The sequence below is a fragment of the Carcharodon carcharias genome, chromosome 20 (assembly GCF_017639515.1).
Source record: "Carcharodon carcharias isolate sCarCar2 chromosome 20, sCarCar2.pri, whole genome shotgun sequence".
In the NCBI taxonomy this organism is placed as follows: domain Eukaryota; kingdom Metazoa; phylum Chordata; class Chondrichthyes; order Lamniformes; family Lamnidae; genus Carcharodon; species Carcharodon carcharias.
The window spans coordinates 62,825,803-62,942,527 of record NC_054486.1 but is presented as its reverse complement, the minus strand read 5'-3'; the positions used below and the strand labels follow the sequence as shown (position 1 = coordinate 62,942,527).

The 116,725-nt window shown below is 42.8% G+C and overlaps 2 protein-coding genes across 5 annotated transcripts; one reads left to right on the top strand and one right to left on the bottom strand.

Moving 5' to 3' along the window:
• Positions 1-35,146: 35,146 nt before the first annotated feature.
• Positions 35,147-109,123, bottom strand: wdhd1 (WD repeat and HMG-box DNA binding protein 1). Of its 4 annotated transcripts, XM_041214286.1 has the most exons (28): positions 108,988-109,123; positions 108,744-108,858; positions 106,155-106,185; positions 104,427-104,519; positions 98,429-98,540; positions 97,366-97,517; positions 96,937-97,048; positions 90,271-90,321; positions 88,537-88,632; positions 85,168-85,260; positions 84,738-84,844; positions 83,524-83,653; positions 80,355-80,565; positions 78,548-78,729; positions 77,595-77,779; positions 73,538-73,779; positions 69,045-69,182; positions 68,101-68,257; positions 66,704-66,818; positions 65,432-65,563; positions 64,031-64,239; positions 52,699-52,859; positions 52,198-52,254; positions 51,659-51,702; positions 43,382-43,552; positions 42,420-42,544; positions 41,968-42,103; positions 35,147-35,556 (listed from the first exon to the last, which is right to left on the bottom strand). In XM_041214286.1, exons 3-28 carry the CDS (start codon positions 106,172-106,174, stop codon positions 35,341-35,343), a joined length of 3,447 nt encoding a protein of 1,148 aa, XP_041070220.1. In that variant the 5' UTR covers positions 106,175-106,185; positions 108,744-108,858; positions 108,988-109,123; the 3' UTR covers positions 35,147-35,340. The 4 variants fall into 4 exon arrangements, with proteins under 4 accessions (XP_041070220.1, XP_041070222.1, XP_041070221.1 ...); XM_041214288.1 differs by lacking the exon at positions 106,155-106,185; XM_041214287.1 differs by lacking the exons at positions 106,155-106,185; positions 108,988-109,123 and having other exon boundaries at positions 108,744-108,940.
• LOC121292420 (suppressor of cytokine signaling 4-like) lies at positions 109,045-116,258 on the top strand. Its single transcript, XM_041214290.1, has 2 exons — positions 109,045-109,192; positions 113,555-116,258. Exon 2 carries the CDS (start codon positions 113,728-113,730, stop codon positions 115,069-115,071), a length of 1,344 nt encoding a protein of 447 aa, XP_041070224.1. The 5' UTR covers positions 109,045-109,192; positions 113,555-113,727; the 3' UTR covers positions 115,072-116,258.
• Positions 116,259-116,725: the final 467 nt, after the last annotated feature.

The window sequence follows — 116,725 nt, the reverse complement described above, 5'->3', positions numbered from 1 at the left end:
GTATTTGACCGAGTGTGGCATCAAGGAGCCCTAACAAAACTGGAGTCAATAGGAATCAGGGGGAAAACTCTTTGCTGGTTGGAACCATACCTAGCACAAAGAAAGATGGTTGTGGCTGTTGGAGGCCAGTCGTCTCAATTCCAGGACATCACTGCAGGAGTTCCTCAGGGTAGTGTCCTCGGCCCAAACATCATCAGCTGCTTCATCAATGACCTTCCTTCCATCATAAGGTCAGAAGTGGGGATGTTTGATTGCACAATGTTTAGCACCATTCGTGACTCCTCAGATACTGAAGCAGTCCATCTTCAATTGCAGCAAGACCTGGACAATATCCAGGCATGGGCTGAAAAGTGGCAAGTAACATTTGCACCACACAAGTATCAGGCAATGACCATCTCCAACAAGACAGAATCCAACTATCGCCACTTGATGTTCAATGGCATTACCATCACTGAATCCCCCACTCTCAGCATCCTGGGGGGGTTACCATTGACCAGAAACTGAACTGGACTAGCCATGTAAATACTGTGGCTACAACAGCAGGCCAGAGACTAGGACTCATACAACGAGTAACTCACCTCCTGACTCCCAATGCCTGTCTACCATCTGCAAGGCACAAGTCAGGAATGTGATGGAATACTCCCCACTTGCCTGGATGAGAGCAGCTCCCACAATGCTCAAGAAGCTTGACACCATCCAGGACAAAGTAGCCCACTGGATTGGCACCACATCCACAAACATTCACACCCTCCACCAATGATGCAAAGTAGCAGCATTGTACCATCTACAAGATGCACTGCAGGAATTCACCAAGGCTCCTTCGACAGTACCTTCCAAACCCACGGTCACTACCATCTAGAAGCACAAGGACAGCAGATAGATGGGACACCACCACCTGGAAGTTCCCCTCCAAGTCACTCACCATCCTGATTTGGAAATATATCACCATTCCTTCACTGTCGCTGGGTCAAAATCCTGGAACTCCCTTCCTAACAGCACTGTGGGTGTACCTTCACCACATGGATTGCAACAGTTCAAGAAGGCAGCTCACCACCACCTACTCAAGGGCAACTAGGGATGGGCAATAAATGCTGGCCCAGTCAGCGAAGCCCACATCCCATGAATAAAAACAAAGCCAGCCCAGTCACATCCAGTTAGCCACAGTCAGTCATTTAGCCCAGTCACAGTTAGCACAGCCATAGCTAGTTAGGCATAGTCAGTCAGCCCAGCCTAGTTACAATCTGCACAGCTACAGCCAGCCCAGTCACAGGCAGCCCAGTCACAGCTGGCACAGCCATAGCCAGTTAGCCCAGTTACAGCCAACCAGTCAGCCCAGCCATCTCAGTCTCAGTCAGCGCAGTTACACTCAGCACAGCTACAGCCAATTAACCTAGTCACAGTCTGTCAATCCAGCTAGTTAACCCAGCTACAGTATGGACAATGATTCTTGATCCCTACACACAGGTGAAGAGCCCAAGAAATTCAGCACAAGCACAACTTCTTGTGGCACTGGAACATGTACAATGCTATCTGGTAACGGAAGACAACTGAGTGCATCTGCATTTGTAACATGCACACCAGGACGGTGCATAAAGGTGTATTCATACATCGATAACATCTAAGCCCAAATTTCCTTATCAATTCAGGAACTCTTCCTATTCTCATTTGAAATAGTTCTGACCAGCTGAGCTTAGTTTTTGAATACCTGCTGAGGTTATTGGGGGAATGGCTTTATCCTCACTAAATAAATCCACTTATTGTTTTTTGGTCTGACACTACAGTGAAATATCATCCATGCAGGTACTGGTGGAATTTGTTAACTCCAAATATCACTGATAAACCTTCTTTATCAAGTTGTGAATAACCCTTCTTGGCTGCAGAGAGTGTTCTGGAGACTTAGCCAGTTGGCCTTTTGAATTTGATTTCTGTCTTTTCTTCTGTTTGCTGCAGAGTTTTGGCTTGTCCTTCATTTTGATTTCACAGTCGGCCAGATTCCTCTCTGCAGAAATGTTAACTTGTTTTAAATCGGTGTTGAAGCTTCGTTACCCACTCGCAACTTGGAAAGTTCCAAGACTTTTCCTTCTAACATCTCTTTTGTTTCACTCAGCTGATCCTTCAGCTCTTCTGTCTCCTTCTTGTATCTCTTGCCTTCCTCCTGGAACATTGTTGAGTCTTCTCTGCCAACTGTTTCTTCAGTTCGTTCAGAATGGCGCTGTATTTGTTTTGTTTCTTTTTATGATTTTCCAGTGGAACCAACTCTGACCCAAGGGATCTTTGCATCCTTTGAAGGTCCTTAGATTCTCCTGACACATTCCAAAATATACTGACATATTCCTTTATCAATTCAGGAATTCTTCCTGTTCTCACTTGAAATAGTTCTGACCAGTTGAGCTTAATTTTTTGTAACCAGTCGCAGCCTAGAAGACTAAGTCCTTCACCTGTCACTATGATCACTGGAAGCTGGGCTATCTGTTGCCTATAGGACACAGATACTGTGGTGATGCCCTTTACCTGTATTGACTCTCCCGTGTATGTCTTCAGTTGAGCCGTGGTTTGCTCCAGATTCAGAGGCTGGGTACCTTCATGTAGGTATTTAAATGGGAGGCTCTGACCGGTGGTGGTTATCTTTGTCACATCCCTAGGTTTTAAACAATTCTATCACATTTTGCCTGATTGGCACAAATCAAAAAAAATATTCATAACCAGCAAATCAGAGCTCTTTCTGAACCTGGGGAACTTTACCAATAAAGGTAGACCCCGAATGACTCAAATGGCTTACATTGAAAGGTCATCGATTCAACCATTAACCCTCTTTTCCTCTCTCCAGGTGCTGTTTCCAGCATTTTGATTTTTCAAGTGACTTGATTTTCCCTAAACCCTTTGCCCTCATAAAACATCAAATCGCCATGGCTAAAAATCAAGTAATTTGCTTTTGTTAAAACATAAATTTCATATTTCCCAATCTAGATATATCTATTATAAAATCTTACATACACATTTGTATGTAAATGTGTCATGCTTAAATTACACTTCCCTTATAGTGAAGATTGACAGCAAGTACACGTGAGGCTGCAATCCTCAGGATGCAATAGGCTGAGTTACAGAGTGTGCAGAATCTCCCAGCATTAATTGGTGCAATTTTCTAAGCAACTGGAACTCTATCTTTCCTCAGCTTTAATAGTTATGATTTCAAAACAACCTGGAGCTTTATTGAATTATTTTGAAGTGGTTTTTCTAACTTCAAAAAGAGATTGCTGTTAGAGATGGTGCTGATTAGAGTAACTGAGTTTTACTTCTATGCTTAAAATTTAAAAACCGTTTATGTAGATTAGTTTATAGAGCTGTAGTGAGTAAAGGAATCACCAATTATTTAACATCAATAAAAAAAATTAAAAAGCACTTTTTTCATAGAATGGGTTACAGCACCAAAGGAGGCCATTCAGCTCGTCATGTCCACACCAGCTCTCTGTAACACAACCCAGCTAGTCCCACAGTTTTGTCTTTTACCCATAGCCTTGCAAGTTTTTTCTATCTTAAATTGATGTCCTCTGGTTCCTGACCTTCTGCAATGGGAACAGTCTCTCTCTATCTACTCTATTCATGATTTTGAATACCTCTAACAAATCTCCTTTCAACTTTCTCTTCTCGAAGAATAGCCAAGTTTCTCCAATCTATCCCTGCAACTGAAGGCTCTCATTCCTGGAACCATTCTCATAAATAATTTCTGCACCCTCTTTAATGTCTTCATATCCTTCCCAAAGTGTGGTGCCCAGGACCGGACACAATACCACGGTTGAGGCTGAACCAGTGTTTTGCAAAGATTCACCATAACATCCTTGTTCTTGTACTCTAGGCCCTATTTATGAAGCACAGGATCTTGCATGGGCATGTCTTATTGGCCACTTTCTCAACCTATCCTGCTACCATCAATGATTTGTACACAGAGGTCCCTCTGCTCCTTTAGCTCCTTTAGGATTGTACCCTTTATTTTATATTGCCGTTCCTAATTTTTCCTACCAAAATGTATCATCGCACACTTCTTTCCATTAAATTTCATCTGCCACTTGTCCACCCATTCCACCAAACCTGCCTGTCCTCTTGAAATCTATCACTAGCCCCCCAGTTCACAATACCTTTTAAGTTTTGTGTCATCTCCTAACAAGCCTTTTCCATAATTCAATGAGATCATGACTGATCTGCCCATATATCCACCTTTACTCCATATCCCTTGACACCTTTGGATGACAAAAATCTATCTATCTCAGTTTTAAAATCTGAGCTCTAATTTTTAGATTATGCCCTTGGTTCTAGACTCCCCAACCAGCTGAGATAGTTTCTCTCTATCTACACTGTCTGTACCCCATAATATTTTGAAAACTTTAATCAAATCACCCCTTGCCCATCTAAATTCCAGGAAATACAACACTACCTGACATACAAGGGTTAAATTACAAGGCGAGAAGAAACAAGCTAGTGTTCTGATAAATCTATGGTGCACTCCCTCCAAGGACAATATCCTTCCTAAGTTTTGGTGCCCAGAACTGTTCACAACGCTCATGTGTAATCGAACCAGGAACATGGATTCTACTCTCTAGTATTCTAGTCCTCAGGATATAAAAACCAGCACTGCATTCATCTTTATGATTATCTTCTGTACCCCTGTTCATGACATTTTAATGATCAATGTAACTTACTTCAGGTCTCTTTGGACCTCCAGTTTACCAGCCTTACACAAAATATGAGGATGAGACTAAAGCAAAACAATGTCAAAATTCAAGGTTTGGATGAACAGATGAAGGAAAGGAGGCTGAAGGGATCTGGGAACAAGTTGTATAAATGGGGTTTGAACTATTTACTTGCATGGAGGGCAAGAGTGACATGGCCTGATAGGGCTGAATGGCCTATTTCCATGTTGGAATCTGTATATTTCTATGCATGTGTAAAAAGTTTTATGTACACACACTTTAATCTCACAGGTGAAACTTGAAAATTCTTGTTTGAATATAGGAACAGGAGTTGGCCATTTTGTCCTCAAGCCTGTTTGCCATTCAATGAGATAATGGCCGATTCAACTCCATATTCCTGCCTTTGCCCCATATCCATTAATATCTTTGGATAACAATAATCTAGCAATCTCAGATGTGAAAGTTACAATTGACCCAGCATCAACTGCTATTTGCAGAAGACAGTTACAAACTTCTAACACCCTTTGCGTGTAGAAGTATTTCCTAATTTCACTCTTGAAAGGTGTTTAGACTATTCCTAGGCTTCCCAATCAGCAAGATAGTTTCTCTCTATTTATCCTTTTTGTGCCCATTAATATCTCGGGTCATGGGCTTCGCTGAAAATTATGTAAATATTTCTTAGAAGAATTTCAATGCACAAATGTCCACACTTGCCTGCGTGCTTACACACCTATGTTTCCTCAGTACCCTTGTAAGTAGGACTCTAAGAGGATTTGTAGTGGTAATTTGATCACTGGCTCCACATAAAACCATAAACGTTGCTATATTATTTTTTCATGACAAATCACTCGAAATACTTTGTGCAAATATTTTTGTCTGCCATTTTTCTTTCTAACATCTAAGAAGATACCCAAGTAATGTAGCAGTTATTCTCAATATCTGCTACAACACTGGCATTTACCCAACAATGTGGAAAATTGCCCAGATATACCCTGACCACAAAAAGCAAGACAAATCAAATCCAGCCAGTTAATGCCCCACTGGTCTACACTCCATCATCAGTAAAGTGATGGAAAGTATTGTCAACAGTGCTATCAAACAGAGCTTACATGGCAACAAGTTGCTCAACAATGCTCAGTTTGTGTTCTGCCTTGGCCACTCTGCTCCTGACCTTATAACAGTTTTGGCCCAAACATGGGAAAAAAGAGCTGAACTCAAAAGGTGAGGTGAGAGTGACTGGCCTTCACACCAATGCAGCATTTGACCAAGTGTGGCATTAAGGAGCCCCAGCAAAACTGAAGTCATTGGGAATCAGGGGGAAAACTCTCCACTGGTTTGAATCATACCAAGCGCAAAAAGTGATGGTTATGTTTGTTGGAGGCCAGTCATTTCCATTGTAGGACATTACTGCAGCAGTTCCTCAGCATAATGTCCTAGGTCCAACTATCTTTAGTTGTTTTATCAATGACCTACCCTCCATCATAAGGTCAGAAACGGGGATGTTTGTTGATGACTGCACAGTATTCAGTACCATTCATGACTCCTCAGGTACTGAAGCCGTCCATGTCTATATGCAGCATGACTTGGACAAAGTTCAATCTTGGGCTGATAAGTGGCAAGTAACACAAGTGCCAGGCAATGACCATCTCGAACAAGAGAGAATCTAACCATCTCGCCTTGACAATTAATGGCATTACCAATGCTGAATCCCCCATCATCAACATCCTGGGGCTACTGTTGACAAAAAAAATTTAATTGGACTGGCCATATAAATACTGTGGCTACAAGAGCTGGGAATTCTGCACTGAGTAGCTCACTTCCTAACTCCCCAAAGCCTGTCTACTATCTACAAGGCACAAGTCAGATGTGTGATGGATTACTCTCAACTTGCTGGATGAGTGCAGATCCAACAACACTCAAGAAGCTTGACACCACCCAGGACAAAGTAGCCCACTTGATTGGCATCCCATGCACCACCTTAAGGATACACTCCCTCCACCACCTGTGCACAGAGGCAGCAGTGTGTACCACATACAAAATGCACTGTAGCAACTCACCAACGCCCCTTCAACAGCACCTTCCAAACACACGGCCACTACTACTCAGAAGTACAAGGGAAGCAGGTGCATGGGAACACTAACATCTGCATGTTCCCCTTCGAGCCACACACCATCCTGACTTGAAATCATATCGCTGTTCTTTCATTGTCACTGAGTCAAAATCTTGTAACTCCCTTCCTAATAGCATTGTGGGTGCGCCTGTAGTAATATTCTTGTGCTAGCTATATGTAACACAAATAAGGTACATGGATTCCAGCTAAGATAAAAGCAAAAAACTGCGGATGCTGGAAATCCAGAACAAAAACAAAAATACCTGGAAAAACTCAGCAGGTCTGGCAGCATCTGTGGAGAGGAGCAGTTAACATTTCGAGTCCACATGACTCTTCAACAGGACAAAGGAAAAAAGAAAAGGGGTGAAATATAAGCTGGTTTGGGGGGCGGGGGAGGTAGAGCTGAATAGGTGGAGATAACCAAAAGATGTCACAGACAAAAGGACAAAGAGGTGTTGAAGGTGGTGATTATTAGCACGTTCCTTTAGATATCACCACCTTCAACACCTCTTTGTCCTTTTATCTGTGACATCTTTTGGTTATCTCCACCTATCACTGGCCCTCTATCCAGCTCTACCCCTCCCCCCCAAACCAGCTTATATTTCACCCCTTTTCTATTTTTCCTTAGTTCTGTTGAAGAGTCATGCGGACTCGAAACGTTAACTGTGTTCCTCTCCACAGATGCTGCAAGACCTGCTGAGTTTTTCCAGGTATTTTTGTTTTTACATGAATTCCATTTGCTTGAGGATCCCTGGTGAGGTTTATTTACAGTTAAATCAGTACTAGCAGGAGACCAATCTCTAGACACATCCTGTTGTCTAAGTTACTACAGTGCAGAGAGAGAGAGAGACCATGGCTCCTGGTCACATGATGTCATCCAGGTACCTGGCTCATCTGCATGTTGAGTTTCTTGGAGGGACATCACTCTTAAAAGCAATATTACAACATCCCTTTTTCTTTCCAAAGATAAATCTTGTACAATTCAAGTGAGACACATAGACATTGAGGCTAGAATGTTTAGGTCATCGGGCACGTGCGATCGGCAGGCCCGGGAGCGGCTGGGAAACGGACCCCCGACCGTGATTTCACACTAGTTGGCCAATTAACGGCCAGCCAGCATGAAACATGCACTGAAAAGCTCAGCACTGCTGGGATTGGGGTGGATGATGACGTCACCGCTGGCGCGGGTGAGCACTGCGAGAGAGCCCATTGAAGGCAGACAGCTCAGGGAGTTGCAGACCTGCAAATGATGAAATAAAGGTGTTAAAATGCTGCAAAAAAAAAAATGTCCATGCATCACAATCAAGCACCTGAAATCATACTTCATAAAAATGCTGTCCACAGATATTCATTTTTATTGTATTTCTTAACGGACATTTCATCCCGCCCTTGGATAAGATTTGATGATAAATGTAAGGGCCGCCTGGCCGATTCACAACTGTAAGGTTGAACGGGCCATGCACCAACAATGGGCTTAACTGCCCATTTAATTGCAGGTGGGCACGCTTCTGACTTTTGCTCGTGCCCGCCGAGCAAAATGTCATATGGGTGCACGATGACATCAGGACGCCCAGCCGGCATCATATTGCACAATTTTACGCCTGATCGAGTTGGGTGCACGAGACCACCCATGGGATGTAAAATTCTGCCCCGAGTAATAGCAAACTTAGTTATGCAGAGATAGTGATTGTAAGCTTTATGAGCACAGAAATAATGATTGTAAAACTTATGAGTTTTTAAATCTAGGAGTCCATTTTTTGTTTTGTGGTTTGACAACTCTTCCAGAACTTGCTAGGTGATGTAGGTTCCGCCCTTGGCTGTTCTTGATTCGCAGGTGTGTTGTTGGTGTCCTGGCATTCTATCCCACTATCATCATCTGGGTGTGTTCTTTCGTATTGCCTGTGCATAATTGGTGTGTTGTGCATTTTTCTTAGCTGGCTTCTGCTCCTCCTCAACATTGCTCTGTTGGATGTTGTGACTTCATATGATCTGGGCTCACTGCACATTTTAGATATCTCTGTGGGTAACCATGTTCCCATTGTGGGATATGCAACCCTGACCTTACGTGTAGCTGAGGTAGCTCCGCACCTGCATGCCAGTCATGCATAATCTTCATCCTCTCTTGTTTTCCAACAAGTGCATCCTGCATCTTGGAGAATTTGGATAGATGATGGCTTGGCAAGATCGTTCTCACTTGCCTTCCAAACATGATCTCTGCTGGCAATAGTAAACCTATATCCAGAGGTAGAGTTTGGAGGTGTTATATGGCGAATGAAAATCTTGTGTTGTTGCACTGAACAGGCTGAATATTGCATCCAATGTGTCTGCCCCGGATGCACTTTACGTGCCCCTTGTCTGCCTGACACTTGAAAATTTGGATAAGTAACCGGTGACCAAAATAAAGTTGTCATTACGGTAAATAGATCGGTGGTGATTTTGGACCAAGGAACTAACGGAACCTCGTGAGGACAGAGAGGTTCTTTACGTTGCCGTGGCTGGTGGCTCTGGCACGCCTTGCACATCCTCACTGTCTTCTCTATGTTACCATTGATCCCTGGCCAACAGGCCGTATCACATGCTGGTGGTCTCATCTGTTCTATGCCCATATGTCCTTGTGTAGTTCTGACAATGTGTCCTGTCTGAGAGCTTCAGGCACAAGTGCTTGTTTCACTTTGAAAATTATGTCTCTCGAGAAACCAAGTTCATCTCTGTACGGCCAGAAACATGAGGTTGGCTGGCACCTCTTTTATGTTGGGCCATCCTTTAATGATAGCTTTCCACAGTGCCTTCAGTTGCAGGTCATTGGCTGTTTCTGATTGAAGTTGGTCATACTTGTGCTGACAAAAATGCAGATCAATTTTGAGCGTATCCTCCACCTCAACATCTATGCTGTTCACTTGTTGATCCAGTGGAATGTCCGCATTCTTGTTGGATTCAGCAATCTGCTCAGCATATCCGAGGTGAACATTTTGGTACCAGGTTTGTAGCAGACATCAAAGTCATACCCCTGTACTTTTACGAGGAGTCATTGCAGTCGAGGTGATGCATTTGTCAGTGGTTTGCGCCTAATCATCTTCAGTGGCTTGTGATCAGTTTCAACAGTGAACTGCTTACCAAACAGGAATCTTGTAATCCCAAATAGCAGAGAGTGTCTCATGCTCTATATTGGAGTAATTGGATTATGCTCAAGATAGGCTTTTGGATCCAAATGCCATAGGTTAACACCTCACATGATGCACACTCCTAGTCCTTTATGCGAGGCATCGACTTCCAGAGTTGTCTTCTTCCTTGGGTCGTAGTATTGCAGGGTGCAAGTATCTGCTGGCAATGTTTGAGGGACTCGAACATATGTTGGTGGTCCTCCTGCTACACAAGGTACATCTTTCTTCAGTAGCTCTCTCAATGATGATGCTTTGTCGGGAAAGTTTGGAAAGTTCGATGCCAAGAAGTTGAAAAGTCCAAGGCATCTCTGTAGGTCTTCTTTGTCCTGTGGGGTAGGCATGTGTCGGACATCTTTGACTTTGCCTGGATTGGGACGGATTTTGTAGCCTGAATAGATGGAGCCAAAGAAATTGATCTGACTCACGTTCACTTGGCACTTCCTTATGTTGAAGGAGAGCCCCTTACGGCAAGCTACTGCCATCAGTGAGTGAAGATTTTGATCGTGCTCTTCTTTGGTTTTGCCCATCACTGCTATATCATCAGCGATGCAAATACATCCAAGCACACTTTCTGTGATTCTGTCTATATGCTGCTGGAACAGATCTTGACTGACACATATGCCAAAAGGTAGGCTCTGGAAGCAATATCTTCCAAATTGTGTTCTGAAGGTGGTGACTTCCTGAGATTTCTCAGCCAAGTGGGCCAACTAATACCCATGTTTGGCATCCAGATTGGAGAAGAATTAAGCTCCTGTGAACCTTGGATTCCATTCCTCCAGTGTTGGAATTTTGTGTGGGCATCTCTTTAGGGAGAGGTTTAGATGTCTTGGGTGCAGACATAATCTGATTGCATTGTCCCTCTTTAAAATGCACATAATTGAACTACACCAGTCTGTGTGGTGATGCATATGGTGATGATGCCATTGCATTCCATGTCATCTAGCTCACATTTAAACTTTTCTTGTATGTGAACGTTGCACTTTCTGGGAGGGTTGATTGACAGAATTGTGTCTTCTCCAAGGTGCAGTACAGCATCATCTTTGAAACCTCCTATGATCTGAAACCTGTCCAGGTACAATTATAGCTCCTGGACCAACTCAAGTGAGTATTCCTGGTCTCTTCTGCTACCACTGGTACCTTGGTGATCTTGTGGATAGTCACAATGTTGAGATCTATACATGCTGCTAGTCTTACCACATATGGTCCGCTCGTGTCTACCAGTTAAACATTCGTGGTTTCCATGCCGAATTGCCGTAGCTGCATTGCATTGTTAGAGTACCAATACAAGGGGTTGGTGACCCATTGTACGCACTCAATTTAGCAAGCATTGGTTGTACCATTGAATTCCAATGGTCCAGGTACATGTTCTTCAGGATTCGGACTGGTAGAATATTTGCACTAGCTCCCGAGTCAATCTTGGTCATGAATTTGTTTGCCAACTTTCTTTGGGCATATGACATTGATAGTACAAAAGCTTCCAGTGGCCTGATTTCATCCACATAATGTTTACATTGACAATGTGGAAAGTCAGTTTGTCCTCTGGTCAAAAGCTGTTCTCTAGGTCAAGACTCTATTTCTTGACTCGGGTCTGTCTTGTTGTGAACTCCTTGTATCAGCTTGCGTTTGCGTTGAACTCTCATGCTCTCCTTGCTGCTGTTGCGATGCTGCTGTGCCTGTCTTCTTTGTGTTTGTGTCCTATTGTGCCCTTTGGCTGCATCTCCAGAGCCAGATTTTTGAATAGGTGGGCCCAGTGTCCTTTTACACTGCACACCTTGCACAGATCTTGGAATACAGGGCAGCTTCACAGTGAGTGCGACAAACCGCGCTTACTACAGAGCTTGCTTGCTTTTTGTGGCCTGTCTATCATGTCAATACTGTCAGCTGCACTTAGTGCTTGCAGATGCTGTTGTCCAGCCACAATGGCTTTGTACTTTCTGCCATCTTCTAGCAGCGCATCATTGCTTTAACCTTTCTTCCCCTCCCCGCCACCCCACCACCCCGCCAAAACCACCCCCCACCCCCCGAGGTCTTTTTGGAACACTTCAATAGGTGTTGAGCAATCATCAAATCCATTATTCGCTCCAATAATTCAATCTTGGAAAAGTCACATTCGTTGCCCTTGCTACTGCATCTGCTAATGAATTGGTCTATTGATTCCTGTGGCTGTTGCCTGTAGGGCACCAATTTGAGGTGATGAATCCTAAAATTTGTTCTTACCTGAAGTTGATCCCCTTTCCATATCTTTGTGGGATCTTTCTGGTCCTCTTCAGATAAACCAGATATATTGACTCTGTGTAACTCCTCGTTACAAATTGCTATCAGTATTTTCACAGTTTGCTTATCCAGTTCTGAAACTGCTTGGTCTATGAAGCACAGCTGCATGCTTTGTTTAAAAAGTTTGAATTCAGGTAAGACATTGGTGGCACTCCAGTTCATGCTGGGACAGGGGCATTAGGATTTGGTATCCATCTTTCTGTTCTTTAGTCGTTTTCAGACACTATTGAAATGCAGGAATGTTCTTCTGCTGTTCTTTTGCGTTTTCAGACACTATTACTACGCAGGAATGGTTTATGTGCCACCCGCAGTGTTGCTGCTGTGCTCTCTGCTTTTTATTTTCTCTCTTGCTTTACAATTTACTCCTTGTATGCCTTCATCACTGTATTTGGTGTGCACTTTTCTTTTTCATTTTGTACTTAACTCTGTGCCCTCAGCCCTGTTCTGGCTGCTCTTTACTTAAACTAGTGCGATCATGAGGCAGCTGGCTGCTTGCCCAGGCTTGCCCAGCCCTAAGGTACTCACAGTTTGTGAAGTAAGTGACCTTGTTTCTTCCATTTTCAATGCTTATTTTCATCTATTTTCGGTACTCTTGGAATTTCTGGAGTGAATTTTAACCTTGTCTGCTGTTTCTCCCCTTGATCTTCAAACTTGTATCCTTTGTTCTGCTTTTTTACTTCAAAGAGAACAGAGACCACTGTACACCATGTGGTGATATCCTTGTGCTATTTATACGTAACACAAATGAGGTATATGAATTCCACTTACTTGAGGATCCCTGGTGGGGTTTATTTACAGCCAAGTCAATACAAGCAGTTGAGCAATCTCTAGACAGCTCCTGTTGTCTAGAACAGAAACAGAATTACCTGGAAAAACTCAGCAGGTCTGGCAGCATCAGCGGAGAAGAAAAGAGTTGACATTTGGAGTCCTCATGACCCTTCCACAGACAGACCTGCTGAGTTTTTCCAGGTAATTCTGTTTTTGTTTTGGATTTCCAGCATCCGCAGTTTTTTGTTTTTATCCTGATGTCTAGGGTTCTGCAGTGCAGAGAATGTGGCTCCTGGTCACATGACGACATCCAGCTTTTTTGGCTCTTCTGTTTGTTGAGCTTCTTAGAGGGAAATCATTCATAAAGCAATATTATAACAGTGCCTAGACTAGATAGGCTGCAGTGGTTCAAGGAGGTGACTCACCACCACCACCACCATCTTCTCTGGGGTAATTAGGGATGAACAATAAATGCTAGCTTTGCCAGTGATGCTCATATTCCATGAAATTTTTTTTTAAAACTTCATGGCCCAGAAATTCAATACCATGGTGTCCATTTTACAGATGTAAAATGGATACCTAAGGATACAGCAATTAATAGCAAACTGGGAGTTGTCATTGACATGGCCTAACTGCTCCTGTGCACTGCAAACTTCCTGGCCTGTTCTGCACTACCTGCCACATTGAATCAGTCTGCTGCATTGCTGCCCAAGGTATATGCCAAAAGCACGGTAAAGCATCATTATAATATTAAAATATGATCTATACTTGTTTTTAAGACTATTATGGGAAATTGACACATCCATGCCATACATGGCAGCTGCTAGTTAGTCCTCATAGACTACTTGTTAATTTCTGGTCTTTCTTTTACTTAATTTCTCCATTCCACAAGTAATTCTGACTTCTGGGAACCACCTTGCGCTAGTGTTGGATTCTTTTTGTCTGCTTTGCAAACAGTTTATTTCTAGTCACTGGTAGTCTGGTAAGTTTGACTGTGGAGCTAGAAGAGGAGCAGCAAAGCAGCATGGATGAAGAGCAATTTTGCACCCCTTTGTTTTGTGCCCGTCATAATTTTTAACACTTTCTCAAAATAGTGCCTCATTTTTTTCTCTGATTTTTACTCATTACTCTCATGAGCTATAACAAGTCATGCTAGTCTGTGCAGTGGTCCTTAACACTTCAAGGGCATTTGTTGGGATGCCTAGATAAAAGCTACCTCTTGACAAATATAGTAACAACTTGCATTTATTTAGTTCTTTTAACTTAGTAAAACATCCCCAAGGCACTTCAAATAAGCCTAAACAAACCACATGAGATGATGTTAGCTCAGACGACTAAAGTCTTGGTCAAAGAAGTGTTTTTTAAGGAGTATATTAAAAAAAAGGTAGAGAGGCAGAGTTATTTAGGGAGAGTATTGTAGGTCCTAGGTCCTTGGCAGCTAAGGAACCCATGGTGGGGGGATTAAAATCAGCAATGCATATAGGCCAGAATTGGAGGTGCAAGAACATCTTGGTGGATTGTAGGACTGGAGGTGATTAGAGAGATGGGGGTGCTGGTGCGGGTGGTTGGGGGGGTGGGGTGGGGGGAGGTGTGGGAGCAAGGCCAAGGATTGCTTTGAAAACAAGGATGAGAATTTTAAAATCAAGACATTGCCAGACCAGGAGCCAATATAGATCAGTGGGAAGAGATGATGAATGAATGGTACTTGATGTGTAGGTTAGTGGATTTTGGATGAGTTTAAATTTATACAGGATGGCAAATCAAAGACTGACCAGAAGAACATTGGAATAGCCATGTTTCAAGACAAAAAAGACACACAGGTTTCAGCAACAGATGATCTGAGGCAGGGTCAGAGATGTGTCATGTTACAGAGGTGGAAGTCAGTGGATTTGGTGTTGGGAATATGTGGCTAGAATCTCATCTCAGGGTCAAATAGGATGCCAATGTTTCGAATAGTCTGGTTCAACCTCAGACAATGGCCAGGTAGAGCAATGGAATTGATCGCTACGGAACAGAGTTTGTGATGGAGATTGAAGACAATGACTTTGATCTGACCAATATTTGGTTGGAGGAAATTTCTGCTCACTCAGTACTAAATGTTATAAAAACAGCATGACAAACCAGACTCAGTGGATGGTGGTGATATGATCTGGATATACACCACCTTCAAAGGACTTAGAAAATGGACAACCTTCCTTTCCCAGCACAGGTCAATGGGTGCTAATTCATTTATTGTATTCATAAGTATTCTGATCAATGCCAGAGAAAATTACAGTGTTGACACTGGTGTCATTAGCTGAATGTTAACCAATCTCTAAAAGGAAACCCATGACCAAGTCACTGCAGACAAAATTAAAGAATGGATGGATAAAGTGCTGTTTTATATTCAGCACCTCGCAATGGCTGAGAAAGTGATCATAATAGCACTCGATTATTTTAATCGACAAGATCATTAATCTTTTCTCAGTAATAAATGCTGAAGCATTTAATTCAATAGAACTGTACTAAGACAACAAAATAACAAAGATGGCCAGATGACTCATGAAAGTGGTGAGGGAGGGGGTGCGGTGGGGAATATTTAAGAAAGCTTTGACCTGCTTTTGATAGTGCTCTATAAAGTATATGCAGGTCCAACAACAAAACTGCATAGTTCTAAAGTATTCTTTATCTTTCCATGGGGCCTCAATGCCATAGTTTTTCAACTTCCTCTTTTCAGGCTGTTTGACGTAATATTACGTTATCAAGAAGAACTCTAAAGTAATATTACTGACCATAATAGTTCCCTTTATTCAAGGGAGGAAGTATTACCCAATTTCCTCCTATGAGTTCAGAAGCTTATGTATAAAGCAACCATCTCTTACATTACAGGAATTATCATGCATTACCATTACCAATACCATTAGCATTACAGGAATAACCTTACTTCTCTTCAGTTTGGAATCTAACACACGACTGAACCCAAGAGTAGATAAACTTTAAAAAAAGCCTTGAAAGACTTGTACCCATTTGTCCCCCTAAAATCACTGACCTACATGTCAACTGCAATTTGATCCACTTACTGCCAGATTTATGCCAGTGTAAATCTCAAGCCAACTACAATGAGTTACTCAGTTGCAACAGTTCTACAATTTTACCTTCCTCCCTAGAGAAGCACTTGGCTCTGATTGGCATTGGCCCATATATTGAAATCAACATTCAGCATATTAGAGGTAGGAATCCTGATGTTACCACTTGGCAAAACTCCAATATGCACACCAGAGGAAAACAATGTAGATAGCATTCACCACTACTTTTCTCAATTAATTTAAATAGTCTAGGTACATACACTTTGAAGGTGCAAGATTTGAATCCTGGGAATTTGATTAATTGATGTAAAAAATGGAATAAGCTTCCCTCTTTGTATTTTTATGTTCCTTTCTACACTGCTAACAATATTGCCTATCTCAATGTCATCGGCAGATTTTGGTATGTGGCTTCATATTTGTTTTTCTATTCATTAACAGCTAGGCCAGCATTTATTGCCCATTCCTAATTGTCCTTGAGAAGGTGGTGGTGAGCTGCCTCTTGAACCGCTGCAGTGCCTTTGGTGTAGTAATATCCACAGTGCTATCATCTAAGTAATTAATGAATACCATGAATAGTTCAGCTCCATGAGCTTTAACTTTAGCGAACAGTCTTTTGTGAGAGATGTAATCAAATGCCTCTGGAAGTTCATATAAATAACATCTATAGACATGGCCCTATAAAATACTTTAGTCACTTCTTCAAAAATTTGGAAACAGATTCCATATATCAAGACCCAGCTTTAGCTCTTAACTTGTTTCATCAGTTCAAGAGCATAGCTACATTCCAGATGTCATGCATTATGTTATATAGAACCCATAGAACCATAGAAAAGTTACAGCACAGAAGGAGGCCATTCGGCTCATCTTGTCCATGCCAGCCCGAGGACACCCAGGTGCCCTTTCTAATCCCACCTTCCTCCACCACAGCCCTGCAGCTTACAGCACTTAAGGTGCAGATCCAGGTACTTTTCAAAAGAGTTTAGAGTTTCTGCCTCTACCACCAACTTGGGCAGCAAATTCCAGACACCCACTATCCTCTGCGTAAAAAAGTTCTTCCTCATGTCCCCCCTACACCTTCTGCCACTTATCTTGAATCTATGTCCCCTGGTTCTAGAATTCTCCACCAAGGGAAACAATTTTATCCTGTTCACTCTATCTATACCCCTCATAATTTTGTACACCTCAATCAAGTCACCTCTCAGCCTTCTTCGTTCTAAAGAAAATAACTCCAACCTATCCAATCTCTCCTCGTAGCTACACTTTTCTAACCCTGACAACATTCTTGTAAACCTCCTCTACACTCTCTCCAGAGCTATTACGTCCTTCCTGTAATGTGGTGACCAGAACTGCACACAATACTCCAGTTGTGGCCTCACCAGTGTTTTATACAATTCCAACATTATATCCTTACTTTTATATTCTATACCTCTGCCAATGAAGGAGAGCATTTCATATGCCCTTTTTACAACTTTGTCTACTTGAACTGCTGCCTTCAGGGACCTGTGTACTTGTACGTCAAGATCTCTTACTTCATCTACCCCTCTTAGTATATTCCCATTTATTGTGTAATCCCTGTAACTGTTTGACCTCCCTAAATGTATGACCTCACACTTCTCTATGTTAAAATCCATCTGCCACTTTACCGCCCACTCCACCAACCCATCTATATCGTTTTGGACATTATGGCTATCCTCTACACTATCCACTACTCGGCCAATCTTTGTGTCATCTGCAAATTTCCCAATCGTGCCCCCCATGTTCACGTCCATATCGATAATATATAACACAAACAGCAAGGGTCCCAACACCAAGCCCTGTGGAACACCACTTGAGACAACTTTCCATTTGCAAGGGCATCCGTCGACCATTACCCTTTGTTTCCTGTTACAAAGCCAACCTTTTATCCAATTTGCTACATTACCGTGAATCCCATGGGCTTTTACTTTCCTGACCAATCTGCCATGTGGGACCTTGTCAAATGCCTTGCTAAAATCCATGTACACAACATCCACTGCACTACCTTCATCAACCCTTCTTGTCACTTCCTCAAAGAATTCAATCAAATTTGTGAGGCAAGACCTTCCTTTAACAAATCCATGCTAACCATCCCCGACTAGTCCATACCTTTCCACATGACAGTTAATCCTATATCTCAGGATTGATTCTACTAATTTGCTCACCACCAATGTAAGACTAACTGGCCTATAATAGTTTGGCATTTACTTTGATCCCTTTTTAAACAATGGAACTACATTTGCATTTCTCCAGTCCACCAGTACCTCCCCTGTATCTAGGGAAGATTGGAAAATCATCCTCAGAGCATCTGCTATCTCCTCCCTGACTTCCTTCAGCAGCCTCGGAAACAATCCATCTGGCCCTGGTGACTTATCAACTTTCAAGGATTTCAACCCTTCGAGTACTTCCTCTCTCTTTATGACTATCCCGTCCAATATCTCGCAGTGTTCCTCCTGGACTACTATATCTACATCCTACCTTTCCTTTGTAAACACAGAGACAATATATTCATACAAAACCCTTCCCACAGCCTCTGTATCTACACACAAGTTTCCATCTTCATCTTTGATAGGTCCTACTTTTTCCTTAACTAACCTTTTAGCATTAACGTATTGGTAAAACATCTTTGGGTTATCTTTAACTTTACTTGCTAATCTTTTTTCATGCCCTCTCTTTGATTTCCTTATTTCCTTTTTTACTTCGTCCCTGGACTTCCATTATTCGTCTAGGCTATCTGCAGTGCTTAGCTCTTTGTGCCTATCGTACGCTTTATTTTTCTGTTTGATCTTCCCCTGTATTCCTCCAGACAACCGGGGGGTCTAGATTTGGCAGTACCACTCTTATTTTTGTAGGGGACATGTCTACTTTGTACAATTAGGGTCTCACTTTTTAGTGCTTCCCACTGGTTTTCCACTGTTTTATCCTCCAGCAGTGCTGTCCAGTCCACCTCAGCCAAGTCCCTTCTTATTTCTGCAAAATGTGCCTTCCCCCAGTTCAAGACTTTTACTCCTGCCTTACCTCTGTCCTTTTCCATGGTAATGTTAAATCTAACTGAATTGTGATCACTGTCCCTGATATGTCATTTCACCCACTTGCCCTTCTTTGTTCCCCAAGACTAGGTCTAGAATTGCATCTCCTCTTGTTGGGTTCGTCACTAATTGGTTGAAAAAAATTTCCTGGACACGCTGAATGAATTTTTCTCCCTCGGTGCCCCTTATATTGTTTGAATCCCAGTTGATATTAATATAGTTGAAGTCTCCTATTATTATTGCTCTCTTGATCCACAGTGAACCAAAAATGGTGGCATAATTTTCCAGTATTTACGTTATAGGCCCATGCTGAAACAATGATTTCACAGTGGTGAAAACTTCCCACTTTTCACTATTTAACAAAATAATAATCAAAGCTACCAAAATTTTTCACCTATGCAATTATAAAGGAGACATCAAGAAAATCAGCAAGAAAAGGAGGAAAGCGACATGTATAGATCCTGATCTGGGAACAATGATACATCCAGGGCAAGCTAAGGGAATGAATAGATCATCTCCCACTTGCACACTAATATCCAGCTTTAGCCCTCCACCTCTTCTAAAAATCACAGAGTCCACAGTCTGTAGCATAGATTTCCCAGGTGTTTTCCATCCATTTTCAGGCAGCTTTAAATGGGCCCAGAATGGGAAAACAGAGCAGCGAAACATCCCCTCTTCCCCAAAAACAATAAAAGATACAAATGAAACCGAGATGAATACATGAAAGTGATTGATTTCCCCAAGTATTCACAAGGAAAGACATAAGCAACATGCCTTCCCCAAACAGCTAACTAAATTCAGGCTAAAATCATTGATAGAAAGGCAATGAAAATCCTGTAACCAGGGGCCAAACATATATCACTCATTTTATACTCCAGCTGAAGTTGGACACTCCAGCGGGAGTCCTAGCAGACTTAACACAAACACATCCCACTAACACACAGCAACCAACCAACAGATGCGAATAACATAGTCAAAATAGTTACATGTGAATGAGAAGTAATTATGACCACGTACCATGTTCAGTTCTGGTCACCTAGAGGGTGAATTCTGTCTCGTATTTTGTTTTTTTGTTATAGTACTCACAGCATAAATGGCATAATGCTGTGGCTTAATCCCAGGCTCCCATCTACTGGAGAATCTGAGTGTGTCCTGGAGCTGCCTGTGATTTCTACTGACTGTAAATGCTTGAACCTATTGGTTGCTGATTTTCCTCAAAGAGGATGTGTAGCAGCATTTATGATGGAACTGCAAGTGATTACCAGACAAGCCAGCAGCATTTATTTTTAAAACATGCCAGGTAAGAAAGGCCATCTGACTTTTAAATAGAAGTGAGCTGTACTGGTGCTACAGAAACTACAAAGGTGCATTGGGAAGGAAGTTTCCGTGAAGAGAGCCAATGTGGATTTATGTATTTAAACATTGCCAGCAATGGGAAATGACAGTAATTCATTGATCAATTTATTTTACATTGTGTCAAGCAGCTGTGGGGTGAATGGGAAATCTATTGGGCATTTATTTTTTTTGGTGAGTGGTTTGGGATCTGCTTTCATACTGGCCCCAAGCACCAAGAACAACCTCATCCTCAATGTTGGCAGAGCCCAGTGAGTACAACAGAGGTGTTTGCAATCATCTGCAGCCAGAAATGCTGAGTGGATGATGCAAATCTGCCTTATCCCAGGATCTCCATCATCACTGAAACCAGTTTTCAACCAATTCCATTCATGTTATCAAGACACAGAAGAGTGTGCTGGGTACAGAAAAGACTATGGGCCCTGACAACAATCCCGCAGTTGTGAAGATTTGTTCTCCAGAACTAGCCTCACCTTTGGCTGCTCCAGTGCAGCTACAACACTGCCAACTAGCCCACAAAGTGGAAAATTTCCCTGTCCACAATGACAGATCTAATCCAGCTAATTATGGCCCCATTGGCCTACTCTTAACCACCAGCAAAGCAATGAAAGAGGTTGTTGGCAGTGTTCTCAAGTGGCTCTTACTAATACCTGGTGTCTGTTGCAGTTTCAATTCTGCCAGGACCACTCTGCTTCACAGCTCATTGCAGCCATGGTCCCAACATAAACAAAAGAGCTGCATGCTAGAAGTGAGGTGAGAATGACTGCCCTTGGCATCAAGGCACCATTTGATAGAGTGTGACATTAACGAGCCCTAGTAAAATTGAAGCCAATGGGAATCGGGGGGGAGAAATTTTCATCGGTTGGAGCCATACCTAGCATAAAAAAAATGGTTTTGGTTGTTGGAGGACAATCATTTTAGCATCGCTACAGGAGTTCCTCAGGATAGTGTCCTAGTCTCAACCATCTTCAGCTGCTTCAGCATTAGCCTTCCCTCCATTATAAACCATGAGTTCACTGATGATTACACACTGTTCAGTTCCACTTCTCAGATAATGAAGCAGTTTGTGCCCATACACAGCAAGACTGGACAATTCATGCTTGAGCTGATAAGTGGCAAGTTACATTCATGCCAATCTCCAATAAGAGTGCCCAACCACCTCCCCTTGATGTCCAATGGCATTTCCACTGCCAAATCCCCCACCATCAACATCCTAGGAGAGCTAAATGAGCACTGTGGCTAGAAAAGCAGATGAGAGGCTGGCTATTCTGCAGCAAGTGACTCACTTCCCTACTCCCAAAATCTGTCAACCTCCCAACACCTACAAAGGCACAAATCAGGAGTATGATGGAATACTCCACAGTTGCCTGGATGAGCACCATTAGAACAACACTCAAGAAACTTGACACCATCCTGGACAAAGCAGCCGCTTGATTGGCACCCCATTCACCACCTTAAACATTTATTCTTTTCACCACAGGCAGATGCAATGTTTACCAGCTACAAGATGCACATCAGCAATTTGCCAAGGCCCTATTCAATGGCATCCTCCAAACCCACAACCTCTACCACCTGGAAGAACAAGGGCAGCAGGCTCACAGAACACCACCGTCTGCAAGGTCCCCCCCCAGGTCACACACTATACTGACTTGGAAATATATCACCGTTCTTCATCGTTGCTGGATGAAAATCCTGAAACTCCCTCCCTAACAGCACGATCGGAGTACCTTCCCCACACAGGCTGCAGCAACTCAATGAGACAGTTCACTAGCAGCTTTTCAGGGCCAATTAGGGATGGCAGTGACTTGAATTGCCTGAAATGAATAAAAAAATACAAGGAGGGAATTCCAATGACACAATTCCAATGACACCAAGTCTAGGGATACCAGCACTCCTGGGTTTCACACCAGCATTCCGAACTGGATCAAAATCCTGGAATTCCGTTCCTATCTGCAATGTGAGGAGAAGTCATCAATCCTCAACTTCTTTAGGGAAACGAGAGATGAGCAAACGAGAGATGAGCAATGAATGTAGGCTTTGCCAGTGATCCACAGGACCGAAGAATGTATAGTAAAAAAAAAAGGTGGGAACCCTGAAGATCTTTCTCTAGTTCAAGTTTAGACCCATCCTCATCTCATGTATGAGCATCAGAATGGAGTATGAAAATTTAAACAAATCTTTCTTGTACTGAAGAATCCTATTCAGAATGTACTGTATGTGTAAATTAATGCTGCATTGCCACTGCTGTTGAGACGAAGGAAAACCAGCTCTACCTTTGTAAATTACATTACCATGACCTCCCAAAGTGCACATTAGAACAAAAACCACTATTATGAATCGTTGAGTATACCACGTTTGAAGAAAATAGATAAGATAAAATATAATTAACCCAGAAAATGCAGGAAGTACTCAGCAAGTCTGGCAGCATCTGTAGAGAGAGAAACAGAGCTAACGATTCAGGTCTGTTCCTTTCATCAGAACTTCATACACCATACAGCACTGACAGCAAGAGAAAATTCTAGTCCCCTCATGCTGTAAATGTTTAGTGTGAAAATTCAAGCCTGTGATTCTAAAACAGACAATAATATAAGTAACTAAAAGCTCCTCATATGTTAGGAGCAGCCTTATTAACATGTGACTGAACTGCAATTCTGTATAAAACACTATGGAAAGCAGGGAAGGGAGTTCAATAATTTTATTGATTTATGCACTGGCACCAGATAAATTAATCTTGTGAAAGCTGCTGGTTTCTTTCAAAAAGAACAAACTGCTTCATTAATGTGGGAAGGCACCTACAAAGCCTAAACAGTCTATCTTGCATGTGATTCCAGTCTCACACTATATTATTGACTCTTAGGGCTGAATTTTCCAGTACTTTGAGGGCAGGCTTTGTGGGGTGGGAGGTGTAATATTGTGTAGGATGACCAGTATGTTGCTTATCAGCTCAGTCAATCTGATAACTTTGGTTATTTAGAATAACATCACAGCAAGAATCCAATGAATGACTATGGCGTATGAAGTAGATAAATACACAAAGGCTGCATCTATTAGTATTCCTGTCTTGTAACCATCCTCAACAAATTGAATGAGATTTATAAATTGACTTATGCAGGATTTCCTTGATCTGAATCCCGCCTGTTCAGGGATAAGGCCATTCATCTACAAAGGGGACCAATCGATTTAGGATCATTCCCTCAAACAGTTTGTAGCTGTGACGTAGCAGGCCTGAAGCTCTGAGGGCTGCCTGGGTTTTTGCCCGGTTTCAGAATTAGCACCATTGCTGCTTGTCTCCAAAGATTAGGAATCCCTGTTGGTTACTAAGCAACTATTGGCCATTTCAAGTAGCCATAGTACAACCACAGGTCAAAACTGCTTAATTTGTTCACCTAAAATATCAACTCCTGCTTTTTTTTAAAAAATCACTTTGAAACCAAGAAACAGCTTATTCATGGTAAAGGGTTTTGAAAAGTCTGAATCTTTTGTGAATCTTGGGTATTTTGTCCTGCTGGGAGGATGACTTGGGTCTCCTTGGCTGTTCAAAAGAAGCTGATGAGCGACTTGATCTGCTGTGACCTTGCGCTCTGCTCCATTTAGAACCTCTCCCAGTTCGTTTTTTTAAAAATGGAAACATCAGCAAAGGGATACTAAGCAAGGAACAACTACTGCCTGGTTCTTGAGTCCTCTTGAATGATGTTGGGGGTTTGGAATAGGATCCAGAACAGTTTTCCCTCATTGGTTAGCAATGCAGGGGCCACAAAAGGAGCATTCTGTTATGGTCCCTGTCAGGCTTTGTTTAGCCTGCAAATCCTTCAACAATGCCACATCCAACCTTTTGCCAAGGACAGATGCAGGGGAGAGAAACAAGTCCTGCACCCTACCCAACCCCCCCACCCCCACCCCCCAACAATCTGAGTGACCATCGAGCAGGCCATAAAGTCTCTTGAAAGTGCGATCCAGGTGTCAGGCGGTGCCTTTCAATATGCCTCAGCAAGGGTCTCGTGTATTGTGACGCTCAACATGACCCGGTGCAATAGGAGGGTGAAGCACTGAACAATGAAGATGCAGTGAAGTGCAATGCCTCCGCAGACAAGGAGGAAGGTGATGATCAGGTGATATATTATCAGGGACCAAAGGAAAGACACAATGAGACAGGTGCTAAGGAGGCTCGGGGCACACTTATACAAACACATTTCAGATGACACTTCCAATCCAATAAAAGGCCCAGCTTCCTGCTGCACTGTTATTATAACATGCCATTGCCTTGGACCCAGTGACACCTTGTTCTTCGGCATGGGCAAAGTGATGACCACACACGTGATGGTCCCACCCAAACAGCCCTTGGGGTGAGCTGGGGTACTTCTGAAGTTCTAGAGGACTGCAACTAATGGAGGGAGAATGCAGTATATCTATACTGAATACATTAACAGACACAAGCAGTAACTCTTTAACAATGCCTTCATATATGAACCCTAAGCACAGCTAATGGCTTTTCTTAATTCTCTTGTACGTATTACTACAAGGTGCTCCCCCTGCACTGCCAGTTGCAGTGGAAGCAGGCTGCTTACCTTGCTGCTCTGTGGCTTGGGATGAATTTGGCAGCCGCCTTTTGTTCGCCTGAGGCTTGTGGGGGCACCAGCATAGTGAGGGGCTTCTGCATGAGGGAACAGATAGATCAAAGGGTTTTGTCCTTCCAAGCACGTCCTTCCAATCGTGTGTAGATCCATACATATACAGTGGAGGAGACAAGAGCGCCAATCTTATGTTCAACAAAGGCATCCTTGTGCCCAGCTATAAGGCCACTCATCATCTTATGACCCCATCTCTGTCTCACCATCTACAATGGAGTGGCCACCATGTTGCCCTGCCCAAAGGCATTCTTCCATAAGTAGAAGGATGGCAAGAAAGTGCTCCCCATTTCTGGTCTGGGCGCTCTCCTTTGTACTGAGCTCTGTTTTCCTGCTGGAATAAAAATGAACAATGTCAGTTACCTGACAATGACAGGCACAACACCTGAGCAGTTGGCAGTCTAGCTGCTCATGATGCAGACACTCAGTGCCTCCTGTATGTGCCCCATCTGTAGTGACCTTGCTACAATCAACACTGACAGACGAGCACTCATTAACTGTGCTGCAGCCATTCGCATTATAGGACATGCTGCTGCCTAACCCAACTGGGTGGTCTTCCCTTGTCCACTAACCTCAACCTCAGATATTGCCACTTGTAAGCCTTTTAGGGAAATGAGATGTGGAGTATTCACCTTGGTGGAATGAATAAGTCCATTCACCCACTTGTGGCACTGTAGCCAAGTTCTACAACGACTCCACTGCTACTGACCTCCTCTGTGATCTCCATCCAGGCTTGCTTCAACAGCCAGGACGATCTCCTTATCCCATCCTTGGGAAAGGTAGGATGTCCCCTTCCCCAAGTAACATGGTGGGGAACATGCAGGGAGTCACCCATAAACCATAGACCACCTAGGATCATTCATCAGCTATGCCTACAACCTCCTTCCCTAGGCCTTCAGTCAGCCTGTTTTGTCAGCAGGTGGGTTACACACAGTGACAGGGCTGTGCAAAGCTTAACAGTTGCTCAGATGGGTCCAAAGAGCAGCAGCTATATTTCAGAGTGCTGGCAGCCCTTTAAAGCAAATCGTGGACAGAGAAGATAGGGAGCACTGTTCCAATTGGTGGAAGGATCAAGAACCGGGGCACCGATTCAAGTTGATTGGTAAAAGCACAGTGAGATGAGAAAAAAAACTTTTTTATGCACTGAGTAGTTAGGATCTAGAATGCATTGGCTGTGAGCGTGGTGGAGGCATTCAATCGAGGCGTTCAAAAGCGACATGTGATCATTACCAGAAGGGGAAAAATTTGCAGGTGGTGGTGCATCTGCTGCCCTTGTCCTTCTAGGCGGTCGAGGTCGTGGGTTTAGAAGGTGCTGTTGAAGAAGCTTTGGCGAGCTGCTGCAGTGCATCTTTTTTATTTAATTTGTTCACGCAGGTATCGCTGGCTAGGCCAGCATTTGTTGCCCATCCCAAATTGCATTTAAGAGTCAAGGTGACAAATTTCTTTCCCTAAAGGACATTAGTGAACCAGATGGGTTTTTACGACAATTGGCAATGGTTTCATGGTCATCAACCGTTTAATTCCAGATTTTTATTGAATTCAAATTTCACCTCATGGTAGGATTCGAACCCAGGTCCCCAGAGCATTACCCAGAGTCTCTGGAATACCAGCCCAGTGACAATGCCACTACGCCACTGCCTCCTCGGCGGTATATACTGCTGCCACTATTTGCCAGGTGCGGAGAAAATGTTTAAGGTGGTGGATGGGGCGTCAATCAAGTGGGCTGCTTTGTCCTGGAAGCTGTCAAGCTTTTTGGGTATTGTGAGAGGGCACTCACCCAGACAAGCAGCATAGGCATGATGGGCTGAATGGCCTCCTTCTGTGCAGTAACCATTCTATGATTCTATTCTATAAACATGGAGCCACCTTCAGCAGCTTTACCTGACGCGGCAGCCTCTTCTTATTGCCAACCTCCATTCTGGAACTGGTCGGCCTCCACTCCGCCTGCCAGCAGTTAAGTGCCCGGCTAGCACGAGGTTGCTTATTCCCTGTTGACCAATTTAGGAGCAGCAGTGACACCCATTTGGTCGCAGCCACAGGATCTTGGGCCTTCTGGAAAATCCAGGCCTTAGTTCTCGCGCCAACTAGCAATGGAGACAGGTAGCATTCATATTAGCATTTGCAGCATAAAGAAATCAGGGTCTTATTTCACCCAAAATGTACTCAAATGTATGCCGCCCACAATCACTGATGAGAACCAAATCCATTTTTGTTGGCAATTCAGCAGTATGAGTCAATATTGAGAGAATAAAGTTATACAGCACCAACCAAAGTCTTTCTGTATTACAGAAATGTAAATGGAATCCACATTTTCACTGTTTTCACTGCTTCCAACACATCAATCCTGCTCACTGGTCTACGCTGTTTAATCGTATCAGTGCTCATCCCCATGCATAGACTTAGCTTCCTCAAGGTACCACTCCACCAATTTCAATTCTCAGTTAACTGTTGAGTTGTTGCTGGTTCTGATTTTTCCAATTTCCGAAGTAAGGCTTTAATCAACACAAAAAATATGTACACATTTCACAATAACCTATTGAATTCCCTTCTGTCTTTGAATGCTGTTCTTCCCCGGTTTCTACTTAAAGGCCTTAGTTTAAAATAGGTCTTGATAATTTTGGTCAAATTGGTAATTCTTTTGGTTAAAGTCAGATCTAGCCTGAGCAATGTGCAAATACCCCATTAAAAAAAAATCAACAGTATTTTGCTAGCTTCTCTTGCAACCCTTCACAAAATCTATTTCGCTGCTTTTCAAAATTATTTGAGGGAATCTAAAGAAAAAATCCTTAAAACCCCTCATTCAAGGAGATGAAAGAGCAACGTGACCAATCTGACTTGGGAAGCGGTGGCAGCGGTGGTTAAGCACCAACACCCTTCAGGAGAGGACAGCCACCCAGTGCCACAAGAGGATGAATGATCTCCCCCATTCATCATTCTTAACACATGCACTTACAAACCCAGCACAAATGCACAGGGCCCTCACTCACTGCCAGTTCAAGGGACATCACCATTCACACTCTCAATCACTGTCATTGTCCTCATTCTGCCCAAGGGGCCGCTCACCACCCGCACAGGCCAGGCACATTTATCATCTGGCCCAGCAGGCGCCCTGCTTATACTTTCTCCATCTCTATACATGCAGGACAAGCTGGCACACAACAAGAGAGAGAGGTTGCAGACCGGTAGCAGAATGCCCGAAATCAAGGTCTTCATGGACTTTGAAAACAGAGCCATCCAGCTGGCCGGTGAGGACTGGGACCGGTCCTTTGCTGACGGTGAGGTCAGCAGTGCTCTACCAAGTGAGGATCCAGCAGTGCAACATCCATCAGATAACCATGCTGTGAGTGATGTGTCCTCTTTCACAGGCCACTGCCATGCACTAATTATCTCCCCTTGCTTTCGCAGGCACATCTGCTAAATAGCTGACAGAGTCCATGACTCAGGGCCTCCAATCAAGCCCCAAAGAAACCTTTGAAAAGGAATCTACAGGCACCCTCCTTGAAGTCCCATCACAGCGCTCACCCACACCTTCCACCAGCGCAGAGACGCACACCTCGGTGGGACCTAGTTTTAAGAGTTGCCCCAGGATCACAATCTGGTGAGCACATCGCACTGTGTGATCCACTGCAGGCGGCGGCAGGGACTTCCCAGGCATCCAGCGTTTGAAGGACTGTTAGAGACAAGAAATTTTCTGAGTCCCAGTCAGATGATGAGCCTCTGGACTTGGTCATGTCACAATTGCTGGAGCTGCTTGAGGTGATAGTGCCAGCATATCAATGCACCGAAGTCAACACTGGTAGGATGGTGGCCGCCATGGAGACCTTGGTCCAGGACTTCGCTCCTGCACTGATGCATGGGCTCAACTCCATCACTAATGGCATAGTTGGCCTCCAACAATGTGTATGCGAGAGGGGTGCCGGGGAGCTCGAACTCACTCCAGCTACTCTTGCTCCTCAAGGAGTCATCCTGGGGTCCCCGAGCACCCTAGGGAGGAGGGTCCGGAGGTGCACACTCTGGGCCCATCCATCCAGGTGACTGCGAGTGTCCCTGGCCATCTGACTCCCCCCTTCCTGTGACCTCAGCAGCTCTAACTCCATAGGCTGAGGAGGGTGCCACTGCCACACAGCCGGACGTTGAAAGCAGGCTGGGGCCCTTGAGGACGCCCGCCAAAGTCATCACAGACAGGGCACCGCAGTCAGCAGGCTGCCTCCACCTCCACTGTGGATGTCCAGTGTGCACTAAGTCATAGCGGCAGGGTTAGGGCAGGTAAGAAGAATTAGTTGTACAGCCTGGGCACAGGTGTTAATCACTAGTACATACTGTTCACTATTGTCAAGCTCCCAAGAATGTCTCCCTGCCTATGGCTCCTCGTTCTGATGAGCAGTGTTCTTGTCACTCAGATGTGAAACCTTTCTGCACAAGAAAAAGGCAGGTGTCTCAGTCCAGGGCCTCTTCCCTGTGCTCTGTGCAGCCTTCAGGCCAAAGTCAAGGTCCAGCCTCACACTCCCTGGAGACATCACTGATACCTGCACCTCAGCAGTGCTTGTCATTGCGGCCAGAATGTAGTAGGCAGGCGCCACAGAATTCTCTTGTTCTCTCTGTGTGCTCTCAGCAACTTTGTGGAGGTGCTGGCCCCCATTGCACCAGCATCTGTGGCCATTGATGCTGTGCTCCAGCTCCTGAAGGGCTCAGGTGCTGAAGGCGGATAAAGCACCAGATGCTTCTAAAGTTTCACGGCTGTGTCTCTATGATATGACCCTGATCACAGAGCGCAAGCGAGCTGCCCTCGGCAAGAGACACTCTCAGAGGCTGAGAGAAGATTTATGGAGTGTCCTCAATGTATGTCATCGTCATCCTCCTGCAGTCGAGCGACTGTTAGGGCCTTCACCGTGTCTCCATGACAGGAGCATTCTCACAGAGGATATTTGTGCTGCCATAAGCCAGACTGGAGTCGAACGTTCACAAATACAATGTGAGGAACTTTGGGGTCACCTCACTGCATGCCATCATCATCCTCCACAAATTTAGCAGCTATGAAGGCCTCACGAGCCTGCCTGCCTCGCCAGCGTGAGGGCCTCAGCCCCATCATCCTCCCCTCCGAGGACCTCCTCAGCTTCGTCCCCATCGGCGTTCTCCTCATCAGAGGAGACGTGCAGCTCCTCCATCTCCTCCTCAGCCAGCTCATCTCCCTGTTGAAGCACCAGGTTGTAAAGGGCACAGCAGACGACGACAATGCGTGACACTCTCTGCAGACTATAATGCAGGGCTCCACCAGACCAGTCCAGGCACCAGCGCCTCATCTTCAGCATACCGATGGTCTACTTCACCAAGGTGCAAGCTGCAGCATGACCCTCATTATACAGTCGCTCTGCTGCAGTCTGAGGCTGCCGCATGGGTGTCATCAGCCACAGCCTCTGCAGGTAGCCCTTGTCCCTGAGGAGCCATTCGTGCAGACTCCATGGATCCTGGAAGACTCCAGGGATCTGTAACCAACTGAGGATGTAGGCGTCGTACACACTCCCTGGAAACCGTGTGCACACCTGCAGGATGTGTTTCTGGTGGTCACACACCAGCTACACGTTCAGCGAATGGAAGCCCTTGAGACTGATGTAGTCCACCATGTGTTGCAACGGAGATCTGAGCCTCACGAGTGTGTCAATCACACCCTGCACCTGTGGGAAACCCGAGATCTGGGCAAATCCAATTGCTCTTGCATCCTGGCTGTCCTGGTCCTGGAGAAAATGCACAAAGTTGCATGCGCCCGCAAAGTTGGCATCTGTGACCTCATGGGTGCATTTGAGGGTGAAGGCTTGAGAGATACCACAGAGGTCACCTGTGGAGCCCTGAAAAGGAGCCACTGGCATAGAAACTGAGTGTCGTGGTCACTTTCGGGGCCACTGGAAGTGGATGCCCTCCATGTCCCTGTGGTGCCAAATCCTGCAGCAGCTGGCAGACGTGAGCGACCATTCCCTGAACATTCACAGACTTTGGCGACACTGGTTCCTGGTCATCTTCAGGAAAGAAAGGTGGTGTCTATAGACCCTGGGTGTCGCTCGGAGCTCGCTGTGGCTCTTGGGTTCAGTGTGCGAGAGCCCCAGCCACCCCTTCTTCCTGGGGTTGCTGCTCCTGCCTCTGCACAGCCAGGAACCTCAGTCACTCTCTCCTCCGTCTTCTTCGTGCTCTGTAGGCAATCAGATATACAACTCATTCGCCAGGCTCTATGATCCTGATGTACTTCTCCTGCATGGTGAAGAAGGAGACACGTGGTTAGCATGGGTGTACCAAGAACCTGTCTTGGTTAAATGCGACAGCCTCTTAACGCTTCCTAGAGAGTGCTGGCCACCACTCGGATGGCCAGAGATTAGTGCACTGCAAGGTTGCCGTTAGTTTGAACCATGGGGGAGACTGGTCCAAACCGGGATGCTGACATTGCAAGGGGCTGAGTGCCTCCAGCAGTGACCTCTCCATGGCTAGCTTTAGCAAGATTATACAACGTGCACAGTCCAACTGCTCTAAAGCGCTCATGAACTTGCAGTGTGTGTGTGTGTGTGTGTGTGTGTGTGTGTGGGGGGGGGGGTGGGGGGGGGGGGGGGTGCAGGAGGGTGGAGCTCTGGAGCACTTGGTGGTACTTTGATGCCTCTGCATTGCTTGTGTGGGCAGATAAGCTAGGAGCCCGACCTGAATCATATCAATTTGGTTGCGCTTGAGCTGCTGAACTGTCTCAGCTGCAGAGGAATGGTCACTTTCTACAGGTTTACCAAATGTGTAGCCACTTCCCTCGCCCACCCTACCACCTCCCCCACCCCGAATGCTTGTGTGCTATATTCAACAGCAGGGCAGCCATTGTTTTCTACCCCCACCCCCTGACCTCCTCAGTCCCAGTCGCCTCAAAGGCTGGGCTGCCCTTAACCACCACCTGCCCAACCCCCCACCGCCCCCCCCCCCACCACTACCAGTCACCTCAAAAACAAAGCTGCACTTGACCCGCCTCAAAAGTCACCTCAGAGCCAGGGCTGCACATAACCATAACCCCCCCAGCGCCCTAAAGCCTCCAAAGCAACAGGTGAGCTCTGCAGAACTTTGCTGTGCACTCACCTCCAGTTCACCCAAAGTACAGGCCGCCAGGTGCACACCGCCTCTGTGCTGTTGTGAAACATGTCAACATGCTTTCCCGCTGACATGGACAGGCAATCCAGCAAGGGTGCAAGAGCCTGGCAAGATGGCCTGATAATGAAATGCTTATGTATTACAATGAGGTTCCCAACAACCTATAGCGGGAAACGCAGCTTGCTGTCGGCAGGCTGAGTGGACAATCGCCATCTGTCTTGCCGTCGTTGTGAAACCGATTGCACCATATTGTCCATTCACGCCCCCTATCATGCCTTCCACCAGCTGGCACAGAAAATGTCGCCCTATGTAGCTACAAAAAAAAACTGTGACCCGAGGTGCATGCGCATACTTTCAACAGAAAACTCCTGGTAAAAGGGATGGTGTGCACATACCTATTCCAGCAACTTGCAGAACAGCAGGTTGATGATGCAAATCAGTACGCAATCCTGATTTGATGCCAGTTTCCACCTTTGGGCTCTCTCCAGAATACAATGTTAAGTGGAGTTAAGGACTGCCCTAATGCTATTTAAAGAAATCAAACTATTTGTAGGTCCGTTGCTGGATTATCTTTTCCAGTTGCTGTTGCAATTATTTGCATTTTAACAGCTTTCCTATGCTTGATAAATGTTTGAGTACTCTGAAGGGAGTAATCTTGAAGTAACCTTTCAGCCATTTAAATCTTCTGATTTCAGAACATAGGTGGGCTGGTCAGGATTCCTCTGGGAACTGAATATGACTGGGAGAATAAAAAGAGTCCATGTAGAACAAACCAAACCATTAGGCGGGGAAGAAAGGCACTTAGCAGGAGACCATATCCACTGAAGGATTAATTCTTCAACTTCGGTGAGATGCAATGCAAACATTTCTTCACTTCGCAAAAGTAGCTGTGATGAAATCTGTCAACTGCAGCAGCCACAACAGTGGCCTCAAAGTAGGGCAAGGGCAGCATTGCCCACGGCTGTATAGCTGCCTGTGAGTGCAAGGCTTGCAACAGTGGTATGGTGTGTGATTGCAAAGTAAGGTACATGAATTGAAAGGTTGAGTAGTAATTGATAAAAGGTTGTTGGTAGGTTTTGTGAGTTGAGTAGTAGATGAAGACAGTGATGCAGTTGATAGAATATGACATTTGAAGATAGGACTCATAAGTTTTTTTTAAACCTTCTTCCTACACTGCATCCATGTGCTTGCAGCTGCAGTCCTGGCATTAACCACTAGCGCCAGTTCTTTTCATTGCATCCTGTGCGTATGTCTGGAGGACATCTTGTTCCCCACCAATCCCCCACCATAGATATATCTCTTCTACGCTCCACATCTTGCACCAAGGCCTCCAGTGCATGTTAGAAAACTTTGGTGCACTCTCATTTTTAACCACTCCTCAAAATTTCGCTTTTCAAAGGGCTCCCACTTCTTACAACTACAATGCACATCCACTTTAAGAACTGCAGACTGCCTTTTGGTAGCACTAAATACTCACATCAGGCCCCCTGCTGATGCATGGAGCCAATGAACAGTGCAAATTGCACTGGCTGAATGGAGTAATCATTTAAAATAGCAGGCAACATGAATTTAATATGTTGTCAGTAATGTAATGAACTGGTTGGTTGGTTGGTCATGTACCACAATTCTCTCATCCATTTTCAGGGCTCTCCCATTTACCCCAATATCGGCAAAGTTGAAACAGTCCTTAAACATGGCCATAGAGCTCGCTTTCCTTTATTTCAGTAAGCTATATCAACGTAAGAAGAGCTTTCACTGCAGGCCAGATCAAGATAATTCTCACAGTCATAGAGTCACACCACTGTAATCACTAGCTATGATAGTCAAGCTGTTCTTCCTCAAATGTAGCATTACATTTTAGTAAATAAGAGAGATCAGAAATGAATTATAACAATATCTATGTTTGTGACAAAGGTTTAGGTTACATCTATCGAGCTTGAACGGAATGCAGATAGTGAACTGACTTCCTGTCCTTGCTCAAAGGCAAAAAATAATACTAATCCACTGATTTGATATGACAAGTGCAGTAAAACTCCCTGCATATAAGTAGTCAAAACTTAGGATTTAAATTTAAATTATTACCCCCTACATGCACTTTCTTGCAACTGCTCATCTGTTTTTCCCTTCTAAAATGTATTTTTTTTAAAAAACAAAAATAGGATGTTGCATATAAAAATGATAAGGTGTTCATGTGTTGGTAGTTTATAATGCCAGAATTTATTTAGTGACTGGTGTGATAAAGCGTCCAATATAGGTGTTCCTTGCTATCCAAAAGCTCTGTACAACAGTTGCATTCACTTCAAAAACAGAAGTACCTGGAAAAACTCAGCAGGTCTGGCAGCATCTGCAGAGAGGGACACAGTTAACATTGAATCTGAACGACCCTTCATTTGGACTCGAAACGTTAACTGTGTCCCTCTCCGCCGATGCTGCCAGACCTGCTGAGTTTTTCCAGGTATTTTTGTTTTTGTTTTGGATTTCCCGCATCCGCAGTTTTTTGCTTTTATCTTAGTTGCATTCACTTAACACCTCACTCAGATTTTTAATCTCAATCTTATGCCTGCATATTGGGCACCAACTATGTTGACTGAAACAATAAGGGAACTGTGTGCACCGAGCTTTACTGTTTCATTATACCATCCAACTTATTATGTTGAGACATAATCATGTTTTTGAATCTTTAAAATAACCCATTCTACCCAGAATATCATATTCATATTAATTACTTTGTCACATTTATTTTCATCTATATTGCTTTTACCTTTTTGGGAAATGAAGTATCCATTTTATATGCTGGAGAAAACAATGAGGCAAGAAGAAAATGATAGAGAAGCAAAAAGGTAATTCATGATCAAACTGAACCTTTGCCATCTCTCCTTTTCAATCGGACATGTGTATCATTTTAACACACTGCACCACTCTACAAAACCTATTTTAAATCCACAAGAAACACATTCAAAATAGATCTAGTTTAATTCCTGTCATACAAAAAAATTCAAATATAGAAAAATGAAAACTTGTGCTGTACAATATCCAACACCTTAGAATAAGTAATACATTAAGATGCAGTTATAGAAACATGGAAATCTAAGAAGATTTTGAGCTGCATTTCTATGTTCAAACTGTGTTGAAGTAATATGCAGCAATGTTAGTCCTTTTTGAAGGCAAAGGCAGCCAACCTTGAAGTTGTTGATACATGCTGTTGTTTATGTTTCTTGGCCAAGCTTTCAGGCTCTTCAGTATTTTCCTTTTTGTTTTCCGGATCATCTTCACATAACTCTTCCACACGCTTGCGTTTTTGAACATCTTCCTCATCGGGCATATTGTTGATGCTACCACTTTTTTTAGCTTTTACCGTCCAGGCCTAGGAAATAAAATTGCCATAAGAATAATGTAAAACTGCACTGCTAGGTGAATGATACAATTTAGGTCATCACAACTCTATACAGGACTCATTCAAAAGACTGCTTCCACAAAAAGGCTAAAGCTTCTTCTGAAATGTAACCTCATGCATGTAATCAATTGGAGTTAATATGCCTTGGGGTTAACAATCGACTTTTTCCTTCCTGGGTTATACTGGAAATAGCACAGAATTATCCATTGATCTCTCCAAAAGGCAGAAACAAATATGCTGGCAGATCATATATTGCAAATGTAACGACAAATTGCTTATCACAAGAAATGTGCACAGAGCCGAGTATGGTAGCTTAGTGTTTATGGTTCTGAGCTAACAACCCAAAATTCATGAGTTTAAATCTCACTGTGCCAAGTTGCAAAACTTAAATCCACAAAAAGAAATCTGCTAATTTGTGGGTTAGCACCAGAAAATGGTGTGCTTTATTTCTGCACACTGGGCCAGACAGAAAGATTAGGAATCAATGCATGGCTGGAACGATGGTCTAGCAGATAGTATTACTGATTCATTGGATATTGGGACCACTTTTGGGGCCAGAAAAAGCACCCATCATTAGCCATTGTCCACAAGGGGCCACTGGCATCTCTCTCTGCTTACTACAATTCTGCATGCTGCTGTCATTCCTTCCTCCATTCAGTTTCTGATGAAACTCCACCAACAGGCGAGCTTGTCACCAAAACGGCAACAAACACTTATGATCCTTGTGAAAGGAGTAAATAGGACAAGGGTAAAAATTTAAATTAGCTGGGCAGAGTGGGGAGGGGGCTGAGGGAGAAAGAGTGGTGGAATTATTGGAGAAAATTCTGAAGGAGAGAATTTATCTCCACTTGGGGAGGCAAGGTTTGATCAGGGATAGTCAGCACGGCTTTGTCAGAGGGAGGTCATGCCTAACAAATTTCATTGAATTTTTTGAGGAGGTGACCAGCTGTGTAGATGAGGGTAGTGCAGTTGATGTAGTTTATATGGATTTCAGCAAAGCCTTTGACAAGGTCCCACATGGGAGACTTATAAAGAAGGCAAATGCACATGGGATACAGGGTAATTTGATAAGGTGGATTCAAAATTGGCTTAGTTGTAGAAGACAGAAGGTGATGACAGAAGGCTGCTTCAGTGATTGGAAGCCATTGTCCAGTGGTGTACCACAGGGATCTGTGCTCGATCCCCTATTATTTGTCATTTATATAAACGACATAGATGACCATGTGGGGGGTAGGATTAGTAAGTTTGCGGATGACACAAAGGATTGGCTGGGAGGTTGAGTGTCTTGGCTACAGGAAGATATAGACGGGATGGTCAAATGGGCAGATAAGTGGCAGATGGAAGTTAACCCTGAAAAGTGTGAGGTGATACACTTCGGAAGGAGTAATTTGATAAGGAAGTATTCAATGAACGGCATGACACTAGGAAGTTCTGAGGAACAAAGGAACCTTGGCGTGTGTGACCATAGATCTCTGAAGGCGGAGGGGCATGTTAGTGGGGGAGTGAAAAAGGCATATGGCACACTTGCCTTTATCAATCAAGGCATAGATTACAAAAGTAAGGAGGTCATGTTGGAGTTGTATAGAACCTTAGTGAGGCCACAGCTGGAGTACTGTGTGCAGTTCTGGTTGCCACATTATAGGAAGGAGGTGATTGCACTGGAGGGGGTGCAGAGGAAATTCACCAGGATGTTGCCTGGGATGAAACATTTAAATTATGAAGAGAGGTTGGATAGACTTGGGTTGTTTTCATTGAAGCAGAGAAGACTGAGTAGCGACCTGATCAAGGTATACAAGATTATGAGGGGCTTGGACAGGGTGGATAGGGAGCAGCTGTTTCCCTCTGTTGAAGGGTCAGTCACGAGGGGCCATAAGTTCAAGGTGAGGGGCAGGAGGTTTAGGGGGGGATGTGAGGAAAAACTTTTTTACCAAGAGGAATGCACTGCCTGGAGGGTGGTGGAGGCGGGTTGCCTCACATCCTTTAAAAAGTACCTGGATGAGCACTTGGCACATCATAACATTAAGGCTATAGGCCTAGTGCTGGTAAATGGGATTAAGTAGGTAGGTCAGGTGTTTCTCATGTGTCAGTGCAGACTTGATGGGCCGAAGGGCCTCTTATGTAACATGATTCTGTGATAACATTCAAGGCTGTGGGCCAAGTGCTGGAAAATGGGGTTAGGTAGGTAGGTCAGGCGATTCTCACGTGTCGGTGCAGACTCGACGGGCTGAAGGGCCTCTTCCGCACTGAGAGATTCTGTGAATCCACACTAAGTCAAAAAGTATTAAGAGCCAGCAGGAAAAATTATGGGGAAAGTGGAAACTATTATTTAGAAAGGCATTGTGTATTCAAGTGTATGTAAGAAATAAAACCAGTTCAAAGCACAAATTCAACTAATGAAGGGCATAATGAAGCCATTAGAGACTTAGCTACTATCTAAGCAAGATTGGGAGCAAAATATCCCAGCCTATAGGATCTTTAAAATTGACAGGACTAGAAAAGATGGAGCTGAGACACATTAATAGTAGAAACAAGGGATCTCTGTGATCACACAATGGAAATGTTGTATGTAGGGTTAAGAAACATAGGGTGTAAGACTCTGGTAAGAAGTACCTACATACCTCATGATAACAGAGTAGCTGGGTAGGAATATATCACTAAGGTGAGCAGGGACAAACCAGAATGAGAGAACAATTGGACTATATGGAATCATATAAAAAGTAACCATAAAATGAATTTAATATTTGATTTGAGAGGCAGACAAGGGAGCCACAAGCCAAGGCTTTAAATCCGAATGAAACAAACTTCGAAAGGAGCAGAAATGAATTAATCAGGGGAGGCGGTGGAATAGTGGTATTGTCACTGGACTGGAATTCCAGAGACCCAGGGTAATGCTCTGCGGATCCGGGTTCAAATCCCATCACGGCAGATAGTGAAATTTGAATTCAATAAAAATCTGGAAATCTGAAAGTCTAATGATGACCATGAAAGTACTGTCGTTTGTTGTAAAAACCCAACTGGTTCACTAGTGTTCTTTAGGGAAGGAAATCTGCTGTCTTTACCTGGTCTGGCCTACATGTGACTCCAGACCCACAGCAATGTGGCTGACTCTTAAAAATGCTCTCTGAACGAGAGCAATAAATGCTAGCCAGCTATGTCCACATGCCATGAACAAATATTTAAAAAAAAGGAAAACTGAGCTGAACTGTTAATGAGTAAGCCTACAGACAAACATCAAGGCAACATATGACTGAGTTTGGCATCAGGAAGCTCTAGTAACAAAGATCAATGGGAATCAGGGGTGAAAATTCTCCACTAGCTCAAAGGACAAAGCACAGAGGTTGTGGTTTCTGGAAGCTAGTCATCCTGGCCCCAGTACATGGAGTTCCTCAAGGTGCTGTCCTAGACCCAACCATCTTCAGTTGCTTCATCAATGATCTTCCATCCTTCACAAGGTCAGAAGTTTGTTGATGATTGCAGTGTTCAGTCCCATTCACAGCACCTTAGATAATAATGCAATCCATGTCCACAATGCAGCAAAACTTGGACAACATTTAGGCTTGGCTGATAAGTGAAAAGTAACATCTGTATCACTCAAATGCCAAGCAATGATCACCCCCAATGAGAGAGAATTTCCTCTTGGCATTCAATGTCATGACCATCACTGAATTCCACACCATCAACAGCCAGGGGTCCCCAGTGACCAGAAGTTTAACTAGTTGAACCACATAAATATTGTGGCTACAAAAGTAAGTCAGTGGCTGGGAATTTTGTGGTGAGTAACTGGACTTCTGACTCCCCAAAGCCTGTCTACCATTTACAAGACACAATTCTATACTTCATTCAGCTGACAAATTGTAGAGCAGGCAATTGCTAACCTTGTTCCGATTTCAGTGCTGCTATCTCCATTTGTGATCACTTTCGATCCCAGGAATTGAAAGTGATTATGTTCACAATGGTTGAGGGTTGAAACGTCACAATGCTCTCACTGTGAATTGTCATCAAGTATGTCAACCCAAACTTCAGGCTTGACTTCCTCAGCTCTTCAGCCATCATAGTTGTCTTTGGCCATTAGGGTAGTGTCATAAGCATTTCTGATGTACTAGATATTGTGACCACAAATATTGGCCTCAAGATATTCTGGGAGAGCTAAGCTGACTTTTCTCACCACCTTTTCTCCTATGGCATTGAAAAGTTGCGCTGAAAGCAGACATTCATTCATGTCTGTTCCTTTGCCAAAACAGAATGGCTCTGTCCTGTCTCCAAGTACTGTGGCTGTACCTATACAAGGACTGCAATGGTTCAAGGTGGCAGCTCACCAGCACCTTCTCAAGGCAATAGGAATGGACAATAAATGCTGACCTTATCAGTGATGCCTATATTCCATGGATGAATAAAAAAGAATTCAAAGTATTTTGTATGATACAAAACCAATTCATACTCTTCAAAGGCAAATGCTTCACACATGCAATTGGGCAGCCATGGTTAACAAACAAGGTGAAAAAAAACAGAATCAAGCTTTAAGCGCATAAGTGAGGAAAAGTTGAAATCTAGCAGGCCGGGTGAGCTGCAAAAAACAATACAGGGATACAAGGGAAGTACTGAACTGCAAATAGGTAAAGAAAACTTGAGATATCAAAGCTAACATATTGAAAGGAAGAGGGTGGAAAAGGAGAATGCTAGCCCATTAGAAACCGATGCAGGAGAGGCGGTAACAGATAATAAAGAAAATGGTAAACTTATTAAATTAATACTTTATATTTGTTTCACAGTGAAGGAAGAATTAAAGGCCACTGGAACACAGGAATGTAAAAAAAATCAAGAGAGAAACATTGGATTTAATATAAATTTAACAAATGGTAATGGAGAAAATAATGCTATTTGTTTATTCACTCACTGGGCATGAGCAATGCCTGAAAAGCCAGCATTTATTGCTTATCCCTAATTGCCCTTGAGATGGTGGTGGTAAGCCACCTTCTTGAACCACTGCACTGCATGTGCTTCAAGTACATCTACTATGCAGTTAGGAAGAAGCGTCCAGGTTTTTGACCCAGCAACAGTGAAGGAGCTTACGCCAGACACATCGCCAGGACCTGATGATTTCCACCCAAGGCATTAGAATACATAGATGAGGAAATCGCTGAAAGGTTGATCATTATTTTCCAAAGATTCTGTGTATTTAAAAATAATCTTTTAGGAGCTGCCCTTGCACCTACAATTTAAAATTTCATTTTACCATGTTCCTCTAAACTTTTGCTTCATGGAAATATTTTGGGTAATGCTTAGTCCTCCTTAGGAAAGAAAATCTCTTTTGGTTTGAGCTTAACTTAGAATTTTTGCCTACATTGACTTCATAAATTGTTTCTTTCCCCCCACATAACTGATTGTCAATCAATCGAAAATAAAGCAGTTGTACTGAAAACGACATTACTCTATTTTCTGAGAAGGGGAAAAAAAATCAAACATGAAACAACCAGTTGGCTGGTCAATCCAAACCTTTTGCTCATCTTCAAATTGTAACTTCTTCTATACAGCTCTAAGACTTCACCTCAAATTCATTTCAAGCTCAAAGCACAAAACTCCACTTCAAAAAGCCTTCCTGTAAAATTCCATTTTTCACTCTCCAATGTTATTCTCCAATTAAGTGAACTTAAACAGATGTGTTTCTGCATCTGCCAATCCTGCTTAAATAAAGTCATCAGCTCATATAGAAACAAAATCAATACCACTAAATTTATATAGGTATGATTCCTCAGCAACATCCACTTCAAATCTATTCGGTTACATTTTGTTTTGTGGTCTGTGAGCAGTGCAATCAAAATCAAGTAGTGCTGCTGCCAACACTGTTTCCAATCTGATTGCTGCTGGATTTCACAGTATTGATGAAAACAAACATCAGCACAGCACATGCAACTTAACACGCCTGTATAGAATTATTTTATATCAATTTAACCTATTCAGATAGCTAGATTTAACCTTATATGGTAAATATGGGGTTCTTGTTATGCATTAGATTTACTACACAGATTTACTGAGATTCAAATATCTATTCATTGTATTAAAACAAGTATTTGAAACATACTTGAGTTCACTTATGCTATGTCCAACCAATGCAAAGCAGCAAAGTCAACTGAATGGTGAACTATATAGCTAAAACAAGAGAATGTGTTGAAGAAATGATTGAGTTATTTACCCAAGAAAATATATTTTCTTTGAAATCAGTGGAAATAAATTGCACTAGCTAATAATTCTTAATTATTTGGAGATATCAAACATTTTCAAAATAAACTATTAATTCTTAAAAATCAGACCAAAATGGTGGATTAAAAATAAAAAAGACATTAAAAATGCCAAAAGCTAAATGCCAGGATGGGGTTTGCATACCTTCCTGTCCTCAGATGACAGAATGCGGAATCTGTTCATGCCTTCCTTAATTATTTCTTCTTCTGTTAAATCTGGACTTCCAGCAACAATATCTTCATGATTTTCTTCCAACCAGAGTTGGAAACCTGTCTTAGACCTTTTTACAAAGAAAAGGCACTATTACTGTATTTTAAACCATTGTTCTCTAGCCTCAAGCCATTAAACTGTTAGGAATTACAATACAGCACTGATTGTAGAAACAATAAATCTAAACTTCAAAGCAGAATCTGGATGGTAACTATCTGGCAACAGAGTGAACCTTAAAATGACTATTCTCCAACAAACAAAGCATTAAAAAATATACACTTTTCCAAAAGAAAGTCTGCTATGGTTTCTGACAAGTTAAGATTTCCTGGCAGCATAAACGTTATCTGAAGTGCACATCCTTTGTATATCATTTTAAAAACACTCACTTTATGTTTTCTGTATTTTTGCTGTCAGGGGTGATTGATTGTACAGGCCTAGCCTCAATTGCTTTTTCTTCCACAGCTTTACTGCTGGATTTAGGGGCGGTTGACTGGAACAATGTAGCTTGGGTCTTTGGAAAAAATAAGGAAAATTAAATAAGACGCAAAACTAGATAAACAGCCCTAATGTTGGAACAAAAATTGATTCTTTTGTCATACAGATCATCGGTTTTGAATTAACTGCAGATATGTAGGACTGGCTCAATCTACACATGAATTAATTACAGAAATCATGAACTCTAATGTAATTATCACCACATGGGGGATTTGAAAGGTCAAGTTTTTATTTCTACATCTTGCTCTACAGTGCTAGAGCTGCAAAACACTTCAAAACATTTTTAGAAATTAGCTTGTAACTATATTGCTTTGAGAATTGATAATTACAAAGTCACCTTTTAACATTCAGAAAAATAATTTGGTTATACCTCTGGATTTACATTAGAAAGGTAGCACACATACACAACTTGCTTTTTTTAAAACCGTCCCAAGTTTTGATATACACATGTTAAATATTCCCACTCAAATTTTTATCTCGTATTTGATCCATAGGCATTTACTACTATCTGGTATCAAGGACATTTTTCACATTTGAGCAGAGACAGTGAATTTAAGGATGCTATTCAACTACCTAGACAAGACTATCAGACCCAGTTATGTCATATTGCAATGTCTACCCATAATTTTCCAAAGAGATGCTCAATAGCAACAGAGTCACAGAGAACAATAGTAGGAGCACATCAACAACCATTTTGGCCGAGAGCAACCAATATAGCACGGAACAGGGATTAACCTGGGGCTTTCTAGCTCAGCCCCAAACCAGACATTGTACTTAAGAGGCAAGAATCCTGCATTTTAAAAAACATGAAATTGTCAATCCTGTTAAAACAAATTCTGAAACAAATTAGTACCTGTTTGGCCTTTGGTTTTGAGGTCAGAGGTTTGAGGACAAGTGATGACTTATTTGCAGACTGGCTGTTGTTACTTAACGATTTCTTTCCCGTTTTCGTCATGCTATCTAGAATATTAGTGTTACGAGTTTGACCTCCAGCCAATGCAGAGGATATTCCACCAGATGTTATCTGGGAAGGGGAAAACATCAAAGATTTGGGTTAAGTAAATAAAACTAGAAGTAAAATGAGTTTAAAAAAATGCTACGTTACTGTTTGCAAAAGCAAAATACTGGGGATGATGGAAATTTGAAATAAAAACAGAAAATGCTGGAAACACTCAGCAAGTTTGGCAACTTCTGCAGAGAGAAACAGTAAATGTTTGAAGTCTGTGACCTTTCAGTAGAACTGAGGAAAGGGCACTGACCTGAGACTTTAACTCTGTTTCTCTGCCCACAGTTACTGACAGACCTGCTGATTATATTAATGTTTAGCTAGTGTAAAAGAAAGCATAATGCAACTTTTGCATGATGTGGTAAAACACAAGGCTAATATCAAACAATATAATTTGACCCTTGGTGAAAAAAAATCTGTTCTTTGTGACTGTGCATTACTATTTTAATCACTTTTGCAGAAACTATATTAAAAACATGGTTTAGAGCAATGATATATCCATTTGACATTGTAATTAAGTTACTGGATATTGCACTTATCTGTAGTAAGTCAATAGCATCTACTAGTTGAAATTCCTGTGGTATTGAACATGGGGTGGGGATCAAGTAGTACCCCTTATTTTTGGGTGCTACAAATGCCCTTAAAGTTCCAAAATAATGCCACATTTGTGGGGCGAATTGCACCAGATGCCATATTAGTGTGAACGTAGTAAACATCTCCTGGAAGTATGCAGAGCAGGCAGACCATGATGTCAATCAGTGTGTGATGCTTATTTGACTGCAGCTGCGGTATCATTTTGGAACTCAATGCTCCAGCTCTCTTCCCGTTACTCAGTTGAACATTCATTCAGCAGTGGGATGGACCCCCACCACTGCGATGAATATGGATCATTAACTATTGTTTTTATTTTTTTATGGGATGTGGGTGTCACATGCAAGGCCAGCATTTGTTGGTCATTCTTAATTGTCCCCGAGAAGGTGGCAGTGAGCTGCTTTCTTGAACCGCTGCAGTCCATGTGGTCTACCTACATTCACACTCATTAGGTATTTTGACCTAGTGACAATGATGGAACCACGATATATTTCCAAGTCAGAATGGAGTGTGACTTGGAGCAGAACTTGCAGGTGGTTATGTACCAATGTGCCTGCTGCCTTTGCCCTCCTAGGTTGTAGGCATTGAGTGTTTGGTACTTAGAGTTTAGTTCTTGATTGATTTCTTCTGGCTGTTGCTATCATACCACAAATATCTGGGACTTTTTATACTTGCTTCAAGTTTCAAAAGTCAGAGTGGTGTGGTGGGTGCTGAAGGACTTTTTGCTGACTTCAGAGCTTCTGCACAAACTAGTTGTTTCTAGATATGGATGCAAAAGTAGATATCCCACTTGGGACACAGCAAGACTGGGAGAATGAACGGGAGTCACACAGAGTGGGACAATTTGCTGGAAGAAGGGAAAGGAAGGGGAGGGGGATGGGTTCTCATATATCCACTCAGGGTGTTCACGGAGCAGTTATTCTACCCGAATCTCAGTGAGGGACAACAGATGAAATGTTTGTGCTTCAGTAATGATGTTCTAAATTGCAACCTCAGAGCAGGGCAACTACTCCATTACCAGTGACTGTGAAGGTGACCGCGGCAACTAACTTTTATACTTGGCTCTTTCCAGGCTGTAATTGGAAATATTTGCAACATCTTGCAGTTTGCTGACCATTGTAACATGAGGGAGGTCAGTGACTCTATTTAATGTGAGTTAATATTTAATTCTCTCCTGCCAGAGAAGCAGGTGGAGCGAGCACATGGCTTTGCTAGGATTGCTGGCTTCCCCAGTGACTGCACATACATTGCTTTGATGCATGTCAACTCTGCCCTAATCCAGAACCGAAGGGTTTGCACTCCCTCAACATCCAGGTGGTGTATAACCATAGGCAGATGGTTTTTGTGCTAGCAACATTTGAAATGCCAGGGCAAGGTGCAAGTCCAGGTGGGGTAGGGGAACAAAGAAATCTCGAAATGCAAACACAACAATTACTAAAAGTTGCTCCACAGGTTAGCAAAGTCATAAAAAAAAAACCAAGCACTTGATTTTATTTCCAGAGGGCTAGAATTGGATAGTAGGGAAGTTATACTAAACCTGCACTGAACCTTGGTTAGACCACACAGACTGTTGCTTGCAATTCCAGTCAGCATATTACAAGGATCTAGAGGCACTGGAGAGAGTGCAGAGAAAATTTACGAGGGTAATATCAGAAATGCGTGGATATACATATCAGGAAAGGACTGCCAGGCTTAGTCTCCTTTCTCTTAATTAAAGGTGGCTAAGGGGTGAGCTAATAAAGCTCTTTCAAATTCTGAAAGGTTTTGATAGAGCGGATACAGGGAGAATGTTTCCTCTTGCAAGGAAGTGCATAACTAGAAGTCATCAATATAAGACAGACAGTCAGCAAGAAATCCAATAAGGAATTAGAAAATACTCCTTATCCAAAATGTGGTGACAATATAGAATTTGTTACTACAGGGAGTGCGTGAAGTGAATAGTACAGATGTATTTAAGGGGAAGCTAAATAAGCATAACAGGGAGAAGGGAATAGATGATTACAATGATAGGTTTAGAAGAGGAAAGATGGGAAGAGGCTTGACTGAAGCACAAACACCAGTAGGGACTGGTTGTGTCGAATGGCCTATTTCTGTGCCATATATCCTAAGTAAACCAAAGGGTGGCTAGTGGTGAGAAGGCTATCCCTGACTACATGGTTGATGACTTTGACGAGTAGGCCATACACACATGTGTAGCATGCGTATAAAGAAAGCCATGCTCACACATGGAATGTGATAGAACAGACCACTGGTGTGCTGAAGCAACACTTCCACTGCCTGGATGACGCTGGAGAAGCCCTGCAGTATTTGCAAGAGCAAGTGTCAAGATTCATCATGATCTGCTGCATGTTGCACAATCTTGCCATTATGAAGGGACAGCAGTTGCCACTGACCATACAGCTGAGGCACAGGAACAGAAGAAAGGGGAAAAAAGCAGAAGGCAGAATAGCCTGGGTTATCCCTGAAGATTTCATCCGAGTGTGATACTATTCACAAACAATTGCATATCTCATCTTCCATCACTGCATCCACTTGGCCACAATACAAAAACATCAAAGCAAAATAAATATTCTAAATCAGATGTATAAATGAAACCATGCTATATTGCATACAAACATCAATTACCCTAGTGTTTGTCCTCGTGCTCTTATCTCTTGTTACTCGAATGGCTGCAACATGACTGGCGAAAGGCTGCTAATTTTCATTTGGGAAGACCGCAGATGGCTTTGGAGGGCAAAATGGCTGGCTACTGATTGCACCATCTCACCATGGGAAGCAGCAGTCCAAGTTGGCTGGCAGAGTGGCAATACAAAAACTGTCTTTTTGAAACAGGATAGCAGTGTTGTGTTCTAAGCATTTGTGTTCTAAGGACCACTTCCACTCTCCTGGGGTGGCACCTCATCAATCCTGTTGGAGGACAGATTGTTGGACTGCTGTGACATCCTGCAAGCCCCACTGCACACTGTAATCCACAAATATGATGGCAACAGCCTTGCAAGGCAGTTAGTTGACCTTGCAGGACAGTATGAGTTTCCACTACAGCACTCAGACATTGAGTGAATGCTACTTGTGCCACATTGGGAGCATCAATGGAAGCTGTATGAGCCATTGTACACTGCATCATAGTTGGGTCTGCAAGTGTTCAAACAAAGTTGGCCACCATTTCCATGCTGGAAAGGATGGGCTCAAAGCTCTGCACAAAGCCTTATGCAAAGCTGATGCTGGACTCCTCCATGCTTCTTGACATAGACTGCAAGTTTCTCAAAGCATCAACCTGTTCTGTAGGCTGTCCCATTGAAGTGCTCATCTGAGCCCTTTGTAGTGGAACAAGTGTGTAACCTCCCCCTCCAGGGACCTGGCACCCACGCTATCCTTTCCTTTTGCCCCTGCTACACACGATTCACATCCAATATCTCAGAGGCAGATTCTACCTCTAAAAGACAGTGTCAGCAACCTAAGGTGGTGGCTGCGAGTGTGAAATCAAGCGATGAAGTAGTGCCCTCATCATCACTCTCTTCTTGGTGTTCCTCCTACTGTATGGCTTGATTGCACCTCTTTGGTATCTGAAAAGGCCCAAGAGTAAGGCTGTAGGGGAGGTAAGGAGTGTATGCTTACACCATCAGCAGTTTGCAAATCAGAAGAGAGGAGTTCAGGGAGGTCTGATGTCAGAAGGATGATTGGGTATGAGGATGCGATCATCTTCGATGGTTTCAGCCCTGCCATTGCCCACAGTCTTAGCAATGGGTTTCCCAATAATGGGCAGCACCATCTCCTACATGGGGATAAGGACATATAGGTGCACCTCTTGCTCCACAATTAGTTTCTGCTGCTTCCGGTTGTGTGCCACCTTGTTGTGACAGAAAAGGAAACGCGCCAGAGTCTTTTTGGCAGATATGGCTGCCATGGTTGAATAGGTAGCAGTGCGTGCAAGCTTTAAAGTTGCAGCAGCAATTAGGGTTTTAGGGCGAAGCACATAAATGTTAGGTGCAAGTTCTGATTGACTGAAAATGTTGGAGGAGATGAGTGACTGGGGTATGGTGCAGTGAGCAGCATATGAGGCTTCTGGTGCACTTGGTAGGATGTAACATTTGAAGATGCATTGCCCAGTCATGTAACATTATTGAACTTCTTGCTGCATGGCATGCAGATCATTGTGGTTTCACTCCTGGCACTGATGAAGCTTGCTCCAACTACCTTCTAAGCATGTGTCTGGATGGCCTCCTGATTATACTCTCCTACTTTCCGCCTCCTCCGCTAGAACCTCCAGTGTCAAAATTCTTTGAAGCCTGCTCTCTCATACGTTGTGCCATTCTGCAATGTTTTCTAGGTCAAATTCACTTTCTGCACGACTGTGAACATCTGTTCCGGCCATGATGCACCTCCACTTTAAAAAGTGCAGGGAGCAGGGTTCAAGCAAGTTAAAGTTTTGGGTCCTCTGCTGATACATGTAGCTAGCAAACAATGGCGTTACAGCTGGCCGTGTACAGCAATCATATAAATGAAGCAGGCAGCACAAAGTTGGCATTCTGCCTGTAATACACCGAATGTTAATTGCACATTGCGATCCCCACGCCCGTATTCAGGGGCTAACTTAGCTCCCAAGGAGTCAAGAACAAGTGCAACATTCAGGTCACGCAAGAACTTAGGGCAGGGAAGAGAAACAGCAGATAGTGATGGAAAGAGGAAAGGGAGATGGTGAGAAGGAGTGGGATATGAGAAGAGGAGATGATATTCAAAGGAGAGGCAAGATGTGGAGCAAAGTGAAAAGGGGGAGATGGAGATTGCAAAAGTTGGGGCAAAAGGGGAGATGGAACTCGATAGGAGCATTGAAGAGAAAGGAAAATGAGATGGGAGGATGGTGGAGAGAGGAGAGGAAGGCAGGAGGTAATGAATGTTATGATAATAGAGAAATTAAGTTGAGGAAACTGGAGCAGAGGGAGAAGAGGAGCATTAGGGAAAGGAAGACAAGACGACAGGAATCCATACAGAGGAGGCAAGAGAATAAGAAGATTAGGGTAGGGATAGAATATTGTAGATGCCCATTTTGTGGACTTGGGGGTTTCAGCTCATTGAGCAACAATTAGAGAGAGAAGTTTAATAATTAATCACCCATTTGTCTTATGTGCAATCGCATGGACTGGAGTAGCTAGGATTGAGCTGGAGCTTTGAGTTTCTGGCCACGACATTGGCCCAGATGTTCCGGTCTATGGATCATCGGGACTCATCTGAACTCCCAATGCACTGGCTGTGGGAATTGACTGGGAAGTTTGAACTTGCGATGGGCAATTCCCCTCCTCTCTGGGGCCCTCTGAGTTAGAATTGGAGATTTACCTGGATAGTTGCCCAGGAAATGTTGGACAGAAAAATCCTAGTCTCACCCCTGGGTAACTATACATCTGACCCCCCTCCAATCACTCACAATGACCTCCAACTCCTGACTTCCCCTCTGACCCACCAACCCAACCATCCCCAACACCACCATCTCCTCCTTGACCCCCTGCAACCCAACCCGTCTCACCACCCAACTCCCCGCACCCCCACCCAACCCGACAACCATTTCTGACCCGATAACCCCCAGACCCACCTACCACCCCATGCACCTCATTCACCAGCCTCCCCTTTACCCACTTACCCAACCTAGCCTACCCCTTACCCACCCTGCCCAGCTGCCACCCTAAACATCTGCCCACTCTACCCACCTATCACCCACCCTGCCACCTATCCCCCTACCTAGGTGTCAAATTACCCAGGTGCCACCCTACCCATCTCACTTACCTACCACCATAGCCCACATACTACCCTACCCAGCTCCCACCTTTCCACCCACCACCCTACCCATCTACATCCTTACCCACCCTGCTCACCTGCCACGTTGTCCACCTGCCATCCCACTACGCTACCCACCTGCCACCCAACCCCCTTACCCAGTTACTTCACGCAGCTTACCCCCTTACCCACCCTACCTCCTCACCCATTTCTCTCCGTAGCTTTTCAAAACAGCCACAGGATATTTAAACTCTTTACTTAACAGTTTATGGCAACTAGTGCCGTAAAAAGGGGGCATGGCTTGTCTTTCCCACCCAACAATCCAGCAGTATGGGGCCATATGCTCCACATTTCTGGAGCAGCCGGCATCAGGAGTCCTGGCCAGAAACGTGGAGCTCTGGTGTGGTGGAAAGTAGGAGCAGAGTGGCAATCGATGGTGACTGCCACACCTCGGAAGATTCTGGCCATTACATTTTACCTGGACACCTTATAACAGCACCACTTTCCTGTGTGAGGAGTACTGCATGGAAAGTGACTACCCGCTTTTAATTTTTGGTACATATTCTTAAGATATGTATCTCCAAATGTAGTTTGTGTAATGCCTTTATCCCAGTCTCTTACTAATGAACCTTTTTTTCCCCCAGAAATTTGTGCCCATTCATTCTAATCCTAAAAGTGATGATTCTATCTTACCCTTGCAACTACTGCCTATGTGCAGTTTCTAAATTTATGTAAGATTTTAAATTAGTATCCCAAAAGTCCTGCTTTAATCAATGATCAGTATAATTTTTATTTCCACTGGTTATCATCTTGCCTATTCGATGAATTCAACCTCTGCCTTTGATCACTTTGGTGATCACATTTGGCATTACCCGGACAAATTAGCATTATATGATCTTCCACAATAATAACTAGTTTCCTCCCAAATCACAAATTATGTTGTGTCTCAAGGCTGACTGTTTCTCCATCAACTCAGAGGCTCTCCAAGGGTGCTTTCTCTCTTTTCCACATCATCTTCTCTGCTCAACTGCACCCTCTCCTCTCATGATAAATATCCTACATTCACCAATTTTCTTAACACCACATACATTGAGCTTTCATTCCTCTTGAAGTATGGCTAAATCAACACATCTTGATCTCGAGGCTGAAAATTCCTCTTGTTTATGATAATACTTTTTTTGATGCTCTTCCATCATTCTAAATCCTTGCTGCACTGGATTCAGGACTCACTGAACTTTCGACCAACTCCAATTCACCTTTCCTAAGATCTTAAAGCTAAATAAGACCATAACATACCATCAGTCTTCTCATTTCCCTCCAATTTACAATTCTTTAAATTCAAACTTCCTGATTTACCCAGTATTATATTCCTACTTGTTTCAGCCTTGATCCCTTATTTAGGTTTCTATATGCAAATAAAAGACAGGAAGACATGCAATATCAATATGTATTAGTACATGGAAGCCATCTATTTTTAGAATCTGATGTTCATATTTTACATCTTTTAAAAACAAAGCTATCACTTGTTGTTCGCTATTTTTGTTCTCTTTTTCTTTTAGGAAGAGGCTTCCATGAAAAATGTCTTTTTTCTTCACTTTCTAGGAAGTCAGATTGTAGTTGTGTGACTAGGCCATAAGTTACATCAAATTTCTCTTGTGGATACCAATTGTTTTCCAATAAAACCTCTGTCTCAATTCAATTACTAGTTACAGGAGAGATAATATTTAATAACTGTAAAATCTTTAAGTATTTATGACCATTTCTTACCTTAAAGGGATTGGGACGTGCAAGCATGCTGTTTGTAAGAGTTACTGTTGACAGAACAGATACAAAGTTATAAAACCCAAATTTGCATAATAAATCCAAAGCTGGTTTCCAATTTCACTAAATAAAAAAATTAAGCATTGTTCCATGGTATATTGAAATCCGTATCAATGATAATATGATGTGATCATTTTGACACCAACAGCATTTAAAAGGAAACAATCCTGGATTTAGCATCTAGTTTCAGTTTGCAATGAATTGTCCATTAATCCAATTTGCGCTGTTAGTCAACTAGCCAGTTGATCAAACACAAAGGCATATGATATACTGCTACGCAAACTCATTAGGTCAAACTATAGGTTGAAAGCTATAGCTTTTGATTGAAACCTACTGACACTTACTTCAATATACTTTTTAATCACTCTTTTAAACATACAACAAATCAACTTGTAAAATTACTATAATGGAAGGGTCTTCAATTACACCAGTGGCAAACTACAGTCATTTATAATTTGCATGAAACATAGTTTTGCATAACAAACCTGATTTTGGAGTAATTTTTTCTGTAGAACCAAGATCTTTACTAAATGGATCGAACCCTGCAGTACAGAAGGACAGTGAGTTAGTTCTATTCAATAAATACTCAACACTAAGAATCTATTTTCGGCAGATATTGGGTTTCTTCCAAACACACATTGCCAGCACAAATAAATGGGGATTATTTTTGGAAATTGCAGGAAATCATGCATCAACTTGTACAAACATTTTCGTCAATTATTTATTTCAAAATTCTGAATCCAAATGTCAAATAGATCAGATTATGTTTATGCATGAAGGAAGAAAAAGTGAAGAAGTGGAAGACATGCAACTACAGGAATAGAAGCACAATTTATTTTATTTAGTTCTTGTGGGAAGAACTTCACACGAGAGCAACTAGCAGAAATTTTAAAAGCCTAGACTTACAATTAGTTTAGACTCAAATATAAATATGCAACAAGCAATCTAAAATAAATTTTAAAAGCTGAATATCTAGCTGGTCTCACTTCTCTTTGCATAAAGTGCTTCCTCAGGATCCAATCCATTGTTATCATTTTCTTCTTCGCAATTCTGAACACCCTCCTCACTACCTTCTTCCTTTTCAACACAACTCTGAGCTAGGGGCTGTACATGTGGCGAATTCCATTTGGTCACTGATCTTTTGTAGCTGTGAGAGGAAGAGAGTTTCAATAATTAGCAAAATTTAGACCATAAGCTTTAGATCCTGAAATGCTTAAATCAAACATGCCTGTTTTTATTTGCATAACAATTCAGCGCAAATGCAGAATTATTGGCAAATCTAAATTTAGCATGATATTGCAACAAATACAAAACAAGGGGTTACTAGTGGTGTGCTTCAGGGTGGACTGTGGTTGAATCTGAATTATTTTAAACCATAAGCATCATAGTTGTGATTTTACTCAGAAAAAATGCATGTGGTGGCTGGATTCTGTGGTTACTTGCAGCTACTCCATTTATTTGGAATTTTAATCTCTCTAAAGAAGGAGTAGAACACAGAGCAGCGCCGGGTCGAGTCCGACGCAGAGCAGCGCCGGGTCGAGTCCGACGCAGAGCAGCGCCGGGTCGAGTCCGACGCAGAGCAGCGCCGGGTCGAGTCCGACGCAGAGCAGCGCCGGGTCGAGTCCGACGCAGAGCAGCGCCGGGTCGAGTCCGACGCAGAGCAGCGCCGGGTCGAGTCCGACGCAGAGCAGCGCCGGGTCGAGTCCGACGCAGAGCAGCGCCGGGTCGAGTCCGACGCAGAGCAGCGCCGGGTCGAGTCCGACGCAGAGCAGCGCCGGGTCGAGTCCGACGCAGAGCAGCGCCGGGTCGAGTCCGACGCAGAGCAGCGCCGGGTCGAGTCCGACGCAGAGCAGCGCCGGGTCGAGTCCGACGCAGAGCAGCGCCGGGTCGAGTCCGACGCAGAGCAGCGCCGGGTCGAGTCCGACGCAGAGCAGCGCCGGGTCGAGTCCGACGCAGAGCAGCGCCGGGTCGAGTCCGACGCAGAGCAGCGCCGGGTCGAGTCCGACGCAGAGCAGCGCCGGGTCGAGTCCGACGCAGAGCAGCGCCGGGTCGAGTCCGACGCAGAGCAGCGCCGGGTCGAGTCCGACGCAGAGCAGCGCCGGGTCGAGTCCGACGCAGAGCAGCGCCGGGTCGAGTCCGACGCAGAGCAGCGCCGGGTCGAGTCCGACGCAGAGCAGCGCCGGGTCGAGTCCGACGCAGAGCAGCGCCGGGTCGAGTCCGACGCAGAGCAGCGCCGGGTCGAGTCCGACGCAGAGCAGCGCCGGGTCGAGTCCGACGCCGAGCCGAGTCGGGTCGAGTCCGACGCCGAGCCGAGTCGGGTCGAGTCCGACGCCGAGCCGAGTCGGGTCGAGTCGGGCCGAGCCGAGTCGGGTCGAGTCCGACGCCGAGCAGCGCCGGGTCGAGTCCGACGCAGAGCAGCGCCGGGTCGAGTCCGACGCAGAGCAGCGCCGGGTCGAGTCCGACGCAGAGCAGCGCCGGGTCGAGTCCGACGCAGAGCAGCGCCGGGTCGAGTCCGACGCAGAGCAGCGCCGGGTCGAGTCCGACGCAGAGCAGCGCCGGGTCGAGTCCGACGCAGAGCAGCGCCGGGTCGAGTCCGACGCAGAGCAGCGCCGGGTCGAGTCCGACGCAGAGCAGCGCCGGGTCGAGTCCGACGCAGAGCAGCGCCGGGTCGAGTCCGACGCAGAGCAGCGCCGGGTCGAGTCCGACGCAGAGCAGCGCCGGGTCGAGTCCGACGCAGAGCAGCGCCGGGTCGAGTCCGACGCAGAGCAGCGCCGGGTCGAGTCCGACGCAGAGCAGCGCCGGGTCGAGTCCGACGCCGAGCCGAGTCGGGTCGAGTCCGACGCCGAGCCGAGTCGGGTCGAGTCGGGCCGAGCCGAGTCGGGTCGAGTCCGACGCCGAGCCGAGTCGGGTCGAGTCCGACGCCGAGCCGAGTCGGGTCGAGTCCGACGCCGAGCCGAGCCGGGTCGAGTCCGACGCCGAGCCGAGCCGGGTCGAGTCCAGTCCGACGCAGAGCAGAGTCGAGTCCAGTCCGACGCAGAGCCGAGTCGAGTCCAGTCCGACGCAGAGCCGAGTCGAGTCCAGTCCGACGCAGAGCCGAGTCGAGTCCAGTCCGACGCAGAGCCGAGTCGAGTCCAGTCCGACGCAGAGCCGAGTCGAGTCCAGTCCGACGCAGAGCCGAGTCGAGTCCAGTCCGACGCAGAGCCGAGTCGAGTCCAGTCCGACGCAGAGCCGAGTCGAGTCCAGTCCGACGCAGAGCCGAGTCGAGTCCAGTCCGACGCAGAGCCGAGTCGAGTCCAGTCCGACGCAGAGCCGAGTCGAGTCCAGTCCGACGCAGAGCCGAGTCGAGTCCAGTCCGACGCAGAGCCGAGTCGAGTCCAGTCCGACGCAGAGCCGAGTCGAGTCCAGTCCGACGCAGAGCCGAGTCGAGTCCAGTCCGACGCAGAGCCGAGTCGAGTCCAGTCCGACGCAGAGCCGAGTCGAGTCCAGTCCGACGCAGAGCCGAGTCGAGTCCAGTCCGACGCAGAGCCGAGTCGAGTCCAGTCCGACGCAGAGCCGAGTCGAGTCCAGTCCGACGCAGGGCCGAGTCGAGTCCAGTCCGACGCAGAGCCGAGTCGAGTCCAGTCCGACGCAGAGCCGAGTCGAGTCCAGTCCGACGCAGAGCCGAGTCGAGTCCAGTCCGACGCAGAGCCGAGTCGAGTCCAGTCCGACGCAGAGCCGAGTCGAGTCCAGTCCGACGCAGAGCCGAGTCGAGTCCAGTCCGACGCAGAGCCGAGTCGAGTCCAGTCCGACGCAGAGCCGAGTCGAGTCCAGTCCGACGCAGAGCCGAGTCGAGTCCAGTCCGACGCAGTGCCGAGTCGAGTCCAGTCCGACGCAGAGCAGAGTCGAGTCCAGTCCGACGCAGAGCCGAGTCGAGTCCAGTCCGACGCAGAGCAGAGTCGAGTCCAGTCCGACGCAGAGCCGAGTCGAGTCCAGTCCGACGCAGAGCCGAGTCGAGTCCAGTCCGACGCAGAGCCGAGTCGAGTCCAGTCCGACGCAGAGCCGAGTCGAGTCCAGTCCGACGCAGAGCCGAGTCGAGTCCAGTCCGACGCAGAGCCGAGTCGAGTCCAGTCCGACGCAGAGCAGAGTCGAGTCCAGTCCGACGCAGAGCAGAGTCGAGTCCAGTCCGACGCAGAGCAGAGTCGAGTCCAGTCCGACGCAGAGCAGAGTCGAGTCCAGTCCGACGCAGAGCAGAGTCGAGTCCAGTCCGACGCAGAGCAGAGTCGAGTCCAGTCCGACGCAGAGCAGAGTCGAGTCCAGTCCGACGCAGAGCAGAGTCGAGTCCAGTCCGACGCAGAGCAGAGTCGAGTCCAGTCCGACGCAGAGCAGAGTCGAGTCCAGTCCGACGCAGAGCAGAGTCGAGTCCAGTCCGACGCAGAGCAGAGTCGAGTCCAGTCCGACGCAGAGCAGAGTCGAGTCCAGTCCGACGCAGAGCAGAGTCGAGTCCAGTCCGACGCAGAGCAGAGTCGAGTCCAGTCCGACGCAGAGCAGAGTCGAGTCCAGTCCGACGCAGAGCAGAGTCGAGTCCAGTCCGACGCAGAGCAGAGTCGAGTCCAGTCCGACGCAGAGCAGAGTCGAGTCCAGTCCGACGCAGAGCAGAGTCGAGTCCAGTCCGACGCAGAGCAGAGTCGAGTCCAGTCCGACGCAGAGCAGAGTCGAGTCCAGTCCGACGCAGAGCAGAGTCGAGTCCAGTCCGACGCAGAGCAGAGTCGAGTCCAGTCCGACGCAGAGCAGAGTCGAGTCCAGTCCGACGCAGAGCAGAGTCGAGTCCAGTCCGACGCAGAGCAGAGTCGAGTCCAGTCCGACGCAGAGCAGAGTCGAGTCCAGTCCGACGCAGAGCAGAGTCGAGTCCAGTCCGACGCAGAGCAGAGTCGAGTCCAGTCCGACGCAGAGCAGAGTCGAGTCCAGTCCGACGCAGAGCAGAGTCGAGTCCAGTCCGACGCAGAGCAGAGTCGAGTCCAGTCCGACGCAGAGCAGAGTCGAGTCCAGTCCGACGCAGAGCAGAGTCGAGTCCAGTCCGACGCAGAGCAGAGTCGAGTCCAGTCCGACGCAGAGCAGAGTCGAGTCCAGTCCGACGCAGAGCAGAGTCGAGTCCAGTCCGACGCAGAGCAGAGTCGAGTCCAGTCCGACGCAGAGCAGAGTCGAGTCCAGTCCGACGCAGAGCAGAGTCGAGTCCAGTCCGACGCAGAGCAGAGTCGAGTCCAGTCCGACGCAGAGCAGAGTCGAGTCCAGTCCGACGCAGAGCAGAGTCGAGTCCAGTCCGACGCAGAGCAGAGTCGAGTCCAGTCCGACGCAGAGCAGAGTCGAGTCCAGTCCGACGCAGAGCAGAGTCGAGTCCAGTCCGACGCAGAGCAGAGTCGAGTCCAGTCCGACGCAGAGCAGAGTCGAGTCCAGTCCGACGCAGAGCAGAGTCGAGTCCAGTCCGACGCAGAGCAGAGTCGAGTCCAGTCCGACGCAGAGCAGAGTCGAGTCCAGTCCGACGCAGAGCAGAGTCGAGTCCAGTCCGACGCAGAGCAGAGTCCAGTCCAGTCCAGTCCGACGCAGAGCAGAGTCCAGTCCAGTCCGACGCAGAGCAGAGTCCAGTCCAGTCCAACGCAGAGCAGAGTCCAGTCCAACGCAGAGCAGAGTCCAGTCCAACGCAGAGCAGAGTCCAGTCCAACGCAGAGCAGAGTCCAGTCCAACGCAGAGCAGAGTCCAGTCCAACGCAGAGCAGAGTCCAGTCCAGTCCAACACAGTAGAGTCGAGTCGAGTTCAGTCCAACACAGTAGAGTCGAGTCGAGTTCAGTCCAACACAGTAGAGTCGAGTCCAGTCCAAAAAGCTTACAATATGGAAACAACCGAAAGGAGGAGCAGCGCACAGCACCTGATAAATTTTGGTCAGATGTTTCAAAATTCAAAAGGCTCATTGATGACATGATCAAGCTAGAATAACATTGAGGTGTTCAGTGAGTAAAATCACAACTGTAATGCTTATGGTTTGAAATAATTCAGACTCAGCCACAGTCTGCCCTGAAGCACACCACTAGTAACCCCTTGTTTTATACAAATGCAGTTTTGTTTCAATATCAAGCTAAATTTGCCAATAATTTGTGTGGTCTTTTGCAAAACATGACTTCAACAGTGAACTAGTGAAATCATGTCAATACATTTTCTATAGCTCATGATTTTGTGGGAATATGGGGTAATGGGTAATTAGCTGTGGTCCATGAAGGGCCATTGGCATCTCTCTCCATTAGAGAAAGGCAACTGGTTATATAGCTTGAATGGCACCACTTCACATCAAGCTTGGGGCAAGTCACAGAGACAGGTCTCCAAGAATTATCACAGCTGGCACTGGAATTGAACCCATTGTTACGAAATCCAACTTACCTTGTTGAAGGCAGAGGTCAAGAACTCCAAGACCCGACAGTCTTCTGACCTCCCGACATGTGGAGGCTGGGAGTAGGCTGCACGTGCGCAGTTCAACATCTGCACATTCGTCGGGGCCAGGACGCCTGCACACAGAGGCAAAAGGAGGAGGATGCAAAAACCCAAGTCAAGTGACTGGGTGTGGAGCGTGAGAGTTAAGATGTGTCCCAGAGAGCGAGGGACAAGAGGCGGGGTGCAACAGGGAGAGGTCCCTAAAGGAAGTCCCAAAAAAAAGGGCCAAAGACAGGGGGAAGAAACAGATCCCAGTTGAGTTAAGAGAGGAGCAGAGAAACAGGCTCCAATCAGGGCAGTGGTACCCCTTAGGAGCAGTGGTGCTCTGCATGGCGTGGCGGTAGAGCTCAAATTGTGCTTATAATTTGATGCTCAAGTGTATTCCAGGGGAACAGAATCTCTAAAGGCGAGATCACAACCCTGCATCCTGGCTTGTTGAAGCCGTCTGGTTTGAAGCAACTTTTAGAGAGAATTTCGAGGCGAGATCTTCGAAGGTGAAGATTGGGAAACTTCGTAAGACAGCCGGTATTTCAGTGAGATCGGTTGACTTGCTGTGTCTAATGTCTGGGTGAATTGTTGAGGAATCCGTGGAATCTGTTTTGGTCATATCAGTCATTTATTGTGCAGTGTGGTGTGTCCGACCACAGTTTGCCTGTTAATTCACATGTGTCTTGTACTTCCCCTGAACGTCTGAGTATAAGATAGATATTATAAATTGTTTTATCTTTCTTAACTTATATAGTAAAGTTTATTTTTGTCTGTTCAAAACCTGTGGAATCTTTTGGCTTTATTCACTGAACAAGTGTCTTAAATCTCAAACTTCGTATGCTTTAAACAAAACATTACTGGTCTCTAATTGGATATCACCAACAACTTGGGGATCTGGCCAAGGATCATAACATAAATTGGGGGCTCTTTTGGGATTTCAAATCCATAGACAAATATGGGTGCTGGTACTTACTGAGGTTAAAGCTGATGAGATTTTCACAACGAATTGAACTAGTGATTGAAAAGCAGAATGGTTTTGTTAATCGTGAAGACTTTTCTGGAGAGGGGAGATTTATCCCAGAGTGATTTGCAACAATTAACCAAGGCTAAGTTAATTGCCTTAGAGTTAGAAGAGTTAGAGTTAGAAGCAGAGTCTAAGAAAGAACACATTATTGAGGTAATAGCACAGCACCTGGGATTGGAAGAAGAAAAGTTAATCCAGACAGCCAATTCAGCTGAATTAGCTAGAATTCAGTTGCAGATGAAGCAACTTGAAATAGAAAAAGAAATTGAACAGAGGGCAGTAGTGAGAAGTGACAGAAGCATTCTGGGAGAAGTCAGCACAGTCACTGCAACTCAGAAGGGGATCGAGGAGGACCCACTGTCAAAGAACGGAATAGCCCCAAACATTACATTGCTGTAGTGTTTCCATCCCTCCCTCCTCCTCAAACCAAAAAGAGAGAGAGAGAGAGAGATAGGGAGAGGCAGTACCTTCAGAAGTGCACCAGAACTGCGAGGGACACTCTTCTGAAAGTGGATTTTAAAAAAAAGCAGTGGATTGGTGAGTAAATCCTGGTGTTTTTTTTTCAATCTATTAAAGTAATTCATTGCTTAATTCTGGGGTAGGAGCTAAAAAAACAGTATAGAGTAATACTGTACAAGTATAATTAGTCAAGAAACAAGGTCCCTAACTAACATAAATAAGGCCCCAAGCTAGCGTATTTTTAAGGGAGTAACCAGCTTAATCGAGAGGGACGTCATGGCAGGAGAACTCAGACTCGTGATATGCTCCTCCTGCAGGATGTGGGAAATGAGGGACGCTTCCAGCATCCCTGGTGACCATGTGTGCGGAAGGTATGTCCAAATGCAGCTTCTAGCTAACCAGATTTCGGAGCTGGTGCTGCGTGTGGACTCATTGTGGAGCATCCGCAATGCTGAACAAGTTGTGGATAGCTCAGTTAGCAAGGCGGTCACACTGCAGGTGAAGATTACACAGGCAGAAAGGGAATGGGTAAAAGATTCAGGAAGGTAGTGCAGGAGGCCCCTGTGGTCATTCCCCTCTGTAACAGATATACCATTTTGGATATTGTTGCAGGGGGAATGGCCTCTCAGGGGAAAGCAGCAACAGCCAATTTCACGGCACTGTGGGTGGCTCTGCTGCTCAGAGGGGCGGGAGGAAAAAAAGTGGCAGGGCTATAGTGATAGGGGATGCAATAGTTAGGGGCACAGACAGACGCTTTGTTGGCCGCAAACGTGAATCAAGGATGGTATGTTGCCTTCCTGGTGCCAGGGTCCAGGATGTCATGGAGCGGCTGCAGGATATTCTGGAGAGGGAAGGTAAACAGCCAGTGGTCATGATACACATTGGTACCAACGACATAGGTAAACGAAGGGATGAGGACCTGCAAGCTCAGTGCAGGAAGTTAGGAGATAAATTAAAACGCAGTACCTCAAACGTAGTAATCTCAGGATTACTCCCAGTTCCATGTGCTTGCCAGAGCAGGAATAAGAGGATAGACCAAATGAACATGTGGCTGGTGAGATGGTGTAGCTGGGACGGATTCATATTCTTGAGGCACTGGGACTGGTTCTAGGGAAGGTGGGACCTATACAAACCGGACGGGCTGCTTGCAGGCAGTGCTGGGACCAGTGTCCTTGCTAGTTCTGTTGGGGACTATTTAAACTAGTGTGGCAGGAAGATGGGATCCCAGGAGTAGGATCAGATAGGTCAGATTCAGATCAGAAAAATGGAGGTAGAACATTAGCTAGGGACATTGCGATAGACATGGAGTTACAGGGGAAGCAAAGTTTACAAAGTGTCCAGCAAGGGAAATTAATGGGGTTAAACTGTTTATATTTCAATGCAAGGAGTATTACAAACAAGGTAGATGAGTTAAGGGCACAGGTAGACACATGGCAGCAGGATGTCACTGCTATAACGGAGACCTGTCTAAAGGAGGGACAAAACTGGCATCGTAATATTCCTGGTTATAGAGTCTTCAGACACAATAGAGTTGGAGATAAAAAGGGAGGGGGGGGTGACGTAGCACTAATGGTTAAAGAATCAATTCCAGTTGTGAGAAGGGATGATATGTTAAATGGGTCAACAAACGAGGCTTTATGGATTGAGCTTAGGAATAAAAAAGGGGCAGTCATACTACTGGGAGTATACTACAGACCCCCAAATAGTGAAAGGGAGATAGAAGACCAAATATGTAGGTAAATTTCTGCTTGTAAGAACAAGAGCGCAATAATAGTAGAAGACTTCAACTATCCTAATATCAACTGGGATACAAACAATATAAGGGGCACTGAGGGAGAAAAATTCATGCAGTGTCCAAGAAAATTTTTTCAACCAATTAGTGACAAACCCAACAAGAGGAGATGCAATTCTAGACCTAGTCTTGGGGAACGGTGAAGGGCAAGCAGGTGAAGTGACAGTTGGCGACCATACCAGGGCAGTGATCACGATTCAGTTAGATTTAGCATTACCATGGAAAAGGACAGAGATAAGGCGGGAGTAAAAGTCTTGAACTGGGGGAAGGCAAATTTTGCAGAAATGAGAAGGGACTTGGCTGAGGTGGACTGGACAGCACTGCTGGAGGATAAAACAGTGGAAAGCACTAAAAAGCGAGATCCTAACTGTACAAAGTAGACATGTCCCCTAAAAAATAAGAGTGGTACTGCCAAATCTAGAACCCCCTGGTTATCTAGAGGAATACAGGGGAAGATCAAACAGAAAAAGAAAGCATACGAAAGGCACAAAGAACTAAGTACTGCAGATAGCCTAGACGAATATAGGAAGTGCAAGGACTAAGTAAAAAAGGAAATAAGGAAACGAAAGAGAGGGCATGAAAAATGATTTGCAAGTAAAGTTAAAGATAACCCAAAGATGTTTTACCAAACATTAATGCTAAAAGGTTAGTTATGGAAAACGTGGGACCTATCAGAGATGAAGATGGAAACTTGTGTGTAGATGCAGAGGCTGTGGGAAGGGTTTTAATGAATATTTTGTCTCTGTGTTTACAAAGGAAAGAGAGGATGTAGATATAGTAGTCCAGGAGGAACACTGTAAGATATTGGATGGGATAGTCATAAAGAGAGTCGGAGTACTCAAGGGGTTGAAATCCTTGAAAGTTGATAAGTCACCAGGGCCAGATGGATTGTTTCCGAGGCTGCTGAAGGAAGTCAGGGAGGAGATAGCAGATGCTCTGAGGATGATTTTCCAATCTTCACTAGATACAGGGGAGGCACTGGAGGACTGAAGAAATGCAAACGTAGTTCCATTGTTTAAAAAGGGATCAAAGTAAATAACAAACAATTATAGGCCAGTTAGTCTTATACCGGTGGTGAGCAAAATTAGTAGAATCAATCCTGAGAGATAGGATTAACTGTCATGTGGAAAGGTATGGACTAGTCAGGATGGTCAGCATGGATTTGTTAAAGGTCTTGCCTCACAAATTCTTTGAGGAAGTGACAAGAAGGGTTGATGAAGGTAGTGCAGTGGATGTTGTGTACATGGATTTTAGCAAGGCATTTGACAAGGTCCCACATGGCAGGTTGGTCAGGAAAGTAAAAGCCCATGGGATTCAGGGTAATGTAGCAAACTGGATAAAAGGTTGGCTTTGTAACAGGAAACGAAGGGTAATGGTCAATGGATGCCCTTGTGAATGGAAAGTTGTCTCAAGTAGTGTTCCACAGGGCTCGGTGTTGGGGCCCTTGCTGTTTGTGTTATATATTAACGATCTGGACATGAACATGGGGGGCACGATTGGGAAATTTGCAGATGACACAAAGATTAGCCAAGTAGTGGATAGTGTAGAGAATAGCCATAATGTCCAAAACGATATCGATGGGTTAGTGGAGTGGGCGGTAAAGTGGCAGATGGATTTTAACAGAGAAGTGTGAGGTCATACAGTTACAGGGATTACACAATAAATGCGAATATACTAAGAGGGGTAAATGAAGTGAGAGATCTTGGTGTCCAAGTACACAGGTCCCTGAAGGCAGCAGTTCAAGAAGACAAGATTGTAAAGAAGGCATATGGAACGTTCTCCTTCATTGGCAGAGATATAGAATATAAAAGTAAGGATATAATGTTGGAATTGTATAAAACACTGGTGAGGCCACAACTGGAGTAACGTGTGCAGTTCTGGTCACCACATTACAGGAAGGATGTAATAGCTCTGAAGAGAGTGCAGAGGAGGTTTACGAGAATAGTGCCCGGGTTAGAAAAGTGTAGCTACGAGGAGAAATTGGATAGGTTGGTGTTATTTTCTTTAGAACAAAGAAGGCTGAGAGGTGATTTGATTGAGGTGTACAAAATTCTGATGGGAATAGATAGAGTGGACAGGATAAAATTGTTTCCGTTGGTGAAGAATTCTAGAACCGGGGACATAGATTCAATATAAGTGGCAGAAGGTGTAGGTGGGACATGAGGAAGAACTTTTTTTACGCAGAAGTTAGTGGGTGTCTGCAATTCGCTGCCTAAGTTGGTGGTAGAGGCAGAAACTCTAAACTCTTTTGAAAAGTACCTGGATCTGCACTGTAAGTGCTGTAAGCTGCAGGGCTATGGACCTGGTGCAGGAAGGTGGGATTAGAAAGGGCACCTGGGTGTCCTCGGGCTGGCATGGACAAGATGGGCCAAATGGCCTTCTGTGCTGTAACTTTTCTATGGTTCGAAATGAAAAAGCTTGATTTCTTTAATTTGAAAAAGAGGAGAAAGAAAAAGAGAGCAAAAGAAACAACAACTTTGGAGTCTGGTCAAGGATCAGAACACCATGATGTTGGTGTCATTTTGCACCACTTTCTAGTCATCAAGCCAATTGCGCTAACCAATACAGTGCAATTACAAATTAACAAAAGCAGCAATACCCAGCCTTTGGTTCAGCTTGAAAGTCATCATCTTCGTCTTGTATGGTCACCAATGCTGTAGCTTTCTCCTGCGCTATGTTGCTAAGGCGTTGGGCAAGAGTTAGTCGCTTTGAACGTGAAGCATACTTGATAGCCAGATTTAAGACATTCTGGGTCATAAATTCCGAAAGTTCTTCACAGCGGAATTCACGCTCTACCTTACAAGACAGCTAAATAATAAACAAAATGTTAATTTTTTTCCATTTTGCTTCAAAGAAAATACAATGCACTGCTCATTTTACAAATCTTCATTTAAAAATCAATTCCAACATAGGAAAAAAGTAAATTATAATAATGCATATTGACAAAAATAAGTATAAGCACAGTCTGGGGGAAAAAGCAAACTGCTGTGGCATGCTGGAAATCTGAGATAAAAGAAGAAAATCCCAGAAATACTCAACAAGTCTAGCAGCAGATTGAGAGAAAAAACTTCCAGCTGATGAATTTTTGACAGAATATTTTGTGAGTATTTGCCACATTTTATGCTTTATTTCAGGACGTTATGGGATTCATCTTGGTGCTCTGGTCAAAACATTTGTGCTAATATTAGAATTCTTCCTTTTGTATATCCAATGTAAGCATTGCCAAGGCAGATTTATCTGGATTTCTGAAAAGAGAGGCATGTTGCCGAAGCACTTATCTGGAAAAAAACGCAAGAATACCAAATTTCAAATGATTATAACAATTTATACTATGGGAGAAAAGGATGCAGACTGCCTGAAGCATTGCCATAAGGAAGGCAATGGGGGACTATATGCTCCCAAACTCCCAGCTAATTCAAAATGGCGGAAAGCTTGAACATATTCCTTATGTTTGCAGACAATGTATCTCTGCACATGAATGTATCTTACTTCCAGCAAGCGTAAATGGGCCACATTACAAGCTTGACTGATCATCTTACACTGGCTGTTAATGTAGCCATGAACACACTCATTGTTGTTCAGCAAATGCTGCCCAATCACAAATTCACATCTAACGGCAGACATTTTGTTTTGGATTTTGCAAGTGTGGGCTGGTTGAGTATGGTCTGTACTCTGTCAATTACAAGCAACTGAAGGAACATGCTGCTCTGCCTAACACACAATTAATATTAATTATAAGTAATATTGCGTATGAACTTCAGTGCCGATGTGATGCCAGGTAGGTAGGTCATACGTCCCAATAATTGGCTGATCAAATCAAACAGCACGTTCCTTTGGTTGTGACACCAATGTACAATTAAAACGGAATTGCACCTACAATTCATCACGAAAAGGCCCTTTCTTTGTATGATGTTGACCGAGCTCCCTCTTCACAGACAGGAAAGGGAGGATGTGTATATTTGCAGAAACAGCTGTTGAAGATTATATAGAATTTACTCACAGCAAACATCTTCATTAGCAGTTCCTGCTGTTCCTTTAGTGCTTGGTGTTTTGCAGTTTCATCAAATTCGTAGCTATTTTCTGCCAGATAGTCAAAATGATTATGAAATAGAACAGATCTCCAGTACTGTTCCTGGGGAGATGGGAAAGAATTTAAAATCACTCATGATATACTACCAATAAAATTTAAACACAAGTTTCACATATACCAGAAATATTTTGGATTGAGCTATTTATGTCAATATAGTGAAACCCACAAATAGGTTTACATATAATGAAATCCATCCATAACTACTACCCTTGAGATTAATCACTGCTTCGAGATCCAAGTCTCAAATTAAGTGCCTTCAAATTCCCACAGAAGCAGTACATGCTAGAAACTACAATATAGCACCATCTGGCATCTTTCAAAGGTTAGAGACAACAGTGTAAGCATAAAATGGCATTATTTGACTATGGATAACGATGGTCTTTAAGAAGCTCTCTGGCAATAATTTTCACCCCTCGCCAATTGGTTGGCAAACTGGTAGAGCTGATCATCCACCAGTCATAGAACCTGTCTGATTTTAATTTCCGATTACTTCTTCACTTTGCCAGTTTACCACCCACATGATGTTGGTGTAATTTAAACCCCCTTCCCCCAGAATCTCACAAACCATGTTATTGGAAGTTAACTATAACTATGTTTTCAACATTACAAGTCTTTCCAAGCCTCTTACTTTGGAAATGGGACAGTGTTTTAAATGGATGCACAAGATCCTCACGATTTCAAAAGGTCGTCATTTTTATAAAAAATGGTTCATAAATGAATTGGAAGTTTTAAAAATATTACATCCATAATTCTGCATGCAATTGTAAGCACATCCATTTACCAGGGACCCCACTATCTATAAGAATCACAACTCAGAAAAACGGTTCATATTCAGACATCTTCACCAATCTTCCTTGACATATTGTTTTTGAAAAAAATTCAGAAAATGCAACAAATTTGTTACCTAAACTGATAAAATTGGATCAATTCAAAAAGAGATCAGTCATGCCCCAATCTGCACTCAAACAGCATGACAGGTTCTCTTTAACATGCTTCCTTACAGTTGGAGTATAATGACTTAATTTGTTTTTTATTAAATACATTTTGAAATTAAGAAATAATAAGGCACTAAACTCTAGATTTTGCAAACAAGGTTAAAGTAGTGTTGCATAAAAGGAAAACAATGTTTAGGCATTAGCTCAGGGCACTGCATCGGTGCAAAAGATGCTACTTATCACATACCTCCATTTGTCCTTTTTCTGAACTAGTTTGGCAATAAGGTAGCTTCAATGGTAGGATTGTTACAGTGGGGCGTGGAAGTGTAGGTGGAAACTTAGATCCTTTACATGGAATACATCTATTGACAATAAAATGGACATCTTAGTTTTCCGGAAAAGAGAAACTTGCATCTGTCAGTCTTGCATCATAATTACCCTTCCCCTAAGCAGAAAATGATTTTTTTCCTCGTACCTTGCCCAACCTGCTCTATTTGAAATAATGAAAGTGTTGTCATGGAAGTCCACAGGCCCACCAATTAAGTGCATAATAGCAACCAAATAAGTTGAAAGCATTCATGCAAGTTATACAAAGGCTCACCATTGTGACGTCTGGCACATATTTTTAAAAAGTGCAGGTGTTTTCGAACTGTGAAGCTATTTCATAATGGATCCTTCAGTTAGCTGAAAAATTCTGACAATGCAGGAAATTGGATAGCAAATTCAGGCTAACCTGAAGGAATTAAAAAGTCTATCAGCTGTATCCATCAAATTTATTCAGGCAGTACCAATATTGGGCTTGGGACCACAAAACACCCACAATGTGACAAAAGATGCTCACATTCAGACAATCATAAGAATGGCTAGTATATGCAATGGGAGCATTCATATTGATGATTCAGGGTTATAACAGTTTAAATGGCTCAGGGTGATATACCGTATATTGCATAGAAGGAGCTTTACCTTTAATTTAGCCCATGCTGCACTCCCCATTTTTTCAGAAATTAGCAGCTTTTATTTTGATAGAGCTGAAACTAGTGAAAGTTATGAAATGTGGAACTTCTGAATCATAAAAGAAAATTCATTTATTGCTTTAGAAAAAAAAGTGTATAGGCTTCATTTGTGGGAGAGCTGCACCCAGTTATTTCCTACTAGATGAACATTGCCATAAATGCCACACTGCCCATGTGAAGGTTCAATTTGTGCATTAGTTATCATACTAAGTAGAATTACTAGAGAGTCATATAAATATATTTGGGCACTATATATACACAAGTATCCCAATTTTACCGAACACTTCACCAAAGGCTTTCGCTGCTTAGCACCAACACAAACTTTGCCATATTAATGCACCCTAGCAGACAAATTGTTCAAGATCCACCTGAAAAGTGAAATAAGCTTAAAGAACTGTTACGAATCCAATTTTTTTGCACTCTGAAGTTACTTTTGTACTAGATTAAAAGAACTGAAACAATTTCGAAAGTTCATGATGTAAAGTAATGAAGGGTACAATTAAGAGTTTGATTTGTAACATGGTTCGAAATTGTCCAACTTCAGGGAGTAACTTTCTGTGGGCAACTTTTCATATTGATAGAATTGCAAAAATACACATCATACATCCACTAATTGGCATACTTTCTTTACCTGAGCTGCTGAGGGTTTTCATGGATACCAACCACCCAGTAATAATCAGATTTGCCCTTGCAATGGTCTCTGGTGTTAGAAACAGGAATCCATGTGTTCCCTAGAGATCTGTTCAGCATTCGTACTATCCCCTCCGAATCTGCAAATACCGGGGTACCTACCAAAAAAAAAGTATTAAACATTAGACAAAGCTCCAATCGTTACACATATTTAGTGAGAGTAGCATTGTTTTGGGATTTTTAACGGATTAAAGACAAGTTACAAATGCTATTTCACAATGGCATTAACTATAATACAAAGGCAATCAAGATGGAGCATCAACACAGGTATACTGATTGCGATGTTTAAACTTAAAGTCCAGTCCTTTTGCCAGAACATTTATTATACATTGAAGAAAAAAAATAACTATACTTGCTGCAGTAAAACAAGGGCCCAATATAGCAAAAGAACAGACCTTTATCCAATGTTCAGAAAACTAAAGTTAAAAGTATATGACCATCTTTTAAGAATCAAGCCAAAGTAAATTAACTGCTAATTGCAAATGGATTTTTTTTAAAACATGAATTTAAAGCAAAAATATTATAAATGCACCACAGGCTGATATCCATCCAATAAAGATAGGCTTGGACTTTAAAAATAACCCTTTAACAGTTTTAATGAAGGATCTTATTCAAAAAGTTAATCTTTCTTTGCCCATTAAATACTCAGTAACTTGTTGTGGACATTGAGTCTTTTCTCAGTTCCTTTCTCTCTCCATTAGTATAACATATTGTGTTCATCAGTACATTCTGAACATATTTGAATGCATTTAGAATATATGCACAGAGTATGCCATTAGGTTAGGAATAGGTTATTCCAGGTTGGGAACTATATTCTTTCTCCTTCATAGTCTACATGCTAGGTCCTGCAGTAATTGGAACTTTGAGGATAGATATTAAAATCACCTTCAGCAGAGAAACCCTGCCACATCAGGTAAGACTTCTTGTTAAGAGGAAGGGGTACGCCTTGCAGAACCTGTTTTTTCCTTCTTCCTAATTCCATTAGTTGTACTCCCAGACATTGATCTCCATCAAACCCAGTGCCTGAAGAGAGAAAGCAAACTTTATCCAAGATAGTTAATGACAAGAGACCCTTTTATTAGTCCCCCAAAAGTAAAATGAATGAATATATACCGAATGTCCTAGTTGAGATGTAGCTGGTTTTCAAATCAACTTTCCATGGTAGAGAATTACAGGATAACAACTGAGCAATTGTACCACATGGCGGGAATGGGTAAATGTCAACTACCTCCATCAATCAACTACTGAATTGTTAACGTTTCTTTGCCAGGAATAAGTTAAAAGTTTCAAAAGGTTAAAATCTTATTCAAAACAATTCTGGCCCTTCAAAAGGGATTAATACAAATAAATTTATTATTTGGTTAATTGGACAAAAGTATTTAATTGGCTTTAAAGCACTTTGGTACGTTTGGTAGTTGTGAAAAGCAACATATAAATCTGAGACAAAAACAGAATTACCTGGAAAAACTCAGCAGGTCTGGCAGCATCGGCGGAGAAGAAAAGAGTTGACGTTTCGAGTCCTCATGACCCTTCGACAGAACTTGCGTTCGACTCGAACGCAAGTTCTGTCGAAGGGTCATGAGGACTCGAAACGTCAACTCTTTTCTTCTCCGCCGATGCTGCCAGACCTGCTGAGTTTTTCCAGGTAATTCTGTTTTTGTTTTGGATTTCCAGCATCCGCAGTTTTTTTGTTCTTATCTCTATATAAATCTGAGACTTCCTTCTTGGGTCACTAAAACTGCAGGGATTTTAAACATCCACTAGGGGGCAGTTTTCATTTACACATGGAAGGAACAGAATTGCAGTATATTCTTGTGAATTCAACAACTTACACTTATATAGTACCTTTAATATAGAAAAACACCCCAAGTACTTCACAGAAGTGTTAGTAAAAAATAGAAGCCAAGCCAAAGATGATGTGAGCAAAAGCTCAGAAGGGGGTCTTAAAGGAGATGGAGCTAAAAATGCAGAGGAGTTTAGGAAGGGGATTCTGCCTGGGCTGTTAAAAACAGAGCCAACAATGCAAGGGCAAAGAGGAGATGTATAAGAGGCTGAAATCAGAGAGTTTGGGTGTGATTGGGGTTGTAAAACTGAAGGAGGTTACAGGTTTTTAAAAAAATTATTTCATGAAATGTGAGCGTCGCTGGCAAGGCTAGCATTTGTTGCCCATCCCTAATAACACTTGAACTGAGTGGCTCACTAGGCCATTTCAGAGGGCATTTAAGAGTCAGCCACATTGCTGTGGGTCTGGAGTCATATGTGGGTCAGACCAAGTAGGATAGCAGATTTCCTTCCCTACAGGACAGTAATGAACCAGATGGGTTTTTATGACAATCGATGAGTTTCATGGCTACCATTACTGAGGCTAGTTTTCTATTCCAGATTTATGAACTGAATTTAAATGCTACAGCTGCTGTTGTTCGATTTGAACCCATGTCCCCAGAGCATCAGCTTATGCCTCTGGATTACTGGTCTAGTGGCATTACCACATTGCCACCATCTCCTTCCCATGCCACCATCTTCCTCCCCCACCCTCCAAAGGGGGAGGGAAGAAGCCACAGAGGGATTAAAAAATGAGGATGCTAATTTTAAATCCTGAGACTTCAGAGGACCAGGAACCAATGCAAGCCAGCAAGTGCAATTTAATGGGCGAGTGGGACTGTGTGCCTAACAAAATGTTGAAGTTAATAGAGGGTGAGAGATAGGAGGCTAGACAGGAGAGCATTGGAATAGTCAAGCCTGGAGGTGACAAGACATTGATGAGTGTTAAAGCAATAGATAAGGATGAAGGCATGGAAGAATGAAGTCAACAATGAAGTTATTGATGTGTTGGGGGCTGAAGACAATAGTCTTTGGTTTTTCCAATAAAATATGCAGCACTGTCAAGTTAGAGAATGTAGTTGTGGCTTTGATTAGGGCATTTTTAGTGCTTTGGCAAGGTCAAAATATGACTGAAGGAATTGAAACAAGGGGGCTTGGGAGCAACGAATCAGAATTTGCAAGTCAACAACACATTCAGGAACTCGAGAGGAAAGGGAGGCTGGAAATGGAGTATTGTTTGACAATGACTAAACTGCTCATTTCAGCTTACTGCGTATTTCAAATTATGCTTAAAAGGGGCTATTTTGTCATTTTAATGCAGTTGCTCAATTAAAATGGCTAGATATTTTGAATTTGGCAGAAAACTTAGAATTATCAGAAGGATACATGCACCTAAAAAAATTGGGAGTGTGCTCTTAAAATTTTTAAGATAGTGAATATACACATCATACATGTTAACACATATATTAAAGCTGCTGCCTGCCTGTTTTTGGAATATTAAAGTGTTTGGTTTTAAATTTGCCATTCAACATTTATAAAATATAAATGAAAATAATTAGGAAAGTTCTGTCTTTTACAACAAAAGTAACATTTTCCTATTTACTTCTGTGCGTTAGGGGGCAGCAATGTTTCCAGTGAATTTTCATCAGCCACAAAACAAATATCTGTATTTGAGCTCTTTTCAGTCCACCATCTAGTTTTTGACTTAGCAGACATACAAAAGAAACATAATTGGCAAGAATTGTGATGTTTTCTTCAGAACAATTTACTTTCAAATAATGAATTAGCGTTTGCAATAATGACGAATGGGACAAAAAGCCAGAGATTGAAACATATCAATATCAAAACTGTTGGCCTGTAAATTGCAGTGTTTCTGATGCAGAACTTCCCAGCTCTTCACAACTTCTGACCACATTCAGCTATCTCAAATAGCAATTGGCAATAGATTGCACATAGCACCAGTCATGATTTGGAGCCATTTGACAGGCATCACTTAAAACTGATTTTAAAAACAACTTTGTGGATATAAAAGGACAAAAACTGAGAACAGGGCTTGGCCAGTTGAAATACAAGTATTCAGGAAAGTAGTGAGGAAAAAGGAAGAATAGAATTATCATGCAAAACATTAATGATTGGCTAGTGTTGACATTGTTCCTACAATACAACAGCAACTACACTTCAAAATGCACATCATTCTTTGTAAAGCGCTTCGAGTTGCCTGGTGATCATGAAAACACTGTATAAATGCAAGCTTTTTTTATTAATAAACATTCAGGACTTTGGTTCATGTCTTATTTACAGAAAGAGCCTTAAGCGTCCTGAGAGGGGAAGCAACTGCAAACATTTCCACTGAAGTTATTACTCCCTCTACTTTTCAACCTAGTATTGCTGGAAACTTGTCTTGTGAAGAAAACAGCTTTTTATGCTCAACTACTAAATCTTGACTTTTCAAAAATCCTCAAAGGCGTCAAGATCGTCTTGCACATCAGGTGCAACTTAGTCAAATGTACCACTTGGGAATATCTGCAGACATACTGAATAACTTACTTAAAAGCAGAGTTAAACACTTATGTCTTTCCCGCACATGTTACACAAGAACATAAAGAGCAGGAGTAGGTCATGTGGCTTACTGGGCTTCCACCATTCAGTAAGATCAAACCTGATCGGATCTTGGCTTCTGCTCTACTTTCTTACCTTTTCCCCATAACCCCTGACACCCATCTAGATCAAAAATCTGTCTATCTCAGCCCTGAATATATTCACTGACCAAACCATCGAAGCTCTCTGGGGTAGAGAATTCCAAAGATTCAGAACCCTCTGAGAAAAGAAATTCCTCCTCAACTTAGTCTTAAATGGGAGGTCTCTTATTCTGAAACTGTGCCCCTAGTTCTAGATTCCCCAACAAGGGGAAACATCCTCTCAGAATCTACCCTGACAAGGCACCTCAGAATCAGATAATATATTATCCTCAAGGCCATGAGCTAATATATTATTCTGAACATCTTATGCAGTAACCTTTTATGTAGGATCTTATCGAATGCCTTTTGGAAATCCAAACACTACATCTGCTAGTTCCACTTAATCCACTCTTGTTCTATCCTCAAAGAACTCTAATAACTTTTTCAAACAAGATTCCTCTTTTGTAAAACCGTGTTGATTCTGTTTGACTGTTGATGTAGGTCTGTTTCCATTTTGTAACTTTGATGCATCTTTGTGGAGCGGTTCCCTACAATGCCCTAAAACGACATCACATTGATGGCAGCTGGTTTGGAGTGGAAGAGAATCTAAACCATAAAACTTCCTATAGCTCAGCACAAATTGACTTCTAATTATAGATGACTGGTGTGGAAAACTGAAATATGGAAATGATTTGAAACTGCCACAAGACCAAGGCATATTGTTGCGTTATTCTACATTTTGCTGCTCTGTGCCAGACTTGAGACTATTTGCTGATGTGCTTGGCCAGAACTAAAAGTGATCCATTCCTCAGCAATAATCCCAAAACTGTCAACAACTAAAAAAGTGTGGCAATTCAGAAATAATTTTAAATGAATTACCTTGGTGATAAGAAATCAATAGCTGTTCTCCGTGTCCTGACATAGAGACCACAGGCCCCATTAGGCTGAAGAGCTCCTTTTGTACACCACCAATGCTGAAGATGCGAACAATCTGAGCACTTGTCGAAACGGCAGCCCAGCCCTGACCGAGACAAATGGCTTCAATGTTTTCATTATCTGGCATATCCACCATCCATTCTTTGTTTGTATCCCTGGAGTTGAAGTGAATACACTGGAGTGTGCTGATAGACAGATAGAAAAGCAAAGTGTCTGAATATACACAATAACTTACTTTTTGAAGGGTGCATTACTGATCGCTTCTTATGCTGGACTTGAAAGATGACATATGGGTTTGGCATGGATGAGCTGAATGGATCGGGATGAACAAGAAAAGTTTGGGTTTCCCCAATAGTTCAGCAGGTTAGGATAGCAAATGGCTGAACCATGCATGCCAAAAAAGATTCCTGGTTCAATCCCTTTGCCAATTTTACTGTTCTTCCAGTGCACGGAAGTAACTTGTGACTTAGTTCAGTTGGGAGCATTTTCCTCCTTAGATAACCTTTTTGATTTCAAGAGCGACTATGATTTAAGAAAATAAAATAGGTTGACCCCGAGGAAATATTTCATTGTCAAAGGGATTGTCTTTTAAATAAGAGAGGTTGACATTAAGGAAACCATGACACTATTTGAACAGTAGGAGCTTTCCTGGTGCATTGACTAACATTTCTCTCTAAATCTACACCACCAAAGCAAATTATCTGCTCAACCATTCATTTGACATATGTAGGGCCTTGTTATGTGCAAATTGGTTGACCTGTCTGCCCATATCACAGCACTTCAAAGAAACTCTCTTGCATGTCAGAGAAAAAGGCACAATATAAATGAAAATTCCTAGCATGACAAAAGGCCTTAGTTTCCCTTGCTACAGAGAAGGGATCACTGTTCAGGAATTAAGCTCCTAATCACCATCCAACAAGCCCTGTCGCCAAGGGACGTCAGCAGACAGCGTGTCAGGATAAAATTTGAGTTCATCTACGATACCTATTACAGTTGAATAGCCTGCTTACACTTCCTGTCCAGGATCACACATGAATTACGGCCTCTCTGGTGAAATACAGATTGGTACAAATTTAGTACTTCCATTGGTTCCATCAGCATCCATGCTTCCCCATTGTGCTGCAACAAAGACTTTCCAAAGTGTACCAGTCATATTTGGATTCAGAACCCGGCATAGGAAAGGCTTAATCAGATCCAGCCAGATATTTTGTGCGGAAGAGGCCTTTACCATTCAGTAATTAATGGACAGTTTCCAACTCAGTCAGCAGAACATGTTCAGATTTTCCAGTTCAAACAGATTATCCAGGATCCAGTGACACAATGCAAATTTCAGTAAGTGTCAAGTCTTCAACAGTAATTATTCTCAAAGTCTAACATAAGCGCAAACATTATTCTGCCCTGTAAGCACTGCTGATGACACATACAAACCAAAAGGTCATGACTTCTCTTTTCTTCGTAGAGATGCTGACTGATGTGCTGCGTATTTCCAGCATTTTCTATTTTTATTCCAGCTAAGTGGAAAGAGCAGGCAGATGGGGCTAGCTGGTTTGGTCTTGCAAAGAGCTGGCACAGACATGAGGGGTCAAGTGGCCTCCTTTAGCGCTGCAATCATTTAATGATTCTAACTTCCTCAAGCTCTCCAGCCACCCTCCTAATGTCTTCATTTCTCCAACTCTCACCTCTTAAGCTTTCCCGTCCCTGCACTCAGTCGTCGGTGGCTGTGCCTTGAGCCACCTAGACCCTAACTCTCCGGATTCCTCCACAACCATCCTTAAAACCCACTCTTTAGCACAACCTTTTAGTAACAAAAACAGAATTACCTAGAAAAACTCAGCAGGTCTGGCAGCATCGGCGGAGAAGAAAAGAGTTGACGTTTCGAGTCCTCATGACCCTTCAACACTTCAACAGAACTGGGTGAATCCAAGGAGAGGGGTGAAATACAAGCTGGTTTAAGGTGGTTGGGGGGGGGGGGGAGAAGTGGTGGGGGATGGTGTGGTTGTAGGGAAAAGCAAGCAGTGATAGGAGCAGATAATCAAAAGATGTAACAGACAAAAGAACACAGAGGTGTTGAAGTTGGTGATATTATCTAAACGAATGTGCTAATTAAGAATGGATGGTAGGGCACTCAAGGTACAGCTCTAGTGGGGGTGGGGGGCATAAAAGATTGAAAAGTAATGGAAATAGGTGCGAAAAGAAAAATCTATATAAATTATTGGAAAAAACAAAAGGAAGGGGGAAGAAACAGAAAGGGGGTGTGGATGGAGGAGGGAGTTCATGATCTAAAGTTGTTGAATTCAATATTCAGTCTGGAAGGCTGTAAAGTGCCTAGCCGGAAGATGAGGTGCTATTCCTCCAGTTTGCGTTGGGCTTCACTGGAACAAGGGGGACCCTCAAACGTTGACAGGGCCCTCAACCGTGTCCGGCCCATCTCCCACACATCCGCCCTCACACTTTCTCCTTCCTCCCAGAAACATAATAGGGTCCCCCTTGTCCTCACTTATCACCCCAACAGCCTCCGCATTCAAAGGATCATCCTCCGCTATTTCCAGCAGGATGCTACCACCAAACACATCTTCCCTTCACCCTCCGGGACACCCTGGTCCACTCCTCCATCACCCCCTACTCCTCAACCCCCACCTATGGCACCTTCCCATGCCCATGCAAAAGATGCAACACCTGCCCCTTCACTTCCTCTCTCCTCACCGTCCAAGGGCCCAAACACTCCTTTCAAGTGAAGCAGCAGTTCACTTGCATTTCCCCCAACTTAGTCTACTGCATTCGTTGCTCCCAATGCGGTCTCCTCTACATTGGAGAGACCAAACGTAAACTGGGCGACTGCTTTGCAGAACACCTGCGGTCTGTCCGCAAGAATGACCCAAACCTCCCTGTCGCTTGCCATTTTAACACTCCACCCTGCTCTCTTGCCCACGTCTGTCCTTGGCTTACTGCACTGTTCCAGTGAAGCCCAACGCAAACTGGAAGAACAGTACCTCATCTTCCGACTAGGCACTCTACAGCCTTCTGGACTGAATATTGAATTCAACAACTTTAGATCTTGAACTCCCTCCTCCATCCCCACCCCCTTTCTGTTTCTTCCCCTTTCCTTTTGTTTTTTCCAATAATTTATATAGATTTTTCTTTTTGCACCTATTTCCATTACTTTTAAATCTTTTAGGCCCCCCACCCCCACTAGAGCTGTACCTTGAGTGCCCTACCATCCATTCTTAATTAGCACATTCGTTTAGATAATATCACCAACTTCAACACCTCTGTGCTCTTTTGTCTGTGACATCTTTTGATTATCTGCTCCTATCACTGCTTGCTTTTCCCTACAACCACGCACCTTAAACCAGCTTATATTTCACCCCTCTCCTTGGATTCACCCAGTTCTGTTGAAGGGTCATGAGGACTCGAAACGTCAACTCTTTTCTTCTCCGCCGATGCTGCCAGACCTGCTGAGTTTTTCCAGGTAATTCTGTTTTTGTTTTGGATTTCCAGCATCCGCAGTTTTTTGTTTTTATCAACCTTTTAGTAACCCTGCCCAATGTCCCCTTTGGTTCAGTGTAATTTTACTTGCGCTCCTGTGAAGCATCTCAGGGTGTTTATTTCTACATCAGAGGCACTGTATACGTCCAAACTGGTGTTCATTCAACAATACTGGCTTTTACACACCTCCTGATCCTGTTCCTGAATTGAATTATTTTGAGAAGCAATCCATGGTGCCACAAAGGCCATGACCAGAATTGGTACCCTACCAGGCTTACTCCCTTTGCACACGTGTGCAAACAGAAATTAAGGTGTGTGTGCCAAGTGAAAGGAGCTTATGGGCCAGAGTTTGCCCACAGACTGCATGCTGGATAGCATCAATAAAATAATAGATTTTTGTTTTCAGCTAATGCTATCAGGCAAACACTGACTGTAAATACTTCATCCACATTCATTGGTGCAACACAACCTAAATCACAAATATTTAAAAAATCTCTCTCCCTTGCATCTTTACCTGGGCAGTTCATCAGTTTTTGCACATGCTAGTAATACTGCTTCCTGTGATAAGTCAGCCATGGTGTGATTCAGAACATTACTCAGGTGTATTGCATGATGTACTGAGGTATCATGGAATTCTACATCTATAGCATTATCTTGTTCATCACTGTAGCAGCGAATAATACCAGTGGAATTCCACACCTAAAAGATAAACCAGATAAAACTGTTCAGTAAGGAAGGAATACTGTGGCTTAGAGTTAACAAGAACAATGTTTAAAATCAGCAACAAGATGAAAAACACAGTGGGCTTTATTATGAGAAAATTAATTTGATACACAATTTGATGAGCAATGTAGGCTTTAAATAACCACAGTTTTACATTTTAACTGCATCAGAGGTTTAAAGCTGAATTGCAATAGTTTCTTAATATGTGGTACATTAGTTCTTAAATCTCTAAAGGTGTATAATCAAATATAATCTCTTTCACCCATACTATGGGCCTTTGATCCTATTGAAAGGAATAGTCCTGTATTAGAAAATGTGATATCTATATATTTGATATTTCTCAGTATCTGAACTAAAATGGTTGTTTAGTAATGAACAGTAGAATGTTACAAGTCATCCCAATAGACATTATCGATTGCATGGCATTACTCCAGGAAGAGCAAGCAGTTCTCCCTTTTTCTCGATCAGCATTATTCCTTCAACCAATACCATCAAAAACAAGCTAACTGGTCCCTCATTTTATTGCTTTTTCTGGGATCTTGCTATTCATAAAATAGCTACCTCCATAATCACCACATTTTAAAGTACTTCAATGCAATGAAATATTTGAGACAAGTGTTAGACTTTTTTGTTTGAAATTATTACCCTTAGAAAATTTTAAGAAAATGTGATGTTTCATTCGGGTGTATTTTATCTCTAAGGCAGGGGCGTGAAGAAACTAAATGCAATGGTGCTTGAGCTTACCATGAAACGATGCAAGAGGTGAGAGGGTGTGGAACAAGGCTGAAAAGGCTTTTGCTGCTGTGTTGGCACTGGTCCAGAGTATGCTGCAAATACTGGTGCAGCTTTTGCACTACTAGCTTGGTCATTGTCATCATCATCACCATCATTATCCAATTTATCAAAATGGGTGGGAGATCCAATATCTGAAGCAAATTTATAAAAACTTCAAAATTATTATTTAAACATCATGTCCCACTCTCCCAACGCAGTTACAAAATTAATGTAAATGCTATAAGGCTTCAAATGAATGATCACTTCTTCATCATCATCCACCAGTCACTGTCTTATTGGCAATGGAGGTGACAGATTCATGCCTTTTGTTAGCAAGTCATCGTCCACTTCATCAAATGTTTTTGTGTTCATTCAGGTAAATGATATCTGTGCTAGGGATTGCAATATTTTCCCTCTTGACATTTCATCAAGTACTCCAAGGCCATAGCCAATTGCCAACACTATTCAACTAAAAAATGTTTCTGAACACCCAGTCCAAAGAGTTCACCCTCCACTGCAATACTGTGAATGATTGCTTATCGCATCAAACATCAGGATAGTTTGCGTGCATTTCGCAGATTCATGGAATGGGCACACATCCCTCAAGAATTCAACTGAAATCACTGAACCCCTTTAAAGTTGCACATTACAGCAATCTGAGATGAATTTCAAAACCAAGTTTCTTGGCTGAAAGGTAAGAAATTTAACCCAGTGTAAATAAATACACTGCCGCAATTTTATAGTCATTATCTTATTATTATATACAGGACTATGTGCTTTGTCAATAGGGACAGAGAATTCAAAAACAAGAAGTTTATGATAAATCTGCATAAAACATTGGTTTGGCCTCAACTGGAGTATTGTGTCCAGCTTTGGACACCACACTTCTGGAATGATGTGAAGGCATTAGAGGGGGTACAGAAAAGATTTGCAAGAACGGTTCCGTGGATGAGGAGCTTCAGTTACATGGATAAATTTGAGCTCTTTAAAGAGAAAACTATGATGAGATTTGCCAGAGGTGTTCAAAATCATGAGGGGCTGGACAAAGTATAGAGGGAGAAACTGTTCTCTCTGGAAGGATTGATAACCAGGGGACAGTAATTTAAGATGATTGGCAAAAGAAGCAATATTGACAAGGGGAAAAACTTTTACATAGCAAAAGGTTAGGATCTGGAATGCATTGCCTGAGATTGTGGTGGAGGCAGGTTCAATCAAGGAATTCAAAGAGAGTTGGATAATTATCTGAATAGAAAAGGGGTGCAGAAAAATGGTGGGGAGTGGAGCTAGGTGAATTGCTTGTGAGGAGAGCCAGCACTGACCTGCCAGGCTGAATGACCTCCTTCTCTGGTGCAACCATTTTATGCTTCTATTTATCTTGTCTCCTATCTTAATCATCAATAATCTGACTTTAGACTGACTATATATAATATAAAATGTGCTCCTACAAACAATGTTGGTGCTCACTGTGGAGTTTAAGAGGAATATAGTCTATTATGCAGTAAAAATGGTCTAACGAGCTGGATTTCATTTTCTTCTTTAAAAGGAATTTTTGCTGAAAAGAAACATCTGATTTTTAAAAAAAATAAAATTGACCAAAATTTCTTTAAACAGAATAAATAGCATATCAGCTTGGTCACGTCCTTATTTTCACAAAAGTTAAATAATCACACTTGACAAAATAATTAAAATAAAAATAGGCAAATTTAGCTGACAGGTGGAAATTCAGAACAGCAGCACACAGATTTTATTGCAAATACAAAAATCGCTTACTCCATACCATGAGAATTATCATCTTCAATGGCTCGATGATGTCTAGAACGGTTGACTACAGCCATTACATTGTCATCTTCTCCATCATCATCATCATCCACCAATGGCTGCCTTATTGGCGATGGAGGTGACAAATTCATGCCTTTTGTTAACAAGTCACTGTCCGCTTCATCAAACAAATCATCAAATGTGGTAGCAGTTGAATGGGAAGCCAATTCCTAAATAAAAACATTTTATAAAAATTCAACATCCAGAATGATCAGAACTAATTTGAAATCAAATGCATCTTTGTATAACCTTTTGTCAATAGACAACAGAATTTGTGCATGCACAAAGATGGTGGTGAGTTGCCTTCTTGGACCTCTGCAGTCCATGTGGTGTAGGTATACCCACAGTGTGTGAGGGAGGGTGCTCCAGGATTTTGACCCAGAAACAGTGAAGGAATGGCGATATCTTTATATGTCAGGATGGTGAGTGGCTTGGAGGGGAACTTCCAGGTGGTGGTGTTCCCATCTGTCTGCTGCCCTTGCCCTCCAAGATGGTAGCGGTCGTGGGTTTGGAAGGTGCTGTCCAAGGAGCCTTGGTGAGTTTCTGCAGTGCAGCTTGTAGACGATATACACTGCTGCCACTGTGCTTCAGTGGTGTAGGGGGTGAATGTTTGTGGATGGGGTGCCAATCAAGGAGGCTGCTTTATCTTGGATGGTGTCAAGCTTCTTGAGCGTTTTAGGAACTGCACTCATCCAGGCAAGTGGAGAGTATTCCATCACACCTCTGACTTGTGCCTTGTAGATGGTAGACAGGCTTTGGGTGGTCAGGAGGTGCGTTTCTCACTGCAAGATTCCGAGCTTCTGATCTTCTCTTGTAGCCACAGTATTTATATGGCTAGTTCAGCTCAGTTTCTGGTCAATGGTACCCCTAGGATGTTGTTAGTGGAGTACTCAGCGATGTTAATGCCATTGAACGTAACGGGGCGATGGTTAGATTCTCTCTTACTGGAGATGGTCGTTGCCTGACACTGGCGTGGAGCGCATGTTACTTGCCACTTGTCAGCCCAAGTCTGGATATTGTCCAGATCTTGCAGAGATACTGAAACAGTCCATGCCCAAACGCAGGAGTCACGAATGGAGCTGAACATTGTACAATCAGGGAACATCACCGCTTCTGACCTCATGATGGAAGGAAGGTCAGTGATAAAGCAGCTGAGGATGGTTGGGTCTAGGACACTACCCTGAGGAACTCCTACAGTGATGTGCTGGAATTGAGATGATGGGCCTCCAACAACCTTCCTTCGTGCTAAGTGTGACTCCAACCAGCTGAGAGTTTTCTTCCTTATTCCCATTGACCCCAGTTTTGCTAGGGCTTCCTTGATGCCACACTTGGTCAAATGCTGCCTTGATGTCAAGGGTAGTCACTCTTAACTCACCTCTGGAGTTCAGCACTTTTGCCCATGTCTGATCCAAGCCTGTAATGAGGTCAAGAGCAGAGTGGCGTTGATGGAACCCAAGCTGAGCATCAGTGAGTGAGTTATTGCTAAGCAAGTGCTGCTTGATAGAACTGTTGATGACCCCTTCCATCACTTTGCTGATAATGGAGAGTAGAGAGTAACTGGTCGAGTTGGATTTGTCCTGCTTTTTGTGTACAAGACACACCTGGGCAATTTTCCACATTGCCGGGTAGATGCGTGTTGTATCTGTAACTGGGACAGCTTGGCTCGGGGCACAGCAAGTTCTAGATCACAAATCTTCAGTACTATTGCTAGAATATTGTCAGGGCCCATAGCCTTTGCAATATCCAGTACCTTCAGATATCTCTTGATATCACAGAGTGAATTGAATTGGCTGAAGACTGGCATCTATGATGCTGGGGACCTCTGGAGGAGGCCAAGATGGATCACCCAATTGGCACTTCTGGCTGAAGATTATTGCGAATGCTTCAGCCTTATCTTTTAAACTAGTGTGCTGGGGATTTTTGTGGAACCTCCTCCTCCAGTGAGTTGTTTAATCATTCACCACCATTCACGACTGGGTGTGGCAGGAATGCAGAGCTTGGATCTGATCCATGGATTGTGGAATCACTTAGCTCTGTCTATTACTTGCTGCTTCTGCTGTTTGGCATTCAAGTCCTTCTGAATTGTAGCTTCACCAGGTTGACAGATCATTTTTAGGTATGCCTGGTGCTGCTCCTGGCATGCCCTCCTGCACTCTTCATTGATTCAGGGTTGATCCCCTGGCTTGATAGCAGTGGTAGAGTGGGGGATATGCCAGGCCACAAGGTTACAGATTGTGGTTGAGCATAATTCTGCTGCTGCTGATGGCCCATAGCTTGAGTTGCTAGAAATATTCGAACTCTATTCGCAGTGTAAAGATGGAACTTGGTCTCAGCAAGGACCGTGCGGTGGTCACTCCTACTGATACAGTCATGGGTAGATGCATCTGTGGCAGGCAGGTTGGTGAGGATGACGTCAAGTACATTTTTCCCTCTTGTCGGTTCTGTCACCACCTGCCGCAGTTTTGTCCTTCAGGATTTGGTCAGCTCGGCCTGTTGTGGTGCTGGACATTAAAGTCCTTCATCCAGAAAATATTCTCGAGAAAACATTCTGCACCCATGCCATGCTCAGTGCTTCCTCCAAGTGGTGTTCAAAATAGAGCACTGATTCATCAGCTGAGGGGGGAGTGGTACGTGGTCATCAGCAGGATGTTTCCTTGCCCATGTTTGACATGATGCCATAAGGCTTCATGGGGTCCAGAGTTGATGCTGAGGACTCCCAGGGCAACTCCCTCTTGACTGTATACCACTGTGCCGCCACCTCTGCTGGGTCTGTCCTGCTAGTGGGACAAGACATACCCAGGGATGGTGATGGTGGGACATGATCTATAAGGTATGATTCCGTAAACATGGCTATGTCAGGCTGTCGCTTGACTAGTCTGAGACAGCTCTCCCAAATTTGGCATGATCCCCTAGATGTTGGTAAAGAGGAACTTGTAGGGTCGACAGGGCTGAGTTTGCCGTTGTCATTTCCAGGGCTAAGGCTTTTGCCAGGTGGTCCGTTTTCATTCCTTTTAGGCTTTTTAGCCTTTGTAGTGGCTTGCTGCAAACTATAGGAATAGTGAACTATGATGGCTACAAAATTTCAAAAGGGGCTACAATACCTGTAATAACATTTGTTTGGTGCTCACCTTGGTGCCAGCATTTGCCAAAACCCCTTCAAGGAGCCCCAGATTTCCTTCAACATCTGTATATGCTATAGTTCCTTTTGAAGGGTGCCATGCCATTGCACAGATTCGATAAGCCTTCTCATGCTGGAACCTAAAAAAACACATACCCAAGTATTACATCACACATTTAACATTATGAACTGTTCTATAGGTTTAACTGTGCAAAAGGTAGCTATGTCTCTGAAATGGCTAGCGTCCTATAGAGAATTAGGGGCTAAAAACTCACAGTTACTTCTTTGACATTATAATTTTACAATATTAACATCTTAAATACTTAAGTATATATAGAAGAATTATCAATCAGTTCTCAAGTGCTGGGTTATTAGACTAGGAAAGTTTTTCAGTGCCTTGCTGATGTTCAATTAACTCAGTTTTAGGAGCTGTGTCACAATTCTTTGCAGCACCAAATAACAGCAGGATGCAAATTTATATTTTCAGTTTCATATATGACTAGTTCCTTTATCGTCAAATGGATTATTTGGGGAAAGGTGGCAAATAAGAAATGAAGTGTTTGTCCAAAAGCAATTGGGGAAGCAGACCAGAAAATAGGAGGTCAGAGGCAAGATCACTTGCCCATTCTCTCATTGGTGAATAGTCCACACCATGGGCTAAGAGTTAGAGTCATAGATATATTCAAAGAGTTAGTTTAAATTCTTATAATTCAATCCCAGTTTTTATAGATATTTATTCTCTAGCCTTCAGTTGCAATTATTAAGTTTATTCAGCAAGTTCGACATCAAACAACCAACTACACTTTTACAGTGCTTCCAACCTACAGAGTGATGCAACTTACACCCTGTGGCAATTCGACTGATGACTATCCTTCCATTTTTGAAAAAAATACCTTGTTTAAAGTCATAGGCGTAAACCCATACCTTGCCACTGTGGCTTAAACGACTCAACCACCAAGAAACTATGCAAGTGAGCTGCCTTTGCTCCCATCATTCTTAAGGTGTCTCAACAATAGCATTTGCTATATGTTTGGACAAATTATTTCTTAAAAACAAGTTTTAATGTTTCCTCCATGTTTTGATTTCTCATTGCAAATAAGGGAACCCCATAAAGGAAAGGAAGAGTTTTGACTGTAGTTTATCCCATACACAGTTGAGTAAGATGCTGATCAACAACTTCAAACTATAATGGAGTTTCACAAATTTACACAATGAATATTATACCTTTCAACACATTTTCTGGTCTGTACATTCCATACTACTACTGATCCATCAATGCTCCCAGCAGCCACATAACCACCACAAGGAGACCATGATGCAACATTTAATGGCTGAGGAAAAAAAAGAATATTCTTTAAGTTTAGCATTTCAAACAAAACATGAATATCTATTTTGCCTTTGATTAATATCCGTGTCCCTTTCAAAACAATCATGATTTCTGAAAACAATTAGCAAGAATACTTAGAAGAATTTAACTATTTTCTCAAAGTAATTTTTCCAAACAACAGTTCTACTCTACACAGGACTAGTTTATGAGAGTTATTCTCAATGATTCCTGCTTCATGAAATGATATCCTTACTGCATATTTATGCAATTTATTTTCCTTTTATTCAATTTCAGTAAAGTTGTTCTTAATTGTAACGTAAAACTTACCTTCTTTATACTATCATCTGAAAGATTATCAGTATTTTCCCAGGTGTCCCTTTCAAAGAGTTTTACAGTCTTTTCTACTGGAACAGCCAGGAACTATGTGCATGTACCAAAACAAAAACAGAATTAGACTGAAGAAAACTGTGATGGACTAAGACCTCACACGGTACACTTTTATAAAATATAGTATAAAATAACCTACATCTGTCTGTGACCCCAGAACAAAAGAAGCCACTTTGCAGTCTCGGGAAAACTCTCACCTCATGATCTAACAATTACTTGGGGACTGCACATCCCAACTTCAAAGAGAGCTATACCTAGACCTGCCAGCAGGAGACCCAGAGGGTCTGCTAAGACAAAAGTTCCCTCAAGTGTTCCTTTCAACTCATAATGGCTGGGACATTTAGCAGTATTTGAGACCCAGCCAAATTCCAGAAGGTGGATACACATCCTTTGTTGAAGACCTGGTGGGGAGGTGGGGGTCATGTGTCCTAGGCCTCTGGCTTGTTGAACAAGTTAACATTGCCTGCTGAACTGAATAACTCAGTCTGCTCTTTAGCATATGACTAGCAGCCACACAGAGAGGAGCTCTGCTCAGGTTGAACAACTGGCCCCATCTACACTGCTTCTGTTAGAAGTTCTGTGCCATCGCCTACAAGGTGGATTCATCTCTTCATGTGAAGTCATCACTACTGGAAAAATAAATTATACAACATTGGTTTTCAGCCTGCTGCCCTCTGTGAATAAATAACTCATTGAACTTTGATTTTGGACTCTGGAACTCACGTAAACCAATACTTATTTTCTCTGTGACCTCTGTACTATAAAACCTTCTTTTCTCTATCCCTCTCTTCACTGTCTGAATGTGGAGGTGATGTTGCGAACCCTATTCCCCATGTTTTGAGTGTGTGTAAATAAACTTTGAGTTCATCCCATCTCAAGTTTGCTGTGGGGTTATTAATAGAAACTTGGATCACACAAAAACCAAGGGGTTGGGGAAATACACCACCGCTTATAAAGAGGGAAACAAATCAAAACATCTTTTGGTTTATTGATGGTGGTGAGAGGAGAAATTAGTGCTATTTAATTTAACCCCCCTCCTGTCTGTAACAAATTATTCAAATTACATATGTACTCTTTAATCATTAAAATTTAATTACCAAAATTTGTTCAACATTTAATAATTTGATCTACATTTACATATCCTGCTGGAAACATATCACAATACTCGAGTCTTCGAACAAAGCAACTGAGATAAATGCACACAATTAAAGCTTGATGATCTACAGTACACACATTGCACCAAAAAGATCCTATTCCACTTACACAAGTTGAAAGGATCTAGATTCAGGTTATCAACTGAGTTTACCTGTAGCTCATCAACAAGTGGCACTGGTAAGTTTCGTATTACTTATTCAAATAGCTAAATCCTTCTCATAGTATATTTGCTCCTATCAGCAGAGTAGAAAGAATTCCAGCCCCAAGGCAAGTCTACCCAGCCAGAGTCCATCAAATAATTCAGGATAGCTACTTTAAATGAAAGAATCACTGCAGGTTTTTCGGTTATGCTATCAGGTCTATGAGCCTCCCATTGAGGAATCACTCAGTTCTATATTTCATGACCAGGTATGATGGCTTGGAGCTGATGTGACTCCACTCAGGCAGGCACCATACTCCATCTCTCTCATGTGCTGGACTAGCCTTATAAATACAGTGGCTACAAGAGCAGGTCAGGTGCTGGGAATTCTGTAGTGAGTAACTCACTTTCTGACTCCCCAAAGCCTATTCATCTCGTTCAAGGCACAAATCAGAATGAAGTGTAAAGGAATACTCTCCACTTGCCTGAATATGTGCAGCTCTAACAACACTCAAGAAGCTCAACACCATCTAAAACAAAGCAGCCTGTTTGACTGGTGCCCCATTCACCACTGTAAGGATTCACTCCCACCTTCACTAGTGCACCATAACTGCAGTGTGCACCATCTACTGCACTGCAGGAACCTGCTAAAGCTTCTTCAGCAGCACCTTCCAAACCTGTGATGTCTATTACCTAGACAAACAAGGGAGGCAGGCGCATGAGAACACCAGCAGCTACAAGTTCCCCTCCAATTCACACACCATCTTGACTTGGAAACATATCACCAATCCATCATCACTAGTGTAAAATCCTAGAATTACCTAATAGCACTCTAAGAGCACCTACACCATAATCAGCCAGCGCTTCATGAAGGTGACTCACCTTCTCTTTTCAAGGGATATTAGGGATGGACAATAAATGCTGGCCTTGCCAGCGACACCCACACCCCATGAAAGAATAAATAAAATGTTGGTTATGAAACTACCAATTTGCAGATTTGAGCTCTCATTAGGTGGACAGCAAGCACTAAGAACTCCAATGGAAGAGCTCAAATAGCAAAATCCATCATAAGTTAGCCAGTGTTATGTTATCATCCTTCTGACTACATAATGGAAGCTCCACGAACGGAGGTGTGAAGCTCCAACAGTTATTTGATGGACAATTGCCTACAACACAGTGCAATAACCTACACAAAACAACTGTATATCTTGTTACACTAAATATCCAACTTCAGTGGAATATACCAGACTTGCCTATAAGTAATTATTAAATCTAGGTTCTCGATTAAAAGGCTTTGATAAAGATATGTCTTTCGTGAGGTTGCTTCACTTCCAGGATGCCAACTTAATAAGTCTGTGTAGATTCTCCAGATCTAAACCAAGGTGATGCTTCTCAGAACTTAACCTTCTAAGACCATTACTGTTCCTACCCTACTGCTTAAAGCATCGGTTAGGAATTTGAAATACCATCCACATTTGTCACTCCATTAACTGGCCAAACCAGTAAGGGTCTACTTTCCAGCAATTAAAGAGCAAATTTTTCACTTTACTTGAAGGCAATTATGAACACAATACAACAGCAACTTTATTCATGATTGACACCTTGCAGATCTACGCAAACTAAAATAATTTCTAGCCAAATGTTATTCGTCTCTTATCAACTGGCTCACTGCAACAGCAAAGGTGGCCTATGAGCTGATGACTGCAGGCACAACTATGCATCTTCAAGGTTTGCCAATCATTAGGAACAGAGGACAACAAAACTTAATTTAATTAAAATAAACTCCTTTAATGAACTAGGCATTTTCTATCAGCAAATCATATTGTATGCACAAATAATTTTATTAACCTTACATTCAATTTCCTTTTGTACCAGACTTTTGACCTCTGACCTATTTAGGCAGTACTAGGATTAAATTCCTAACCAATAAATACAAATCTTTACTTCGTCCCTGCTGTAAAAACAATTTTATGGCTTTTCTGAAAATAATTTTTGTACGGTGATTTCACATTTACCTTTCCAATCCTCGGTTGCCACTCAAGTCTACAGATTGATGTCGCACGGCTCACATCATTGGATTTAGTTAGCAGTGGCCAACTTGCTACGAGAGTCTACAAAATAGAAAAATAGCTTTTCAACACTAATTATCACACTTATTTTGAAATATATTTTTTGTTTTAAAGCAGATTTAAGCAATTCCGTAATATTGAAGAATTTCTCATGAATGGGACCGGAATGCACACTTGAAAGTCCACTCTGCTTCTCGTTATGACACAGCAGATGGTAAATGCTCAGCTGTTCAATTCCCAGAGGGAAACTTGAAACAACTGTCACAGCTAATTTTCAATTTGTATATTTTGAGATGCGGGCTTTGAACTCAGTAATAATAAGACCACCGAGCATTATGACTAAAAGAAAAGATTGTAAGCGCATACGTATGTCTACAAATTACTGCTACAATAACTTATAAATCACATAGTTAATCTGATTCCCAGTTACACTTTCGTTAAGGCAACAGTAAAACACAGATTTTAAAAGACCCAGGCAAAGTAAACAATACCCTGAACAGTCGAATTCAAAGCGAGTTCTCTTAACTTCAGTCCCTGGAAGCAGTAGTTTGGTACATAAAGGCTGAAGGCATTTCACACTTGTTGAATCTTAGACTGCCTACCCTTACACAATCTTCGCTCTTTTAGACATATTTTTCCCTTTGAATGCAAATACCCATTGTTTCACTATGTCTTTGGACTTGACCTTCCTGATAATAAAAAATCTCTCATAGCACTAAGTTTTACCAGTAATCATAACTTCTGCTAGTTAAGTGTAATATTTCACTCCCTCTTTTGAATTCAAGCTAGTCTAGTTTATTTACAAATGCAAATGTCCCTTTGCACCTTCCATTCTAACACACCACTCATATTTACCTATTTGGCATTTCAAACTTAACTTCTTTGTTACATCAAAGCCTTCAGACCTTCAAGCCTTTAATCCAATTAAGACATACAGACACACACACAAACATCAATTTAAGATTAAAACCTTGCGATTTTTGCACATACCACCTTTCAGTACAATTTTACAAAGGCTGTATTTGTGGCCAATGGTGTGCATGCGCAGTTGTATGCTGATGGCTGGCTCAGGTTAGCGGCCGCTTACAGGGGCAATGTGCAGCAGGGCTCATTCACAGTCATCACCATTCCTGGCAACAGGGGGCGAGTATGTTGTGAATTTCTATCCTGGACTGACAATGATGGATTTTGAAAACACATTTTACAGGGGGTTAGAAGGGAAGGATTTGCAAACTGGAAAGAAAAATCTTTTCCTTGTGGGATACTTTACTGCAGTCATGTTGATCAATATTACTAAACTCTGTCTCACTATCCCAGTAATGTTAGTGGGTTGTAGGTTGCTGTGAGCGTTAGGCTATATTGCCTCCCCAATTCTTCCCCCTTCTGACACTGAGTTCCAGGCTGCAGGCTCCAGCAGTGACGTCATTGGATTTCTGTGCACGAACACACCAGAGCACGTGTGAGATGGGTATCGGTGGCCATCTTGCATAGCCATATTGCGTTGGCAGGAGAAACAGTGTTTTACAAATGTTTATTTTGTAAAACAGATCTGATACTAAATTGTACTACTTTTGAAGTGTAGTCACTATTATAAGTTCGGAAACATGAAAACATGACAACTTATTTTCACACAGCAAGTATACAACTACATGACCACTAGCATAAAACTGTCCAACCTACCTGATCAGCAATTTTCCAGATACATACTGACCCATCACAACTAGAGGAAGCCTGTAAAATGCAATATGATTGTTATGCGCTGAACAATTTAAATACTGAACTATAAAATAAAACTTGCATATATTAAAACAAAAACCCAGTTGCACATTGTAGTCATTTAAAATATCAAAAGCACTGTCCTGAACTTTTAACAGGAAAGGTCCGGCAGAATTGAAAACCACAGAATGAAAATGCCCCTACTCAGGAAAGGAGGGAGACAGAAAGCTGGATACTACAGGCCAGTTCTGCCATTAGGAAAATGCCAACTCTGTATTCAAAAAAATAGAAGCAGGGCATCTAGAAAATCCAAATACAATCAAGCAGCATCCACATGGTTTGATGGAAGGGAAATAGTGTTTGACAAAATTAGTAAAGTCCTTTGAGGATGTAACAACAAAGGCAGCCAACCATCTCGTATGACGATGGTTTGTGCTGTGGTGGTCAACTCTGTTAAGTATCGCCTTGCGTGGCTCAGGAGCCCCACACTGGCATGGCAGTCTCTGCCACTTCTGCTGCAGAGGAAGATAGTGGGCTGATTCACTGGCCTCTGTTTTTCCTGGGCCCTCTTGGCCAGCTGAGCTTTTTGTTTCTGCTCGTCTCTTCCAATGCCCTCACAAACAGTCACCCTCAAGAGGTCAGCAACTGTTCTCTCAGTTGTCAGTGTCAACATCTGTCATCTTCATATCTTGCTTGTAGGTCCTTGTAGTGGATATATAGACACCCAGGAGGTCATGACAGTGGCCAGTTCACATACAGATGATTTAGGTATACAGCTGTCATCCATCTGCTGCATTGGCTTTGCAATGATTGTACACTGATGGAATTAACACGCTCCAGGACCTCAGAGTTGGTGAACTTGTCCTGCCAAGAGATGCTCAGGATACATCTGAGACAGTGAAGATGGAAACTGTTCAGCCATTTCTCATGCCTAGCATATGCTGTCCAAGTCTCACCACTGCAAAGCAGTGCACTGAGGATGCAGGCATGGTAGAATCACAGTTTGTTCCCAGCCAGGTTGCTGTTGTTCCACTCACTTACTCAGTTCGGACATAACAACTGCAGCTTTTGAGGTGTGTGTTGATTTCACCATCAAGTGACAGATTGCTGGTGATTGTGGAACCTAGATATGTGAAGTGTGAGGAACCCGTTTTTGGAAAATTTGAAAGACAAATGAATTTTGGACATTCTTCCTCCCAAGTGATTTTTAGAAGTTTGCAATATTAGTTCAGGCTGTGAATATGCCAATCTTCAAGAAGCCATTGGTCAAGATAGAGGCCCAGGGAGAACATCTGAAGGGGGAAGAAAAACTTTGTATATCTAAGTTAACAAAGAACTGCTGTTGCCAGGCTAAAGACTCTGGCTGAGTGGTTAAAAACACCTGGCCTAAGAGAAATATTCTTTGAACAAGGCGAAATACTGCCAAAGCTGGAAATCTGAAACAAAAACAAAAAGTACTGGAAAAACTCAGCAGGGCTGACAGCGTCTGTGAAGATAAAGACAGAGTTAACCTTGAATCCGTTTGACTCTTCTTCAGAACTAAAGAGAAGTAAAAATATGGTGAAATATATACTGTTTAAGGGGGGGTGGGGCAGATGAGGCTGGGTAGAAAGCCAGGTGGAGGCAAAGAGGAGAGTGCAAAAGATGTCACAAACAAAAGGTCAAAGGGGTGTTGATGGTGGTGATATTGGCTAAAGGAGATGCTAATGGTGACATTAAGAGTAGAAAGCAGGAGGAGAAAGTGACAAATGGCCCTAGTGGGGGTGGGGTGGAGGGAGGGGATGGTGTGGGAAAAAAGATAGAAATAGGATAAAAGGTGGGGATAAAACAATGAATAAAAATTGAAATAAATTTTAAAAAATAATAAAAATAGATGGGGAAAAATATATATATATAAAAATTTTAAAATATTTGAAAAAAGGTGGTCAAAAAGGGGTGAGGATGGAGGAGAGAGTTCATGATCTGAAGTTGTTGAACTCAATGTTGAGTCCGGAAGGCTGTAAAGTGCCTAATCGGAAGATGAGGTGCTGTCCCTCCAGTTTGCATTGAGCTTCACTAGAAATTTGAGCAGGCTAAGGACAGACATGTGGGCATGAGAGCAGGATGGTGTGTTAAAATGGCAAGTGACAAGAAGATCTGGGTCATGCTTGCGGACAAACCGAAGGTGTTCCATAAAGCAGTCACTCAGTCTGTGTTTGGTCTCTCCAATGTAGAGGGGACTGCGTTGGGGGCAGCGAATGCAGTAGCACTGCTTCACTTGAAAGGAGTGTTTGAGCCCTTGGATGATGAAGAGGGGGGAAGTAAAGGGGCAGGTGTTGCATCTTCCGCTATTGCATGGGAAGGTGCCATGGGAATGGGTTGAGGTGTTGGGGGTGATGGGGGAGTGGACCAGGGTGTCCCGGAGGGAATGGTCCCTATGGAATGTCAATGGGGGGGAGGGTGAAGGGAAGATGTGTTTGGTGGTGGCATGCTGGAGTTGATGGAAATGGCAGAGGATGATCCTTTGAATGCGGAGGCTGATGGGGTGAAAAGTGAGGTCAAGGGGGACCTTATGATGATCCTGGGAGGGAGAGGAAGGCGTGAGGGTGGAGGCGCAGGAGATGGGTCGGACGCGTTGAGGGCCCTGTTAACCACCGTGAGTGGAAAACTTCTGTTAAGGAAGAAGGAAGACATGTCAGAAGCGCCGTTTTGGAAAGTGGCATCATCAGACCAGATGCGGAAGAGGTGAAGGAACTGAGAGAATGGGATGGAATCCTTACAGGAAGGAGTTGTAACTGAGGTAGCTGTGGGAGTCGGTGGGCTTGTAATGAATATTGGTGGACAGTCTATCACCAGAAATTGAGACAGAGAGGTCAAGGAAAGGAAGGGAAGTGTCAGTGTCATGGGCTATGTGAAAGTGATGGAGGGGTGGAAATTGGAAGCAAAGTTAATAGATTTTTCCAAGTCCAGACAAGAGCATGAAGTGGTGCCGAAACAGTCACCGATGTACCGGAGAAAGAGTTGTGGGAGGGGGCCCGAGTAGGACTGGAACAAGGAATGTTCCATATACGCCATAAAGAGACAGGCATAACTGGGGTCCATGCGGGTACCCATAGCCACATCTTTTATTTGGAGGAGGTGAGACAAGTTTAAGAAAAAATTTGTTCAGTTAGAGAACAAGTTCAGCCAGACGGAGGAGAGTGGTGGTGGATGGGGATTGTTCGGGCCTCTGATCAAGGAAGAAGTGGAGAGCCCTCAGACCATCCTGGTGGGGGATGGAGATGCAGAGAAGGCGGCTGGGGCCAGGGAACTGGAGATTCTTGATATGATGTAAAGCATCAGAGGAATCGTGGGTGTAGGTGAGAAGAGACTGGACAAGGGAAGAGAGAACAAAGTCAAGATAGGAAGAAGTGAGTTCTGTGGGGCAGGAACAGGCTGACACAATCAGTCTACCGGGACAGTCCTGTTTGTGGATTTTGGGGAGGAGGTAGAAGTGGTCTGCCCAGGGTTGGGAGATTATGAGGTTGGAAGCTGTGGAGGGAAGATCTCCAGAGGAGATGAGGTCAGTGATAGTCCTGGAAACAATGGCTTGATGTTCAGTGGTGGGGGCATGGTCCAGGGGGAGGTAGGAGGAAGTGTCTGCGAGCTGGCGCTCAGCCTCTGAGAGATAGAGATCAGTACGTCAGACAACAACACCCTTGTCGGCAGGGTTGAAAACAAAATCAGGGTTGGACCTGAGAGAACAAATTTCAGAAGGAGCTAGGTTAGAATGGGTGAGAGGAGCAGAGAAATTGAGATGGTATTCTTTGAACAACCTTGTCTTTAAAACTCTCAGGCAGTGTGTGTGCACGCGTGTGTGTGCCTTAGAAACAAGCTGCAAGAAACCATTTGACAGCGGATAAACACAGTGTTCAGCACATCTCTTTTTAGCGACTGTATGGCATCTTTTACTTTTGATTTACTGCCATGGAGATAAGCTCTGCAGCGTACATTACCCTTCACAGTAACAGAGCTGCCACAGTCTTCAATTAAAGCATCAACTTCACCATCAGCGATAGGAACAGGAGCCTCTCCCTCTGCTCCACCTTTGTGTTAAACTTTCCCCAGAAGCATCTCATCAGGGTAACTCATTTTTTTTGGGAGTTCACAAAGTTGTGATAAGTAAGAGTCATCTAGGACAGTTACACCAAACAAAAATCTGCCTGAAGGAACATACAGAATATTGTGACCAGAATTCTGTTAGATCATCAGTGTTGAGATCTCTTCAAATTTTATCATTTAAAAGTAACGTTCCCACACTCCAGCTTCTGCAGGGTACGGTGTTTGTTTTGTGTTTGAGAGAGTGTATGGGGGTTTGAATATCTTTCTTTTTTTAAAGGAAGAAATCATTATACTTCTAAACTACAACTTGTACGTTAACCAGTTTATTAACTTGTTTTTTTAATAGAACCTTGTTTGATAATAAATCATTCTTTTTTGCATTTACTGAAAGAAGCCTGGTTAAAGTCTTTTTATGCTGGGAATAACAATATCAAAGGGTAGCAATTGGCTAGTTTTGTGGGTGAATTAAACATTAAAACTACTGTTACGACTCTCGGAGAAGTGAGGCTAGAATTAATTGCGCACTCCTTCCATCACTGTCCACAACAGAAGCTATCAACAACGTCCAGTGTCACACGGTCAACGCTAAATGTATGGCAGTATGGTGACACCCTGGGTCATGAACTTTGTTTCTTGAATGTGATGGTCAAACCAAACACTCTACAAACAGGCATAAGAGAGTCTGTCCATTTGCCACTGAAGGTGTTCTTCAGTGTGGGATGCTGGCGCAGATTAGTCAGTGTGGAGCAACTCTTTGATGAGGACTTGGCATACCTTTGTCTTAGGTCTCAGGTGAGCAAGGCTGAACAGCTTTCTGTCAGTTCTCGTATGTAAGCAGATGCCCTCTGTAGATGACCTGAAGCCATGTGACAGAAGCAAAGAGAAGAATATGCCAAAGAGTGTTGGTGCCAGAACACAACCCTGTTTGGCCCCACTGCGATCTCAAAGGGTTCCAATGTTGCCTTCATAGCTGACCTTACCCATCACGTTGCCGTGGAAAGAGGTCATATTGAACAACTTCTGCTGGCAGACAATTTTCTCCAGCAGCTTAAATAGACCGCTTTTGCTCATATGGTCAAATGTCTTGGTGAGATCGATGAAGACAAGATATAGTGGTCTCCTTTGTTCACGGCATTTCTCTTGCAGCTGCTGGACTGATAAGATCATATAAACTGTAGGTCTTCCAGTTCTGAAACTGGCAGAATGTAACAAGTAGGGTGGATAAAAGGGACCAGTGAATGGAATGCATTTCGATTTCTAAACAGCATTCGATAAGATGCTACTTAAAAGGTTACTGCACAAGATAAGAGCTCACTGTGTTGGAGGAAATATATTAATATGGATAAAGAATTAACTAACAGAAAACAAGGTCAGGGTAAATGTGACATTTTCAGGCTGGCAAGCGGTAACTAGTGAGGTGATACAGGAATTAGTCGTGGGGCCACAACTATCTAGGATATATACTAGTGAGTTGGATGAAGGGATAGAGTGTATGAGGCCACATTTGCTGATGACACAAAGGTAGATAGGAAAGTAAATTGTGAGGAGGATACAAAGCGTCCACAAAAGGATACAGGTAGGTTAAATGAATGGGCAAAAATTTGGCAGATGGGGAATAATAGGGGAAAACCTATTGTTCTTCACTATGGTGGGAAGGATAGAAAAGCAGAATATTATTTGAATGGAGAGACACCACTGTTGTGGTATAGAGGGATCTGGGTGCACTTGTGCATGAATCTCAAAACATGAGCAAGCAGGTACAGTGAGTAGTTAGGAAGGCAAATGGAATGTTGGCCTTTATTGCATGAGGGTGCAATATAAAAGTAGGGAAAACTTCCTACAACTATGCAGACAATTGGTAAGACCATACCTAGCTTATTGATATACAGTTTTGATTTCCTTATTTAAAGAGGGATATACTTGAATTGGAGACAGTTCAGAGGAGATTCGCTAGGTTGGTTCCTGGGGCGAGGGGTTGTTTTATGAGGAAAGGTTGCGCTGATACTCACTGAAGTTCAAAATTATAACAGGTGACCTTATTGAAACATACAAGACCCTGAGGAAAACTAACAGCTAAGATGCTGTTAGGGGGAATCTAGAACTAGGAAGCTGAGTTTCAGAATAAGAGGTCTCTCATTTAAGACAGAAATAAGGAGGAATATTTTTTCTCAGAGGGTCATTAATCTTTGGACTTACCTACCCCAGAGATCAGTGGAGGCTGGGTCATTGAATGTATTCAAGGCTGAGTTAGACAGATTTTTGATGTAGATGGGAGTCAAGGGTGATGGTGTGGCAGGCAGGAAAGTGAAATTGAGGTCAAGATCAGATCAGCCATGATCTTACTGAATGGCAGAGCAGGTTCAAGGGCCAAGTGGCCTACTCCTGCTCCTATTTATGTTCTTAAAATGAAACCAAAACTCTAAATCTATTTTAGCAGCATTAAATTAGCCATACTTTAAAAATGTATACCGCTAAAACACTTTATAGTCTACTAACAGCAGATCCATACACAGATTTTGCAGGGATTAAATTACATTAATAGTTTATTACCAGAAATAAATCCTTTGGATCAAAAGCCACACTGAGGATAGGGCCTTCATGGCCTCGTATTGTCTTTTGTTGACTATTGTCCTTTGTCTCAATGATCTTCACCATAAAGTCACTGCAAGGGACACCCATACAATTATTCTACCTTTCACAAAACCTGAAGCAGCATTCAGATCCTAGATTAAGAAAAAAAGTGAATCCTCTTCATTAACATAAATAAAGCACATATGCATATTCTAACCTTAATACATTGGGTTCAAAATCAACAATAGTCCTTAATCTTCCATCTGTATTCTTTCTCCTTTGCCCCTCCAAAAGTTGTAGTTAGCTTAAAATTTATAAATAATTCTTTAGTAACAATAATAACAATTACCTAAAGTTTGCTATATCTAGTAATTTAGAATACTGTAGTATTTTCCAGTCTTACACTACCTGGAACCAGCAGCGACACTGGTCGCAGCATTATTGAAGACAACGTGGTTCGCTTCAGCAGTGAAGCGAGTTAAAATTCCATCTGGTGAACCCTCAGGGAAGGAGTGGACTTGAACAATGTTGTTAGAAACAGCGGTAACGAGCATTCCATTCTAAAGTCAGAGATAAAAGTATTCTTCAATTATTGCTCATCTTAAATCATAAATGATGGCTTATTCTTTAAATACTTATTCTTTCTTAAGTTGCAGTTGGAATGTTAAAGTCCACATGGTTAAAGCATTCATGATAAAAGTTGGAGATTGATTTTTTTCCCTAAGCCAATTAGTTATGTAAAAGCACTTGATACTTTTAACATTTCTACTTTTGAGATTACTACTTTTGCTGTTTGTTGTATCAGTGGAGTGTAACTAATGCACTAATTTAGCCACTGCAACACAATTGCCTCCCAGTTTTTTTTAAAGTGGAATGACGTACAGATCATAAATACTTAACAAAAAATAACAGTAATTGGGTTAAAAATCTATATTAAATTGGACAAGGTGCATAAATCTAAGGTTCGAGAATAAATACAAATCTAAAAATGTAAAATGAAAAATGTTCAGAGAACATAGACATACAAGGAGAAAAATTCCAACTACTTTCATAACTGTTTTAGTCTAATAATTTGGACTTGAAACCTTTAACTATTATTCTCCTACAAATCTTTCTGCAATGCTTGCAGGCATTCAAGTGTTATTCAATTATAAGTTAGGTGTTTATTTTTCATTAAATAAAATTTCATATTCTTTAATTTCAAAATCTTGACATGACCAATAACAGCATATGTCCTGACACTCATTCAGCAGTTAAATTCAAATCGTTGCTGTATTTACATAACTTTTTAAATTTAATAATGCCGACAACTGTCACTGCCAAATGTAGGTGGCTGCCTATCATAGTGAATGGCAAACATTTGTCATGAATTGCAAAACTACATATCAGATCAAGTCAACGCAAGACATATACAATCTATAACTGCGAATCATTTGAAAATACATCTGTAAAGGGCAAAGCCATCACATACCCGGAGAGCCAGCGAATAAACTTTTTCACCCACATTGATCGATTTGGGATCATCATCATCTAAACTTTCCCATATTCTAATATCGCCATCACTGCCACTGGTTATGATAAATCTGGAATTTCAATAAGATTAACGCAATGAGGAACCCTTGAAAAAATTTGTCAGTCTTTATAATGGAAGCACTCTTGCCTTTAAGTCAGAAGGTCATGGGTTCAAGCCCCATACCAGGGTGAGCTAAAAATTTAGGATAACACTTCAGTACTGAGGGAGCGCTATGGTGTCAAAAGTGCTGTCTTAAAGATGACACCTTAAACCAAGGACTCTTGGCTGAATACAAGAGATTTTATGGTACTATTGAAAGAGCATCTGCAGAGCTCTCTCAGTGTCCATGCCAACATTTATCCCTCGGGTTGACATCACCAGAGAGACAAAAATGACAGGCATTCATCTCATTGCTGTATGTAGACATATAACATATGTGATCCCAAGGACTAGATCTAGGACAAATTAATTTAATGTAGCACATTTTGTTACAATCCCTGTGGTGCAACCATAAACCAAAATAACCAATATTTACTGAATGACCCCCAAATGAAGGAATTACAACAGGATTTCATTTCTTGCAACTTTTACTTTTAACACAAATCAGAATCAATGTCAATTAAATTTGAATTTACAGACAAACGATACTTTAAATAAATAGGTAAATTTCACTTTAAATAGTCGATACAACAAAGATACATCTTACACAACCAACAGCACCTGCATCACTCCCCAAAAACATGAGGCACCATGTGCAATTCCAAAGTTCTCCAACTCTGCCTCTGGTATGTCAGATCTCACTTTCCCAATAAATGATTCGGCCCTCCAGTTGTGCTCATCGCCAGCCATATTCCATCCAACCATCCCAGGGAAGGAGATCCCCCAAATGGCACACTCCTGCAGAACCTCCTTAGTTAGGTTCGCAGCAGTCTGGATGGCACACATTCTCCAGGGACTCATTTATTCAATTCCTTTAATAAGCACCGTTGAACTGTCTGGTCAGCTCTCACAAAACCAAAGCAGTAGCAGTAGAGTTGTTCAATTGACATCTTGTAGACATGTCTTCTCTGCTCTGCTGCAGCTCTCCTTTGTGTCTGGCCACATGGCTTTCATATGTTAACTGCTTTCTTACTGGTGCTGCTTCTAGGTCAAGGATTACAGGGTCATGACGACCAATATTTCTTATTATTCAAGAAAATTACAATTGCTGCAAACCCTTAAAAGTCCTTTTCAAGCATTCTTAAAACCAATTACAGATTCCACAGACATTTTAAAGAAATTACAAATTTTCCTTATTGGACTGCTTCTGGGTCAAAGGTCAGCACACCTTATAATCAGAAGAGCAGACTTTCAACCAGTCTATCTGGGCTGGTTTCAAATTTCAGAGCTAGTGCTGAAGTAAGTGTTTGAACTTAATGTGGCACTTATGTGTTTACTTTCAACTGACACCTATTTTGCCTAGGTTGCTGCAGTTGAACAAGCTCTTATGACAAAACAAATTCAAACCATTAAGTCAATGGCACTTGTTATCATATCAACTATAATGCAATCAGATTTTTCTTTTCTGTCATCCCATATATCTATTTTTGCACTAGCCTCCAGCTATTATGCCACTTTTGATTACTCATCAGTTCTTATGCACTTAAAAAGTGTAAAGACTTCCAGATTTCCCTCTTTTGAATGAAGCAGTCCATTACTGTAAAGATCTCTACCTACCAGCTTAAACAAGAAATGGAACCACACCTACCTTATGAATTTCAAAAGTCAAATATTAGGATTTAAACTGGGTCAAGAAGTGTGCTATTTTCACCAACAAGACTGAGTACATCAAACAGATGAATGAATGGCACGAATAGAGATAAGTGCATTTGATCTGTTAGCCATTACTGAGACATGGTTCCAGGGTGACGAAGATGGGAACTAAATATTCCAAGGCTCTTGACTTTTAGAAAAGCTAGACAAATGTAAAGGAGGTTGGGTGGCCCTAATAATAAAGGATGAGTTAAAGATAATAGTAACAAAAAGATCTTAGCCCAGAAAACCAGGATATATAATCAGTTAGGGTGGAACATAATGGTATTAATCCAAAACCAAGTCTTGTTTAAACAAAGCCCATTAGAGATACAAAGGGCAACTTGGCTGAGGTCAACTGAGAAATGAGATTAAAAGATATGATGGTAGATAAGTAATAATAAACATTTAAAGAAATAATTCATAATTCTCAACAGATATACATTTCTTTGAGGAATAAAATCTCTACTGAGAAAGCGGTACAGCCAGGGCTAACTAGAGAAATTAAAAATTCTACGAGATTAAAAGACAAGGTTTCAATGTTTTGGAAAGGAGTAGTGAGCTAAGGGATTGGGAGGGTCTTAATGATCAGCAAAGTCAACACGGTTTTAGGAAACACAGATCATATTTCGCAAACCTTTTCAGCTTTTTGACAATGTAAATAGCAGGATAAATAAATTAGTTTTAGTATTTTTTGGATTTTCAGAAGGCATTTGATAAGATACCACAAAAGGTTGTTAAACGACATTAGGGCTCATGGGATTGGGGATAAAATGTTAGTATAGATTGAGCATTAGTTAACAGACAGAAAATGAAACAATTCCTCAACAGCAGGGTGGAATATCACAAAAATCGGTGCTTGGACTTCAGCCATTTACAATCTATACCAATGACTTAGATGAGGGGTTTGAATGCAATGTATTCAAGTTTGTTGATGATATAAACTAGGTGGGAAAGTAATCTAGAAGCAAATACTGCGTTTGCTGGAAATCTGAAATAAAAACAGAAAATGATGGAAAACTCAGCAGGTCTGACAGCATCTGTGGAAAGAGAAACATTGTGAGCATTTTGAGTCCGTATGACTCTTCTTCAGAACTAAAGAGAAGTAGGTGGTGGTGGAATTTTCACTGTTTAAGAGGGGTGGAGCAAGTAAAGCAGGAGAGGGCAATGATAGGTGGGGGCTAAAGAGAGATTGACAAAGGTGTCATGGACACAAAACAAAGGGATTGTTAATTGTAGCAGTAAGGGCTGAAGAAAGTGCTGATAGCGGCATAAAGGTAAGAAAGCAGAAATGTGTAAATAGCAGAACAAGGGTTGTCACTCTGTGAGAGAACAACATTGAACAAGTGACAGATGGCCCTTTTTGGGGTGGGGTGCCTAACTGTAAGATGAGGTGCTGTTTCTCCAGATGCGTTGGGCTTCACTGGAACATTGCAGCAGGCCAAGGACGGACATGTGGGCATGAGAGCAGGATGGGGTGTTGAAATGGCAAGTGACATGGAGGTCTGAGTCATGCTTCCGGACAGACCGAAGGTGTTCCGCAAAGCGGCCACCCAGTCTGCATTTGGTCTCCTCAGTGTAGAGGAGGCTGCATTCGGAGCAGCGAATTCAGTATACCAAATTGAAGGAGTTGCAAGTGAAGCACTGCTTCACCTGAAAGGGATGTTTGGGCCCTTAGACAGTGAGGAGGGAGGAGGTAAAGGGTCAGGTGTTGCACCTTCTGCGATTGCATGGGAAGGTGCTGTGGGAAGGGAATGAGGTATTGGGGGTGATGGAGGAGTGGACAAGGGTGCTCCAGAGGGAACAGTCCCTACAGAATGCTGACAGGGAGGGGGGTTTGCATTTGGTGGTGGCATCATGTTGGAGTTGGTGGAGGATTATCCTTTGAATACAGGGGCGGATGGGGTGTAGATTGAGGTCAAGGGGGACCCTATCGCAGTCATGGGAGGGAGGGGAAGGTGTGAGGGCAGAGGCTCGGGAGATGGTGGGACACGGTTGAGGGCCTTGTCAACCACAGTGGGGGGGGACGACCTCAGTTAAGGAAGAAGGAAGACATGTCAGAAGCACCATTTTGGAAGGTAGCATCATCAGAATAAACACAACCGAGGCGAAGGAATTGACAGAATGGGAGGCAGTCCTTATAGGAAGCAGGGTGAGAGGAGCTGTAGTCGAGGTAGCTGTGGATGTTGGTGGGCTTGTAATGAATATTGGTGGACAGTCTATCACCAGAAATGGAGATAGAGAAGTTAAGGAAGGGAAATGTCAGAGACGGACCATGTGAATGTGAGAGAGGGGTGGAAATTGGAAGCAAAATTGATCAATTTTTCCAGGTCCAGATGGGAGCATGAAGCGGCACAGTCATCGGTGTACCGAAAAAGAGTTGTGGGAGGGAGCCTAAGTCAGACTGGAATAAGGAATGTTCCACATACTCCTTAAAGAGACAAGCATAACTGGGGCCAGTGCACATATTTTACTTGCAGGATGTGAGGCAAAGGAGAAATTGTTCAGAGAGAGAACAAGTTCAGGCAGGTGGAGACGAGTGGTGGTGGATGGGGATTGTTCGGGCCTCTGTTCAAGGAAGAAGCAGAGAGCCCTCAGACCATCCTGCTGGGGAATGGAGGTGTAGAGGGATTGGACGTCCAAGGTAAAGAGGCAGTGGTTAGGGCCAGGGAACTGAAAATTGTTGATATGATGTAGGGCATCAGAGGAATTGCGGATGTAATTGGGAAGAGATTAGATAAGCGCAGAGAGAATGGAGTCACAATAGGAAGAAATGAATTCCGTGGGGCAGCAACAGGCCTATGAGATCAATCTACCAGGACAGTCCTATTTGTGGATTTTGGGAAGCAGGTAGAAGCGGGCTTGTCTGGGGCTAGGAGATTTTGGGGTTGGAAGCTGTGGAAAGAAGATCTCCAGAGTAGTTAAGGTCAGTGACAGTCCTGGAAACAATGGCTTGATTTTCAGTGGTGGTGTCATGGTCCGGGGGAGGTAGGAAGAAGTGTCTGAGAATTGGTGCTCAGCCTCTGCAAGGTAGAGGTCAGTACACAAGACAACAAAAATAAGCTGCGAGGAGGACACAAAGGCAAGAGATGGATATAAAATGGTAAAGTGATTGAACAAGAACGTGTAGAGGATCATGTAAGGGTGAAATTGTCCATTTTGATAAGAAGAATGGAAAAGCGAAATAGTTTTTCTTTTAAAAAGTGAGACTAATAAATTGAGCATGCAGAGGGATTTGGGAATATTTGTACATGAATCACAAAGTTAGCATGCAGGTTTAGCAAGCACTTAGAAAGGCAAATGGGCAAACATTTAGAAAGACAAATGGCATGTTAGCTTTTATTGCAAGGGAATCACAGTATAAGAGTAAGGAGGTCTTGTTGCAATGAGACAAAGCTTTGGTGAGTATTCTGGAGTATTGTGTACACTTTTGGTCTCCTTACCTTAATGAAAGATATACATGCCTTGGAAAGGGGAAACAACACAAGTTCACTAGACTGATTCCTGAGATGTGAGAGCTGTCCTATGAGAGGTTAAGTAGATTTGAACTATATTCGCTGGAGTTTACAAGAATGAGAGGCAATCTCATTGAAGCACATAAAATGCTCTCAGAACTTGAAAGGGTAGTTGTTGAGAGTTTGTTCCCCTGGTTGGAGAGTCATACTCTCAGGATAAGGGTCATTCTTTTAGAACTGATATGAGGGGAAATTTCTTCACTCAAAAGGTGTGAACCTTTGGAATTCTCTACCCGAGAGATCTGTGGCTGCTCGGTCAGTGTACAATCAAGTCAGAAATCAACATATTTTTGGGCACCAAGAGAACGGAATAAGGCGAGAAAGTGGAATTGATACAGGAGTTTAGCCAGAATCTTAATGAATGGTGCAGCAGGCTCCAGGGGCATAATGGCTTACTCATGCTCCTATATCTCATGTTATTGTTTTCTATTGAGATACTTGGGAGAAGATAGGAAGTGAAGAATTTTCAAATTACTCTCTCAACCAGCAGGATTGAGAAAAGGCTCAAATGAGGTCATGTGCTCACCGAGTCAGCAATGATATAAAAGGCACAAGAGAGGAGACAGTCAGTGCTTATAGATATGAACTTTTTGAAAAAGAACAAAAAAGTTGAGCTCAGTCAGGCCAGGCTACAACAAGGTGTACCTTACCTTCCATTTTCATCAAAACAGACACCTGTGTATCCATCCGGATGAGCATAGCGCATTGGCTTTCTCTCAGCTGGCATCTTAGTTTGCTTTGTCCTAATAAAAGAAAAAATAATATTCAAAGAATGTAAAAGTACAGAAAGGTTTGTAGGTTATGCCACTTTCCATACCAGCACTTGTCATGAAGCTATTAATGTATATATTATTGGAAAATATTTTTCTTTTAAAATAGAGGTTTAGTCTGTGGGTGTGTGTCTTAATTGGATTAAAGCCAGCTAGTCTGGGTGCTTTGATGTGTACAAGTTTTAAATGTAAGAAAGATAGCGTGTATTTGCATTTTTTGAATACAGCATTTGAGAAGTGGGGTGAAAACTACCACCTAGCTAGCAGATACCAATATGTTTATATTACTAATAAAATTGGTACTATGAAAGGGGTTTGATTGTTAAAAGGTGGAGTTCAAAGAGGCTGGTGATATAATGAGAATTTACATTCAATGAGTGATGCTAGGTATAACTTCAGCAGTGTTGTGTGTGTGTACAGCAGAGGCAATGTGAGATCAAAAGCAGCTGTAAGCCTCCAATTGTCTCCACAGGAACCAAAGTGAAAAGAACCTAATTTTGAATTCCTACGGTGAAAATGCTTTGCCTGGTGTTTGGTTAAGTCTACGGATTGTTGTTGCCTTAATGGAGATTAGTTTGGGAACTTGTTAAATGATAGTAATACTTTGTAGCCATGTATCTGTGTCTAATGTGTTATAACTTAATAAAATGATTCATTTAGTTTAATATAAAACCTCTCGAGAACTAGTGGCCTGATTCCTGAATTTAGCTCAAACATACCACTTAAAACTATAGGTTATGACAGTTGTTTAAAGATTCCCTCTGGGATTTTTAAATAACTCAGCTTTACCAACTGCATTGATCATAACACATTTTTGATATGTTTTTTCCCTCAACTAAGGCCCCCCCCCCACCAAACATGGTTGAGTGGGCCCTCAATCATGTCCTCTTAATAATTTCTTTTAATCTCACTTCTCTTCCTTCACAGAACGATAGGGCTTCTTTGTCCTCACCTTCCATCCCATGAGCCTCCACATGCAACAGATCATCCTCCGCATTTCTGCCACCAACATGATGCCACCAAATACATCTTCCCCTCTCCTTTCAACATCCCACTGGGATCGTTTCCCCCACGATAGCCTGGCCCAAGCCTCATCAACAACACGTCCCCTTCTCACAGCACCTTTCCATGCAAGTGCAGGAATCGCATCACCTGTCCATTTACCTCTTCCCTCCCATCATCTCAGGCCCCAGATGGCAATTCACTCGTACTCCTTTCAATTTAGTATATTATATTTGCTGCTCAGGATGCAGTCTCCTCTTGACTTGAGAAATCAAACGCAGATTAGGTGACCTTGTGGAACACCACCGTTCAGTCAGCAAAAACCCAAGCTTCTGTTAGGCTGTCATTTTAATTCTCTGCCCCACTCCAATCTCTCTCTCTCTTCAACCACTGTTCCAATGAAGCTCACAATAAGCTGGAAGAATAGCACCTCATTTTTCAACAAAGCCTTTTACAGCCTTGTAGACTTAGCCCGGAATTCAAAAATCTTAGATCATAAACTTTGCCTCATTTGTTTTGGATGGTATCTGTTGATAATGCTGCTATTTCCATTTACTTCTCCTCTATATTCATCTCTTGTTCCTTGGTTCTCCCCGTTTTGCCTACCTTTTGTCATTTAGTTCCATCTCAGGATGATCTGAGGGATATGAACAGATATAAGGACATTTGAATTAGGAGGAGTAGGCCACTCAAGCCTGGTCCACCATTCAATAAGATCATGGCTGATTTAATTTCATCCTCAACTTCACATTCCTGCCTATCCCCAATAACCTTTCACCTCCTTGGTTATCAAGAATCTCTCTACTTCTGCCTTAAAGATATTCAAAGACTTTGCATCAACCACCTTTTCAGGGAGAAAATTCCAAAGTCTCACAACACTTAGGGAAAACATTTTTCCTCATCTCTGTCTTAAATGGCCAACCCCTTATTTTTAAATAGTGGCCCCTAGTTCTAGATTCTCCCACAAGAGGAAACATCCTTTCCACGTCCACCCTGTCAAATCCCCTCAGGCTCTTATATGTTTCAATCAAGTTGTCTTTTACTCTTCTAAACTCCAGCAGATACAAGCCTAGTCTGTCCAGCCTTTCCTCAGAAGACAACCCATCCACTCCAGGTATTAGTCTGGTAAACCTTTTCTGAACTGCTGCCAATGCATTTACATCTTTCTTTGAATAAGGAGATCAATACTGTACACAGTACTCCTGATGTGGTCTCACCCATGCCCTGTATAAGTGAAGCATAACCTCCCTACTCGTGTATTCAATTCCCTTTGCAACAACTCCACTTCTTCCTTGAATGGAGGCCCAATCAGTTTCAATCGACCACAACCACCTGGCTGAACTTGTTCTTGATTGAACAATTTCTCCTTTAACTCATAACACTTGCGATATAAAACCTTTTACTTCAGGAAGTGGGTAAATGTGGTATTGGGCATAGATTCAACAAATGCCAAAAACTATTGAGCTTTTCAAATTGGTTTGAAATTTAAGGGTTGCCAGAGGTGTTGGTATCAGATAATGGTCCACAGTCAGTAGAGTTTGAAATTTCCTAAATAAGAATGGAGTCAAAAACACTAGTACCACTAAATCACCCAGAATCGAATGGTGCTGCAGAAAGAAGTGAACAGATAGTGACGAGGTTTTTGCAGAAAAATTTGCTAGATGGCACGCTGGGCAATCATTTCTCTTAGACACAGGCTAGGCAATTTTCTGCTCTCTTACGGAATAACTTCACAATCTGCAACAGGTTGATCACCTTACAAGTTAGCAGTTAAACACACTCTTTAGGGCAAAGTTTGGTTTACTTAAGCCTGACATCAATAACAAAGTAAGAGAAAAGCAAGACAAAGATGAATCATGATACACCAGGCATGAAACTTAAGAGAGTTCAGTGGTGGTCAGAAGGTTATGGTGAAAAGCCGCCATGGTGATAAGAAGTATGTGATTGGAATTGTTGTAAAGAGACTAGGTACATTCATATATCTAATGAAAATTGAAGAGCAATTCCATCAGTCATATAGATCATTTGCTTGAAAGCAGAAAACTTACAATGGGAAAGCATGAGAAACCTCCTATAGTCCACATTCTTCCTCACAGATCCAAGTGAAAGAAAGTGAAAGTCGCAAAAAATCTGAAAGTTTGCCGGCATCTCAGAATCCACCGGTACAGCCAAGTGAGTCAGGGTCTTTGATTAAGACAAATCAATCAATGTCACAGTCCCAACCATTAAGTAGAGGTATTAATCAAAATCAAAGTTCCAGCAGAGTCAGAGATGTTGAGAGAGTAGAAACAAGGCAATGAAAATGGAAAGAGATACCCAGGCAGAAACAGAAAGAAGCCAGATAGTTCCAATTAACCTTTGTATGAAGGAAGAGGAGATAAATTATTCTTTTAATTATTTCTTGTCAAATGATGGTACTTTTGTTAGGCACATACTAGTGTTAAGAATTTTAAAAATTATACATAAATGACTGGTAATTTTGGTCATATCTACATTTGGGTTGTAATTACAGTAAAACCAACCTGTTGAATTTTCAGGTATTGATGAAATGGGCTCAATCATATTGTATTCTGGGAAATTATGTATTTTTTTATTCTTTCATGGGCTGTGGGCATTGCTAGCAAGGCCAGCATTTGTCGCACTGAGTGGTGTGCTAGGCAATTTCAGAGGGCATTTAAAACTTAACCACACTGCTATAGATTTGGAGCCACATTTAGGCCAAACCAAGCAAAAAAGGCAGATTTCCTTCCCTACAGCACATTAGTGAACCAGGTGGATTTTTACAACAATGATAGTTGTCATGGTTTATTAACTGGATTAGTAGTCCAATGACAATACGACTAAACCACCGTCTCCGCTTGTAACATTTTAAAACATAAGTTTCTTTTAACGTAGCTACAGAATGTAACTGCAAGTTCTGAGCATTTTGAAATGTTGCCCTCACTGTGGGGAAGGTGTAAATAAACTTAATTCAACAATGACTGCTTGTAGTTGAGCACAGTGTTAGTCTTACCCAGTGCCATACACAAGGACGATTGCAAACCCCCCCGTCAACCAAAGTCAAACTGCATTTTTGAAAAATACAAAGCAAATCAATACATTGTCAGCGAATGGTGGATTGTTTGAGGAGCCCGAATGGCCAGCACGTTAATCAGTAGGAAAAAGGCAACAAGAATGCAGAGCCTGCAGACTCACGGTGGGCATCAGCTGGGGTGGGGTAAAGGGGATCAGTCTCCCGGCTCCCGAACTCTCTCTAGCTCCAGCCGCCGACAAATTCCGCAGCAACTTCACGTTTCCCGCCAACCACCTCCTCCGACACGTCATTGACAACGCCAGATAAAAAAGAGAAAATATAAAATATAAATAATACCGATTATTAAATTGGAGTTTCATATTTTTTTTTTACAAATTTCTGCTAATATAAAGAGTTTTCTTTTACTATAAGGTTAATCCTTAACATCGGAGGGTCTATTGTCCTGACGTCATGTCCGGGTCAGGGAAGCCGGGCTGTCATGTGGTTCCGGCTGACGTCACTGAGGGGGTGTGGTCACGAGGAGAGCTCTCGTGGCCGGGACGATTTTCCTGAAGCAGCTTCCCGGGCGCATGTGAGCATCGTGATGGCGGCTTGTGTAGGCAGCGCAGAGGTAACTGTAAAAATAGGTATCAATCATCAAAGATGTCAGCTGCATTGGGGGTGGAGCCGGAGTAACCCACACATCTCCCATCCCCGGCCTCTCACTCACCCTTACAAAACAGCCCACCCACACCCTCACAAACCCCCCCTTCCCCCACACCCTCACAAACCCCCCCTTCCCCCACACCCTCACAAACCCCCCTTCCCCCACACCCTCACAAACCCCCCCCTTCCCCCACACCCTCACAAACCCCCCCTTCCCCCACACCCTCACAAACCCCTCCCCTTCCCCTGCCCCCTCGCGGACCCCCCTTCCCTATCTGCAGACCTCCACCCCCCCCACGAACCTCCCCCTCCCCCTCCTCCTCCCCCCTCGCGAACCTCCCCCTCCGCCAATCCCTCTTCCTCCTCCTTTTCCCCCCCCGATCCCCCTTCTCCATCTCCTCCTGCTCCCCCTCCGCAAACATCCCCCTCCCACCCCGATCCCCCATTCTCCCTCTCTCCTCCTCCCCCATCCCCCCTTCTCCTCCTCTCCCCCCCCCCCGCAAACCTCCCCCGATCCCCCCTTCTCCTCTTCCTCCTCCCCCCCCACATCCCCTCTCTGTTCCCTGCTCCTCCCCCTGATTCACCGTTTCCCCCCTCCCCCACCTTCCCTGTTTCCCTCTTCTCTGATTTCCCCCACTTCCCTCAATTCCCCTTCCGCCGCCTCCCTACGATTCCCCTTCCCGGTTCAACCCTCCACCCTCCTCACCAGTTTCACCCCTTTCTACCCCCACCATATTCCTATCCCGCCCATGGTGCGCCCGCCCCCCCCCCCCCCCCCCCCCCCCCATGCAGTCCTTCCCTCCTCCCCCTCCCCAATCCCCCTCACCTCCCCCTCTGATTTCCCCTCACCTCCCCCACCCCATTCCCCCTCCATTGTCCAGCACTTTATATTTTTAATTCAGCTTTCCAGTGTCCCCAATATTTTGCTTTTTTATTACTGGCTTAAATTCTGTGTCCAATTATATGAATTACTTCAGAAGTGCTGGAAAAACACTACAGGTCTGGCAGCACCTGTGGGGAGAGAAAACATAGTTAACTTTTCAAGTCCACTGTGACTCTTTAGAACTGAAGAGAAGTAGAAATGTGATGGGTTTTATGCTGTTAAGGTAGTGAGGAAGGTAGTACAAAAAGGAAGATTAAGTAGAGATTGGGAGAGATTAAATGACAAATATGTCATGGAACAAAAGGCAATGGTCACAGTGAAGCATTTTTTTTTCTTCATCCCTAGTTGCCCTTGCCTTCTTGAACCACTGAAGTCCAAGTGGTGTAGGTACATCTGCAGTGCTGTTAGGAAGGGAGTTCCAGGATTTTGACCCAGTGATAGTGAGAAGGAATGGCGATATATTTCCAAGTCAGGATGGCGATTGACTTGGAGAGAAACTTTCAAGTGGTCATGTTCCCATCTATCTGCTTTTCCGGTGCCTAGGCCAGGTGGTCCGTCCAGTTTCATTCCTTATTTGTGACTTTGTAGCAGTTTGATGCAACTGAGTGGTTTGCTAGGCTATTTCAGATAGGCATTTAAGAGTCCCCTTGGATTTACTTGTAGGCCAGGTAAGGATGGCAGACTTCCAAACTTAAAGGACATTAGTGAACCAGGTGGGTCTTTACAACAATCAACAATGCTTTCATGGTCATCATCAGACTTTTAATTGAATTCAAATTCCACCATCTGCCGTGGAACCCTAGTCCCCAGAGCATTACCCTGGATAGCCCAGCGATAATACCACTATGCCATCGCCTCCCCAGAGTGTGTTAATGACAGAATAAAAGGATAGCTATGTGTGAAAACAAGATACAGACTGGCACTTGGTTTAAAAAAATCAAAATGGAGGACAAAGTTCACAGTCTGAAGTTGTTGAGCTCATGAATTTATGCCAATTTTGATGCACTCATGAAGTGTATTTTTTTTTTGCTTTCCAACAGCTTATCAATCCTCTTTGAGTTGCCTCCAGTACTGAACTCCATAGTTGGGCATCCCTTGGCTGAGGCTGTGCAAATTTGAGTATCATTTAGCTTCTCATTGAGGATTTTCATACCATATTTATGCCATTACAGTCATAAATCAGCATAATCACATGACAGTCACAGATTGAACAATGTTGAATACATTGTGTGGGGTTTAGAGGACTGATAACAGCATTCCTTATTTGCATAATAACCTAACTGATTTTTAAAGTAGTAGACGTTCTTTCAGATGGCATGCTTTATTTTAAAATAAAGCCCTATTCCCCCAATTTTAAACAGTCAAATGGGTGGACATGGTAGTCAGCTTATCATTTCTGGTATATTTGCATTAGCACCTGTGACATAAGCTAAAGCTGCAGATGGGAATGTTACAGCTACAGAGTTCTCAGCCTGCTTATATCTTAGCTGGTCAGAACAACAGGAGGTCTACACCTTCTATTTAAAATATATGTTTTTTAAATTGGCATCTCATTGGTTTAATCGTAATTATACAAAATATGTTGCCAATAATACCAGCTTACTATTTCATTGGCAGAATTGTATAGTCAATAATCAATTTGTTTCAACTTTGATGCATTGTGTAGAAGAAGAGGTTTGTGTGTGGAGACCTGCATAATGACTTATGGGAACATATGAGCAGGGGTAGACCATTTACTCCCTCAACCCTGTTTCATTATTCAATGAGATCATGGCTGACCTGCAAACTAACTCCAAGTACCTGCCTTGACCTCATATACTTGGATACCTTTGGCTAACAAGAATCTTATCAATCTCAATTTTAAATGTAACAATCCAACATCAATTGCTATTTTCAGAAAGGAGCTCCAAACTTCTACCATGAAGTGTTCTCTATTTTCATTATAATTTTTGACTATACCCCAGTCCTATACTCAACTAACAGAAATAGTTTCTCCCTATGTACCCTATCTGTTTCCCTTAATATCTTGAAAACTTTGATCAGTTCACCCTTTAACCTTGCAACCTTTTCTCTTAATTTATCCCAAAATGAGTTGACTTGTAAATGACACAGCTAAACTTGTCTAGAAACATCCATGAAATACATTTTGGCACTTCACATGTATTAAGCTTAAGAAATGGGATATTGACCATGTGGTGATGTCACAAATGACTAGTCAGTTTATCTTTTCAGGGGTGCTGGTTCAGGCCTTGAATACATAAAAGCTGCAAATCTTCAAAGTCACTATTAAGGTGTTTTTCTGAAAAATATGAATTACCGGTTTAAATTTTCATCTTCATGTGGGTGGTAATCTGGCAGAGCGGACTGCACCATTTTACAGAATCCATCCAATTTTCATTCCAGTGTTCTACAATTCTAAGATCTACCTACTTTATTTTAAGTATCTTGTCCTTTTTTCCTGTTTTTGATAGCAACACAGGAGATCAAATGCCTGGCCTCTGCTCAGCATCTCACAAAGGCATGGCTTAAATCAATGCTAACCTTGAATGAAGCATGAATATGGTTCAAGCTGTGATACTTTATTTTTTGTTATCTATTTATTTTAGTTTTCTTGGAATAATATTTGTTAAAATGTCTTTCCGCTTTCAATTTATTTATTTTGCATCAGCCTTGGTTCAGTGGTAGCACTATTGCCTCTTAGTCAGAGGTCAAAGGTTCAAGCCTCACTTCAGAAGCTTGCGTACAGAATCTAGGCTGATGCTTCAGTGCAGTATAGAGGGAGGGATGCACCATTTAGCATGCCACCTTTCAGATGAGTCATGAATCCTCTCTGGTGGATGTAAAAGATGGGTGGTAACATCAGTTTAGATAATGTACTTAACAACAGCAACTTGTATTTATATAGCATCTTAACAAAGAAAAACGGTTCATGGCACAACACAAGTATAATCGGACAAAAATTGATGCCAAAGATTGACTAAAAACTTTTTAAGCAGAGTTTTGGAGGTAGAGAGGTATGGTGAGAAAATTTCAGAGCTTAACAGCTTAAGGCACAGCTGCTGATTTTTGCAACATAGGGAGTGAAGAACGTGCACAATGCCAGAATTGGAGGAACATAGGACTTAAGAGCAGGTGTAGGCCATTCAGCCTGTTGAGCCTGCTCCACCATTCAATACAATCATGGCTGATCTGGTTGTTGTCTCAACTCCACTTTCCTGTCTGCCAAGTTTTTCAAGGGTTCTAGGGCTTGAGATTATAGAAATAGGGAGGAGAGAGTTTGTGAAGGGACTTGAATATTCAAACCGTGGATGTGCCGCTTGAATTTGCACGTTTCTGGTTAGAGATGTAATTGCTACCACTGAATCAGGCTGACCTATTCAGTCTTGTAACATATCTCTACATCTTAGTTAAGAGTGAAGCACTAATTGTTTTCTTTTTATGCAGATGTTCTCATTTGAAGAAGCACAGTGGAATTGTCTGTACAGCAGTCAGATGAAATAGCTCAAGTGAAAGCCAGCAAAATCGTGAACTTGGCATTATTCATTCAAAGTGCTACAAAGATCCTGAATTAACTGGATGCATGTAAATCTCTAACTGCTTCAAAGTTAGTTAAAAGAATGTCACAACAAAGAGGAGCAGCATCTGAAAACTTGGATGTAAAACCTAAGGTCAACCAAGGGAACAGTGTTGACCATAGGGATGGTTATACTTGGAGTAGTAAGAAACGTTCACGATCTTCCAAAATGGATACTCCTTCAGTTGGAGGGGTGGGGGCTCTTGCTGGGATATCGTCAACTGCTTCACGAAGGGAGAGAAAACTCAGCTCTCCTGGACCTGAGCTGGATCTTGAAGATTCATGTTCACACAAGCTGTCTAGTCGATCACTGAAGCAGAAGATCCAAGATGCAGTAGCTCAGTGTTTCCCTCTTAAGATGCATAACCATAAAAACTCTGCTTTAATTTCCAAAAGTAAAATCCACATTCGTGATCTGCTGGTGGATAATTGCCCATTTCCAATTGGATCTGAGCTGGCTCAAAAATGGCACTTGATTAATTGGCATGCAATTCCATTGACTCAAAGCTGTGGAATCTGGGAAGGCTCAGAAGTGGGATTTGATGAACATGAACTAGAAGAAGGGTGCAGAATGAGTATTGAACTAGAGGTGGACCCTCCAGACACACACATTCGTACACTTGAAGTGATTTCTCAGATTAATGCTTTGCACAAACAGAACTCTGAAGTGGAGCACGGAATGAATGAATTAGCATGTGACAATAGCACAACGTTTCATTCGAATGATTCAGACTCTGATGAGGAACTGATGGCTCTTTTCACAGATTCTGAAAATCAGAATAGCACCAAACAGGATTTTGAGAATAATTGCAGTTGGCTAGCACCCTTTCACAAATACCACACTGAGTTTGGCTACATCTACCGCTTAGTCCCAGATCTATTTTGGATCAGTAATAATCCATGTTACTGGGGTGTAATGGATAGATATGGAGCTGAGGCTCTGTTAGAGGGTAAACCAGAAGGTACATATTTGCTCAGAGACTCTGCCCAGGAGGACTACCTCTTCTCTGTCAGTTTCAGACGTTATAGCCGCTCTCTCCATGCTAGAATTGAACAGTGGAACCATAACTTTAGTTTTGATGCCCATGATCCCTGTGTTTTTCATGCACCCAGCGTAACTGGCCTTTTGGAACATTACAGGGACCCAAACTCATGTATGTTCTTTGAACCACTGTTGTCACTTCCACTAAACAGGACTTTTCCATTTTCACTTCAGCGCCTTTGCAGAGCTGTAATTTGCAGCTCCACAACTTATGAAGGAATTGATGCTCTTCCTATACCACCATCATTGAAAGTTTACTTGAAAGAATACCATTACAAACAAAAAATAAGAGTGCTCAAGATCAGCGCACAACAATGGTATGGTGGATTGAAAGGCAATCAGTAAATTTAAGAGCTACAAGAAAGATTTTTAAAGACCACCAGGAACATTTCTACACTATAAAGAAACTTAAGTGTTTGTCTTAAACAGAAGTTTATTGGCACTCTGTTATGCTGCAGGTTTTGCTTGAAGACTGCTAACTTTCAAACCTTATCTTCTACTTTATTTGGGTATTCAGGATTAATTTTCTCCCCCTTATTCATCACTGCAGTTAAACTAATGTACCTTGTCTAATGGGATGAATCATTTGCGCATGTCTTCTGTAGGTTATGACACTTTAGATGTTTTGCCTACAAAGCACTTGTCATGTTGAGGTGGAAATTAAAGACTGAAAGTTCAGTTCTGAAGCCAAGATTTTCACTAAAATGTACTTTTGGTAGAAAGTCTTGAAAACATTTGACATGTATATCACAATTTTATTTGCACTTTTTTGTACTCTTTCAAAGATGTTCATTAGCTTATCTGAAGCTTTAATTATGTAACATGGATTGTTGCAATGTAATTTTGTAAATTCATTTTACATGAGTAAAATCTCGAACAGAAATATTGCTGTTTGAAGTTTTGTTTCGCATAATGTTGCAAATTTGATCTTGGCGAAGATTCAAGTATCCTACTTAGTGTACTATTACTCATATATATTTTGTAATGCATGACCTGTATCTGAATCAAAAGCAGAAAATGGTGCAAACAGACAACAGTTCAGCATCTGCAGAAAAAACAATTAGGTTGACTTTTTGGATGCAGACACATCTGCAGAACACTCTGAAAGTACGCAGTTTTATCCCTTTTAGGTCCAAAGTGGATATCTCGTATTTGTCTATGTTGAAATCCATTTGTCACAGTTTTGCCCTTTCACAATCTATTAATACCTTTGTAATTTTAAGCTTCATCAGAAATTGGATATGCAGCTCTATCCCATCATTAATAAATATGGTAAACAGGTGATAAATACCATAGAAAACAGAATGAGTCACTTAGATGGACCTTCTATTTATGTGTAGATTCCCAATTTATTACAGAATACATTAAAAATGAATGTTACTGCAAAGGATGAAGTAAAGTTGATGAGAGCTATTGTAATGTATATATCATATTTGTAAAGTACAAGGTCTTCCATGTTCAAATGAGTCAAAAGCAAAATGACATCCCCACAATCTTTTGAGTAAGAATAAAGCAGAAGTTGATCATCCAAACTGTGTAGTAAAATAGCAAGTGATTGGTACTTCAGGATAATTTAACAGTGCCAGCTATATGCTTCATCAACTCTAATACCCAAGTGTTACAAGTGAAACTGGCAATGTTAAGTAGATGTATTGACACTATCGATGACATTGAAGTGAAGCAATGTTAAATGAGTTGACATTAAACAAGGACTTGCTGTATTAATATGCTTGGGATAAAGCCAACCATCTGACTTGGTTTAATTCCCACTTTGGAATTTTCTGATGGCTATCATGTGACTCCATTTAATATTGATGTACAGAGCCACTTAAGTAATTTAGAATTTAACAATGAAAATGATCTTGTATGAAGATGGAACAGGAAATTTAGATAATCTTAATCTGTGCACATTCACTTCTTATATCCTGAAATATGCTCTTAGCCTAAATGTTGTCACCATTGAGGTTTAGAAATGTAAAAACATTCTATATTAAATATA

Coding starts and splice junctions, on each gene's coding strand:
- wdhd1 (XM_041214286.1), bottom strand. CDS start 106,174: ATGGAACTAAATGACAAAAG. Junction 84,845..85,167: donor CAGATGATAGTATAAAGAAG/GTAAGTTTTACG, acceptor TTTTTTCCTCAG/CCATTAAATGTTGCATCATG. Junction 80,566..83,523: donor TGGCAAATGCTGGCACCAAG/GTGAGCACCAAA, acceptor GTTTTTATTTAG/GAATTGGCTTCCCATTCAAC.
- LOC121292420 (XM_041214290.1), top strand. CDS start 113,728: ATGTCACAACAAAGAGGAGCAGCATCTGAAAACTTGGATGTAAAACCT.